The sequence below is a fragment of the Lissotriton helveticus genome, chromosome 10, assembly GCF_964261635.1.
Source record: "Lissotriton helveticus chromosome 10, aLisHel1.1, whole genome shotgun sequence".
NCBI classification, from domain to species: Eukaryota; Metazoa; Chordata; class Amphibia; order Caudata; family Salamandridae; genus Lissotriton; species Lissotriton helveticus.
The window spans coordinates 407,982,083-408,126,261 of NC_136071.1; positions in this window are offsets into that span (position 1 = coordinate 407,982,083).

Below are 144,179 nucleotides of genomic sequence, written 5' to 3' on the forward strand. Positions count from 1 at the left end.
GGTTTGAGAGGTAACTCCCATCCCTCCTTCACCAGACAAAGTGGGCCTCTGACAGGGTGCCCAAACAGAAGTTCAAATGGGCTGTAGCCAACCTCCTACTGAGGAACCTCCCTGTATGCAAACAAAAGGCTAAGTAGCAGGATATCCCATCTCCGCCTGATCTTTTCTGGGCGACCCTTAACCACTTGGATGCTAATGACAAGGTGAACTCTTCATGTATAATGGTAAATATCAAAACTCAGCAGCCAAGGTTAATCATACCCTTTATGGTCTTGTTAAATCTTTCAACTAGACCATTGCACTGTGGGTGATAGGGTGTGGTGAACTCGTAGTTCACTCCACACTCCTTCCACATTGCAGTTAAGTAACTAGACATAAAGTTTTCACCTCTGTCTGATACAACCTCCTTAGGGAAACCCACTCTTGAGAAAACTCCCAAGAGGGCCCTTGCCACAACAGGTGCTGTAGTGGTCCTAAGAAGTATAGCTTCTGGGTACCTGGTGGCATGATCCACTACCACCAGGATAAACCTGTGCCCAGATGCTCTCTGAGGATCCATTGGTCCAACAATATCAATCCCCACTCTTTGCTATATGTTATAGGCTGATTTGTATCGCGCACTGTTTGTCGAGACTGTTCTGGCGCGTAGAGGAAACAAAGACAGCATACACCGGGAATCTAGAGGGTTTGTTTAAACAGATGTGTTTTTAATATTTTTCTAAAAATGGCCAGATCCATCGTATGCCGTAGTTGGTTTGGCAGGGTGTTCCACATATTGGCCGCTCTAACCGCCAAGGATTTGCCCCCTAGGCGAGCTTTCCGAAACCTAGGGACAACCAGGCTTCTAAGTGCTGCCGAGCGTAATTGTCGCGTCGGCTGGTAGAACTTAAACCTAGCCCTCAAGTAGGCTGGACAGGGACCATGGAGGGCTTTATGAGTCAAGACCAAGGCCTTGTAGCATACTCTTTGGGTCACCGGAAGCCAATGAAGTTCACATAGTTTTTTGCGGACACTTAGTCTCCTAGGGATGTCAAAAAGGAGCCTAACCGCCGCGTTTTGTACCACCTGCAGTTTCCCTAGAAGAAACGCAGGAGAGCCAATATACAAGGCATTGGCATAATCCAGGCGCGAGAGTATGAGAGCCCTGGCCACAGCCTCCTTAGCTGCTCTAGGGAGGAGGAGAAAGAATTTCCTTAGGGTTGTAAGGGTGCCAAAACATGTTCCCGCTAATCTTTTGATCTGTTCTCGGAAGCACATATCAGCCCCAAACAAAATCCCTAAGTTTTTGGCTATCCCACACTCACCCTTTGGACAAGGTGATCGTGTGGGCCACAGTGATTCTTTAAAAGCTATCGGGAATTGTCCGTAAAGAAGTATTTCGGATTTCTCCTCATTACATTTCAGGCTGGCCTGGGCCAGCCAGGCTAATACTGACAACAGACAGTGCTGAGCTTTCCCAGTCTGTAAATCATTACCTTTCCAGGTGAAGAGGAGTTGGGTGTCATCGGCGTAGGCCATAATTATGGCCTCCAAACTCTCTGCCAGGTAGATCAGGGGGGTCATATAGACATTGAAGAGTAGGGGGCTAAGTGTTGAGCCCTGAGGGACCTCAGTTTCCACTTTGTTATCAGACGAGTGGAATAGAGGCCACCATACTTGTTGGAAGCGGTCTTTAAGAAATGATTCCACCCATCTTAGTGCCGAGTCTGCGATGCCGATGTCCGACAGCCTGGAGAGGAGCTGGAGTTGGGGGACCGTATCGAACGCGGCAGAGAGGTCCAATAAAATTAAAGCCGCTCTGCCGCCCCCATCTAGGCATTCTTTGATGGCCTCCGAGACCTCTACAAGCACCGTCTCCGTGCTAAAAGATGATCTAAAGCCAGATTGAGCAGGGTGCAGGGCCCCTGAGACTTCCACAAACTTCTCAAGTTGTCTGAACGCCACCTTCTCGCAGACCTTCGCAAGAGCTGGGAGAAGGGAAATGGGGTGATAGTTCGAAGGGAGCAATGGATCAGCCATAGGCTTTTTGATCAGGGGAAGAAGTTTAGCGTGTTTCCACTGAGAGGGCATCGCGCCTGACTGCAGTGATTCATTAATCAAGGTCGCTACTATAGGAGCGATTACGTCAGCAACCCCACTAAGAACCCTAGCTGGACAGGGATCTGCCGGGGACCCTGACTTAAGGGATTTAAGAATAGCCGTCACATCCTTCACTTCTACTCTATCAAAGCAAGAGAGAAGCTGTGTTGGCTCGATATTATCCTGAAGTGTCCAAGTAGGAGATAGGTGGGCAGGAGCGGGAAGCTTAAGGCTGGCCTGTATCTTTTGAATGTTGTCAATAAAAAAGGTGGACAGCTTCTCACACCAGCTGGGGGATGTAGGTGCGGAAGAGGCCTCTGCCACTGGAGAAGTAAAGCTCCGCACAATAGCAAAGATTTCTCTGCTATTGTTCTTAGCTCTAGAGATTCTCTCTGAGAAGAAATCACCTTTTACCAGCTTGATTGCAGCATAGTACTCACATTGAGCCTTGCGTAGTTTCGCCTTGGCTATGAAGCAATACTCCCGTCGCCAGGCCCGCTCTAGCTCTTTAGAACCTAACTTCAGGGTTTTTAAGAGGTCAGTGTACCATGGATAAGAAGGAGAGACTCGTGGTCGGTTGTTCCCTGAAGGGAGGGGGAGTGTTTTTATAGCAGTGCTCATCCATTCCAAGAAGTTTTCCACTGCCCCCTCTAAGTTTAAGTTACAGGCGCCTGCAGGGCGGGACTGGGCTAGAGCGGTGGATAGGGCTGGAATGTTAATTTTTACCGGGGGGGGGGCCGTGGTTCCCATTCCTCGGTTTACACGGGCTGCCTAAATCCCAAGAAAAACAGATCAGATAGTGGTCTGACCATGTGACAGGGCGGGGAGTCACAGATACCAGGGCGAAATTGGAGCAGACTAGGTCAAGACAGTGACCTCCTGAATGGGTAGAATCAAGAACCTGTTGTGAAAGGAGTGTTGCGTCACACAGATCCAATAGATCCCTTGACCCCGGGGCTGCAGGATTGTTCATATGAATATTAAAGTCTCCCAGCAGCAGGAATTTGGAGAACCTCAATGCTCTTTGTGTGACAACCTCCTCCAGAGATTTGACGAAGGTCCCTGGGGGACCGGGAGGGCAATATATCAATATCCCACCTAAGGTGAAGTGAGGGGAGAGGGCTAAAGAAAATGCCATCGCTTCCCCTTCTAGAATGTCCCCTGTACATTCCTTTGTTAGAATCCAATTGTCCCTAAAAATCATGGCAATGCCTCCGCCTCTGCCAGTATTACGATTGAGCCTGGCTATCCTGTACCCACACGGAGTGGCTAGCTCGATTACTGGCGCGCAGAAATCATGTAACCAAGTCTCCGTAATGAACAGGATGTCGAGGCACTCGTCCACTATCAACTCATGAACCTCCTCCGTGTGTTTGACCATCGAGCGAGCATTAATAAGTGCTGCACGAATGTTGGTATAATGATCAATCCTAGACGGAGAGACGGATGAGTGGTTCATAAACTGAAACCGGCAGGCGGGACAGTTACGTGTCATGGAGTGTAATACTTCCTACTGTTTGGAGATGTTGCATGGGTCTTTATTAAGTGCGAGCAGAGCCTCACGACTGTAGCCTATTATTTCACCTCCAGACTCTACCACCCCAGCACCAGCATTCCTGGCCCTGTGCACCGCCGGGGCGCGGACGGGCGCAGACGGGCTTACCTTAGGCGCACCTTCGGTGCGCCATCGTCACATGCGCAATTTATGTCCTGCCTCCCCAGGTAAGCTAGACCGCTAACTCCGGCCCAACCTAGCTCTGGGAAACACAATCGGCACAGTCAGCCACGGTGGAACGGGGCGAGGGAGGCCACAAGGAGAACCAAGATCCTCTAGTTATGCAAGGTAATTAAAACAGTGCTCGAAATTGGTGAGTGATAGTTTTTAAAAGTAAAAAATCGGCGCCAGCATCTAAATCATGCCAGTGCTCACAGCGCGATCTGAACAAGTATTTAAACGTTTTTAGCAAGCTCCAAGAGTGTAGCTGCACACGCTGTCAATGAAACCCCCAGCGAACCTCAGGAGCTGCCATCACCCAATGAGTTCACAGAGAGCCCTGCGCAGCCTGTCAATTTATGTCCTGCCTCCCCAGGTAAGCTAGACCGCTAACTCCGGCCCAACCTAGCTCTGGGAAACACAAGATGGCGCCTCCCCCTCCACACAATCGGCACAGTCAGCCGCGGTGGAACGGGGCGAGGGAGGCCACAAGGAGAACCAAGATCCTCTAGATATGCAAGGTAATTACAACAGTGCTCGAAAGTGGTGAGTGATAGTTTTTAAAAGTAAAAAATCGGCGCCAGCATCTAAATCATGCCAGTGCTCACAGCGCAATCTGAACAAGTATTTAAAAGTTTTTAGCAAGCCCCAAGAGTGTAGCTGCACACACTGTCAATGAAACCCCCAGCGAACCTCAGGAGCTGCCACCACCCAATTAGTTCACAGAGAGCCCTGTGCAGCCTGTCAATTTATGTCCTGCCTCCCCAGGTAAGCTAGACCGCTAACTCCTAACACAATCGGCACAGTCAGCCGCGGTGGAACTGGGCGAGGGAGGCCACAAGGCGAACCAAGATCCTCTAGTTATGCAATGTAATTAAAACAGTGCTCGAAATTAGTGAGTGATAGTTTTTAAAAGTAAAAAATCGGCGCCAGCATCTAAATCATGCCAGTGCTCACAGCACGATCTGAACAAGTATTTAAAAGTTTTTAGCAAGCTCCAAGAGTGTAGCTGCACACGCTGTCAATGAAACCCCCAGCAAACCTCAGGAGCTGCCATCACCCAATGAACCCCCACCACAGGTAGTGGTATAAGGGGAGCCTTTATAGTGCTACCTGCTTTGCCACTGGCTTGGCAGGTTACACAGGGCGACAAAACTCCTTTGTGTCTTCTGACATGTGGGGCTAGTGAAAGTGAGGGACAAGCCTGTCCCAAGACTTGTTCTGGCCAAGATGTCTTGCTAGGGGAATATCATGGGCTAGTGTCAAAAGGAAGCCCCTGAATGCCAAAGGTATGACCAACCTCCTGGAACCACCAGGCTTGGGGTCTCTACCCTCTGAATACAGGAGCCCTTCACCCAATAGATTTTATGGGTACCACTAGCATTCCCTGCAGCCTCAGCAGCAGCTTGCTGTCTGATGGGTTAAAGAGAAGGGGAATCCAACTGCGCCTGACTCAGATCTACCCCTGTCCCAAGAAGCTCAATCTGATCAGACTCAAGCTCTTCTGGGACAGTTCCTTCTTCAGGCTCACAATCAGCTTCCTCAGAAGGCTGATCCTCACTCTGAGTCAATGGGGAATGCACTGCCTTAACCCTACTGCTCCTTTTCTTGGTAGGCAACTGGTCCATTATTCCAGAATCCAGTGCCTGTTCAGTGTTAGACTTTTTGACCTGTGACCTAGTCACTGCAAGGACATGTGCTGAGATTCCTAACATTTCTGCATGAGTCCTAAACTCCACTTCAGACCAGGCTGAAGTTTCTAGGTCATTGCCAAGCAAACATTATACAGGGAGGTGTGAACTGATCACAACCTTCTTAAGGCCAGTTACCCCTCCCCAGGAGAAATTAACAACTGCCATACTATGGGTGGTACTGACGTTGCTAGCATTAGTCACTTGGTAAGTCTCTACAAGTATGACTTGTTCAGGGTCCACAAAGTCAGGTATCACCAGTGTGACACTGGCACATGTGTCCCTGTAGGCCTGAGCCTTTTTCTCATTAATTAAAGGAGTTTGTCTGTACTTGCCCAGGTTACTGTGACTCACAGAGGAGGTCATATCCATGCCTCCATCACAGATCAAAACAGCTTGAGTTGGCACTCTGACTAGGCCAGAGTCCATCTCAGTTCCCAGGGTTAACCCTACTACACCCTTCTGTTGAGAACCACCACTTGTAGCTGAACTAGGGGGAACAGTTGCCTTAGAGGCAATGGAGGCTGGAGCAGTCTCCTTTTTGGTGTACTCACTAGTCCAGTGAGTATTATTCTTACAAACTTTGCACCATGGTTTCTTTGGGCCTTCTTTCTTTTTAGATTGGGGACCCCCACCATTAGAAGCTTTTTGGGGACCTTGTGAAGATTTCTGGTCTTTACCTTTCTTCCCACCCTTTTGGTCTTGCTTCTTTTGGTCACCACCTTGGTTCTGTACCTTCTGCTTCACCCTGGTTCTGACCCATTTGTCTGCCTTCTTTCCCAATTCTTGGGGAGAGGTCAGATCAGAGTCAATCAGGTGCTGATGCAACAGCTGGTTCTGACAATTATTAAGAATCTGTTCTCTCATGATTAGATTATACAATCCTGTATAGTAACAGACTGTATTGCCCAGTAACCAGCCCCCAGAGCCTTAGTAGCACAATCAACAAAGCCAGCCCAGTCCTGAGTCTGTGTCTTCTGGGTATCTCTGCACTGCAACCTATGCTGCTCAGTGGTTAGGCCAAACCCATCTATCAGAGCACTCTTCCGGACATTGTAATTGTCAGCATCCTCTTCTCTTACAGTGAGGAGCTTATCTCTACCTTTGTCTGCAAAGGAGAGCCACAAGATTGCTGCCCATTGCCCCTGGGGTACATGTTGTACTTTGCAGGCCCTCTCCAGTGCAGTAATCCATTTGTGGATGTCATCCCCAACCTGATAGGGAGGGACAATCTTGTTTAGGTTTCTATGGTCATAAGACCTATCCCTAACATTAGGGATGTTGCTGCCACATGGGGCTCTAGCCCCATATTTTTTCTCTCTGTCTCAAGAGCTAGGGTCTCTTTTTCTAAGGCTACTTCTTGTCTCCTTATCCTAAGCTTGGCTTCTCTCATCCTAGTTTCATGCTCCCTCCTCTGAGGAGAAGTTCTTCTCCTATGAGCAGAGGCAGAGGACCCTAAAGATGAACCAGAATGGTCAGATTCACTGAAGGTGATCTTTCCCTTCTGGGCACACCACCAGGTCTACATGGGGGAATGGAGGGAGGCCCATTTTCGCCCACCTCATCTCCAGGCAGACTTGGATTCCCCAGGTTGGGTCTACTGACATCAACCTGATCTGCATCATCATCAGAGTTCTGATGGGGCACCCCATTAGAATCCTCTTCTGTTGATGGTTGCACCCCATCCCCATTACCTAACCTATCAGGATCTGATGCGTTTTCCAAGTCATCTAATACTATTATATATATCAGGTGTTGGGTGGTGGGACTTTGTCCTTGCTTTAATTTTCTTATGGCACACAGACCTCTTAACTCTTGAAAGGAGAATGTGTCATATGTAGATGTCTGCCCCTGGCTGACATCTGGCAGAGACACACTAGTCCCTGCCCTTAAAGCCATGACTAGTGAGGTGTGTGTGCACCTACCTACACTACTTGGTTTCCTACTAAACCTTTCTAGGAGTTGTAGTCAGGGTGTGCTAAGCCCTTACCACCTACAACTTTTAAGTTCAGTAGTACTTATGTATTAAAGCTTGATTTATATGTACCTACTGGTACCTTAATGTGATTTTTCAAATGATATTCTCAAGATTATCTGGTAAAACAATGCAATCTGTAATCCCACACACTGCACACCAATGTGAGAAGTTGGCCTGGCATATGATGTCCACTATTCTAATGGGCACCTTGCACCAGTCCAAACGACCCTTATTGATGGTAGGTTGTAAAGTAAATATATATCCAAAAGGAGGGGAGGTAAAGGATCAAGATCTGACCCAGGGGCTCAGATTATCATTCACGGAAAAGTGAGAATGGAAGGTCCAGCCACAGTCAAAGCCCCAAAGGCAATAACTAACAAAAGCGACTAGGCCGTTCCTAAGGAAACAGGGAGAAGGGGAAGAGAGCGGTCACAAGGGGGGTAGGAATAGTGCTCAGTGGAGGACTATCCTGGGTGTCCAATTTGTTGGATATAATGGCCTCACACACCCTTGCGAGTGTCATGCTTCATCATCGGCAGTGCTCCTCGTTGGACAGGCGGTGCAAAGTCCAACGGGCTCACCTCAAAGAGAGGCTCTTTGGCAGAGATTTTTTATCCAACTGCCTATGGGTGAAGTGTGGGTGAGGGGCCAGGAGAAGGAGGATATTGTGAGTGAGGTTAAAATGTGCACAAGGTACCGGAGATCAATTTATTCTGGTGGTCCCTTGCCACAAGTAAAATCAAGAGATAGCCTGTAATCACAGGAAATTTAGGATTTCACGTCGCGGTACAGGACTAAAGTGCATTCAGTGTGGTCAACATGTTTCTCGCCTAAGCACATTGGCTGCGATTCTTCAGGACCTATTCTTTAACTACTATCACAAAAAACATGACCTAATAAAGTATCAGTTTTGTTATATCATCAGTTGTACTACCTGTATGGTACTCCTCTCGCCTAACGGTCAAGGTGCATAGGTGTCAACAGTACCCGGTAGATCTGACATGAAGGGGGAACCATAGGGGTTTATGGTTCAGTCTGCCTCTGTCAGCGCCCGTTGTGCATACCCATATCCACCGGGTCCGGATCCGGACCCGGTGGATATGGGTAGGCAGTAGGGTAGGAGCAAAACTGGACAAAGGGGAAGGGGTGTAACCACCCCATCCCCAGGTCCTCCCATAGGTGAGACCCTAGAGTTAGTCCAACCCCTAAACTTGCTATAAGAATAGGATCCCAGTCCCTAGGACTTTAGATTACGCTGGACGAAACTCCGCAACATATATCTTCGACCTTTGACATTCCATATCAACTGGAAGGCCGTGGGCCTCCTACATCCTAACCATGGGTGGTTCTAGGTAGCCCCAGCGGTTCTACAGGCCCTAGGCCTGCTTTCTAATTCTCATGTGGTTCTTATACCACTATTTTAGTATATGGTTTGTGAGGCCCCTAGGGCATAATGTATACTGTGCAACTTATCGTATGCTAATTACATTCCTTGTATTGTACTTTTACCTCTGACCTTATAAAGAGACCAGAGGGGTTGTATTTAGATTAAATACATATATATTTGATATATACCTTGTGTGGTGTGCTTTCATTTGGTCATTCAAAAGATTATAATAGGTAAATCAACGTGCTTAACTCGCCTCTAAGTCTTAGCCTGAAGGCTGCTCTCCACAGCTACCATTAGGATAGCTTTCTATAAGGTTGACTTTACAACCTACCATCAATAAGGGTCGTTCGGACTGGTGTAAGGTGCCCACTAGAATAGTGGACTTCATATGCCAGGCCAACTTCTCACACAGTTGAAGTACAATCCTTTAATGTAGTTCAGAATCTGATATTTACTTTCAAGTCAATTTTTTCACTAACATCACTCCACTCCACGCAACACCACTCCATGCCACTTCACTCCACGCAACTCGATGCCCCATGCCACTCCACGCAGTGCCTCTCCATGTCATGCCACTCCACCAAATTACACTCAACTGCACTCCACTCTATGCAATCCTACTCCATTTGACACAACTGTACTCCACGCAACTGCATTTCACGCCACTCCACTGTAATCTACACAATGCCACTCCACGCATAACCCGTCACGCTTTTGATTCGTAAAAAAGTTCAGTAATGTCAACATTTAATGGATGTGCATCCAGGCTTCAGAGGTAGCAATTAGCACTTTCCAATTATTTTATTGTTTAGTTGATTTGCCCTTTTTCTTCTTTCCTCACAAATTTAGTTGGCTTCGGGTTTTTGCTGTGGTCTTTCACGCACTCTGTGGTCCACATTGAGCATGTATTCACCATGCTTGTGAAAAGGCTAAGCCCCCTACAATACTATCGCAGGGAAGGAGAACTATTTACACCCCCTTTGATACTCTTCATGTTGTAAACTCTGGGTTTTTAGGGTTGAATATTTGGGATATTCTGTATGCATCTTCCTTTCTCTGTTTCACTTATCCGTCTCTTTCAGAATGATGTTCCTATTGCTGGTTTTGCTTGTTCATAATCCCCCCTCTTTCATGTGCTTATTCCATCTCTATCTGTTTAGATAGTTTTCCAGAGCTGGGCAGATGGCGAACATGTGGATATTGTCCGCTTCCTGATCTTCGCACCTTTTACATTTGGCCTCCCCTGCACCTCTTATTTTAGACAGCTTCAGCTGTGACCAATAGATTCTGTGTAGAGTGGAGACATGTCTTCTCCTTAATGCAGTGGACTTAATCACAGAGTAAAGCATGTCTAAAGATACTTGCCATACATTTCCCAGCTCTTCATCTTGCAAGCAACCTTCCCAAACCAGATAAGGGGATCTCATGCTTTCTTCTATTGCTGCGCACAGGTATCTGTACAAGAGAGCCACCTCCTTCTTCCTAGATCTTGGGTTTTGAAGGTCTTTCTCCATTGATTTATCAGATGAGACTAACCACTGCTGATTTCTACACCACGACTATATGTTGTAAACTCTGGGTTTTTATGGTTGAATATTTGGGATATTCTGTATGCATCTTCCTTTCTCTGTTTCACTTATCCGTCTCTTTCTGAATGATGTTCCTATTGCTGGTTTTGCTTGTTCATAATCCCCTCTCTCTCATGTGCTTATTCCATCTCTATCTGTAGTTTATTTTCAGTAGTGTTGGGTTTCTGTATGAGAGCAATTTTACCAGGGCATTTGGTGAGGTACATTCCTCTAGAATGTTCTCTTATGTTTTTTTGTCCTCATATTACCTCAGATAGATAAGCATCCTCCTGATCGCTACTGTCCCAATTGCTTATATCTTGGGCCTCTTATCTCAGCTGATGTCACTGTGAGTTACCAACCCGCGCTATACATCATGAGCCGACCAAGAGGTATAATCATTGGATTTCATGATCATTCTGTTTATAGTGCAATAAATTCCGGAATAACCTGTGCTCAGGCTTTTTCCTATACCGGTTAATCTTCTGGTCAAGATCTCTGAAACATCTCACTGAATTCCACCACTCTCTACATGTAAGAGGTGTAGCCCGACCACCTTTTGTATATCTCTCTTCTTGCCAGAAGGATTAAGTAGGCTTGAGTAAAATATTAACTCGTGGTGAGGTTTCAGAGAGCCCTCCAATCCAAGTATTGGCTGTATGATACCAAACAGAATTAAAGAGGGTCTAACCTTCACTTTCCCACCCAAAATGTCTGTCATTGTCTTACTCACTCTATCACAAAAGTTTTCCAGAGCTGGGCAGTTAGCGAACATGTGGATATTGTCCGCTTCCTGATCTTCGCACCTTTTACATTTGGCCTCCCCTGCACCTCTTATTTTAGACAGCTTCAGCTGTGACCAATAGATTCTGTGTAGAGTGGAGACATGTCTTCTCCTTAATGCAGTGGACTTAATCACAGAGTAAATCATGTCTAAAGATACTTGCCGTACATTTTCCAGCTCTTTATCTCGCAAGCAACCTTCCCAAACCAGATAAGGGGATCTCATGCTTTCTTCTATTGCTGCGAACAGGTATCTGTACCAGAGAGCCACCTCCTTCTTCCTAGATCTTGGGTTTTGAAGGTCTTTCTCCAGTGATTTATCAGATGAGACTAACCACTGCTGATTTCTACACCACGCCGATATTTGATAGAATTTGAACCTCAATAATGTGTCCTTCATCACGTTTCTCCAAACTTCCCAGCAGAGGCATCTATCCCCTTCCACTATCACCCCCCCCAACGTGTTATTCCACATGTTTTCAAGGGTTTTTGCAGACCATCCAAAAGACACTCTGGAGTTCCTGGAGAGTCCCAAACTGGGGCCAATTTGCTATAGTAGGAGATACCCAGAAGAGAGCAACATTCGTGCCATACTTTTGCTGCCGCCTTCAAACTTTCAGCTGAAGTTTCTTTAAAAACGTGGGGGGCCCAAATTTGTACATGAAGCCCTCAGCCGCAGTATCAACCCACATACTTTGATATATACGGCCCATGGGTGTGCCATCAGGTCTTAGTAAAATCATCCTACTTTTTTCAGCTGGTATGCCCAACAATACAGTTGGAAGTCCTGGAGCCTCAGACCACAATGTACAAGCTTCCTTCTTTGCTTCTTCCAGGAAAGTCTAAACCCCTTTCCTGCCCAAATAAATGGTGAGATTCATCCCTGTATCTTCGCAAGAAACTTCTTGTCAAACTCAGCAGGATGTTGTTGAACAGGTAAGAGAGTTTGGCCAAGACAGACATCTTAACCAAGTTAATCCGCCCGTACAAGGTAAGCAGAAGATTCTGCCATTTATGGTCTTGTCATCCTCTTTAAAGACTTTCACTAAATTCACTTTAGGGAGTTCTTCTGACTCTTGCAGTATTGTTACACCTAGATATCTTATTTCCTTTGATAACCTAACATCATGGACATCTTGGTTCCAAGCCATAACTGCTGTCTTGCTGCTGTTGATCTCGTATCCAGACATCTTCCCGAATGCATGGACCTCTGCCAATAATTCTGGGAGAGCCTGATTGATGTCTGAGGTGAATAGAATTAGATCATTGGTGTATAAAGCCAGCTTCCTAGAGAAGCAGCCACAGTGAATGGGGTTATTTCCTTATTCTGCCTTGGGTTTAGTGCCAGGGGCTCAATATATAAATCAAAAAGGATAGGTGATAGGGAGCACCCTTGTCTGGTCCCCCTTCCTATCTTTACAGGGGCGTGAGGCTGCCATTTACTAATATTTGCACTCAAGGTGCCCTATAAAATTTCCTATGGACCTCCCTGAATGTCTTGCTGAAACTGAAAGCTTTTAGAGTCCCAATCAGTTGTTTCCAGTTCACCCGGTCGAAGGCCTCAGCTGCGTCGAGTGTTATTATCAATAGAGGAGCTCCCTGTGTTGAAGCAAGGATTTCCATGGGTATCAGTTCAAATTGGCCAATAAGCCAATAGGTAGTAGGGGATGGGTTTCCAGGCGGGGTTGCACATGTAGTGGGGAGCATAGGGGAAAGAAGAAAAAATAAGTCCTCACTCAGATTAGGAAGGGTCAAGAGATGCTGGGAGGTCTTCGATAGAGGATAATTGTGGGAAAAGTGAGATCGCAAGGGGGTGAATTTTTTAGATATTATGAGCTAGAATGTGAAAGGCTTGAGGGTCAAAAGAAGGCAGCGCCTGGTTCTTCAGTATCTGAAAGAAAGTCCAACTAAGATTCTTTTGCTTCAAGAAACTCACTTATTACGGTCAAAAAGTCTAGAGCTGTTTACAAGGCAATTATGGGTAGATAAGGTTGTAGTTACAGATCAGAATCACTGTCCTAAAGGTGTTGCTATAATAATTAAGGTACATTCAGGGGTGAAGCTACCGAGATTCCAGCTATATGAAGGAGGGCGATGGATAATAGCGGAAGTTAAAACTGGCAGGACCTTGTACACCCTAACTAGCTATCATGGCCCAAATGACGATGATATTACATCTTTGGACAACCTGTGCTCTTGAGTGTTAGACTTTGAAGCCTGGTCGCCCCCCTGCTCCTCGCCGCGCCTGCTCACCTGCTGATCGAGTCCTCTTCTCCGACGCCGTCAGCAGCGCCCCAGCCGCCGCTGGGCCGCCCGCTCTGCCGGTCCCGTTCCCGCGCCTCCTGCCTGCGGCCCCGCCCCCTCGCCAGATGATTGGGCACCCCTTCCCGCCTCCCAACGGACCCGCCCTCCCTGCTCCCCTCTTAAGGGGACCCCGCCTGCATCTGGGGAGCGACCACTGCGCCTCCGGCCTGGTCGCCCCCCTGCTCCTCCCCGCGCCTGCCACAGAGCCCCTGCTCACCTGCTGATCGAGTCCTCTTCTCTGACGCCGTCAGCAGCGCCCCAGCCGCCGCTGGGCCGCCCGCTCTGCCGGTCCCTTTCCCGCGCCTCCTGCCTGCGGCCCCGCCCCCTCACCAGACAATTGGGCACCCCTTCCCGCCTCCCAGCGGACCCGCCCTCCCTGCTCCCCTCTTATGACGCCCCCAGAGCAACCGCGCAGCGGACGCGCGCAGCGGGAGCACCGAATGAGCGCCGAAGGTGCGCCAAAGGTAAGCCCGTCTGCGCCCGTCCGCGCCTGGACCGCGCCCAGTGCCAGGACCCCTGGCCCCCACCGCCGGAAGCCGACCAGACGGACCTACGACGCCACCGAACTCAATGCACTCAACACCGGCCGAACCCCGAGCTGCTACCGAGCCACACCGAGACGCACCCACGGACCCTTCAGCTGCCACTCCTGCAAGTTCACCTGCATCCGGACCCACGCCACACCAGCTCCCACCAAGCCGAACTCCAGCAGCACCCACCTGAAGTGCATCCTGCTCAACACCCGCTCCGTCCACAGACACGCCGTCGAGCTCTGGAACCTGCTCGACACCACAGACCCAGACGTCGCCTTCCTCACGGAAACCTGGATGAACGCCTCCTCAGCGCCCGACATCGCCATCGCCATCCCAGAGGGCTACAAGATCATCCGGAGTCACCGCATCAACCAGACAGGAGGAGGCATCGCCATCATCCACAGGCACACCATCCGCATCACGACCAACACCGACGACACCCTCGCACCCGCCGAACACCTGCACTTCCAGATCCACGTCAACCCCAAGACCACCCTCAGAGGCACCCTCATCTACAGACCCCCGGGACCACGCACACAATTCAGCGAGGACATCGCCGACTTCGTCAGCCCGCACGCCCTCCCCTGACTACATCCTCCTCGGGGACCTCAACTTCCACCTGGAGAACAACAACGACCGCAACACCACCACCCTGCTGGACAACCTCGCCAACCTCGGACTCAAGCAACTGGTGACCACCCCCACCCACTACGCCGGACACACACTCGACCCGGTCTTCTCTTCCAGCAAGGACATCGCCTTCAGCCACGCCACGGGACTCCACTGGACGGACCACAGCTGCGTCCACTTCAGCTTCAGAAGGACCACGCTCCACCATCACCAGCAACAGGCTCCCCGCAGAAGCTGGAACAAGATCACTGCAGACCAGCTCGCTACTTCCCAGAGCAAGAACCCTCCCACCAGCACAACAAACCCCAGCCAAGCAGCCACCAACCTCACGAAATGGATCAGCGACTGCGCAGACGACCTGGCCCCGCTGAAGACCCCGCCGAGCAGACCCGGCAGCAAGAAAGCCCCATGGTTTAACGACGAACTCAAGAGCTCCAAGAAGAACTGCAGAGCACTCGAGAAAACCTGGCGCAGAGACCCAACACCGGACAACATGACTGCCCTCAAGCTCGCCACCCGAAAACACCACCAGCTGATCCAAGCCACCAAGAAAACCGCATTCAAGGAACGACTGGACAACAACGCACACAACAGCAAGGAACTCTTCAACATCGTGAAAGAGCTCTCCAACCCCAACGCCGGAAACAACGACATCACCCCTTCGCAAGACCTCTGCAACTCCCTCGCCTCCTACTTCCACAACAAGATCGCGGACATACACATCAGCTTCAGCACCCAACCGACGCACGCCACGACCGAACCACCGCCCCCACCACCACCCTCCGCGCCTGGACCCCGATCAGCACCGAAGACACCATCCGCACGATGAACTCCATCCACTCCGGATCTCCGACAGACCCCTGCCCTCACCACGTCTTCAACAAGGCCGACGCTGTCATCGCACCCCACCTGCGGGACATCATCAACACCTCCTTCGACATCGCCACCTTCCCGGAGAGCTGGAAGCACGCCGAACTCAGCGCTCTACTCAAGAAACCATCAGCAGACCCAATCGACCTCAAGAACTACCGCCCCATCTCGCTGCTCCCGTTTCCGGCCAAAGTCATCGAGAAGACCGTCAACAAGCAACTGGCCGCCTTCCTCGAGACGAACGGCTCCCTCGACCTCTCGCAGTCTGGCTTCCGGGCCAACCACAGCACCGAGACCGCCCTGATCGCAGCTACCGATGACATCCGAGCCCTGCTCGACAACGGAGAAACAGCGGCCCTCATCCTCCTGGACCTCTCCGCGGCCTTCGACACTGTCTGCCACCGTACCCTATTACAGCGCCTCAGCAACGTCAGAATCCAGGAGAAGGCACTGGAATGGATCACCTCCTTCCTCGCCGGAAGGACACAGAGAGTCCACCTCCCCCCGTTCAGATCGGAGGCCTCCGAAGTCATCTGCGGCGTTCCTCAAGGCTCCTCGCTCAGCCCAACACTCTTCAACGTCTACATGAGCCCCCTCGCAGCCATCGCACGCCAGCACAACCTGAACATCATCTCCTACGCCGACGACACCCAGCTGATCCTCTCCCTCACTAACGACCCCGCCACCGCCAGAGCCAACCTGCACGAAGGGATGACAGACGTAGCCAACTGGATGTCGAACAGCCGCCTGAAACTGAACTCGGACAAGACGGAAGTCCTCATCCTGGGATCCTCACCCTCCGCCTGGGACGACTCCTGGTGGCCCCCCGCCCTGGGCAGCGCACCCAAACCAACTGACCACGCACGCAACCTGGGCTTCATCCTGGACTTCTCCCTCTCCATGACCAGACAAGTCAACGCCGTCTCCTCGCCGTGCTTCAACATCCTGCGCATGCTACGCAAGATCTTCCGATGGATCCCCACCGAGACCAGGAAGACGATCACCCAGGCCCTCGTCACCAGCCGTCTGGACTACGGCAACTCCCTCTACGCCGGAACCACCGCCAAACTCCAGAAAAGACTCCAGCGGATCCAGAACACCTCAGCACGACTCATCCTGGACATCCCCCGCCGCAGCCGCATCTCCGGACACCTGAGAGACCTGCACTGGCTCCCGGTCAACAAGAGAATCACCTTCCGGCTCCTCACCCACGCACACAAAGCCCTACACAACCAAGGACCAGGATACCTCAACAGCCGCCTCAACTTCTACGCTCCCAAACGCCAGCTTCGATCGACCAGCCACGCCCTCGCCGCCGTCCCCCGCCTCCGAAGAGCCACCACAGGACAAGACTTGGAACTCCCTTCCGACCCACCTCCGCCTGACCCAGGACCACCTTGCCTTCAGGAAGCAGCTCAAGACCTGGCTGTTCGAGCAGTAGCGGACCCCCTCCCCCCAGCGCCTTGAGACCCTCCGGGTGAGTAGTGCGCTATATAAATGCTCTGATTGATTGATTGATTGAAGCTCCACTAATCATGGGTAGAGATTTTAATGTTCTTTTAAATAACCTGGATAGATCCTCACCCCGCATTTAAATTAGTTCACCCAGAGTAAAAGCTCATCTCCTAAATATGTTAGATAACCTGAATTTATGCGATGTGCGGCGCAGGGATAAAGGAAATTCTAGAAACTACTCCTTTTGTAGCAAAAATAACGGTCATTATTCCAGAATTGATTATTTCTTAAAGGAAGAGTCAAAAGTGGAAAAACTTAAAGAAATTGATTACCTATCTATCCATTTATCTAACCATGCTCCAATATGTTTAAAAATGTAACTCCCCTCAAACCTGAATCTTAGAAGGTGGACTTTAAATATAAGGTTACTTCTGCAGACAGATACAATGAGTAAGATAGAAGGGGATGCAGCTGATTTCTTTAACTGTAATTTAGCTTCAGCCCCCGCATATGTGGTATGGGACACTTACAAAGCTTGGCTAAGGAGGTCCCTGAGGAGTGCCTCGGTGGCATGGGTAAGAGCAGATAAGAGGCAGATTTCTCTGCTTGAAGATCAGTTAGCGGTAGCAGAAGCTAACCTGAAGTCAGGGCACTTCCAGGGGGTGATAAAAGAAAGCTTTGTTGGAAAACTTGAGGACCTACAACTTAAGTTTCGACTGATAATGGAGGAGAAATTGCTGCAGAAATAGGAAATGAGTAAGTTGCACAAGTAAGACTAAAGAGAGAAATGTGGGAAAATACTGGCAATCAAGACCAGGTCATGTAATTATATTAAGAAAATAAAGCTTGAAGATGGGGATAGGGTTGTGGAGGATAAGGAAGGGATAAAGCCGGCTTTTACCAAATTCTTCCAGGACTCATATCGTGATGATCTCGTGGTGCTTGAGGCTGTGTTCGATCACTGGCTCTCAGAAAAACAATTACCAAAACTGAGTACTGAAGACCAACTATATTTGAATCAGGAAATAACAGGGAATGAGATTCTGACTGCCGTTAAAAAACTGAAAAAAAGGGAAAGCAGCCGGGCCAGATGCGATTCCGAACGAAATCTATACATTGCTAGCTGAAGTCATAATTCCGGTCTGGCTAGAGCTATTCCGTGAAGTGCTGAGGGGCACCTCGCCGTTATCGGAGTCTTGGAATGAGGTTGGCATCTCCCTTATCTTAAAACCAGGTAAGGACCCTACACAGTGCCAGTCAGATCGCCCAATATCCTTACTGAACTGCGACTACAAAATCGTTACAGAGATATAAACAGTTCGATTAGGAAAATTGCTGTGTCTTTAATTAATGAGGAGCAGAAGGGTTTTCTTCCAGAAAGGCAAATAAAGGAGCTGCTACATACCCTGATAGGCTTAGTTGACCTCTAGAATGTTCTCATAACATACTTGGCTTTTCTCCTCCTTTGTGAGAACCTTGCTTATTCCTTTAGAAAGTAGGACATTGTCCTCACTACACACTGTATGTCACTACCTTTGCACACCTTAAGCAGGGTTGATGTACCTTGTTGTTGTGCGGTTTTTTGAGTATGGACAGTCTACTCCCGCTAATTTTGTTTATATTGAAATAGTTGGTGAAGTTTTTCTGTCATGTATTTGGTGTACACATCCATTTTGCAGGATGCCAGCATAGGGATATGAGCAAGTATGTGTGGCATAACAGTGGCTCTTTATTCCTGGTTTTATAGGAATCAGGAATAATTATATGTTCACACTGAACAAATCAATACCTCATTTAGCTCTTTACAAAATTTGTGGTGAAACCTTTGTAAGCTTGTTCTGTTACTTGGGCCTCTTTTCCTTTGCTCCGTTTAGGGCATCACTATGTGGCACTGATTCAGCCTGCCAGCATCTTCTATTTCCTTACAGGTGGTAAGGAAGGCAACAAGAATACATTGGCTTTGTATAAAATATTTATTCTGAACTAGGTGAAGAGGGGGGTACTCAATATAACGAATATGAAGATGTGCTATGTTTCATGTTTTCATTCTCACTGATCCAACTATTTTATACTTTCCTCAAATTCTACTCTGTAACAGAATACACTAGAAGTGCTAGTTTTCCACTCTGTGGGCGCATAGGAAAAGTTTGTTATATATACAAAGAAATTATGACAAATTTAGCATGCCTTCCCTCAATGCAGGCAAATGCAAGCTTACTGGATGCTTCTTCAAACACAGGTGAACTGCTACAAAGGGTATTTATTGCAGGATTGCTAGAGGAAGATCTGACTTGACAGGGCGGTTGATGTTTCTCATGCCTTTCCATCTATTGTAAAAACACATTATTTGCCTACATACGAGCCATTCTTCGTTTTTGAGTCCCAAGTGCTTTCAGCATTCATTATTTCAATGACTTTACACTGAACAGACATTTGCACATTATAAAGTGCGTTTGGTAATGTACTATGACACAGAAGTAGAAAATAGGTGCTTTGCAAGCTAAGCTGCAAAAGCTATTTCACACTCTGGGGCAGATTTACGTTTCCTGGTGCATCCCTGCAAATCAGCAGGGATGCGCCAGGAAAGATGTGTGACGCAAGTGTACCCTTGCGTCACCACAGATGCACTGGATTTACAATGCGGAGCATCGTGGCGCAAGGATAAACAGATGCGTTAGGTTGACGCATTGCAGGAGTTGTGTCCAACCTTTCCTATCCACAACATTGTGCATCACGCCTTACGCCCATATGAAACCTAACGCAGGTTTCATGTGGCGCAGGGCTTTATAACGTGACGCATCTCCCTAGATGCGTCACGTTGTAAACAGGGTGCAACGTGGCACATGGTTTAAGCCGCGGCTGTGTCAGTGAAGTGGCGCAATGGCAGCGCAAATGTTGCGCACAAGGCTTGTAAATCTGCCCTACAGTGCCTTTCAGGATTTATTCAACTGTATCAAAAACAAAAGTAAACTACTACCATGGATTCGTTTCTTCTAATTGTTTCTCCTTGTGTCTCTCTTTTGTTCTCAATATTTTATTTTTTGGACTGTATCACGCCTGTCTCAGAGCACGTGTGACACACTACATAGTGCCCACACTCCCAGCGCTTTCTCCACTCTGCGCCCCATAACACTCACATACCAAGGAAACCATGAGACAAATTAGTGGGAAAGCAGTGGTGCAGGTTTATTTTGCACAACAAGTGGAAATAAGGTGGGTCATCTTACGGGCGATCCAATGCGGCAGCCCCTCGCTGTCCCGCATGCCTAATGAGCCATTCTTGCACGGCGAGTCGATGCTCTGACGGTGCAGTCCCTTATCACTTTCTTTCGTTCACTCCCGCCCCCCCTGTCGGGGCGGAGCGATGAGGCACACCCCCGGTCGGTTCAGGCCCCCCGACCGCCCGAAGGACTAACGGGGCGCCGACGCTGTTCGCTGGAACCCCCTCGGCTCCAGGTTCTTGGCTCAGGCACCCCTACTGTGCCAGGCAGAGGTATTGACTGTGTCCTTCTGCCGCAGAGGTACCCCTACTGTCCATCTGCCTCCAGATCGCCCTGTGACTCCGCCTGCAACACAAAATTAGACCGTTAACAGTTCGAAACATGCCTGCCTGCCGCTCTGCCGCTGGGTCTGGGTCAGGGAGGGAACAGCGCAGAGCAGCCAGGACGCGACGGCAGGAAAGGCCGAGCCTCGCTGCCGCACCCGACTTAAACCCCATAAGGGCCGCCTCTCACACCTGGTGGCCCGCGCCCATAGGACATGTATGAAAGGGGGCGGGCCAGAGCTGGCGTGCGCGCGGAATGTGGGACTAAGATGCTGTCCTGCTTAGCTCCCCTTCGCGTCGCGCGGCCAGCGGCATAGTGCCCACACTCCCAGCGCTTTCTCCACTCTGCGCCCCATAACACTCACATACCAAGGAAACCATGAGACAAATTAGTGGGAAAGCAGTGGTGCAGGTTTATTTTGCACAACAAGTGGAAATAAGGTGGGTCATCTTACGGGCGATCCAATGCGGCAGCCCCTCGCTGTCCCGCATGCCTAATGAGCCATTCTTGCACGGCGAGTCGATGCTCTGACGGTGCAGTCCCTTATCACTTTCTTTCGTTCACTCCCGCCCCCCCTGTCGGGGCGGAGCGATGAGGCACACCCCCGGTCGGTTCAGGCCCCCCGACTGCCCGAAGGACTAACGGGGCGCCGACGCTGTTCGCTGGAACCCCCTCGGCTCCAGGTTCTTGGCTCAGGCACCCCTACTGTGCCAGGCAGAGGTATTGACTGTGTCCTTCTGCCGCAGAGGTACCCCTACTGTCCATCTGCCTCCAGATCGCCCTGTACTCCGCCACAGCTCTGGAGGAGGCCCCCGTCGATGACAGAGCCCCCCCACCACCTCTTACTTTCCGTTACTGTTTTCATCACTTGTATCTTACTGTGTCTCGCTGTATTGGTACCTGTCATCCAGGTCACTGGCACCCTGCTGCTGTTAAGCCTCTTCCAAGTCTAAGAGAAAGACATCCATGCCCAGCCCAGACAAGTGCACCCCGTCCTTTTCGTAGTAACCCACAGTCCTTTCCTGAATCAATGCATGCCTGATGAACCCTAGGCCTCTCCTTTCCATGAATTTCTGCATGGCCCTGTTTACCCTCTTCCTGCCCTGCTCTATGGCAACAGCTGAGCGCGCTCCCTTCCAAGCCCTCCGTGGAACGATCTCCGACCATATTAGCTCAGTGGCACCCAATTTGTTCGTTATAGCAATTGTGTCCCTCTGCATTGCCTCTACCAAAGTTCTCCTCCCCATCTTCACCAGATCATTCCCGCCCAAGTGGATGATGAGGATGTTGGGAGGCCCCCCCTGCGCTGCCAAACATTGGTCGATCCTGCGCCTCAGCTGGCCCCATCTCATACCCGGGCAACCCAGCCATAGAATTCGAGTCCTTGCTAAGGCCGCATCCCATTTCCTGTACGACGCCCACTTTTCGAGCCTGGAAACATACGAATGGCCCATCACCCATACGCAACAGTCAGCTGCAAGAAAAGACACCGTTGGCATTAACCTTTTATTTATAACTGACACTGCCCACCAGCAAACTTAACTTGAACTGAACCACTGTTGGCATTAATCCGTTCTTATACTGAACACTGCACAAAACAAACTTAATTATAACTGAACACTGCACAAAACAGACTTCATTTTAACTGAACGCTGCACCTAAACAACTTAACTTTACTGTACCACTGAACACTGCACAACACAAACTTAATTTTAACTGAACACTGCACAAAACAAACTTAATTTTAACTGAACGCTGCACATAAACAAACTTAACTTTAACTGTACACACTGAATTTTTGATTCGCAGGGCCTCGTTGACCACCGCCCTGAGTTCTCTAGGATCCCGGCATTTTCAAGGGCGAACATATCGCTGGTCACTTCATTGCACACCACTTCTCTCTAAAGATCACCCCGAAGCCTACTCTACCGGAAGCATCAGACAAGAGACACAGGCCCTGGCTACTTTCCCTGGGGGCCCTCCAAATTACTGTACCATTGAAATTCTTTAAAAATTCGTCCCACATGCACAAGTCTGATCTGCGGTATTTCCCTGTACTTGTGTTTAGCACTCTTTTGTAACATGTAACCGTAATACGGGCACGGCATAGTAGTCATTATGACAATGGATTTCCGGCAATCCTCCTTCCCGTGTAATGTTGTAAATACGGTATAGTTGCTAGAGGCCTTCCGAGTGCCATGACCTCGCCTTCATGCTCCCCTTCCCCTCAGGGAACTTAAGGATGTTATTTCAAGATGTCATAGTAGTACACCTTTCTTACTATCTGCATAATGAACAAACGTAAGCAGTTTTCGGCCAGTGCCTATTTGCCTTACTGTATCTGGTGCTGGAAAACACGTGATATGTGACCAAGCAAGCGAAAGCATTATGGAAGTCACCCTGTGATCAGGATTAATTACTTGCTGCGTGAACACAGTAGCTGAAACAATTATGACAGTGCATGTCCTGGCTAAACACTGTAAGGTCATTACCTGAATAGTTATAGCATGGCCTGGCAGATACACCTAACAGGTGGTGGTACTACTATCCCTTGTAACCCTCGCCGTCTCCTGCAACCCCTCCGTATACTGCTGTAATTACCCCTTTACGCAATGTATGTCCATGTATCGTGTGCACGTTACCTCCAAGCGCTCCCCATCCTGCCCTGGAAAGTGATGCAGTCCCTGTGAAGTATTTGCCATTTCTGCAGTATTGTCCTTGCACCTGTGTGTGGTACTCTTTTGTATTTGGCGTGATCTGACAGAACAAAAATTTACTCGTTGTGCACACTTTGGTTTGTGTTCCAACTGCCTCGCACGTTCCTCAAACTGCCCCTGCTGTTTTCCCTTCGTCTGTTTTCAAAGACCAACCATACATAAATTTGTGTCATTTACAAGGCCAATTGCTCTAAATTTTGCAACGGCGAGACCGTTGCATTGTAATGCGTGTTATCTCTTCTCATACTTGGAAGACATCCAAATTGTCACTGTTGGGTAAATCCCCCTGATCAGCCATCCTTGCCTGAAGATTGCTTCAACAGAAAGGATGGCAGTTAAAACCCTTTCCTTTCCCACGGGTGATTTATGCTCCGGAAACTGTACAATACGATCCGGCGGGGAGCTGAACTACGTCCCTCCTTGAACGATCGCTCATAGCGTTGGTACAGCTGTGCTACTGCTGAGATTGTCTCAAACTGCAGAATATAGGGTTGGTACAGCTGTGCTACTGCAGAGATTGTCTCAAACTGAAGGATCACATTTTCGAATCCCAGAAGATTCACTCAGCTTCTCATCATTGCGAGGTCGCTACAATAGCGCGGTCGCCAATGGCAATCATATCATCTGCCATTGACTGCTTAAATAATTAAAACACAATATTATACACACATCTTGTCTGTTATCTATCTACTCGAACCTTAGGCAAGTCTCATCATTAGAGAAGGCGACAATACTCTGTTGTTTCCTGGAACTATGGAAATGACCTCTTATGGACAATCAAACTTTCTACCCAATTTATTCCCAGACGCTAATGCGTAGTGAGGGCAGAGGGACGAAATAGGACCTAGCTTGAGAAGGTACTCTATCTCCTTCCAGACCAGTAGGGCTGCCTGAGGCACCTCATCTTCCCGATAGAAGTAGGTACCTCATCTTCCGAATCGAAAGAGCCGTCTCAACTCACCCATTCATCGGAGATACGATGTAAAGCTAGGTCCATTACTAGAGTCATACCGCATGGCCGCTAATGGCGGCCGGATATGGTACTACCGCATCAATGCTTCGCTGTTTTCATGCTAGCGTAACATCCCTGCTGGCAGCACGAATAAGCGGAAACTATCTGTTGGTAATGAAATGCACTGAACCAAAACTGTTCACTGCCAAGCCCGTAGGGACCCACGGTCGTGTTACAAGCCGGTCGGTACCGGAATACTGAGCAACAAGCCAGTCTGCCCCCGCAGCCAGAATCAATGCGCCACAGCGACTGCAACCCTCTTCTTGTCGAAGCTATCGTGCGTAATGAAGGATTGCAGGCATGAGAACAATTGAACACGATCTGACCGTTCTCTTGGGTCTCTGGAAAGACTTATGACGCAGCTCGGTTTAGAAACTCCAAATTACAGCCAAACGAACGACATTATGAAGACCCCATCGTTTACGGCCCTAAACTCTAGTTGACCCATATCGAAAAGCAATCACCCAACCGACCTGAAACAGGGTCCCTGATTGGCTGCAAAAGGCGCAATAGTAGGTGACCTGAAGGTGAGCAGGAGAGATTGTGAAGTAGAGAGTGATATACAAGTAGTAAGACTGATAGACTGATAACAAGAAAGAGTGTGAGACAAATGGCCACGCTTGCACGCAAGGGTCCGACCGGCTATAACGTACCAGGCTCAAATGGCCACGTTTAAATGTTCAACATGAACAATGGCTGTCCTGTAAATCATATTATCTGAACTAACGCCATCGTGTTTATCAACTGCTGATCAGTTTACAGCTAATCTTCCCAGCAGCGTCCCTCCCCTGTGGGACTGGGGGAACTGACACACTGAGAAAACATCTAGCGATTGAAAACCAGGCTCGCGCATAAAGCCGCCTGTAATGATGGTGGCGATAGGTCTGAGTGAGGACGTAACCGGATATGTTAATTTTGTGTTTATTTTGAACAAATGAGAGGACAAATGTGATGTGCCCTCTCCGTAAAGTTTACTTATCTCCGTGTGATGAGATAACAGGCATTCCTGTCTGTATACGCAAAGATAAAGTATGTATTTTATAATTTAAATACTTGTATTTTACAGACACCTAAACGTACTGCTCAATGTATGGAGTAAATGCGTCGCTATTTAACCAACCACTCTGTGGCACTCGCCTCTTGATTGGCACTCCCCTGCACAGCACCACACTGAATGACACATCCGCTCAGTGACATACGTCACCAGCGCGTGACTCAGCCGATAAGCACGCTCCTCGTTTAAGCAAATAATTCTGCTCATGTTATAGTATGTCCGCCACGAATCTTCACATTAATAGCGTGCAAATTAAATTAAGTTTTCCATCCGTCACGGCTCCAGACAGAAGTTACTTCTTCATTGTTCGTCGTCTAATCTTGCTGGCGGTACGTGCCAGTCCGACATGGCAGCTCCTTTGTAACATGTCTGCTGGAGGACGGCGCGGGAGCCAGAGGATGCGCGCGCGCCGGGCTATTACTGACACAACATGGCATTTAAATAGCCGACAGGGAAGTGCCTTTCGGACGCATATATTCCCGTACACTTAGCTAAGTGTTGAAGCAGTGGGTGATTGCTTGGCGGATGGGAATTGAGACTCAGGCCCGCCGCAGTTCAGCAATACGCACAGTAGCACTGCAGGTCTGGGCAAGAGGAACAGAAAATATATATTTAGCCCCTTTTGAAACAGGCCGACTTAAACGCATGCATGATGGCAGGCCGAGGCACGCATGCAAAGGGGTGTATTTCAGCTCAGTTCTCCACCCCCTCACTATTACTAGGTAATAAATAATTAATAATTAAGTGGAATCTGTTACAAATTAGGGCGGTAGTCCGCAGTAAAACCAAAGCGACACAAAGTGACTTTATCTGTCAGCGCCATAAAGGGACACCCAGAGATGCTACCGAGGCCTGCGTGACCTATAACGGCGTTGTCCGCCACTCTAGGGGCACTGTTGCCGGGCCACTACTCTCAGTACCGCGCTTCTTGCATTCCTCCTAGTCTGCCGATGGGGGCGCCACTGAAGATGAGAGCGCCGCTAAAGAACGTGACAATCTGCCTCGGACTCCAACCTCGGTCACTCCCCTTGCATGCACTTTGCCCTCATCCTGGCACTCACGCGTCCCTTGCTCCACACATTAATTACTGTGTTATTGTAGCCTCTCACTCCACCCAGTCCCTTGCTCCGCACATTGATTACTGTGTTATTGTAGCCTCTCCCTCCAACAGAGATTCAGCAATCCAAGAAAATTCACTGTGTTTTATGCTGGACCTATTGGCTTTGAAAGCGCTTAAATTGTGTCCTCTAAATAAAAAATAAAAAAACCTTCAAGTTTGTGGAAAGACTTGCAAGAAGATGACTTGTAGGCTGCCAGTGAGCAGTGACTGTCTGTTTACCTACAGCACTGCCCCCACCGCCCTATTGCATAATGGACTCAACCTCCGTCCTACCAGAAAGCGGTGGATTCTCGTTCTCGTATTTTTGTACTTTGCATACTAAGCATGTAAAGCCGATATTTGAGTCCTCAATATTTTTGTTCACTATATTTTTGTATCGCGGTGCTTTTGTTTTCGATATTTTGACAGGGCACCAACTGCCAGCATTTACCCGACAACTTTGTGAAACAAAGATCAGTCACTAGCAATACCCTTCCAGGACAAAACCTATGCTATGCTTCACCTAGACATGCTTGCACAATGGTGCAAGGGTGTGACTGTGGCTTAATGCAGCCTAATGTGCACCACTTCAAGGGATGACAGCAGCAGTGACATATTTTTGAAGATATGAGTCTGTCCTGCTGTCTCTCTTTCACACAATGAAGTGTAGAAACTGCGCTGCGGGCATCATGTCTAAATAAATTTGGTCCAGGAGGTTTAGTCTCTTAGCCAACTGTGATCTCACAGCCCACAATAACAGAAATGAACAAGCCATGTAGAGAAACAGAGTTAAGTGAACTAACTGGCCATGGTTCATTTGCTATACTGCTATCGGCCAAACATAAATATGGCAGAAAACGCTGATTCTTATGGGTTACTTAATTACCCAGGGCAGATCAGAAAGGATCCTTTGACTGAGCTAACACATCTGCAGGGCCAAGACCTGAGTCTACATAGAGGGATCCCAGGACTTATCACACAGATCCTGGGGTCGCAGAAGGCTATTACAGCTAATGCATGTCCAAACAGGCACCCACCTGGCCTGGGTGACACATAGAAGGACATCTTGCACTTAACACCCGTATGAGACATATAATGGACTCAACCTCCGTCCTACCAGAAAGCGGTGGATTCTCGTTCCTGAACCGCAGGCTCTGCCCACCCTTTCCCTCCCCCAGCACCGAAATACTTAATTTTGGGCTGAGATTAGGACAGACTTGCCGCCTTGTAGGGGGTAGATTTTATCCGCCTGTTTCTTGTTTGGTCGCTCACGAGACTGGAGAGACGAATGTAGTTAGTCAAATGTTTCCTGTATCTAATTCAAGCACTCTTTAAAGAAAAACACGCACACTTTTTTTTTTTTTTTTTTTAAACCTAGTGTGTGTGCGTGTCGTTCATTCTCCTTTCTCCCCCCTTCGTTCACAACCTTTCCTGATGGCCCCAATTATGTTAGTGGAATGCAATGTCCTACCATAGGCAGTTGCACATCCTATACGTCGTTCACCGACTTTCGGCATACACATGTGCACCCATGCGCACACTTGCACGCTCGTTATTTTAATGGCACATGGAACACACATTTCAATATCTGTTCATTGAAAATGCTTTCCCTTAGTGTAATATTACAAGGGCAGGACGTCAGCACGAAATAATCATTACGCAGCCATGATGTTGTTCCGATCGGCCAGGAATTCCCGGGCGCATTAAGGTTGTAAACCAGTATCTTTATATTATTGAAAATTGCGCCTTTGAACATATTCTCACAACTTGTTTATTGCCCGAGTTTTAGTGCGCTAGTGCTGCCCGAGTTTTAGTGCGCTAGTACTGTGCTGCCTCTCACATTGGTGTCTGATATTCGAGACTTCAGGGACAGGCAAGATGGCTATGTACAACGAGGGGGCATGTTATGCGCGGACTGTAATGGCGGCCCGTCCGCGAGCCCAAACGGCCCGAGGCAGCGTTATTAAGCGGAGGTTCATTGTGGCCAATCCTTGGCCGGATGCGGGGACGATCGTACGTGAAGACGGCCGCGAAACGGAACGTTAGGATTTATTCAAACTTTGTCCTTAAAGGATCGGGATGGCGGCAATCTCTTTTAATGATTATAAGCGGTATGATATGATGCCTGTTACCGTCGTGAGCTGTATTCCAGATTTGTCTTCCGGCAGTCCCTAAAAGGCCAGCAGCTTTTGTAGGGTGTATGGTCTGTTAAAGCTTATGTGCCCGGCACGGTAGCCGCTACAAGAAATAGCTAAATCACTGATAATGCCGTCTGGTCATCCCGCGACTTAAGTGTTCCCGACAAATTACCTAGTACACTACATAATTTCTAGATTAAGGTACTAGGATGAAGCCAGCACCGAGCCCACCGCAGTGCAGGACGGGAGCTGTTGTTCCGCAACAACCATCCACGAAACAAACTTTAAAGAAGCAGAAACCAGACTGAAACAAATAGCTTTGATAGCACCGAGTCTCGTCAATGACCCCAACTCTACCCATTTAACAGGCACTAAAGTTTAGCGTATGCCCACGGCCCCGAAGGGAAGGCCTTACTCCGCACAAAGAAACAACATGCCTTAGCATTAGGCAGAGCTCCACGAGTCATGGCCTGGGACCCGCTCAGCTGCATGGAAACACGAGTCTCTGCACCAACCGGAGCCTCTGTGGTAGCACGTGCAGGCTGGATTTAAACACGAATGCTATCAGGGGCGGCCCCTTGCCCGCAGCGGTGCAGAACGGGAGCGGTTATCCCAAAACAACCATCCTCGGTGGGGGGCCTAGAACACATAACCCGTGTAGGCTTCAGTCTCCGAGGAGTGACGCCAACCCCTCTAAACCCTTCTCACGCCTCGCGCTCCCAACCCGCCCGGGCTACAAAGCCGGAAATTAACGCTCTAAACAAGGAGCAACTCTCACCGCCCGCCTGGTAGCAACTTAAAAGTGCTAGGCCGCCCGCATGTCCATGCGGTCGAGACCGCCACCTCAAGCTGAGTTCTTTCACCCGGCACCACTAACCTCCCCTGTGGCTGATACCACCGGGCCCCATACAACCTGGTCCTGCCCAGGGACGGGGCCGGGGGGAGGCAAGTTGGGAGCACATACCTTTCTCTACGCGACGCATCCGACGCGAGACAACCAAACACCGTCCCACGATGCAGGGACAGCTTGGGAGCGGGAGTGAGGGTCAAACCGCTGCTTAACAGCGCAGAGCAGCCAGGACGCGACGGCAGGAAAGGCCGAGCCTCGCTGCCGCACCCGACTTAAACCCCATAAGGGCCGCCTCTCACACCTGGTGGCCCGCGCCCATAGGACATGTATGAAAGGGGGCGGGCCAGAGCTGGCGTGCGCGCGGAATGTGGGACTAAGATGCTGTCCTGCTTAGCTCCCCTTCGCGTCGCGCGGCCAGCGGCAGAGTCACTCCGACAGCCTCGGATTCACACCGAACATGCTGCCTCATCACCCGACTCTAGGGAACTTTGAAGAGTTTGCCTGCTGATGAAATGCTGAAGATGGTCGGACACATCCAAGGTGCTCCTATGGGGATTGGTGGACTTTATACATATAATGAAGTAGACTTTGGGTTATCAAGCAGAAACGTAAAAAACCCCAATATTGAACATATATATATATATATACATACATACACACACATATATGTATGTGTATATATATATATATATATATATATTTTAGATGATACTTTATACTTTCTAACACATGAACACTTATGCTGGCTCCACCAAGTAGCTCTACGATGTGTCTTTAACAACCTGAAATATGGATATGTGACAAAGGAGGACAGAAGCTCTTCATGGACGACTGAATTGGAACCTTTCATCCAAAACGAATCTCTCCAGAAGAAAATGAAGGGGCATCTTATCAAAGAAAAGCACTTAGCGTGTTTCTGTTTATCGCCGTCTATCACTGAATTACATCCCCGTGTTAGCGGCGTATTATCAATGCTTTGAGCTCAGGCGATGTAATTCCAGTGACAGATGGCGATAAACAGAAATATCACCTGAAATCCAGCGATGATTATGGAGATGCTTGCTGATAGGGGAGTGTGGTCGTAACATGGCGATCCACCTCCCATTATCAGCATAGCTAAGTAAAAGAAAAAGCAGACGTTAACTTCATGCGATAACCGCGGTTAGCGCAGTGTTTTTTATCGCTGGGGCCGCATTGTTAATACTGCGAAGTTGTGTTTGCCACGTTAATCATGCAGACATTGTGAGGAACGCCCACATTGCATGTCATTAGCGATAATAATCGTTGACATGCAAAATGGAGAAAACACGGATAGATTTTCGAATCGGGCATAATCGCACGCACTGCTCTGCTTATCGCGCTGATGCTAAACTGCTCCCTGGAAATTGTAATTGTACCTTCCATTGTGCTGTTTTAAATACGTTGTTTTTAAGCTAATTTTTGTACTGCCTGAAAAAGTGAAGATCGGAACCTGATTAGTTGGAATAGGCAGCTTAGGGAACTACGCCCTTAACTTCCTCTGAAGCTGTAGGAATATGCTTGGGGGCTCGCAGATACTCACTTCCATGGAGTACCGGAAGTAAGGTTGGGGCCAGAACCTTCGGTCAGCGTTCTAGATGTGCATTCACCGGGGCTTCTTAAGCTCGGCGGCAAAGCAGACACAGTGATAGATTTTCGAATCGGGCATACTCGCACGCACTGCTCTGCTTGTCGCGCTGATGCTAAACTGCTCCCTGGAAATTGTAATTGTACCTTCCATTGTGCTGTTTTAAATACGTTGTTTTTAAGCTAATTTATGTACTGCCTGAAAAAAGTGAAGATCGGATCCTGATTAGTTGGAATAGGCAGCTTAGGGAACTACGCCCTTACCTGCTCTGAAGCTGTAGGAATACGCTTAGGGGCTCGCAGATACTCACTTCCGTGGAGGGCAGGAAGTAAGGTTGGGGCCAGAACCTTCGGTCAGCGCTCTAGATGCGCATTCACCAGAGCTTCTTAAACATGGCCGCACAGCGGCCACGCAGCGTACGCGCACAGCGGGCGTGCCAAAGGCAAGGCAATTCTCTATTGACGATACTGAGGGTATGGAGACTATGGGGTTTTCCTTGACGAGCCCTAGTGGATATTTATTTTCTGGTAACATTTGTTACCGCCCTCCTGGTGTAGTGAACTTCCACTTTCAGAATGTTAATAATAAATTGTTTAATCTGGCACTCAATTTTCAATTAAGAATCTTTATTCGATGATTAAAAAACACCATAAAAGCACATTACCTACTGGCGGTCGCCAGTAGGTATATATAGTTAGGATTTTTTCCCTATGGGATTTTTGAAAATTCTATGTCTAATAACTTTGGCGTTTGAGGACGGAATTGGCTGAAATTTTCTGGAAAATGGAACATTTTGTTTCTGAGCAGCCCCTGAAGATTTGGGGGGGGTTCGTCCAGGGGGGGCCGAGAAAAAAGGGGGGTCCCAAAACGTGTTTTTAACATTGAGTTTTCCATAGGGCGGTTGGCCTCACTTTTAGCCCGAACGGCTGAATGGATTTGCACGAAACTTGGCAAAATTGTAGGGACTGGTAGCCCGATGTGCCTTTTCTAGGTCTCAATATATGTGCTCCAGTGGATTTTGAGAAATTAACGTTTAAAAAAAGATATATATCTGTAAGCGCGCTCTGGGCAGCGCTCCGGTCCGCGGACTTTAAGCGTACCGGAACTTCGCGTAGCTAAGCTGATTGGCTCTCCGGTGTCTGTCAACATTCTAAACAGTCCGGAGCGGCCGCCATCTTGTCTCTCGGTAGGATTGAGAGACAAGAGGAGGCCAAAACAAAGGCGAAAATGACCATAAGGGAGCATACTAGATCCTCCCTGACCCCCTAGGTTTAATGTGGAGGTTTTAAAAGGGCCCCGCGGGGCAAAAAAAACAAAAAAAAATTTTTTTTTTTTGCGTGGGGAGCGCCCGGTCCGCGAACCGGGAAGCGTTCTGGGCAGCGTACTGCAATGAAAAATGAATGATAGACTTTTCAAATGCTGTATGTTAATTGATTGTTGTTTTTGTTGATTATTTTTTATTTTCTTTATTTTTTAAGCATTTTTTTTAATGTGATTGTGTTTCATAATTTATTAAACTTTCTAACATTTCATTGTCAGAAATTTCATAATTATCATGGAATATACATTGTAGTCTCTGAGGGTGTAAAATGTCCTCATTTGCAAGGAGGTTATCTACTGCTTGTACACATTGCAGTAGTTCATTGTCCCAAGTTTCATCGAAAAATTCAATGTCAATTTGATCAATTGTATCAATCAATTCTTGGCTGCTGTCTTGCAGGTCCATTTCAAAAGAAACTTGGTTTTCGCCTTCCATTTTGCCTGAAATTTGAATTAAAAAAATATATATTAGTAGAGATAGGGCAATGTTGGGAATAATTTTAGATAGGCATTTTTTATCAGTGAATTTATCTTTGGGCAGTGTATAGTATCAGAGTGGAAGTAGGAATATAAAAATGTGTATGTGATTTAACGTAAGTAAATTCATAATTATACAAGAGAAGCCTAACTCCATCCTTAACTATAACAGAGAAGTCTCTCTAAATCTATAACTACTACAGAGGGATAGTATATATCTATCAGAAAAAGTTTACCATATTAACTTATAGTGCACAATATACTTCAGTTTTAAAAATAAAAACTTACCTTTAGAAAGAAGTTGAAGGAATTAGTGAAAATACTATTGAAATGTACAGCAAGAAGTAGTAGTCAAAATGGCTGTGTTTTCTTCTCTTCCTTTATATATATTCAGGTATATAACCAATGAAATGTCAGGTAAAAAAAATAGAAAATGAAAGTAACATTTTCATTGGTTGTCAATTCCAACACTTCAGATGTGTTTTGTGAAGTAATTTACCTCAGGGTATTTAGAGAGGTCTACAGGCTAAATGACTAAATGGAATTCCAATCAAATTTGTGAAAATGGTAGGGATTGGTATGTAGTATGAGCTAATCTATATTTGGTGAAATTGTCTCCAGTGGCTTTTCTGTGAACTACTTTCCCACCTTTTTTGATGGTGCGCTTCCCAGGGAGCGACCCGGTACGCGAACCGTTGAGCGCCCCGGTTCGCGAACCTTAAGCGTTCCGGGAGTCCACCATTTTGTGTTTCGGTCGAATTTAGATACAAGATGGAGGGCAAATAATGTTCAGAATGGGTAGAAGGGGGCACGGTAGACTTATCTTGACCCCCTAGGTTTTGTGAGGGTGGCTGAGGAGGCCCATATGTGCGGAAAAAAAACATTTTTTTAAAAAATTTCGCGAGGTTAGCTCCCGGTTCGCGTACCGGGTAGCGCCCCGGGGAGCGTACTTTGTTGAAAATTAGTGAAAATGTTAGAGTAAAATAATAATTGTGAGTGATTAGATGTAGGGTAGCTATGAGAAGAGCTTTTGGGTTTATGGTACATTTAGGTACTTATAAGTAGGTACCAATGCACATTCTTAAATTCAGAGTGAAAACTCTGTTGCCCTCATCTGAGAAGTGAACTCCATCTCCTCTGTAGATATCTTGCATGTAGTAACGCAAGTTATTGTTGTACAGGGAGCCCATTCCATGGTCTCTCATGTAAGCTGAAACAGATTTGTTTACATGCTTCCTCGACTTCTCAATTTGTGGACAAAATTGGTTTGACCACCTCCATTTCTGTCTTTGGCATATATTTGAATATACCAAGGCAGTCTGAGGAAAAAGTGCCATTAATTGCTCAAAGGTGTCCTTTAAAAGCATTTCCAGACCTACACCAGTCAAAGTGCCCAAGTCATTACCTCCACAGTGCACAATTAACAGGTCAGGTTTGGGCAAATGCATAAAGGTTTTCACCAATGGTATCAATTGGTGACATTTTAATCCTCTGTGGCCAAACCACTTAATTTCCACATCTTGTAAATTGAGGTTAGGTAATTTCCTGTTTTCAACGTACCTTTGAGCCCAGTGAATATAACTATGTCCAACAATCCAGACAGAAAACATGGTGAGAGAAGGTTCTCCTGCAGTCAGATGAAGTGTGGCAATGAAATGGCAGTTGAAAAAATGAGAGTTTAAAATGAAAAAAACGGTGGAGTTTCTGTGTTCATGAAGCAGTAACAGTGATTGGTGGATTTTGATTGCTGAAAACAGAAAGTTAGGGTGCACGGATGTGTTCTTTGAAAGATGTATTTTGAATGGTCAATAAAAAATCATTAAATGAAAGAATGCACTGGATATGCAGGTGCACTGAGAGTTCAGAGTTCAATTGCAACAAAGTTGTGTGAACTTGCAAACACCAGAAGTCTTCCAATGAGGTGGTTGCCATGCAGAAAAGACAGAAAGGGCAGAGGGGGGAAGGGTTTTCATTTGAAAAAAAGTGAGGGAAGAGTTTTGATTGGGTGACATGAGAAATATGTGTGAAGAATTACAGCATTTCTGTGCTTTTGATAGCTGCAGACTCTGGAGTGCATACCTTTTGCTCTGCTGAAGACAAATTGGTGTGTTTCTGAGACTGTTTTCAAACTCAAAGTATTTGCTAAGGTGAGAAAATATTTCTTTAATTTAGATAGAGAATAGTGAGCTTTAAGGAGAAAATTATGAATTATGTGGCGCAAATTGCTTGTAAATATGCTCCCACCTGTGCATGGACAATTTAGATTTTGAATGTTTGTGTTACATAGCCATGTTAAAAGTGACCCAACCATGCAGGAAAGGCAATCAAAAAACGCTTTTATGTGTCTTAAGGACATTTTAAGTAATTTTCCCATGTGCAGTGTTTTGAAATTATGAATTGAAAATCGTTTTTGAGGTAAAGGAATTGTTTTTAAATTTATGACAAGGACATAATGGTGTATGCTTCTTTATAAGGCAATTGACTGTCCCTGATGTTATTTTTCCCATTTTAATGTAAGACTTTTCTCTGTGGCGCAAATTGCTTGTAAATATGCTCCCACCTGTGCATGGTAATTTTAAATTTTAAATGTTTGTGTTACATAGCCATGTTAAAAGTGACCCAACCATGCTGGAAAGGCAATCAAAAAACGCTTTCATGTGTCTTAATGACATTTTAAGTCATTTTCCCATGTGCAGTGTTTTGAAATTATGATTTGAAAATCGTTTTTGGGGTAAAGGAATTGTTTTTAAATTCATGACAAGGACATAATGGTGTATGCTTCTTTATAAGGCAATTGACTGTCCCTGATGTTATTTTTCTCATTTTAGTGTAAGACCTTTCTCTGTGACGCAAATTGCTTGTAAATATGCTCCCACATGTGCATGGAAAATTTAGATTTTGAATGTTTGTGTTACATAGCCATGTTAAAAGTGACCCAACCATGCAGGAAAGGCAATCAAAAAACGCTTTTATGTGTCTTAAGGACATTTTAAGTAATTTTCCCATGTGTAGTGTTTTGAAATTATGATTTGAAAATCGTTTTTGAGGTAAAGGAATGTTGTTAAAATTTATGTGCGCCATATGCCCCCAAATTTCTTTTTTCAGGGGTGCAGCAGGGTGTTATTGAGACACCCCTGCAGCTTTGGAAAAATTCCTAATTTGTGATGAGCACATTGTTAATCGCAAATTGCACCTTCATTTATATGAGCCTCCTAGCCCATGGAAATGAATGGGTAATTTGCAATTAGCAATTTTCTCATCGCAAATTTGGAATGGTAAAGAATCGCTATTTATTCCTTAAAATTCGCTTTTTTGGAAATGCAATATAGTTATATGATACATATGGCGGTTGATGTCTAACAAGATAAGAAGCTTAGGCATACATTTATGATGACTGGCGCAATGAAGTAGAAATCACTTACTTCATTGGTAGAGCTTTACATGTATTATCTCCTCTGTATTCTTCATCAAGCGTAACTTTAATCTGCAATCCTGAGTAGGCCTCACTTTAAACAAACCTCTGGATAGGCCACATCTTATTGTTATCTTGATTTAATCATTTAAAATGCTAGGGACAGATTTATGATAGGTGTATGCCTCTTTTGCGCCACTTAGAAAACATTGTCCATGGGGAAATGACTTAAAATGTCCTTAAGACACATGAATGTGTTTTTTTAAAACGTTTGCAATTTTTTTGGGTCACTTTTAACATGGCTATGTGACTCAAACAGTCAAAATCTAAATTCGCCATGCACAGGTGGGAGCATATTTACAAGGAATGTGCTCCATGGGGAAAGGTCTTATAATGTAATATGGGAAAAATGACATCAGAGACACTGAAATGCCTTATAGAGAAGCATACACCATTATGTCCTTGTCATAAATTTGCAAACCATTACTTTTCCCCAAAAACGATTTTCAAATCATAATTTGAAAACACTGCACATGTGGAATTGACTTAAAATGTCCTTAATTCAAAATGTGCGATTCCTTAAATGCAATGTATCAAACAAAAAATATGTAAAAAATGATATTAAGGATTTGGAAACTACCACCAACTTCTAGTTTGTGGTAATTTGCGAATTCTTTTCAAAAAGCATTTTTTTCCAAAAAACAAAAGGTCCCATATGACGCCCATACATGCCCTTAGGGCATGTAGGTGTGCCATATGCCCCCAAATTTATTTTTCAGGGGTGCAGCAGGGTGTTCTTGAGATACCCCTGCACGCTTGAAAAAATTCCTATTTTGTGATGAGCTAATTGCTAATCGCAAATTGCAACCTTCATTCCTATGAGCCTCCTAGCCCATGGAAATGAATGGGTAATTTGCAATTAGCAATTTGCTCATTGCAAATTAGGAATAGTAAAGAATTCCTATTTATTCCTTAAAATTTGCTATTTAGGAAATGCAAAAGAGTTTGATGGTAGATATGGTGGTTGATCTGTAACAAGATAAGAAGCTTAGGGATACATTTATGATGACTGGCGCAATAAAGTGCACATTACTTACTTCATTGGTAGGCCTTTACATGTATTATCTCCTCTGTATTCTTCATCAAGCGTAACTTTAATCTGCAATCCTGAGTAGGCCTCACCTTAAACAAACCTCTGGATAGGCCACACTTTATCGTCATCCTGGATTAATCATTTAAAATGCTAGGGACAGATTTATGATAGGTGTATGCCTCTTTTGTGCCACTGTGCGTCACTTTTATGATGCAGCGGTGGTGCAAAAGATTTGCTATGAGGCGACAACATTACAAATTGATGCATTTAGGCAGATATGTCATGGTGTAAAAAAAACGTACCACATGAAACCGATGCAGCAGTGATGCAAAAGATGCACCATGTCGTAAGACAGGCCTCACTTGGGGCCATATGTATCAAGCTAATTAGCATTCGCAAAGATCAAAATTCTACGAATTTTGGCCTTTGCGAATGTTAATTAGACAAATGGTATGTATCAAACAAGTTTGATGCAAAATAAGGAGTAGCAAAATTTGCTATTCCTTATTTTGCAATTGCACTGAAGGATTTGCAAATTTTGTGACTACTTAAATGCAATGTATCAAACAAAAAATATGTAAAAAATGACATTAAGGATTTGGAAACTATTGTGGTAAATTGGTGGTAATTTGTGAATTCTTTTCAAAAAGCTTTTTTTAAAAAAAACAAAAGGTCCCATATGACGCCAACACATGCCCTTAGGGCATGTATGTGTGCCATATGCCCCCAAATTTCTTTTTCAGGGGTGCAGCAGGGTGTTCTTGAGACACCCCTGCACCCTTGGAAAAATTCCTAATTTGTGATGAGCAAATTGCTAATCGCAAATTAAACCTTCATTCCTATGAGCCTCCTAGCCCATGGAAATGAATGGGTAACTTGCAATTAGCAATTTGCTCATCGCAAATTAGGAATGGTAAAGAATCGCTATTTATTCCTTAAAATTCGCTATTTAGGAAATGCTAAATATTTTGATGATACATATGGCAGTTCATCTCTAACAAGATAAGAAGCTTAGGGATAGATTTATGATGACTGGTGCATCACCAGGGATGTGCCAGTCATCTTGCGCCGCTGTTCCGCCACCCATGGTGTGCTGCATTTACAATGCGGCGCAGCATGGGGCAAAAACGGCACAGATGCTTGACGCATCTGTGCCGTTAAGGTGGCGCATTGCTGGAGTTGTATCGCAAGTGCGATGCAGCTCCAGCAAGGCTCAGGGGTGCACCATCTCCACAATGTTGCGTCAAGACCTATGCCTGCTTCAAGCAGGCGCAGGGTTTTGACACAGGTTTCTCCTATCTGATTGTAAATGCGGCACACCATGGGTGGCAGAGCAGTGGTGCACGTTAACTGGTGCATGCCTGGGGATGTGCCATTTAACATAAATCTGCCCCTTTACATTTAAGTATGTGCAGGGGACACAGAGTCGGTGAGGCTTATCCAAGGTTAAGAACAGATGAGTCCTGTTCAGTGAAAAATTAGACATAGGCTTCACCTGCTCAGCATCGCTGGACATGGCTAAATAATAGCTGCAAAATGTTACTCTTGTTAAACAATTTTACTATTATAATCTGTGAGATTTGTCTCTTACTCTGCAACATCTCATTGTTGTTATCTTTCTTTAAAGATAAAGACAACCTCAACATGAGCGACAATCTGCAATCAGTTGATTTTGACCTCATCATTGAACTTGTAATTGAAACATCAGTGGATGTTGATCCATTGGATGATTTAAATCATGAGGATGAAGAAGAGCGTGATGAGGATGCAGATTTGTCCGAATTATATGATATAGGATGGGAAGCTGACCTGCTTGAGCCTTTGGAAATATAAACATTTATTTTTAAAATTTATAATTAATAAAAAGTAAAAAGGTAAACCGTTTAATTTAAAAATAAAGACACATTCAAAAGCAGGTTATGTGTAGTGTCTTCAATAAAATATTAAAATATGCTCATAAAATTAGATCAGATTCACATATAAAATAGCATAGGTAACATAAATATAAATGTCATTTCTTTTCTGGTATTTCTGTATTGTAAATTTGCCAACGACTAAAAAATCTTCTAATTAAAATGTCAAGTAGTGTGTTAAGTTTTTTATCACTGTTACTGATTTACTGTTTGGTAATAATGGTTAATAACATTATTTATTCTATTTTTCCACAGATTCAACTGCAGATCATTTCAAGATTTCACCATGCCTACAATAGAAAGACAGAGAAAGGCTGCAAAACGTCAAAGACAGCAGGTGAAAAATAATACGCAGCAGTCCTCTAACAAAAAGATTTGTCAAGTCACGAAGAAAGCACCGGGTAAGAGCACAAAACACTTTATAAGAAATATGTGTAATAAAAAAAATATTACTACAGAAAATGTTTCAGTCCATAAAACGAGAAGGAAATCAAATGGAAAAGAAAGGCCAATGAAAAATGTTACTGCTAGAGCAAGAGATAACTCTGTGCATGATAGTAGAAGGAAACAACAGTTTAGGGAGATTCGTAAACGAATGTTCCGGACCAGGATAATTGGCAATTTGTTAAAAAATATTAAGAAAGGTCAACATAAACTAGTTTTTTATAAGGCAAAAAAAAAAGTTGAGAAAGTTATTGATCAGGCATTTGAAATTAAACGTAAGTTATTTATTTTGATAATCAATAGAATTAGGAAGCTAAACAAGGCAATTTTTGATTTCAAAAGAAATAGTAGATGGAAGAGAATAGTTAATCGTAGTAATTTTTGTGAAGTTTTTTCTGGAGAATGGATGCATAGTTCAAGCTGTGAGGCATTTTTTAATGAGGAGAGTTATTTCCAGGATAATGATTTGGTGCATGCAGTTGACACCAGTGGTCGTGCTTATGAAGTGAAAGATGGTTGTCCAGTTGAAAAAGAAAAACTTGTGACAACAGAGGCAGAAGAGGTGTTAGGTAATGAGGTTTTAGGAAGACGTGCTAAGGGTCCTGTGTACACCTGGAAGTGTAGTAGTATTTGCAGTGTGCGACAGGATTCCATCAATTTGCTTTGTGATTTTGTACGGTCATTTAATAAGAAAAGTTTGAAGCAGAAAATGATGTTGTTGCAAGAATTAGATCCTTGCAGAGTAAGAGAAGTGACAAGTTTGCATGGACATTCACTGGCTTGTCTTTCCAGGAGAGTATGCCAGAGTGTTTTTCATCATTTCAGGATGCTAGCAGTGCATCATAACAAAGTGAGGAAATTAGTTAGAATGTTGTATTATGCTAAGAGTCCAGCAATTATGCTTAAACAATTATGCGCTGCTCTTTTGCATGGTTCTGAAATAGATGTGAAGAATATATGTGAAGAAATTGAGTTTTGTTACTTTGGAAGTAAAGAGGAGAATGTTGAAATTGAGCAAGAAGAAGAGGGTCTTGTGGAAGATAGTGTACAGGTTTCCAGTACAGATAATTTCCAGAGGGAAATTGCGACGTTTGAGGTGAAATCAAGTGAGAGGCCGAATTTCACTTGTGTGTGTTGTCGACGCACTTATTATAAGAATCAGACTAAGTTAGTGGATTTATATGCAAAAAGTGAAAGGGAAAATAATAGTGAATGGAAGGATTTTGCAACATACTTGATGGTAGAAAATTGTTTTGATTTGGGATTGGATCAACGTGTGTGTACTTATTGTTCTTGCAAATTAAATCAAAACCAGATGCCTGCTAGAGCAGTTCATAATAATCTGGAATTGGTTGAGATTCCTTCTGAATTGAAGGATTTAAATACTTATGAATCTATTTTGATTCAAAGTATCCATCCCTTTCAGGCTATTGTAAGAATGGAGCCAAAGACAGGGAAATTGCCTCCATCAGATTTACAGAGAGGATTAAAGGGAAGAGTTGTTTATTTGCCTCTAGATTTGAAGAAAAACATTAACACAATTGGAGTAGAAAAAGTGGAAGAGGAACCTCTGGTTATCTTAGTTAATGGGGTTCCGACAAAGAATAAGAAAATATGGCAAGATTTAGTAGATGTTAGGAAAGTTAAAAAGGCAACATTGTATTTGAAAAGAAATAATAAATACTATAAGAATGTATATGTTGCAGAAGAGGAAGTAAGTGAGGAAGAGGATAGCGATTTGTGTGCTGGTCAAATTGAGAAAGTAGAACCCTCTACTAGTGAAGAAATATATGAACATTATAGTGTTCATCCTTTGCATTCCAAGGAAGTCATGGGGAATGCTATTGAGTTGTTTCAAATGAAACAAGCCAAAGGGAGTCCCATTAGTGTTTGGGAGGAAAGTTTGGAAGCTCGGTGTTTCCCACAGCTTTTTCCAACAGGTCAGGTAGGAAGATATGATGAGCGACCTCATCAAATTCCTGCTTCTGAATACCGGACTTTGCGATTGTATGCAGGAGATGCTAGGTTTCGACAATGCATTCCTTATTTGTTTCATCTCCTGTTTGAAAGCGATCTGTCTGGACTGTCATATGCAGTGAACCACATCTTGAAAAGTGGTATACACATGCAAAACATCTCGGCAAGTGACTTTATGGATAAAGTCAATGTCCAAGATAGTATTTTGGATTCTCACCTGATTAATCTCATGGCGTGTCAGCGTGGTACTAATGAGTACTGGTACCGTCGTCATGGTGATTTAAAATGTATGCTGAGGAACTTAGGTACTCCCACATGGTTCCTCACTCTGAGCTGTGCCGAGTATGGCTGGGAAGACTTACTTGAATTTCTACGAGAGGCAAATGCTAACGTAGATAACATCGAATTCAAGACACCCGGAGAACTGTGCTCTTTGGATCCAGTCAATGTATGTAGGTACTTCAATCATAGATTTGAAGCTATGATGTCTTTCATCATGAATAAGAAGAATCCACCTCTTGGAGAGGTGTTGGATTTCTTCTGGAGAAAAGAGTACCAAGCAAGAGGTGCTTCTCATATACATATGTTGCTGTGGATCAAGGATGCACCTAAATTTGGAACGGATCCAGAAGACTCAGTGATGAGTTTCATCCAACAGTATTCTACGTGTGCTGTTCCAAACGCAAAGGAGAAGAAAAGCCTAAGAGAAAAAGTTCTGCGTTTCCAAAGCCATCGATGTGGAAAGTACTGTCGTCGTAAATTCCGAAACAAGGACAAGTTCTACACTAAATGTCGTTTCGGCTTTCCACGACCGGTGATTTATAAAGGAAGAGTAAACAGTTTGATGTCTTCGCTGCGACACAATGTCATGAAGAAATCACCTAAAAACACTTACAATTTGAAGAGGAACGAAGAGTCCAAGTACATCAACGACTACAACCCGGTGATTTTGTCCATGTGGAATGCTAACATGGATATACAGTTTGTGGCTGATAACTGTATGGCTGTGGCTCGGTATGTGACGTCTTACATCACCAAAAAAGAGAAGACAGAATTGAAGGATATGTGGGAGGACATTTCCCATGAAAAGAGCCTCAGCAAGAAGTTGTACAGGTTCAGTCTGAAGATGTTGTCGCATCGAGAAATCGGAGCGTACGAATGTTCTGACCGTTTGTCTTCAGCAAGTCTCTATGCCAAGTCCAGGAGTATCGTTTGGGCGAGTCTTGGTCTTGCTGCAACGCGTAATCGAGTTCTCAAACCTGTGCGGGAAATTGAGTATTTGGCGGAAAAGGAGCCAAACAGTACCGACATTTTGAAGACAAACATGTTGGATACATATTATCCAAATCGAAGCAGTCACCTCGAGAATGTTTGTCTGTATGAGGTTCTGCAAAATTACATATTCAAGAGGAACATCAAAGAAGATACTGAGAAAGGAGTGTATGCTGTAATAGGAAGTGAGGGATGTCTGGTCAAGCAAAGAAAATGCCACTTGGTAAACCATCGAAAATTGAGTGGCGAATCTCCTGAAAAAAAGGAGTTTTTCTATTTAGCACTTTTGCAACTTTTCAAGCCTTGGCGTGCAGAAGAGGAACTGCTTGGAGATTTCCTCTGTTACGAAGACTCTTTCAATGCCGCCAAGGAGACCATAGAATGTCCTGCTTTTCCCAAATATGTAGAAATGTTGAATGCGGAAATTGAGCAGGAAGCAACGATTGCAGCCGAGATTGCCAGAGACAGTTCTCAGGACAGTCAGAGTTCTGCTTCATTGAGTCAGGATCCACTAGGAGGACCTGTTATTGAAAATGAAGCTGCCACTGCTATGAATGAAGTGGAAAGAGCCATGGCACATGCTCAGGAGGATGCGGTTAACTTAGAAGAGTTGGAAAGACAACTTAACGTTGAGCAGAGGAAAATATATGACGAAGTTACCATGCAAATTGATCATGGATTAAGTCATGATAAGAAAGAGTGCTCATGTACGTCGTTGAAGCCTGTCCGACTGTACGTGAGTGGAGAAGCGGGAACTGGAAAAAGTTTCCTCATTAAAGCAATTTCATGCTATTTGCAGGAAAGGACAGAGTCATCGCTGTCTTGTGTTGTCACTGCTCCAACTGGACTGGCAGCACATAATATTAAAGGGATTACTTTACATCGTTTACTGATGCTGCCAGTGGAGCATGACAACAAATTACAATATCACAAGCTATCTGGAGATGCTTGTTTTGAAGTTTCAAGAATCTTGAGGAAAATGAAACTTCTTATCATTGACGAAGTAAGCATGGTTTCCAATGTCATGCTTGCCTTTGTGCATTTGAGGATGCAAGAAGTTCTCAAAACAGAGTATGATGTGTTATTTGGTGGCAAACACATCATTGTTTTCGGAGATCTTTTGCAGCTGACACCAGTGAAAGGGCAACCTGTGTTCAAAATGCTCACGCATGAAGATACCAGGAAGTGCCTAGGCAGCATTGGCAACGTCAATATATGGTTAAACTTCAATTATGCTGAACTGCATGAAAATATGCGTCAGGCGAAGGATGAAGTTTACAAGACTATTCTACAAGATGTTAGAATTGGAAAAGTGACCGAGCATGGGAAAGAAGCTTTACATGCACGATTACTGTCAAATTTATATCCAGAACAAGATGTTGTGCCTGAGAATATTTTTCAGAAAATTACTGAGAAGAAATCTGGAATATGTTTGATGCCAACTCTTGCAGAATGTGCCAAATTTAACAACAAAATGTTGCATTTAGAAAAGCAAGAGATTGTGAAACTGGAAGCTATTGATAGAGTAGAGCATATGGGATCAACAATTATTTTGTCTGAGAATCTGAAAACAAAATTGGATTCATTAGAGAAGAGTATATCTAAAACTGCAGGTTTTGAAAAGACTCTGAATGTGTGCTTGAACTGCCGTATAATTTTAAGAAGGAATTTACATGTTGAAAGAGGTCTGGTAAATGGATCAATGGGTAATGTTGTTGATTTTGTGAAATACAGAAATAGAGATGGAATTGAATTTTTAAAAACTAAATTTGATGGCATTGAGGAAGTACAGCTAATTGCTCGTTGTTCTGCTAGATTTTTGCTTGTAAAAGACTTATATGTTCGCCGTAAGCAGTTTCCTGTTTGCTTGGCATATGCGGTGACAATTCATAAATCGCAAGGTTTAAGCGTAGACAGTGCATTGGTGAATATTGGCAGTTCTGTGTTCAAGGAGGGTATGGCATATGTGGCATTGTCACGAGTTAGAACTTTATCGGGATTGTACTTGATTGAGTGTGATGTCACAAACATTTGTGCGGATCTAGATTGTGTTAAGGAATACAATAGGTTAAGAAGAGAGTATGCGCCACATTTGCCTCAGTATCCTTTGTTTGAGAAACGTGTGGTAGGCCGGAAACGAAGAAATGAGAACAATACTGGGGAGGTTGTAGCAAAAAGACAAAAAGTCAATGAACCTAAAATTACAAGCAGAAACAAAAAGGATTCTGTTGAAGATGTTGTTGGTTTTCAGTTTGAAAACAGTTCTGGTGTCAACTGCTATGCTAATGTAGTGGTTAATGTTTTATTTTCTCTAAAAAATGTAAAAGAAGAGATTGTGGTCAATTCTGATCAAAGATTTTGCAGTTTGTTAAATTCTGTGTTAGAGAAATGTACCACTGATAGAAGAAACATAGAAAGTGTGTCTGAAATTCGAAATCTGTTAGACAGATGTTCAGGCCAAACACAATTCTCTCAAAATATTCAGCAAGATTGTCAGGAGTTTTTAATGTATATGCTTGATGTATTACATGCTGAAGGTGTAGATGTAGATCAGCTGTTTGGGCTTTCTTATCAATGGCAGCATGACTGCGAGAACTGTATGGTATCAAGTACTACTAGTGTAGACTCAGAAAGATTTATATATTTAACTTTGCCAGACAGTAAATCAGTCTCCTTTAATAAGCTAGTAAAAGCAGCTGATCACAACATGGAGTGTAGCCAATGTAAATCTGAAATGATGTCCACATTATTTATACGAACATATGGCCAGTATGTCATTTTAATGTTCCAACGATGTAGGCCTGATGGAACAAAATTGACAACTTTAATTAAAAATTTTGTAGCTTCGCAGTTGTCAATATCAGGAAGGACTTTTGTAACTGCAGCAATTATATATCATGACGGCCCTTCAATAACATCAGGACATTACACAGCTTATTTAAAGTCTAGAAATGGCTGGTCATTCTGCAATGATTCTGTTTTAATTTTCAAAAAAAAATTGCCGTATGACCTTAAAAACTCTTACCTGGTGTTTTTAAAACCAAAATTTTAGGGAAAGAATCTCAGGATGTGCTCTGTGGAATTTCAAGAAGTTCTAATGGCTCCTACACAATTTGGCCTTGAGGATAAGTGTAGTTCAGAGACATAACTTCTAACCATAGGACTGGACATTATGGAGAAATACGTGCACTTTGAATGAGTTCAGAAAAACTGTTTCTTTTTATAAACTAATTGAAGCAGCCAATCAAAACATGGAGTAGAGGGAATGTAAGTCTGCAATGCTGTCTACTGTTTTACATTGCTTTGTGATTAAAAGTGATGTAGAGAATTAAATAATTGTAGTACTCATAGAGGTAGTGTAAGTCTGCTTGTATCAGTGTCATAGGAAAAGTAGAACATGACTGAGCAAGAAGGGGAAGATATTACTATTCCAGGATTGTGAAAATGATCTTCAACATTTTAATTCTGAAAGTTGCGGAAATGCCAAATGACGGGATTGGCTTACAAGAAATCCAAGAGTTATAAATGGCTCTGACAAGATTTGGCCTTGTGGAAAATTGTGGTAGAGAGCAAGAAGTCATTTATTGCATGTAACGTGTTTTTAAAAACGATGGAGATTTTCTTTCAGAAAGTGGCGGGCTGAAAGTAATAACAGCACAAAAGAGTGTAAGCTGTTCATAGGACATCCTTGGACGTCATGGAAAGTAAGTTAACTTTAAGGAGTTCTGAATTTTGATTTCTGATGCTGTATGGGTTTTTTAAACACAATCATTTTGATTGTGTTTTTTTTTCCCCGCTGTTACATGATGAATACCTTCAAGTCACTGTTTTTAGTGAATTTTGATACATTCTGAGAACAGCAAAAATAAACCATTTAACATGTATAATTAATTCTGTACTGTTTGCATTTATGATGTATATGTAGAACTGTGTAGGAGGCATGGAGAAGGTGAGGCTTCTGTAAGTGTCAAAGTTGTTGCATGCAGTGCTGCACTTCTGCGTATTCTTTCATATGCTAGACTACATCTGCACAATGAGATACCTAAGCAAAGGAAACGCAAGTGATGTGATTGAGAAATGAGCAAAATAAATTGCACGTATTTCAATTACATCACCTGTGTTTCCTATCATTACGAATCACATTGTGCAGATCAAGTTTAGGTCTGTCCAGGGAAACATAGGAGGTTTCTACTTTGTTGAAGAGTGCAGTGGACATGACTCACTTCATTGGTAGACTTTCACAGATATTATCTCCTCTGTACACTTCAACAAGTGTAAATCTCATCTTGAACTCTGAGTAGGCCTCACCTTAAACAAACCTCTGGATAGGAGACATGTTATTGGCATCCTGAAGCGACACTTTTCTGAAACAAGAGCAATGCAAAAGATGCACCATGTTTTAAGATAGGCCTCACTTCATCTGTATCAAGATACTGTTAGTTTAAAATGTATATCTTTAGGACTGTGTAGGGGACCTGGAGAAGCAGAAGCTTCTGTCAGTGTCAAAGTTGTTGAAAAACTATTTGTCCTTCAATCTTTTCCCTTGTCTTTTGTAATTTTTAAATACATGTTTTAATATTTTTCAAATGTTGGTTCTCTCTTTCACAGATTGAAAGTATAAAAATAAAAAGTGAGTAATTTAACGGCAATTATAAGGTAAATAGTTGTACTCTTTTCGTTACATTTCTATCACATTCACCTACTATTAGATCCACTGCTTCACTTCTTTAACCCTCAGTTTCCTGCCTTTGCTACTTTCCTCATTCCTTTCTCTATTACCTACTTACTCAACTCCTTCCACTCTTTTTCTCAGTCCCTCTGTTCTCATAGTTCCTCAGTCTTGTTCACTCACTCCGTCTCTATTACTCTTAGTGTCTGTGAATTACTTTCCCACCTTTTTTTTTGGACCGCTTCCCGGGAAGTGGCCCGGTTCGCAAACCAGCAGCGTTACGGGAGTCCACCATTTTGTGTTTCGGTCGAATCAAGATACAAGATGGAGGGCAAATAATGTTCAGAATGGGTAGAAGGGGGCACGGTAGATGTATCTTGACCCCCTTGGTTTTCTGAGGGTGGCTGAGGAGGACCATAGTTCTTCACTCTTGTTCACTCTCTCTGTTTCTATTAATGTCACTGTTTCTGACTGATCAAAATTTTTTTTTTTTAAAAAGAACAGTAACTATAAGGGAAGGAAACAGACAGTTATGTTAAAAGAAAGACAGCTATAGGGAGTAAACTAAGGATACTGTTACCCGCAATCCACTGCTGATGATGTTACTGACCATGTCATGAATGATGTAATATGTGACATCATCAGCAGTGGATTGTAGGTAACAGTATCTCTTGTTTACTCCCTAGAGCTGTCTTTCTTTTCACATAACTGTCTGTTTGCTTACCTTATACTTACTGTTCTTTTTTTAAAAAAATATTTTTTTTGGTTAGCTTCCGGTACGCGTACCGGGTAGCGCTCCGGGGAGCGAACTAAAAGAAATAGAGGTTGGCAGAGTTCCAAATATTCTACCAATTTTTTTATAACGGGGAGGTAGTTCTGAAAAGAACTTTTTTTTTTATGGTTTTGTTGTTTTATATTTTTTTTATTATTTTTTGAACATTTTTTTACTTTTTTTGTATTTTCTGAACGTTTTTATATTTTTTTGGTTTTTTTGGGGGGGGGAAACAAAAACGATCCATTGTAAAGGGCTCAACAGGAGCAACAAAAAAAAAAGAATTTATTTTTTGGGGCGTCTCGGACAAACATTAACATGATTCTGAATAGCTCTCATAATCAAAATGATGCTACTTTCCCTGTAGCAGATGAAATCGCCGCAGTGCACGCACACTTGCTTCACGTGCCCAAACAACATTTGAATGTTTGGGATCATCTCCCTCGCCTCTGGTCCCGACACCTCTGGAACAACCGATCTTCTTGCCATTGGAAGGGGATTTTGTTGCTCATCACGTAGCTGGGCAGCACTATAATTATTTGGGTGCCACCTACTCATATGCCGATGCATAGTGTGATTGCCGTAACTGTATTTTTTTTCAGTTCCCCTTGACAATCTATCACCGCATATACGGCAAAACACGTAGCGTGCATTCACTTTTTTTTGCCCCTCAGGAAATTTATAGAATTGCCAAATGTAATTCTCTTTTCGATTGTACCTCCTGGGCTCCTCTGGCAAAAACCTTGGCTCTTCCTCCTCTTCCTCCTCTTCCTGTTCTTCCTCTTCTTGCAAAATTACTTCAGCAGGTGGTCCTCTCTTATTTGGATTTGGTGGAGGTGGTGGGTTAGAACCAGCTGAAGCTACTAATGAAGCCATGTCAAAGTGTAAATAAAGGGTCTTTCTCTCACCAAGATGAAAGTCAGAGTGAGGAAAGAAGGAGGGGTTTTCATCATTTGGGAAAAGCAAAAGTTCTAAACCAATGAAAAGTGTTCATTTTAGATCACATGACCTAGTATTACATCATTAGGAAACCAAAAGTGAAATGAACCAATGAAAAGTGTTATTACCGAGTCACATGACCTGCTGTGTTTACGTTACGCGGTCGGCGCCGCGCCCCGGATCGCTTCCGGTTCGCGTACCGCTGCGCTTCCGGGTACGCTAACGTAGCACGTCATATGACGTATCACGCGAGAACGCGAAACGTCATGCTGACGCGACGCGTCACGATGTTGTTTTCTAACGCGACAGTTGCGCAAACGGAACGTTTACCGGTTCGCGGACCGGGTCGCGGCTCCGAATTGAGCTAACGGGAAGCTAACCGGTTCGCGTACCGGGAGCGAAACAATAAAAATAATTTAAAAAAAATTGTATTAAAAACATGTAAAAAATATTTTTCGATTTAAAGAAGAATACATTGTAAAGGTTTTGATATTTGCTATTAAAAAACCATTGAAATTCACTGAAAAAACCATAGGTTATAGACCATATATAGTTAGGAATTAGCATTTACAAAACCTTGAAAATTCACTGAAAAAACCATAGGTTATAGACCATATATAGTTAGGGATTAGCATTTACAAAACCTTATTTTACTCACACAAAACCATTGAAATTCCATATATAGTTAGTTGTACTAACTATATATCACGCACCCGCAATCCACTGCTGATCATGTCACATATTACATCATTCATGACATGGTCAGTGACATCACTGATGACATCACTGATGACATCTCAAATGACATCACTGATGACATCACTGATGACATCTCAATGACATGACTGATGACATCACTGATGACATCTCAAATGACATCACTGATGACATCTCAAATGTCTTACATATTGAAGAATGAGTGGATGTATAAGTGTCTGGATGAAGGATTTAGTAGGTGTGTGACTGACTGTATGAGTGAGTGATTAAATGTGTGTCACTGAGTGCATGGGTTAGTCAGTAAACTGTCTTAATTTGTGCATCATTATGTCTGTTGTTCTGTAAACTGCTGCATGTGTTGATCAGTAGCTATATGAGTAAGTATATGGGTTATTGATTGGTTGCCCAAGTATTTGTATGGGAGACTGAGTGTGTGTGTGGGTGGCTGGGAGGTGTATGACTCTGTGCATAGATGTGTAAGCAGTTGATTCACTAGATATATGGATTCAAAAGTGCATGTGGAAACAGGTGTATGGGCGGTTGACTGAGTGCATTGGTGAGTGAATGGATATCTGAGTGCTACATGTCAAAGTAAGAACATATGTAAAACACAGTACATGTGAGAGTTGACATATATAAATAACTGTGCATAAGAGTCCGTGAATGTGTGAGTGGCTGTATTGATCATTGTGAACTTGTATCAGGGATTGTAAAAGAGAGTAAATATGTGTTAGTATATGTTTGAATAAGTAAGGTATGTATAACTGTATAGTTGAGGAAATGGAGGTGTAATTGATTCTTTGCATGACTGAGTAGGTGTGTGAGTAACTCCATGGATGAGTGACAGTCTGTGAGTGTCTGTTTACACTGAGTGTATCTAAGGTTATTTTAGAGTCTGAAGAAGTTCATCGTATTATCACATGAATGATGTCATCAGTGATGTCATCAGTAATGTCAAATGAGATGTCATCAGTGATGTCATTTGAGATGTCATCAGTGATGTCATCAGTCATGTCATTGAGATGTCATCAGTGATGTCATCAGTGATGTCATTTGAGATGTCATCAGTGATGTCATCAGTGATGTCACTGATCATGTCATGAATGATGTAATATGTGACATGATCAGCAGTGGATTGCGGGTGCGTGATATATAGTTAGTACAACTAACTATATATGGAATTTCAATGGTTTTGTGTGAGTAAAATAAGGTTTTGTAAATGCTAATCCCTAACTATATATGGTCTATAACCTATGGTTTTTTCAGTGAATTTTCAAGGTTTTGTAAATGCTAATTCCTAACTATATATGGTCTATAACCTATGGTTTTTTCAGTGAATATATATATACACATAGATAAAAAGTCATTAAACATTAATCAAGATCCTTATACAAAGTTAATACAAGTAGAAAAACCAACGTGCAGGTCCATAAATTTAAAATAGAAAATCCAAAATCTTTCAATCCTAACCCCTAGTCATCCTTAATCGGACCGCAACCTTAATAAAATTCATAATACAACACAAGGTTAGGGGATCGGAGGCTTTTTGCAAGAAGACTAATGCATCCCTGGCATGTTCCTGTTGGGCTTTTTTTTTAAATATTTACAAGAAATCTACGCCTGGGCATAGAAAAATAGGGACAAAGCAAAACAAGATGGAGGGAATCCTGCGGAGACCTGTTGTCGCAGCCGCAGGGTCCCTTCTGCTCAATTGACGTGGTGAAACCTGCTGGTGAGGCCAACATAAAAGGAAGTAAATTCAGTCTAAAACGGCACATAAGAAATCTATCCTGTGCATTATGCACGAGGTACAGATAAGGCTCCATACCCTCCACACTCTTCACCAGGTTATGAGCCCTCACAGTCTTTTTAACTCCTTCTGCCTCAGCTCTGCATTGGATTTTCCGCTCTAGGAAAATTTCCCCTACTTGTTTCTTGTGCTGGGCTGAAATTGTTGTAGGGTTCGTGAAGAGGTTTCCAAAACCTAAATCCTCAAGGGTGTTTTTCACATATTTAAGCCAGGGGATGCGCATACAGTTAGTCCTATCTAAGCAGTCCAATAGAATTTCTCTGCTTAGATGCGCATCTGGATTAACCCATATTTTTAGCCAGGCCACAATTGGCCTACGTTTTAACAGGTCATCCAAGTATGGCCTCCCTAGCTCCCTGTGAGCTATGATTCCAGCGGTGCTGGGTGGCGCCCTCAGGATAGATTTCAGATATTTGTTTTCTTCCTGTTGGATTCTAGTGGTGTTCACAAAGCCCCATACTTCTGCCCCATAGATTACTTTGGAGCATGATACGGAGCAATACAAGTTCATCACCTGTTCCAGGCTCCATCTACCTAGCCTCCTGCCGTATCCTGCTATTGCCCCATTAGAGGCAATCATTTTACTACAACGTTCCGCCACCAAGGAGTTAAACTGCAGAGCGCCATCAAAGGTTACTCCAAGATAAGTGAACGTTTTGACCGCCTCTAAAATATGGGTGCCTATTGTGTAAGTAAATTTAGAGGAAGGTTTTTTGCCGGCCAGGAGCACATAAGATTTACCCAGGTTGACAGATAGATCCAGGGTGCTCATGAACTTAACAAACCCATCTATCAGGATTTGTAAGCTTCGCGGTGTGCGAGCAAGCAAGACCGCGTCATCCGCATAAAGCAGGACAGGGATATGCCGCGGCCCGACCCTAGGGGAATCTGCCTTTAAACCCAAAAGAAACTGCTCCAAGTTGTTAATATAAAGGGAAAACAGAAAAGGGGCAAGAATGCAACCTTGTCTGACTCCGCTCTTACATGGAAAAGAGTCAGACAATCCTCCCTCCCTATTAAATCGAACCTTGGCCGTGGTGTCGCTGTGCAATTCCCTTAATATGGTAATTAAACCACTCTCAATCCCCATGCTTGACATCATGTCCCACAACTTTCCTCTATTGACGTGGTCAAATGCTGCTGCCAAATCCATGAATCCCATATAAATAGGTTCATCGCTGGCCAGAGTATATTTGGCAGTCAGCATATAAAGGTTCAGGCATTGGTCACTAGTGGACCTCCCTGTCCTGAACCCGTATTGAGTGTCCGAGAAGGTGTTATTCTCTTCGGTCCACTCGGACAGTCTATTAAGGATTGCCCTACCCAAAAGTTTGGCCGATACGTCAATCAGGGAAATCGGCCGATAGCACTTGGGGTCGTCCCTGTTGCCCTTTTTAAAAATTGGCACAATAATCGCTTTTGACCAAGATGGTGGCAGGCCACAGGAAATAGCAGTATTTATGACCCTGGTCATCAGAGGAGCCCATAATTCTATATTACTAAGAAACAGGTCAGGGGGAATCCCGTCCGGACCCGGGGCTTTATTCTTAGTCAGACCCTCCATCCCGGCAGTAATCTTCTTAAGAGTGAATACTACCGGGGAAAGCTGACTTGGGGTTGCCGGTGGCTCTACAGGGATACCGGGCTCATGGTTATATAAACCCCTAAAGTGTGTGACCCACTGCTCCGGGAGGATATTAGCCCCAATATCCGGGGAATCATTTTCTTGAAATGTCGGTTTATTAATGATTCTCCAAAAACCCGCAAGATCCTTTCTTTCCCCTGCCTCTCTTAAATCTGCCCATGCTTCTGCCTGCAGGGCAAGTTTCCTCCTTTTGGTCTCTTTTTTATATTTTTCTCTGCACACCTTGATTTTTTGAGGGTCCCTTGGTTTTAGCTTAAGGCAGCATTTCAACTCCCTCAGTGCCTTAGAGCAGTCTTTATCAAACCATCGGGGATTAACCAGGTTACGTGTGGGCGCACTGATCTTAAGTAGGCCGTCGATCAGGTTAGCGATCTGGTCAAATGCTTCCAGTAACCTTGATCCCTGGACTTCTAAGTCTAAACAGTCGTTAATGGCCGGTAGGCCCTTGTCGCCCAAAGTTTTAAAAAACTTTACCCCGTCTATTTTGGACCATTTCAGTCTCCTGCCTTGGTCTATGACCCTCTCCTCAAATGTGTGATGGAGTCTGGTTCCAGCACCCCCCCCTATACAAGAGCACCAAAACAAGAGGGTTATGATCGCTGAAGCTGCTCCATTCTATCCCTGCTCTGATTATTTTATTTATCAGGGATCTCGAAGCCAAAATATAATCTATAATAGATGAGCAACCCCTGCCCTTAAAAGTTGGTGGAAGTGTGCCATCTGACTGTGGGTCTATCATATTAATGGTATGTTCTAAGTCATACTTAAGCCGAATCAGACTGAGAGCCGACCCAGTAGGTGTATGAGAGAAATGCGGCCCCTTCTCCATTGGGCATTGTGACCAATCTGAGTTTGCCTTGACCAATGCCGGACAAAGGTGGCAGTTAAAGTCTCCCATTAAAAGCAGCCCATGAGACTGCCCCTTATTTTGGAATGTGGTTTCTTGTCCCAGCCTCTGGTCTAGTTCAGCTAGTAGCGGGATATGGTTGTTTGCTATCTCAGTGTTATAGATGTTAAAAACAGAAAATCTTAGCCCCTTTCCGAGGAACCGAACTACCTGGATCCCATGTGAATTCCAGTCTGGAGAAGACCAGGTGCCTGGGAGGTCTAAATCTACGTAAATGGACAACCCACCCATTGCTCTCCCTGATCTGGATTTTCGGGCGGGAACAAAAAAACACTTGTACCCCTGTAGGTGATAATTGTTCACCGAGGCCCATGTCTCCTGAACACATACAACATGAAATTTCCTAATGAAATCAACCCATTCCTTATTGTTAAATTTGCCCGCTATGCCTGCTACGTTCCAGGAGATCAGTCTCACTCCCTCCCCCCTCCATTCTGAACCCTCCTGTCTGGCACTCACACACTGCAACTTAGTTGTTGTAGGGGACTTCAACCTCTGGGCTAATGGAATCAATGGGTCAGCACTTAACGATCTCAAGCAACCATGCGAGAATTTGAGCCTATATCGGTCCCTACCCACCAGGCGGCCATGTTTTAGACCTCATCTTTGCTAAGGAAAATATAGCCAAAATTAAGAATATCTCGCCTTTGTGCTGGACAGATCACTTTCTTGTCACCTTCTCAGTAGGTATTCCTACAAAAAACCCAGGCATCGCGTTTTCATCCAACTACTGCAAAGGCAGGGAGTGGAATAAAATGCACGACATAGATAATCAAATGTCCTTATTTTCTGATCCCAGCGTTTTTTATGCAAGCAAGTCTGTTGAAACCAATTACCAGGAATTCTGTAAGCAGATCAATAAGACGCTTGATCAGTTTATTCATTATAAAAAGATCTAAGAACCAAACATAAACAATCTGCCCCCTGGTTTAACGAGATTTTGAAAGCTCTCAGATACAACTGCAAATTGGCTGAAAGAAAATGGAGGAAGGGCTATGCCACGGCCGATAAAAAAGTGTTGAAGGTCACCCTGAACAATGAAATCTCAAAAGCTAAGGCGGATTTTTTTGCCAACTCTTTTTTGGAGGCCCCTAATAAAACATGTAGGGTCTTCAAAATAGTTGAAGAACTATCTAACCCTGACTCCTTAAAAAATAAAACGGTCGCTACTTAAGAACTTTGCGACAGTTTAGCTATATTCTTTGAGGAGAAAATTTCCAAGATAATAACAGGGTTGGCAGAAAAACAGGATAACTCGAGTGATATGGCCTCTGAGACTTACGATTAGTTATCGGTAGGTCAAATAAATGAAGAGGTTCACGAGTACCAACAAACAACATTAAGCCACTTTGTTCTTACTACAGACGACGAGTTTTACAAACTGGCTATGAGCACTAAATCTGGATCCCCCTTGGACCCTGTCCTCCACAAGGTCTGGAAAGAGTATGGCAGACAATTACTGCCAAAACTCCATAGAATCTGCAGTCAATCTTTGAGTAGTGGGACTGTTCCTTCTTGTTGGAAACAGGCCTTAGTGACACCCTTACTGAAAAAACCTATCCTTGACCCTCAGTGTCCGAACAACTACCGCCCTATATCACTTCTCCCCTATCCGGTAAAAATTCTCGAACGCCTGGTCAGCAGAGCTTTGTCTACCTTTTGTGAAACCAATTTGAGATTTGAAGATGAGCAATTCGTGTTCCGACCAGGCCACGGGACAGAGACAGCATTGGTTGTGGTATCGGACGAACTTAGAATGAGGGCAGACAGAGGGCAATCAACTGTGTTGATTTTACTCGATATGTCCACCACTTTCGACGCGGTCAGCCACAAAATCTTACTTAGGCGGCTGGCGAAACTTGGTCTGGAAGACCTTGCCTTTAAATGGCTCAAGTCCTATATGGAGAATAGGCAACAGGCAGTACAACTCCCCCCTTCACATCCAAATTTAGAACAATTGAGCATGGGGTCCCTCAGGGTTCCTCCATTAGTCCGATCCTTTTCAATATTTATTTAAGACCTCTCATCCCCATCATTAAATCCTATAACATCAATTTGGTGAACTATGCTGACGACACGCAGCTCATCCTGTCTCTGGAAGGCAGGGAGTCTGCGTCACTCAGTGATTTTCATAAGTGTATGCAGAAGGTGGTGAGTTGGCTCATGGGCTATTCCCTGCAATTTAATGGTGGGAAAACAGAAATTTTGCACTGCACAATGAAATAAAATCCCACGACCACTTCCAGATGAATTGTGGCCTATCCAGACAGGCACACCTCCCATTCCAGCGGCTGATGTGCGGAATCTGGGGGTAGTTGTCGATAACAAGCTGAGTATGGAGAAACATGTAAATAAAACAGTTGGTACTTGTTTCTCCCTCATCAAGGCCTTGCGGAAGATTCTTCCCATGCTGCCTCTGTCAGCCAGGGCCCTAGTAGTCAGAAGCGTCCTCTTGAGTCGGCTAGACTACTGTAATGCCCTCCTTCTTGGTGCACCTAGTTTTCTCATTAAGAGATTACAAAGAATTCAAACAATAGCCACCAAGTTAGCCTTAAAAAGGAGATGGGATGACTCTGCATCTGCAGCTCTTATCGATCTCCTCCGGCTTCCTCTGGCCCAGAGAATCCAGTTCAAAGCGGCATGCATTGTGTTCAAACCCCTTCATGGACTCAGACCCCAGCCACTGCAGAAAAAAATTGTCTGGTACTCTCCTTCAAGAAGGCTTCGCTCTTCCACTGCTTATCTGGCTTGTACCACCAGAACACGAACTTCTAGATTTGGTGGCAGAGCTTTCAGCTGGACAGCGGCACAGTTGTGGAATAGCCTCCCATTTAATATCAAAGAAACAGAGGAGTTTGTACAGTTTAGAAAAAACTTAAAACCCATTTTTTCCCAGGGTGTAGTGTTCATCACTTGGGGTGAGCTAACTCTGTGGGTGTATTGGAACTTCTATCTTCAGCGCCAGGATACCCGTGGGGTGATAGAGCGCTTTATAAATATTGGATACATTACATTACATTACTAAATCAAGGAAACACACGTTAGCGTGACCTTGATAATAGTGCAATATTTAAATTGCCGCTTTTCGGACGAAATCGGCAGCTAAAGTGACGATTATGGGCATTTTATCAAGGGCCATTTTGCCGCTTTTTTTGGCTTTAAAAGCCAAAAAAGGGGCAAAAATGTCATCACCATATTAACTAGGCGGCGCTAACATGCAGTAGCGCATGTTAGCAGCGGTTTTGGTATCGCCTTGCTTCGCATCGTTAAGGAGATGCAAAGTAGGCGTACCTACAGGAAACAACATGAAAATGCTCGCTAACCGCACATCGCGGTATTAACAAGCCAGACAAGACAACGCGCAGCGATGGAAAAAGCCACTCTAACAGCGGATATCTCCGGATACTAACGTCTGCAAAATTGTCGACAAAGCTATGTGCATAATGCGAGGTGGATAGTAAGGTTACATCCACTTCTCCCTATCATCAACATTTACAACAGCGCAGTCCAGATATCGCTGGTTTTCAGGCGATATTTATGGAAATCGCCGTATATCGCCGGATTCACATTCGCCTGTTGGCAAATCATTGCAAATACGCCGCTATACAGGCGATGTGATCCAGCGTTATTGAGAAACGCGCTAGAAGTGTTCGGCGATATTTATTGCCTGTTGTTGATGATATGCCCCTTAGTTTGGGGTAAAACAAAATAATGGAACTTACCACTGCATCATGACCAGAAGGCTTTTGGGACTAGAAGCTGTGATCTTCTGTAGAGTGGTCTGTAAACCATTCTTCCATTATGGGATAGAAGTTACAAAAACTTAGGTTTCTCGGGGACATTAAACCAGCCAGGTTTTATTTGCTCTAGATGAGATTAAAAGCAAGGAATCTTCTGGTAAGAGGCGTGACCGTTCAGAAAGGCAATGATATATACGAAATTCACTGTGGCAGGCTGAGTGAAAGAACGAGGTATTAATGATGGATGATATTGCAGATGGACATAACTGGGGTGGGTTGTGTTAGACATCAGTATTGCAGGAGTAAAAACTGGCGATTCTGTGAACAAGTTGGTCAGACTGTGTGATGGACCTGTTGTCTTTCCGTTTCCTCCTACTAAACCTTTACACGGTTCTCCTATTTCAGAAGGAAAATGTCACAATTCTGGGAATGCTTCGTTTGTTATCCTCTACAGTCATTGTCCTAATCAGCGGAAATTACAGGAAATTAGATTCAGATTGTTATATCGGCTGAGACTCCGGTTTCCCCAGACAATTTGTAAAAGTAACCTCTGTCCTGTTCCATCACCCTTATACATTTTTGATATATTTGATGCATTTCCCTCATATTCTTCTTCAGGTTAATGCTGATGTTTATATTAACATAATATTGAGTTCTCAAATGTGTAAGATCCTGTGCTACATCAGCTGTGTTAAAGCTGCAATGTAAAGGACTAAAAATCAGTTAATTGGGCAGTTCCTCTCCAGTGACATATAAGAAAGCATTTGAATCTCTGGCAGTATTTATTCCTACGGATTGCCTACAAATATTTGAATGTATTTTAATGCTGTATCATCGGAGGAGCAGAATCCTTAAGGAGATGTTCACTTAAGGTTAATTTAGTCACATGGTGATGGACATGTCTGCTTATTTGAGACAGTCTTATTAGACTTTCTATAATTTCTTCGAGGCTATCACAGGCTAAATTAAACAAAGTTCCCATTTACAATAGTTGCACATATACATGCCATTTGCGTTTAATTTGGTGGAGAGCGGTAAAGTATGCTTACTGCATACACATATATATATTCCATTTTACTTGTCTTTGTCACTAATTATGGCTACCTACCACCTTGTACAGTATAATGACAAACGTTCTTCCCTTTCCAGAGATGTATTCATGGCACTGCACCAAGTCAAAACACTGGATTCCTGGAAAAGAGGATTAGTGACACTTTCAGCAGAGGTTGATACCAGTATGTTCCAACTAGAGATGGTCAGGCAATCTAGCTTATTGTCATTCTCACGAATACTCGTCAAGGCAGAGATGCAAATGCAGATCTCATTCAATGTGGGTAAATTATTTATCATCATCTTCGTACCTCACCCCACCTCCTGTTGTTGTTCACAGTCATGAAGTCTTGAAATATCAGTTAAGTTAAATTAGGTTCGGATTAGTCACAGCACACAATCCGACATATAGAGGAGAAATGACAGCCAATCACAAATTCAATTGACTTCCTTGCGTTTTACCACCCATTGGAGATCTGTGTGTCATGTTTTCTTTTTGGGTGACCATCTGTTATATTCCACATATCAACTCGATTCCATAAGAAATCCATGAGATTTTTCCTAGTCCTGCTTCGAGACATTAGATTAAAATGATGCTGTGAATATTTAAAGTTAGGGAGACATGCATTAAAACAAGGTGTGAACTAATTGAGAAAATATAGTTTAATGCCTTCTTGGCTTTCAGAAAGGTTTAAAGGGGTTTGTTGTCTGTTAGCATCCCTTTGCTCGCCACAAAATGAGGTTTTTCTTGATCAGAAAAGTGTATCTCAATTTTTAAGCATTTCCTTATATGAATAATAATAATAGATTTTTTTCATTTCTGTAATTTTTTATTGTGTAAAAAAATATATATATATTTACATGGAGTACGGAATATACATGAGTGGAGGAAAAAAAAAAAAAGGGGGGGGGGGGAAGAAAAAGACAAGAGAGAGGCGCCGGGGGTGGGGGAGGTTAGAGGGGGGGGTGTAGGCCACCGTCGTCCCCGTGGCTTAGTTCGAGTGTACTTTTCAAAGTCCAGCTTATCATCATCTTCTGCAGCCCCCTCTGCATGGCTCGGTTGGTGTCCTTGACCCACGTCCCGGACGAGAGCGAGGATAGCGGAGAATAGAAGTCAAGAAAGAAAGAGTGGAGGAGCCTTTCGTATTGGTTTCCTTTTGTTGGCGCGTAGATCCGCAGGGTGCGTCCCTCTGCGGTGGTCTAGAATCTGTGCCTATGGGGGTTTCTGCGAGGATAGGTAGAGGTCAAGGGGTTCCCACATGTTCGGCTGCCTATGAGTTTTCGGCGTGTGTTTCGCTGTGATGGTGTCTGCCCCCCTTAGGAACGTGACCCAGTTTAGCCATGCCTTGGGCGCAGCCTTTGAGGTGTCCTTCCAGTTACTTAGGACTATTTTGACTGCAGCCGTCAGCAGTAGGTCAATGAGGTCGCGTTCTTCTTTCGTTGTGATGGCAGGGGATGCAAAACCTAGGACTAGACTTGGGAAATCTATGTGTATGGCTACTCCCGAGATCTCTTTGATAAGTGTCCCAATTCTGTCCCAGAATCCCCTGATCTTAGGGCGGCTGAGAAGCAGGTGTTCTAAGTCTCCCTTCTCTCTGTCACAGTTCCAGCATGTATCACTCTCTCGGATCCCTAAGGAGGCCGGCGGGCTGGTGTCCAGTACGCCTTGTGTACTAGCCAGTATTTGGTCTGGTTTAGCGTTGCAGTTATTTTTTTCCTAGAAGTTGATCTCCATAGTTCTGCTTTCTCGGTCTCACTTAGTTCCTTTCCTGCTGCCTCTCCCCAGAAATTTGTAACCTTATCGTTGAGTTTGGTCCTTTTGGGGCGGAGTGTTTTGTACAGGTGGGCTACTTGGTGTCCTAGTGTATTGAGACTGGCTGCAAGTTGTGTGAGTGAAGGTGACCGGTTGTTAAGGTTCGCCTTCCTGATTGCCACTTTGATTTTCAGGAAGTTGTAGAGCTCTATGCTTTGTAAATTGTGAGCTTCCTTGAGTGTGTCAAATGTTGTATATTCACCCTGCTTTTGAAGGTCCTGGGCGGTGGAGATGCCGTGTTTGTACCATTCGTGCATGTCTAGAACCCTATCCCTGTATCTTAACTTGGGGTTGTACCAGATGGATTCTAATTGGCCTCCCTTGATGCTTGTTGTCAGGAGTTTGTCAACACTTAGGAGGGCTAATTTCGTGTTCTTTAGGACTGGGTTGTCTTTGGTTGCTGGGTGACGGGTGGCGGTGAGGAGGGCGATGGGGTTCATGCCTTTTAGTAGTCCTCGCTCGAATGTGAGCCAAGCTGGGGTGTATTCCTGTCTTGGGTCTAGCCAGTGTAGCCCCTGTCTGGCTATGCAGGCTACCTGGAAACGTTTGAAATTAGTTATGTTTAGCCCACCCTGGTCTTTTGGGAGTCTAAGCTTGTGTAGGCTTATTCTAGGTTTCTTCCCTCTCCACAAGAAGTTGTTCAGTATTTTGTCTAGTCTCTTGTGGAAGTCTTCTGTGCTGGTAAGTGGGAGCATGGTTAGTATGTAGTTGACCATCGGTGTGAGCATCATTTTTATCGCTTCTACCCTTCCCCACCATGTTGTGAATCTGGGGGACCACCCTTCTACTTTATCCTTGATTTTCTGGATTGTTGCTTGTTCATTATGTTCCAGTGTAGTTCTTAGGTCTCTCTCAAAGAGGATGCCTAAGTATTTTATGGGCTTCTGTTGCCAGGTTAGTCCTGACGTTCCTAGTACTGTTCTTGTCGTGTGGATGTTTAAAGGTTTGCACTCCAATTTGTCTGTATTGAGTTTGTATCCTGATACTTGCGCGTATATCCCGATGGTGTCAGTCAGTGCTTTGATGGATCTTTCTGGATCTTCTGTGACTATTAGTACGCCATCAGCGTATGCTGCTAGCTTGAATGTTTCTCCTCCTATTGGTATCATTAAGCATTGACCATTAAGGGCAGGATGAACAGAGGAAGAAACAAGAGAATTGAAGACCTAGAGAAAGAGATCAAACAGCTGGAGAGCAGCCACATAGCCAGAATGGAAGACAGTAACACACTCACGAACCTCACCAGACGGAAGTACGAACTTAACAGAATACTGAGTGAGAGAGCAGGGACCTGGATTAATAAATACAAGTCCATCAACCTCTGTACTGCAAACAAAGCGGGCAAAAACCTAGCGTCCTACCTAAAAGGGAAACAGAAACAGCACACGATAGAAGCAATCAAAGACAAACACAGCAAGTCACAAACTGCAAACAAAGACATCCTGGAGGTCTTCAGAGACTTCTATGAGGGACTGTACACCAAAGATGACACACTCAAGGAGGACGGGGTAGGGAGCTGCTAGGCAGCATAACCACACCTACACTATCAGACCAAGAACGCGACATCTTAGAGCTGCCCATAACAGAGGATGAGATAGAGAAAGCCACGGCAAGCCTCAAGGACAATAAAGCACCGGGGCCGGATGGTTTCACAGCCGCCTTTTACAAGCAATACACGCTCACCCTCAAACGGACACTGAAACAAGTATTCACGGAATGTGTCCAGACTGGACGCATGACACCCTCAATGGCGGAAGCAAACATAATTGTTATACCTAAAGAAGGGAAAGACACAAATGAGGCGAAGAATTTCAGACCGATCTCCCTAATAAATGTAGACGGCAAGATCTACGCAAAAATACTAGCCAATAGGCTCAATGCGTACCTACCCAAACTGATACACAACTCTCAAGTGGGCTACATCAAAAAACGTATGTCCCATGACAACACGAGGCTACTATGCCATATAATCAGCCACTCCTCCCGAAGCAGCAACGCAGCCGTCATGATAGCCCTGGACGCTGAGAAAGCGTTCGACAGGGTTTCATGGCCCTTTTTAGACCAATGCATGGGGAAATTCGGGCTAGGGCCAAACTACAGGAAGATGGTGATGGCTCTATACAACAACCCCAAAGCACGGGTGGTGGTCAACGGAGGCACATCAGACATACTACACCTAGGCAGGGGAACAAGACAAGGCTGCCCACTCTCACCAGCCCTCTTTCTGTTAGCCATAGAACCGCTCCTCACAATGATCAGAACGAATGAGGACATAGTGGGGATACCAATAGGAGGAATAATAATAGATTTTATTGAACGTGAGATCGGACGTGTATCTGGTGGCGGTTTGGACTTACCATGAAGTAACAAGGAGGGTCTATGTGTAGCACATTTCGTCCCATACTGCTTCACGGGGGTCGGGCTGCCGCGGCTCAGGCTGCGGTGAATGGCGTCATGTGGATGTGAGCATGCTGCTCGTGTGGGTGCTGCCAATCACATCTTTTCACCGACGATATATGGAGATCTCGACATCGGGGAAGTTCCACTGACTCCGATGCGTGAGCTCAAATTGCCAGATCAGGATCGATATTTGATCGGGAGCCGCTACACGCCAACAAGTTCACGAAGGACTGAGCCAGGTATCGTTATAAGGTGCTGGTGCCTTACTACATTCTCCGATGAGAAATTGTGCATAATATTAATTCTGACGGCTCGTGAGGAGCGACTTTTAACTTTACAGCCTGACCTCAAAATGGCAGCGTTGTCATTTTGCATCCTGCCTTCCTAATCTATGTGGGATCCTTAATTAAGTACAGAGAGCGAAGGCTGTTGCTTACTGCAGCCTGGACAGTCGTTAAAGTTCTTTTTATAGTGGGGCGGTGTGGTATCGTCCTTTTGTATTTCCCCTCCACCCCTGTCCCACTGTGCGCCGTGGAACACTCGACTGTGACATCATATAGAATGTCAACATCGAGAGCGTTCCAAGGCGAGCGCCCGCAGAAGAGGTGAATGTGATTCTCCCTCGGTCAGCTGTGGCTGAGGTCGTTGTTTATTCTGAAGTTAATAAACCATCGTCTGAACCCTGAGAGGCCTCATCCTTCATTTCTCTAGGCGATGTTACACTGGCGACGAGGACGGGATTCGAAAGGTGGACACGACCTCAACACAGAACAGGAATAATTTATATAAAGGTTTAAATCGGAATTTATCGAGCGGAGTACCTAAGGCGGTGTCCTGGAAATAATAAAACTCACGCGAACTGCCGCATAGAACACACACCGGGTGAGCGTCAATTTTAATAAAGCCTTGCCTAGGGTGTCACCCTGCCGGTATTATATAAGAGAAAAGTTGCGGTAGGCTATTGAAATGTAAAGCGGCCCAGTGCAGATTTAAACTACATAAAGTGACATTCCTTCCTGGGGGCATTCCTGGCAACGCGCGCTGTTGTACGCATCTCCTAAGGCTGTCTAAAGTGTTAATGTCTGAGCAGAAATTGAGCGTGGGCGAAAGGAGGCACAATGAAGTAGCTCATAATATGTGGAATGGTCGACGGCGAGACTGACTGAGAACAGTGCGGCGTGAGAAATGACAAAAGTTTGAAGAAACCCTGCGTGTAACCGCGCTGACTGAAAGAAAGCGGTAAATCTGAGCTGGTCACACACGGTGACATTTAAGAACATTAATACAGCCATACTTCTAGTACTGTGCATAACCACATCAACATTAACATTGGGTTTCAAGCGAAAAAAGTATAAGACAGACCATGGTGCAGCCAGCGTGCTGGTAGTGTTCTAGCACTATGAGGATTGCAGCGTGAGAGGAAGCAAGTGAACCAGCGCGTGAGAGAGTGACAGAGTGATCAGAACCCTCGAGAAGAACTGTGGGCTTGTATGAAATAGGAAAGCCTGTCATCACAACTTTGGGAAATCCTGAAAAAAAAAATATTAATTCGTGCTTACTGTGGAAAACTTTGGCTTTGGGGAAACTCGAGGAATTTTTCTTTGCCATGATATTAACAGCGTAATGTACTGCAACACTCTTCTCATCAATTAAAGCACTTCTCGTCTCAGGGTATAACAAGGAGTTGAACCAGCATTAGCAAGAACTCATAGTGGAAGCCATTGCGAAGAGTAACAGTGCCACCTTGTGGGCTTCAAAGTCCATTACAAGAATTAGATTTTTGAATTCATCTTAATATTCATTAGAATTTTGTTGTAAATGGGAAATTTGTGATTGTTGCTTACCACTATTCAGTTGTCGAGCTTTTATGTCACAATATCACATGTTATTGTCTATTTAGTACATAACAAAATACTGTGGGAGATATGCAGAATGTTACACCACCCCCAATGTTTCTTTTGAGTCCAGGGGAACCTACCATACAGTGGAAGAAATGGAAACAAATGTTTATGAATTATGCTGTGGTATGCGGGCCAAACCTGGGGTTGGAAAGAAAGGTGGCTTTATTAGCATATTATTTGGGGGCGGAAGGAGAAGAAGTATTAGAGCACCTCCCAGAGTTAGGCGCACATGAAGCTAGGGGTCTGAATGAATTCGAGATAAGTATCAAAAAATTAGACCTACACTATCTCCCAAAAACTAGCACTATAATGGAAAGGTACCATTTTGGGAAAAGAGGGCAGAGGGAAAATTAGCTGCCACATGCAAGTTTGGGGGAGCGAGTGAGGAAAGAATAAGAGACCAGTTTGTGTTAACATGCAGAACTGAACGTGTACGTGAGGAGTTATGGTTAAAAGATGACCCACCATTAAGAGAAGTACTTATAGTGGCTAAGCAGGTGGAATACATGATGCAATGTGTAAGCGAAATAAAGAATGATAGTGAAAGCAAAGCCAGCGATGGTAAGGTAAAAGTGAGCGAAGTAGAGACAGAAAGTAACAGCATATTGGAAGTAAAAGAACAGAAGGTGGGCCAAAAAGAACTGAAAGAGTGCAAAGGAGGTGGGTCTTTCAAGGGCAATTGCTATAGGTGTGGTAAACAAGGGCACCTGGCCAATGATAAGGATTGCCCTGCGCTAAAGTACACATGTAGTAAATGTGGTAGGAAGGGCCATTTTAAACAATGCTGCAGAACTGGTCAAAGTTATAAGAGGCAGACTAGGAGCAACACGAATAGGGTGTGTGATGAAATTGTCCTGCAGATTCAGAGTGGTCAGGTCAGCAGTCCCAAAGACACCATTGGAATTGAGGGGACTGACTTAGAAGCAATGTTTGACTCGTGTTCCAAAATCACAATTATCAATGCAAAAGAGTTTGCAAAGGTGGCAAAAGGTAACATAAGGTTGAGCAAAATGGATGTTAGACCGGGAGGCTATAATGGACAACCTATCAGCATGAAGGGCTACTTCTAGGGCACTGTAGAGTACAAAGACAGGCTTACGGTGTCTAAAGTGTATGTGTCCTCCTCAGGAGACAACATTCTGGGGTGGCAAGCACAAAAGGATTTAGGCATATATCTCAACCCAAACAAAACCCCACAAGTTTTGATACAGGAAGTGAAAGGAACATGGAACAGCATTAAGACAGAATTCAAAGAGGTGTTCGATGGTGAATTGGGATGCCTGAAGAATTACTCAAACAGGATAAAACTGAAAGAGCAAGCAGTACCAGTTGTATCAAAAGTCAGGAACCTTCCATTAGCAATACAGGAAGCAGTCGGAAAGGAACTGAAGAAATTGTGCAGCCTGGGCGTCATAGAACCAGTGGAGGAGACGGAATGGCTGGCGCCAATTGTCGCAGCAAGGAAAAAGGATGGATCAGTTCACCTATGCATCAACCTCAGAGCACTCAACAAGGCGGTAGTAGTCGACAAATACCCGCTCCCAAACATCACGCAAATGATGAGCATGCTTGATGCAGCAAAAGTGTTCTCCACACTTGATCTCACTTCTGCATACTTCCAGATAAAACTCCACGAAGAATCGCAGGAACTTACAGCCTTCATGACGCCAATGGGAGCGTTCAAGTTCAAGAGGATGCCCTTCGGACTAGTCTCCGCTGCAGCTGTATTCCAAAGAGTCATGAGCAGCATCCTGAAAGATATCCCTGGTGTCTTATGCTACCAAGACGATGTGTTAGTTTTTGGTGTGGACAACGAACAACACGACGCTAGGTTGAGACAAGTGTTAGCGAGATTTAGAACACAAGGACTCACTGTGAAGAGAGAAAAATGCAAGATCGGCTGCAAAGAATTAGACTTTTTGGGACACAAGGTGACACCAGCAGGCATCCGGCCAAAAGCTGAACTTCAAAACACAATAACCAACCTGATGCCGCCTAAAAACAAAGACGAAATTAAGTCGTTTATGGGAATGCTGGAATTCTACAGCAAATTTGTGCTGAACTTCGCGGGAAGAACATATGCCATACGCCGGTTGTTGAAGAAGGACGTAGGGTTCGAGTGGGATGAAGAGTGCCAGAAAGAATTTGAAGATGTGAAGAAAGCACTTGCAAGCGCACCTAGCCTAAAAGCATTCGTACCTGGAAGAAAGTCAGTAGTAACAACCGACGCGAGTTCGAAAGGGATTGGAGCTGTATTAACACAAGTGGGGACGCAAGGAGAGGAGACGATAGCTTTCGCATCGAGGTCTCTGAGGAAGTCCGAGACAAACTACTCCATAATTGAAAAGGAGGCATTGGCTGTACACTGGGCCATGACTAAGTTCAGGGACTTCATCTGGGGAACGCAGTTTGTCTTGCGAACGGATCATAAGCCGTTGGTCGAAATATTCAACAGGAAGGGCCTCGACGCAATCTCGAGCAGAATCAGGCGTTGGGTTGTGAACCTACAAGAGTATACATTCCACGTTGAATATGTGCCAGGGAAAAGAAACTTTGCAGCAGACTGCCTCTCAAGATTGGTAGAAGAAAAAGAAGATGAGGAGACTAGCGAGGAAAATGCAGAAGACAAAGAAGATTTCCAAGCAGAGAACGTTTGCGTGATTACGCAAGGAGCCGTTGGAGAGGAACGTTGGAAAGAAGCTGTGAAGGAAGACGTCCTACTCAGAGAAGTCTGCGAGAGAGTCAAAGGAAAGTGGAGACACATTGACAAACAGGACGAAGCCTTGCGCCCATTTTGGATGGTCAGGGACGAACTTGGCGTCATAGACGAAAACCTGTTCCGAGGGACAAGACTTATTCCACCCAAATCTGTGCGGGAACACCTGGTAGATTTGGCACATGATGGACATATGGGCATCACCAAGACCAAGCAAAGGATGCGGGAGGACTACTGGTGGCCATGTATGGACCACATAATAGAAAGGAAGGTAAGAGACTGCATCCCTTGTACGGTTAGCGATAAAGTCTTGAAACAGCATACCCCTCCCATGCTGTGCAGAACTCTCCCTACAGGACCATGGAAAGAAGTGGCTCTAGACATACTAGGCCCGCTTACTGGTGAGATACGCACACCATACATCCTAGTGCTTATGGACCTATACTCAAGGTGGCCAGAAGTAAAAATAGTAACAGAGATCACCACGAAAGCTGTCATCGTGTTTCTACAGGAAATATTCTCCAGGGAAGGATTACCTAACAGCTTGTTGACGGACAACGGGGTGCAATTGTGTTCCAAAGAAATGAAAGATTTCCTCGAGAAACATGGAATAGTACACAAACGATGTGCGCTCTACCACCCAGAAACTAATGGGATGGTCAAGCGGTTCAACAAAACGATCAAGGAAAGCATCCAGTTAGCAAAGACAAGTGGAATAAACTGGAGAGAAGAATTAGGGAGGCGAATCGAAGCCTACCGCTTAAGACCACACCAGACGACGGGGGCCACCCCCTTCGAATTGCTCAGAGCAAGAAAACCCAATACGAAACTCTCACTGGGGTGGATGGGGTGGCACAAAGGATGGTCCGATCACTCCAAAGAGTCGATAGGGTTAGAAAGACTGTGCAAGGCCATGGTCCAGAAAGAAAGATTTGATAAGTTACACTCCACACAAGAGGCTGGGTTCAAGGTAGGAGATGACATTAAAATAAAAGCGCCCACTGGCAGAGCAAGGTGGTCTGAGTTTAGCAAACCCACGAAGATCATAAAACTGTTTAGTAACGCGGTGAAAACTCAGGAGGGTAAAATTTGGAACCTGGGAAGAGTAGTGAGATACTATCCACCCAATGGAGATGCCATCCTTGGGGATGGAAGGGTAGGTGGACCCCAGATGCGGGGTGGATTGCCAGTCAGGGAGCGTTTTGAGGTGTTCCATCCTGCAAGCAGAACCAGCCAAAGAGTGGCTTGGCGTCCCAAACATTTGGAGCAGTATGTGGCCAAGTAACCAGTATAGCGGTTGGTTGCGTCATCCTGTCGTTATGGGACTATGTAATTCAGTATTAGCATTTTGTTGTTTCTACTCTGTTCCTCTACATTGTTGTGTAGGGAAGGGGGATGTGTGGTATCGTCCCTTTGATGTTACAGGCTGCTTATTGAGCCAGCTTTACCACCGTAACTCTGTGCCTGTCTTCAAAATGGCGGACTTCCGAGGAGATAGTAAATCGATCTATTACACTAGCGGAGATGTACAATGCCCGTCTGCTGTGCAATCTTTGTTGGGAGTATTTTATGGGCTCCTATAACCAGTGTGTTTCTTAAGGGGCTTGTTCTCGCTGGTTATGAGCAATGTTTCCAAGATGACACCAGAAATCTCATCTGTGACCCATGATACAAGATTCCTGAGACAGATGCTCAACCGCACCCTTGATACTTCAAGATTTTCAATATTTTTGGCGTAATTCTCACCCGGCATTTTAACATCAAGATGGCGCCTGCAAAGAAACGGACCTGCTTTTTGAATGCCTCGCAGCAGATCCATGGGAACTTTTACCGAACTACCTACCCCCTACCCCTCCCCGCTCTACTCCGTTCCTCTTTCCTGCTACTAACCTTTGCCCTCACCTGTCCTTGCCCTGGTCCCCACCCTGTTTACCTGTGAATTTCCTGCGTCATTTGAGAGCTAGCTATTTCGTCTGATGCCCGATGGAGCTACCTGGTTTAGCTATAGGGGAGACAGGTCGGGGATTCCCTCCTTGGACGTCACCTACCCAGTCGGTCTTTAATCAGACTTGCTTTCGTTTCTCCTGTTGTCTCTTCCCGCTTCCTCCCTCTATTCATATCTCTCCTTCTCTCCTCTATCAATGTATTGAGACTGAACTATTTTGCCTGATGCCCGATGGAGCTACCTGGTTTGGTTATAGGGGAGATGTCAGTGGATTCCCTCCTTGGTCGTCACCTACCCAGTCGGCCTTTAGACAGATTTCATTTCGTCTCTCCTTGTTGTCTCTTCCACTATCCTCCCTTTCTCACCTTCCCTGTTCCCTCCCCTCTACACTCCATTTATTTTGCCCTCCATGTTATTTAAATGTTTCCCATTGAGACCTAGCTATTTGGCCAAAGCCCGGAGGAGCTACCTGATAGCTATAGAGGAGATGGGTTTTGGGACTTCCCCCTTGACCGTCACCTACCCAGCCGGTCTTTGGGCAGACTTTCCTTCATCTTTCCGTCGTATCTCCCTCCCATCCTGTTTTTCTGCGAACCTCTTCCCTCGACACTTGAGACCGAACTACTTTGTCTGATGCCCGATGGAGCTACCTGGTTTAGCTATAGGGGAGATGGACCGTGGATTACCTCCTTGGTCGTCACCTACCCAGTCGATCTTTAGACAGACTTCCTCTCGTCTCTACGGTTGTCTCTTCCTTTATCCTCTCTCTCCTTTCTCTCCTCTCCTAATGTATTGCTGATTGTTTGATGTAATGTGTAATTGTTTGATCTTTTTCTGTTATACTGTTAAACCACATGGTTGCACTTCCTTTCGTCCCTCCGGTCGTCTCCTCCCGCATCCTCCCTCTATTTATGTCTCTACTTTTCCCCTCTCTCAATGTATTGAGACTGAACTTTTTTGTCTGATGCCTGATGGAGCTACCTGGTTTAAAGGGGAGATGGGCCGTGGATTCCCTCCTTGGTCATCACCTTGTGGTAAATAATATATTACCTTGTCTTAGAATTTCTATATCAATAAAATACTTTAAATTAAGTAAAGAGATGAGTCCGTGGTATTCGAGTAAAGAAGGGTTTATTCAATAACTCGAGTTAAGGGAGAGCTCCAGCACCAAGCGGGTACAGGAGTGGTCTGTTGTTTTATTCATACAGCAGGTTATTTATACAGTTCAGGCAGTAGGCAAAAAGAAGAAGAAGAAGAAGAATAAGGAAGTGACAAACAGTAATTTCCAAACAGATGTGTCAAGGTATGGGCGTCTCTTGTGTCTCGTGAGAGTGCATGTAGTGTGTCAAAAAAATGTGCTCACTTCGGTTGAGGGTCCTTCCTCAGTGTCGAAATGCTCCTTTCAGTTGGAGGCCCTTTCTCAACCGGGGGTTATTTCTGGCTTAGAGTCAAGAACAGGAACTGTCTCCTAAAACAGGAACTATCTTGCTGGTTCTCGGAATTGGCCGAGCCACAAGAATGTGTGGTCAATGAACAGGGGGGCCAGGTGCAGGGTGTCTTGCTTGTGGGTTTGGAGACAAAATGGATGACACACGAAAAGACGAAAAGGGTGCTGTCTGAATCAAAATGGCGGACAGGCGGAGAAGGGAAACGATGGGGCACAATTTCCAATTTTATTTCCTCAACCTACCCAGTCGGTCTTTAGACAGACTTCTTTTCGTCTCTCCGTATTGGCTCTTCCCTTATCCTCCCTTTCTCACCTCCCCTGCATCCTCCACTACTTTTCTCTCTCCTTTCTCTCCTCTCTTAATTGTATTGCCATTTTTGGGGGATTTATTGTGTAATTGTTGAACTTTTTCTGTTACATTGTTGATTCTCATGTAAAGCGCTCTGATACGTCCGGGTCTAGCTAGCGCTATATAAAACTCTTTAAATAAATAAATAAAATAAATAAATAAATATCTAATTTAGTGGTAATCCATTTGCTGATCTCAAAAGTATAACAATCTGAGGATTCTTGTAGTGATTCGACCTCAATACCAGCAGGTCACATACACAACAGCAAAGAGTGCTTAACTTACTGGACCATCCTGCCATCGAGGAAAACTTTCTATTAGATTCTAACTGTACCGTTAATCCATATTATCCAAGAACAATATTATGGTCACTTGTGTGGACACTTGCTGGCAAATCCATTACCACAGTTAGTTTTCTTTTTCTTTCTTGATCTATAGAAGACCAGTCACAAATTGATAGGTCCAAAAGGCACAAAAGTGTCCTTGTTTCAGCTGGTTTTTAACTAAAAGACATCACTGTGAAGTATGTTGATGTGAGAATCAGGGTGGTTAGGACCCTTAACTTTGTCACTTTTTTACCAGTCAGTTGGCATTCGACAATAAAAGGGAGTTCTTCAGTTGCTGCTTTTTTTTTTAAATGGCGGCGTAGTTAAGACATTCTAATTTGCCTGAAGTGCCTGACTTTAAAATGGCGGCACAGTTAAGACAACATGACTAGCCTGCAGTTCCTGACTTTAAAATGGCGGCTCATATTCTTTACCTTCCTCAATTTAAAAAAAAAAAAAAATCTCCTTTCAGGTCTGTAAATAATGTGGTTTTGTCTATGACATTGTCAACTTATTTTAATTGGTCCATCTCATCCCCATTTCATTTGCTGACACCTCAGAACTGACTCAAACCCTTGGACTTTATATGAATATACATGTGTCTATATCCATATATATATATATGTGTATGTGTATGTATATATATATATATATATATATATATATATATATATATATATATATATATATATATATATCTGTACATATATATATATATATATATGTTGGAAAAGACGCCATCCGACAAGTTCCCAATGAAACAAAGGAAAAATAACGCCAGAGCGAAACCACAGCTGAGTGCTTATTTTCTTGGTGCTTTATTTTGTGCTATATCTTTAGCCAGCAATCTGTCATGACGCGTTTCGCCTCCCGAAGAGGCTTGGTCACATAATTTGTCAATGACATAGAAGAGGGTATAAATAGTGAAAACCACTGCAAATTCAGCTGTAAATTATTAACAGACAGTGAACATGGAAAAAATACTGCCTAAAGTGTCATGGCATTAAGCAGCAAATTAATTCGGGGCATGGTGCCCATAACAATGTAAACATCTCTCTTATACAAAATATGTTCAAGTATACATTACAAAAAATGCTTAAAAATTGTAAGAAAGCTATTTTTTACACAATAAAATCAATTTCATAAGTTATATTTACAAGGCTAAATCCCATATTTCATATAACTATATATTTACATTGATTTATCTAGAGATGTGCAAATGCAAACCAGGGATATTGGGAGGAGTGGAAAACCCAAGAATGTGTCATTTCCCGCCTCGCAATCCCAATACCCTACTATTTTCTACACAATAAAATCAAATTCATAAGTCATATTTACAAGGCTAAATCCCATATTCCATATAACTGTATATATTGATTTATCTAGAATCGTGCAAATGCAACATAAGGATATTGGGAGGAGTGGAAAACCCAAAAATATATCATTTCCCACCTCGCAATCCCAATACCCTCACCAAGTTCATTGTTTCCTGTATATCCAGTCAAAACATCATAGACTAGGAATCATAATGGCTTTTTTTGTCAAAGTGGAAACTCATATACCATGAATTATTTTCATACCTCTTCTATAAGTACTGGGGAGAACAACCAGACGTGAATATAGTGTACCTGTGATTTTAAAATCCTGCGTGAAACAGCCGCCCCATTTCCTATTCTAATTTGGTAACACCTGATCCCAGGTGATTCAATTCATATTTCAATAATGAGGGAAAAGTACGAATGGAATATCATGTTGTCATAGTTCAAGAGATATTATTTATAAACACGTGTACATGTCCTCACTAGCATTTAGGCCCCCTGGATTCTTACTGTTAAATTCCAGGATATATCGTGTTTCCAAAAGTCGTAGCTTCGCATCCCTATTGCCTCCCCTCTTCAGTGGCGGGATTGTGTCGACCAAATAGTATTGTAACCCATCTGGGTTACTGTTATGTGTCGACTCAAAGTGGCGTGCTACAGGATATGTTTGATCCTTCCCTGAGATGGCTCGTAAATGCTGTAGGATTCGCTTATGGGCGGGCAACCGAGTGCTGCCCACATAGCAAAGCCCACATGGACATTGTAACACGTATACCACATACTCCGTTTTGCACGTGAGTCTGTGTCTAATAGCAATGGGCTTTTCGTGAAAGGGAGTGGAATAGTGAGTTTTATTGACACCCTGTTTGCAAGCTTTACAAAAAGGACACTTCTTGAAACCCTTGTTCAGGTCCATCCAGGTCCCCGACAGTTGTTTGTCCAAATTGTTGCTGACTAATGCATTTGCCATTGTAATCGACTTGCGAAAAGTAAGTTCAGGTTTATTGGAGACCAGACTGCCTATTACTGGATCCCTTTTAACTAGATTCCAGTTTCTGCTGAATATTTTTCTGATCTCAGCATGCTGGGTGCTGTAGGTCACAATAGCCCTCGATTGTACTGAGTCTGCCTGTACATTTTCAACCATGTTTTTACCTCTTAGCGTTTCTGATCTTGGGATGTTACGTGTACGCTCGATGGCTATGTCTAGTAGATCTACGCTGTAACCTCTATCTAGAAAGCGGATCTTACTATCTCTCTGAGCTTTATCACACTCCACATCAGTGCTACAAATACGTCTCATACGCAGCATCTCCCCATAAGGGATGCTACGTATGAGATGCCTAGGATGCTGGCTACTGGCATGTAACAGCGTATTTCCAGAAGTTTCTTTTCTGTGCAATCTGGTCTCCAAATTCATTTCATTAATGTAAACCTCTACATCCAAAAAGAAAATCCTCTCTTTATGGATCTCGGACGTGAACTGTAAGTTGAAGTTATTAACATTCAATTTGGTAACAAAATCAGTAGCATCCTCCATGGACCCCTTCCAAATCATAAAAAGGTCGTCTATATACCTCAGATATAAAACAACGTTATTGGTCATTGTGGCCTTGTGGTCTACCATGAGGACCCGCTCCTCCCACAGTCCCATGTGCAAGCACGCGAAACTTGGAGAGAAGCAGGCCCCCATGGCCACCCCCCGTAGTTGTTGGTATACCTGGCCACAAAAAATAAAAAAGTTCTGTTCAAGACATAACTTCAACATGCCAATAATCATTTTGTTATGGTGTATATAGTTCATGGGGCGTTTGTCCAAATAATGCTCTACTGCTTTGATACCATCACAGTGTCTGATAGAGGTGTACAGTGACTTAACATCCAAAGTCATTAGCAAATATTCCTCACTCCAAGTGTCTTGTTCCAATTTAGTTAAGAAGTCATATATATATATTTTTTTTTATGATATCTTTTTAGATAAGCTTTAAAAATGGAGTTAAGTCCGGATCCTAACTGTAACAACGCCTTTCTCATCAACTACCCAGCCACCCTCACCAAGAGCGGAGCAAAAATTTTCAAACATCGAATCCTCAAGGCTAGCCCAGAAACTCTAGTTTCAGACCCCTATTTCTGTACTAACATGGGTAACAAGGTGAATGACCTTATATTCTATACTAGGAAAGGAGCTTGTTGGCGCAAAGTGCTCTACTCTAAGCTGCGAATATCTGGTTCTAAAAAAACTCCTCATGGTCTCAAGTTGACAACGTCTCCCTCGACCTGCCTCAAAGCCACCACCACTATCACCCTCTACAATAATGGGATCATCCTAATACAAGCCTCCAATGTCAACCTCGGTAAGGGGGCCTTAATCTACCCCTCCCTTAAGAAACGGGTACACAGCAACTCCACTGACCCCTATACAGTCACCACTTCTCTGCTGGGATTAGCTAGTGCCCCTCCTCTCTCAATCGCTAGTCCCTCTACCTCCCTGAATCCCTCCCCGTCTGGCAATTTCAGACCCTCCTCGCCCTTGGTTAGTCGTCATCAACCGTCTAGATCATCACCTCAGGTATATGATGAATTTGCGGTCTCACTCGCCCCGCTGATTGTCAACCCAACACTGGGTGACCTTCATGATGGATTGATTCCTCAAACCATTTTATCTCAGCGATTAACCGTTGAGTCCCTTCCCTCCTCCCCTCTAACTTTGCCCCCAACCAGGCCTGTCTCTGGGCAACAATCAACTTTGGATTCTTTTCAAACCAACCCTCGGATTAACGACCTCTCCCCATCTGTGATGGTTCATACTTCCCTTCAGAATTGTCCGCTAGTGCTCTCTGTCCAATCACCCAACTTTGAGCATACCCCCTCCATAGTGGACCCCACAGTTCTTCTACCAGACCAGATATCACTTTCAGTTTCTCCTACACCCCCCTCCTCCTCTGACCATTACTCATTTTTGGAGGCATGCTTTAATGAGATATCTTTACAAATGTTAAATCTAGCGACTGAGTTACAGGATGTTAAGACCCTCTTCAAAGATCTTCTCACCATGTTCAGTAGTAAAAATTGGTCCAGAGTCTCTACTGGACTAAGCAACCACAAAGGGCAGTTTTTAGCCCCCACCATCGCGAAACCTATTCCCTCTCCAATCTCGCCACCTTGCCCCAGATACCTGAAGCCCAGGCCTTGCAGCTCCTGATCCTCAAGACCATCTCTCTTCCTGATCCCCTTGGTCTAACACTATCGTAACCCCTCCGAGGCAAATACACTCCATCCTTCCCAACCCAAACAGAGACCCTTCATGTAATCTGAGATGCAGCATTCCTGACAACCTGACTAGGGTGAACATCACCCAGACATCTTCCCCCTCAAATCCGCCTCGCATCAAGTGTGTATTACTAAATTGCAGATCAGCCAGTAAACACGCAGCTGATATCTTTGACCTCATCCAACATAACAACTTAGATATTATCTTCCTCACTGAAACTTGGCTAAATCCCGTTTCAACTCCTATTTTAGACCTCCTAGTACCTCCCACTCACAATATAGTCAGGCTTGACAGAAATCTGAAATTGGGTTGTGGTCTTGCTTGTATTTAGAGGAATACTCTCTCGATCTCTCAGGTGCAGTCCTCTCTCCCCTCCTCCTGCGAATATCTTTGTCTCAGCATCACTAATAAGAACCTACCAATCTGTAAACTTCACACATTTTATCACCCACCGGGTGATAATCTCCCTTTCATTGAGCACTTAATGGATATCATCGCTAGCAATGTTGACTCTGCTGTTCCCCAAATCTTCCTGCTCCCTTCGTCTCCTCGTGCTATCGCTTTCTTTCTTTCCATCCATCTTCTCTCTTCTTCTCTCCTCTCTCTTTTTTCTCTCTGTCTGATTTCTGTATCTCTATTTTCTCCCTACATCCCTCTCATTAACTCTTTCTGGAAGCCTCCCTGTGACTGCTACAGGAGCTGCGGCCCAAGGGCTCCAGCACACCGGGCAGTGCACGGTGGAATAAAAGGCCTGTCCAACCCGAGGAGCATTAGCATAGTCATTGCTACTTTTTGAGGGAAAGGGAAGAGTTTTTGTGTGGTTATGTGGTCAGGTGCGTTGCTGTATGTGAGAATACCACAATGGTTGGGCGTGTCTGAAAGCATGGATTGACGTTTTCTGTTTGGATGGTCTGATTATTATGGCATTAGACAATTGGTGTTGCCTGCCTCTTGGTTTGTCACTTTCCCATGATGGTTTTTATCGAATATTCATGTGATTTAAGCAAACATATTATTGCATATTCAGCTAGAATATACACATTTTAGACAGTATCATAGCCCATGAACTGGGGACTTTGAAGTAATTCCACGTCTTACATAATCCGCCATTTATAAGATTTGTATGTGAAAGAATCTTTTTGGGGTGTACAGGGCTGCTAAAGTGACATTTGCCTCTTCCCTGGCATTCAGATTTATATTAACAAAATACATAGCTGTCTTGGCTTCTTGTGAAGAAATAAGGGCCGTCATGAAGAATGGTTTTTAGTTTGCAGGTTGAAGCCTGACATTTTAACCATATTTATCCAACAATGCATGCTTCAGTTTGGTTAACATTTTCTTTGCCTTCTACATTGCAATGGTAAAGTTAGGAAATGTGCTCACTTTTTCAATTCTGACACTGAGGGCCTCATTTGCAGGAGGCCTGCGCCACTGGAACATCACTTTTTTTGATGCACCGGTGGCGCAGGCCACTCAATCATAAGATGCAAAGCCAGCCTGTGTGGCTTTGCATGGCCTCATAGATATGGAGTAAGGCGAGGCAGCGCAAAGCACTGCCTTGCCTTACTCTACAACAAGGAGGCGTTCCATGGGTGTTGTGGTGGGTTTACCACGCAACACCCATGTGTTTCGATACTTTCCTGAATTTACAAGAATCTGTAAATCTGGGAACGTGGTGAAACTGTTCAACTCACCAAGTGAGGTGTAACAAGGAGAAATACCATTCTCGTTTTTTCCTCTTTCTATGTATGCTGTAAAGCCTCCATTTATTGTTTTTGTGCAGGAAGATTTCCCTTCCTGCACAAAAATAATTGTTCCAACAATGCGGACACCCTTGCACCATGGTGCCAGCGTTGGCGCTAGTCACCAATTTGTGCGCCGATACATGCAGAAAGGCCAGGAAGGCGCAATATTTCATTAGTGTCGCATACATGCCCTTTCCTTTTGACGCAGGGCAGTGCAACAAGAAGCCTTGCAGTGCTACCTTGCACCAAAAAGCTGTAAATGAAGCCCTGAATATCTTCTGCTTCTTAGACAGTGCTCAAATATAACCCCTGCCTCAGTACATAGGGAACCTATTGATGATCAGCCATGTGTTAGAACATGAAACAGGACAGGGATCAAGGGAGCTGTGTGCCCTTCCAAAGAACAAAACAAATTGAGAGCTACAAATTGGGCAGTGTTTTACAAAACAAATGTTTCTTAAACAATTAATTGGGCCTGATTCAGCTTTCTCTGGAACCCTAAAAATACAAGTCTTCTTCTCGCCACCTGGTCCTTCATTTTCTGGAGTGTCACTTCTAGATCAACTGAGAGAGTAACCTCTGAGGTGTTTGCTCTCTTCTCTATTGTGCCAAGTCTTTGCTCAATCTGCTGACAATATATTCCACTCCCTGCAGCTGCATATGGCCATGTCTGAACTGGGGTGGCAGAGTGGGCTAAAGAACGGTGATGGATTAAACCAAGATCAGTTGACTGGGTGTGAGTGTTTGATTGGTTCAGATGCTCCATCCATCACCACCCCCTTTTGTACCGCTTTGTTCGCCATAAGTTGGCAGGGTATGCTCAGACGTGAGTCCCTTGCTCACTTTGCCACTGTATTCAAGCAAGCCGGTCTAAAGACGGCAGAAATGCCAGAAACCGGTCCTCGGAAGCTTGTTTCCGGTCCAGGGAAGGCATGGCTTGGCAGTTCGGGCTGGACTGTTCCCATGAGGCACAGGGTCAGACTGATTTGCTAATGGCCATGTCTGAACTGGGGTGGCAGAGTGGGCTAAAGAACGGTGATTGATTAAACCCAGATCTGTTTATTGAGTGTGAGTGTTTGATTGGTTCAGATGTTCCGTCCATCACCACCCCCTTTTGTACCACTTTGTTTGCCATACGTTGGCAGGGTATGCTCAGACGTGAGTCCCTTGCTCACTTTGCCACTGGATTCAAGCAAGCCGGGCTGAAGACGGCTGAAATGCCAGAAATCGGTCCTCAGAAGCTTGTTTCCGGTCCAGGGAAGGCATGGCTTGGCAGTTCGGGCTGGACTGTTCCCATGAGGCACAGGGTCAGACTGATTTGCATATGGCCATGTCTGAACTGGGGTGGGAGAGTGGGCTAAAGAACGGTGATGGATTAAACCCAGATCTGTTGACTGGGTGTGAGTGTTTGATTGGTTCAGATGCTCCGTCCATCACCACCCCCTTTTGTACCACTTTGTTCGCCATAAGTTGGCAGGGTATGCTCAGACGTGAGTCCCTTGCTCACTTTGCCACTGTATTCAAGCAAGCCGGGCTGAAGACGGCTGAATTCCCAGAAACCGGTCCTCGGAAGCTTGTTTCCAGTCCAGGGAAGGCATGGCCTGGCAGTTCGGGCTGGACTGTTCCCATGAGGCACAGGGTCAGACTGATTTGCATAGGGCCATGTCTGAACTGGGGTGGCAGAGTGGGCTAAAGAACGGTGATGGATTAAACCCAGATCTGTTGACTGGGTGTGAGTGTTTGATTGGTTCAGATGCTCCGTCCATCACCTCCCCCTTTTGTACCACTTTGTTTGCCATAAGTTGGCAGGGTATTCTCAGACGTGAGTCCCTTGCTCACTTTGACACGGATTCAAGCAAGCCGGGCTGAAGACGGCTGAAATGCCAGAAACCGGTCCTCGGAAGCTTGTTTCCGGTCCAGGGAAGGCATGGCTTGGCAGTTCGGGCTGGATTGTTCCCATGAGGCACAGAGTCAGACTGATTTGCATATGGCCATGTCTGAACTGGGGTGGCATAGTGGGCTAAAGAACGGTGATGGATTAAACCCAGATCTGTTGACTGGGTGTGAGTGTTTGATTGGTTCAGATGCTCCGTCCATCACCACTCCCTTTTGTACCACTTTGTTCGCCATAAGTTGGCAGGGTATGCTCAGACATGAGTCCCTTGCTCACTTTGCCACTGGATTCAAGCAAGCTGGGCTGAAGACGGCTGAAATGACAGAAACCGGTCCTCGGAAGCTTGTTTCCGGTCCAGGGAAGGCATGGTTTGGCAGTTCGGGCTGGACTGTTCACATGAGTCACAGGGTCAGACTGATTTGCATATGGCCATGTCTGAACTGGGGTCAGAGTGGGCTAAAGAACGGTAATGGATTAAACCCATATCTGTTGACTGGGTGTGAGTGTTTGATTGGTTCAGATGCTCCGTCCATCACCACCCCCTTTTGTACCACTTTGTTCGCCGTACGTTGACAGGGTATGCTCAGAAGTGAGTCCCTTGCTCACTTTGCCACTGAATTCAAGCAAGCTGGGCTGAAGACGGCTGAAATGCCAGAAACCGGTCCTCGGAAGCTTGTTTCCGGTCCAGGTAAGGCATGGCTTGGCAGTTCGGGCTGGACGGTTCCCATGAGGCACAGGGTCAAACTGATTTGTATATGGCCATGTCTGAACTGGGGTGGCAGAGTGGGCTAAAGAACGGTGATGGATTAAACCCAGATCTGTTAACTGGGTGTGAGTGTTTGATTGGTTCAGATTCTCCGTCCATCACCACCCCCTTTTGTACCACTTTGTTCGCCATAAGTTGGCAGGGTAGGCTGAGACGTGAGTCCCTTGCTCACTTTGCCACTGGATTCATGCACGCCGGGCTGAAGACGGCTGAAATGCCAGAAACCGGTCCTCGGAAGCTTTTTCCGGTCCAGGGAAGGCATGGCTTGGCAGTTCGGGCTGGACTGTTCCCATGAGGCACAGGGTCAGACTGATTTGCATATGGCCATGTCTGAACTGGGGTGGCGGAGTGGGCTAAAGAACGGTGATGGATTAAACCCAGATCTGTAGACTGGGTGTGAGTGTTTGATTGGTTCAGATGCTCCGTCCATCACCACCCCCTTTTGAACCACTTTGTTTGCCATAAGTTGGCAGGGTCTGCTCAGACGTGAGTCCCGTGCTCACTTTGCCACTGGATTCAAGCAAGCCGGGCTGAAGACGGCTGAATTGCCAGAAACCGGTCCCCAGAAGCTTGTTTCCGGTCCAGGGATGGCATGGCTTGGCAGTTCGGGCTGGACTGTTCCCATAAGGCACAGGGCCAGACTGATTTGCATATGGCCATGACTGAACTGGCGTGGCAGAGTGGGCTAAAAAAAGGTGATGGATTAAACCCAGATTTGTTGACTGGGTGTGAGTGTTTGATTGGTTCAGATGCGCCGTCCATCACCACCCCCTTTTGTACCACTTTGTTCGCCATAAGTTGGCAGGGTATGCTCAGACGTGAGTCCCTTGCTCACTTTGCCACTGGATTCAAGCAAGCCGGGCTGTAGACGGCTGAAATGCCAGAAACCGGTCCTCGGAAGCTTGTTTCCAGTCAAGGGAAGGCATGGCTTGGCAGTTCGGGCTGGACTGTTCCCATTAGGCACAGGGTCAGACTGATTTGCATATGGCCATGTCTGAACTGGGGTGGCAGAGTGGGCTAAAGAACGGTGATGGATTAAACCCAGATCTGTTGACTGGGTGTGAGTGTTTGATTGGTTCAGATTCTCCGTCCATCACCACCCCCTTTTGTAGCACTTTGTTTGCCATAAGTTGGCAGGGTATGCTCAGAGGTGAGTCCCTTGCTCACTTTGCCACTCGATTCAAGCAAGCCGGGCTGAAAACGGCTAAAATGCCAGAAACGGGTCATCGGAAGCTTGTTTCCGGTCCAGGGAAGGCATGGCTTGGCAGTTCGAGCTGGACTGTTCCCATGAGGCACAGGGTCAGACTGATTTGCATATGGCCATGTCTGAACTGGGGTGGCAGAGTGGGCTAAAGAACGGTGATGATTAAACCCAGATCTGTTGACTGGGTGTGAGTGTTTGATTGGTTCAGATGCTCCGTCCATCACCACCCCCTTTTGTACCACTCTATACAGATGTGGCAGGCAGTATTGGGTTTGGGGCGGTGTTGGGCTCCAGGTGGTGCATGCAGCATTGGCCAGTGGACTGGATAGTGTCCGGGATCACACACATTGTTACCTTTCTCAAATATTTCCCCATCATTGTTACCTTACATATCTTGTCATGTCCTTTAGTGTAGTCCCATCATGTACATACCGATTAAATACATTGTGTCCCATCCACACGAAAAAACGGTCTTACAAAGGTGACCTTTTACCTAGTAGCTTACTTCTGTCCCTTCGACATCAGGCTCTTGGGGCCCATGTGCACAGTTGTCCACAGCGTATTCCTATGTTGGTGATGGTGTTCCTAGAGCCTCCAGGGGTTGCTTCAGCTGCTGTTGAACTGGAGAACAGCTCTGCAACGGATGTGCAAGCATCAGTCTCAGGCACACAGGCATCTGCTTCATACCCGACGGCTGCCGTGGGAAACAGTGATGACCACCCCTGCACACTTGATATCATACTAGAGGTACTGGAAGGACTGCCTCCTGCGGATGCCATATACAGTGATGTTGAGTCTGCAGCGCAGGATTCTTAAACAATGTGGCATTTCCTGTGATGGGAACCGTTTGGGCAATTTTTAGACATGTACCAAATTGAAGGTCGAGCAGACTTTGTTTTTCTTCTCTGCTCTATATGAACACAGTGGCTTTCAAGGTGCTCAGAAAAACAATGACATTTTACTCAAAATATAGAGGACCTTTTTATGAAAGCTTTTTAGGGAAGAATACCTTTCATATAGACCTTGCTTATATATACGCTTTTTAGGACTTTATAAGGGCTTTGTAGTATGCTTTTAATATAAAGGATTATTTTTTTAATAATATGCCTTTTTAGGTGGAAGCCTAGTGTAAGACTGCGGACATGCGCAGTCTCGCTGGTGAGATTTAGTGTCATCAGAAAGGTTCACTAGCGGGCTGTAAGCCCCGCCCCTCTTTTCCATTGGCTGGCGTAACCGTTTAGGCTAAATGATGGCCAGCCATTGGTAAATAGCTTCCAGTGATTTACACTTTTCTCTGTTAGAGCCGTCCCACTTGAACAGGCTTACTTGACTTCCTGCCGTCGCAAAAGGATTCTTATCTTTACGGGGCCATGTGTTTCAAACACATGGCCCCATAAACATAAGCTCTGGCGAGATCCTGCAACAGGGAATCGATGTGGGGTTGGTTTATGGGGCTTCTCCGCTGCCTTTGACGGCATCCAGAGCACCACAGCAGCAAGTACAGCCGAGAGGAGGGCACGAGAGGGCACCGCAATCACTGGTCCCTGCTGCTGCAGAGTGGAGTCAGTTCTTCACTGCACACCTGGGACAGCGGACATTCTACGAAGGTGGTATGTCTCGTGTAGACTTTGTTATAGTATAGTTTCTCATCCGTGTGCACGGACATCTTTTAACCACCACCAGGCAGTGATAGGAAGATATGCAGAGTGCACAGATCTCTTTCAGCCTCCAGCCTGGCTTGTGATAGCAGGGCGGGCGGTGTGAGCAGTTTAAGGGACTCACCAGACTTCTGCCCAATTTTTGCATATCTCTGCCAAATATTTGCCTGTGCGGATCTCCCATCTGTGGACCCAATAGTGGAATGTCCTGTGCCCTCGAGGATGCTCTGTGGTTTCACTGTCGGATCGACTGGCCCTATTTTCGTCCAGTCCAAGGTCGCCCTTGTGCTCTGTCCCCCTCCAAGCCGCACATGGCATCTTTAGCTCTGCCCGCATTTATATTTATATTTCAGCTGAAGGTTAATGTTTCCAACCGTGGGGAAAAGTGCAAGTGTTTCACCACTCTGTGACGGACTCCATGAGAGATTCACGCTCTTACCTGGGAATCTAACTTTTCCGTCGACTCCACCCTCTCCATTCCACAGCATGTTGACCCCGAAATACCCGGGTTCATGGATCTCTCTTCCTGGTGTGCCCTGAAGGTGACGGCTACGTGTGGCCTCTAGGCGCTGCACTCTTGATATCAATGTTGGCAAACAGCCTGCACTGTGCGTGTCATGCAGGCTGTGCTTGTCGACAAGTGCACTGTTCTTAGCAACATGGATGAAGAAGGGGCTGTGGTGCTTTGGGCTCGCCTGCCATCACGAGCGCTTGTGCACAAAGAAGACGCCATTTTAAAGTATCATTGTAATACCAGATCAACGCAGAGTAAGAAAGATGAAAACCCGCGTTGGGTGAATGTGCCACCGGGTAGATGGACAGATGCAATGGGGTGGGTGACAAGAAGGATGAATGGATGGGTGAAGTAACGGATGAATAGATAAATGGACAGAAGCATAGATGGGTGGCCGGGAGAATGAATGGATGGGTGAAGTAAAGGATGGATGGGCAGTTTTTGGTTGGTTGGGTGGATGGAAGGTTTGTTTGCAATGGATAAGTGAATGACTGTCGGTTCGACTGGCCCTATTTTCGTCCAGTCCCAGGTCGCCCTCCTACTCTGTCCCCCTCCAAGCCGCACATGGCATCTTTAGCTCTTCCCGCATTTATGTTTCTATTTCAGCTGAAGGTGAATGTTTCCAACCGTGGTGAAAAGGTGCAAGTGTTTCACCACTCTGTGACGGACTACATGAGAGATTCACGCTCTTACCTGGGAATCTAACTTTTCCGTCAACTCCTCCCTCTCCATTCCACAGCATGTTATCCCCGAAACACCCGGCTTCAAGGATCTCTCTTCCTGGTGCGCCCTGAAAGTGACAGCTACGTGCGGCCTCTAGGCGCTGCACTCTTGATATCAATGTTGGCAAACAGCCTGTACTGTGCATGTCATGCAGGCTATGCTTGTCCACAAGTGCACTGTTCTTAGCAACATGGATAAAGAAGGGGCTGTGGTCCTTTGGGATCGCCTGCCATCACGAGTGCGTGTGCACAAAGAAGACACCATTTTAAATTATCATTTTCATACCAGATCAACGCAGAGTAAGAAAGATGAAAACCCGCGTTGGGTGAGTGGGGCCACTGGGTAGATGGACAGATGCATGGGGGTGGGTGACCAGAAGGATGGATGGGCAGTTTTTGGTTGGGTGGATGGATGGTTTGTTTGGAATGGATGAGTGAATGACTGTCGGTTCGACTGGCCCTCTTTTCGTCCAGTCCCAGGTCGCCCTCCTGCTCTGTCCCTCTCCAAGCCGCACATGGCATCTTTAGCTCTGCCCGCATTTATGTTTCTATTTAAGCTACACTCTCTCACACACTCACTACTACACACTCACTACTCTACTATTCTCTACTACACACTCTCTACTATACACTCTCTACTATACTACTCTCTACTACACACTCTCTACTACACACTCTCTACTACTACACACTCTCTACTACACACTCTCTACTGCACACTCTCTACTGCTCTACTCTCTACTACACACTCTCTACTACACACTCTCTACTACTACACACTCTCTACTACACACTCTCTACTGCACACTCTCTACTACTCTACTACTCACTCTCTACTACTCTCTCTACTACTCTCTACTATTCTCTACTACACACTCTCTACTACACAATCTACTACACACTCACTACTCTCTAGTACACACTCTATTACACACTCTCTACTACACACTCTGTACTACTCTACTACTCACTCTTTCCTACTCACTCTACTATCTACTACACACTCTATACTACTTTACTACTCACTCTACTACTCTCTACTACACACTCTCTACTACACACTCTCTACTACTCACTCTCTACTATTCACACTACTACCCTCAACTACACACTCTCTACTACACGCTCTCTACTCCTCTACTACTCACTCTTTACTACGCACTCTACTACTGTCTACTACACCCGATACTACACACTCTCTACTACACACTCTCTACTACACACTCTCTACTACACACTTTCTACTAATCTCTCTCTACTACTCACTCTCTACTACTCACTCTACTACTCTCTACTACACACTCTCTACTACACACTGTACTACTCTCTACTACACACTCTCTACTAAACACTCTACTACACACTCTACTACACTCTCTACTCTACTACTCACTCTCTACTACTCACTCTACTACTCTCTACTATTCTCTACTACTCACTCTATATTACACTTTCTACTACACACTCTACTACACACTCTCTACTACACACTCTACTATACACTCACTACTATCTACTACACACTCTCTTCTACACACTCTCAACCACACACTCTCTACTCTACTACACACTCTCTACTACGCACTCTCTACTACTCTACTACTCACTCTCTACTACTCATTCTACTACTCACTCTACTACACACTCTACTACACACTCTACTACACACTTACTACTCTACTATTCTCTACAACACACTCTCTAGTACACACTCTCTACTACACACTCTCTTCTACTCACTCTCTACTACTCTACTACTCACGCTCTGCTACTCTCTACTACTCTCTACTACAGACTCTTTACTACTCACACTCTACTACACATTACTACACACTCACTACTCTCTACTAAACTCTACTACACACTCTCTACTACACACTGTTGTATAGCATTTTAGGACCCCAGTGCAATTTTCCCGATTCATGTCCTTATATAGGTATAAATCACCTTGCCCTTATATAGGCATAGAAATCATAACCATATTTGGACATAGCCCATGCAGTCCAAATACGGCATGGCTACTTCCACTAGTTCCGAAAAGCCACAACGATTTCTTGGAAAACTCGCCTTCAGCAGTCAGGGACTTCCCCTTGCTTGAGTATTGATTTATCCAAGAACTCATGAAGTTTTCAAAGAACTGCGAGTCTTTGATGACGTTATTATGTCCAACTTTACATCAAACTCGCCACCTTCCAGGTATAAATATGCCCACACTTGCCATAGCAAACACACGGTGGTTTGGAGAAGTTCGACTATCTACTTGCCTGACACAGCTCGCTGCAGCAAGTGCCGAAGGAAGCCGGCCCTCCAGCTGACGCACTGAGAGAGACGCTATCTTTTCTCTTGCCGAGAAATCCAGCTCCAGTGTTTCCAAGCTCCCCTCGCGGGGTGTTGGGGAATCAAGTCCCGAGACAGAGATACCAGACCTCCTTCATTCTTTTTTTTTTATTTTTTATTTCAAAGGATTTTATTAGAAAAATAATTTTTATACAGTACAGATATACAGTGCAGATATAGTGAATGCAATACTGGTATCATCGTACGCCGGTGGGGTTACATTCTGCATATCGCTGACCTGGTGGCGGTCTGTACACAAATAGCTGGTTAATCGTTAACTCGGCGTAAGCTGTCGTTGGTGGTCTTATGCATTGCCCCCATTGGAAAGGAAACAAAGGTGGGAAAGGAGAGAAAGGAAAAAAGAGGACAGGATGGGTCACGTGGTTGTTAGCCGTCCAGACTTCCCGAGTTTGTGATATGAGGAAGCCCGATGTGGGGGTACTGAGCCCCGACGGCGTACCTAAGGCGGTTTGTGCGAGCTCAGGTAGCTGTCTAGGGAGTGCCACATCTCGCCCTTCGAGGTGGTGTTGGGTGAGTGTTTAGAGGTTATGTTGTCTGCCCCTCTTAGGAAGGTGATCCAGTTGAACCAGCTTTTGAAGGAAGCTTTCCTTGTGTCTTTCCAATTCGTTAGTATGGTTTTAACGGCCTCCGTGAGCAGAAGGTCAATCAGATCGCTGTCGTTTTTAGACTGAATTTCGGAGGCTATCCCTAGGAAGTCTGGTTGTAGTGAGTGTCCCGTTATGCTCTTCATGAAGTCTCTAATTTTACCCCAGAATATTTTGACTTGTGGGCAGTAGAAGACAAGGTGTGCCAAATCTCCTTTTGCTTTCTGGCAGTTCCAGCATAAGTCGTTATCGCGTATTCCGACAGCTGCTAAACGGGACGGGGTCCAGTACGCTTTGTGAAGGAGCCAGTATTTAGTTTGTGCTAAGGTTGGGGTGACTGTATTTTTGGTCGCTGATGACCAGAGGTGAGTCCTTTCTTTCTCGCTGAATTGTCTAGTTTGTAGGTTTCCCCAGTATTCTAGTGTTTTGGCGTTTAGTCTCATTGTCACTGGGCACAAGAGTATGTATAGGTACGATGTTTGGTGGCCGACTTTGTTTAGATTTGACATGTATTGGAGAATCGGTGGAACCTCCTTGTTAAGATCTGCTCTCGTGATCGCCGCCTTTATTCTTAGAAAGCTATAGAATTCAATGTCTGGTAAGTTGTGCAAGTGTTGTAGGGTGTCAAAAGTGTGCGGGTTACTGAGGTTTTCTAGTTGGCTCGGGTGGAGATGCCTTGTTCATACCAGGAGTTAATGTTAAGTATCTTGTCTTTGTATTTTATTTTAGTATGAAACCAAATGAATTCCCATCTTGTGTTTTTATTCCTACTCTCCATTCTTTTGTCGACTTTGAGGAGCGCGTTCTTGTTGTTTTTGAGTATAGTGTTGTTGGCCTCGGGTGTTTGTTAGCTGTAAGCAGGGCTAGGGGGTCGAGGCTAGTAGAGCACTAGTAGTGCTCTCTCTAGTGTCAGCCATGCCGGCGTATACTCTTGCTCTGGCGCGAGCCAGTGTATCGCTTGTTTGGCTAGGCATGCTGTTTGGAATGTCTTGAAGTTGGTGAGGTTGAGACCTCCTAGGGTTTTGTGTAATCTTAGTTTCTGCAGGCTTATTCTGGGTTTCTTGCCTCTCCAAAGGAATTTATTTATAAGAGTGTCCAATTTTTTGTGGAAATCCTCTGTGGTTACCAATGGGAGCATCCTGAGCAGATAGTTGACCATGGGTGTTAGCATCATTGTTATTGTTTCCACCCTTCCCCACCAGCTGATACATTTTGGTGACCATGATTCTAATTTCTCTTTCAGCTTGTTTAGTATTATCTTTTAGTTGTAGTGGAGTGTTGACTTAAGGTATTTCAGGATTTCTTTTTGCCAAGCCAACCCTGAGTCACCTAGGGCTGCTACAGTGGTGTGTACATTTAGTGGTTTGCATGTCCCTGTTAAGTTTGTAGCCCGTTACCTGTGCGTACTCCTCAATGGTGGTCATTAGGGCTGCTATTGAGGGGCCTGGGTTTTCTGTTACAATGAGAATGTCGTCCGCATATGCGGCTAGTTTAACTGTGTTTCCCATGATTGGAATTCCTTTTATTCCATTGTTATTCCTGATCATGGAGAATAGTGGTTCTAAGGTGAGCAGGAAAAGAGTTGGGGAGAGTGGACAGCCTTGTCTTGTCCCTCTACCCAGGGTGAGCGGCTCCGAGGCGCCCCCATTGATCACTACGCGGGCTTTCGGCTCTTGATAAAGCGCCATCACCATCCTTCTATAGTTCTCTCCCAGTCCAAACTTTTGCATGCATTGGTTAAGGAAAGGCCACGACACTCTGTCAAAAGCCTTTTCAGCATCTAGTGCGATCATGACTGCTGGGTCATTGTTAGTGGAGGCGTGGTTTATTAAGTGGCATAAGAGTCTCGTGTTATCATGGGACATCCTTTTTTTGAGGTAGCCTACCTGAGAGTTATGGATTAGGTTTGGAAGTTGTGCATTAAGTCTCGCTGCTAGGATCTTGACGTAGATCTTGCAATCAACGTTAAGTAGGGAAATAGGGCGGTAGTTTTGAGGGTGTTGCGGATCTTTGCCCTCTTTTGGGATGACTATTATGTTGGCCTCTGCCATTGAGTTAATCATCTTCCCCTTTTGGATACAGTGCGTGTAGACCTCTACCATTGTGGGCTTGATCAGGGGGAGGAAATGTTTATAGAACCCTGTTGTGTACCCGTCTGGTCCCGGGGCTTTGTTATCTTTGAGGGCCGCTACTGCTTTTTCTATCTCTGCCCCCGTTATGTCTTGTTCTAGGGATGCCCTTTGTAGGTCTGTCAGCCCGGGTAAGGTAAGCTTGTCTAGAAGACTGGCTCCCCCGTCCGCCTTAAGGCTTTTGTCCTCCCTGTAAAGGCTCTCATAGAAGTCTTTAAAGACCTTGAGGATTTCTTTGTTTGACGTTTGTGAGTTCTTTTTGTGTCTCTTATTGCTGCAATCGTATGTTGCCTATGTTTGCTTTTGAGGTACGAGGCTAGCACCTTCCCCGCTTTGTTCACTGTGCATAGGTTTATTGCTTTATTTTTGTATAACCAAGCTCCCGCCCTCTCACTTAGTATCCTGTTGAGTTCGTATTTCCTCCTTGTTAGGTCTGTGAGAGTGTTCTTGTCTGTTAGGTTGGCGCTATGGCTCATTTCCAGCTCTTTAACCTGCCCTTCGAGTTCTAATATTTTTTTATTTCTTTTCCTGTTCATTCTGGATTTGATGGTGAGTATTTTGCCCCTGACTGTGGCTTTCATGGCGTCCCAGAGGATGTATCTGTCCGTGCCTGGGTTATCGTTGAAGTCTAGGTATTCTACTATGGTCTCTTCTATTTCGGCTACATTGGCAACATTTTTGAGGATGCCGCTGTTGAATCTCCACCTGCGGCTTATGTGTTTGTTATGGCGCCCACTAAGTGTTAAGCTGATATGTGAGTGGTCTGATATTGATCTTGGGGCGATTTCTGTGTGATCGATAAGGTGTGTGTGTGAGGCTGACATTAGGATGTAGTCAATCCTGCTGTATGAGTTGTGTGGGTGCGAATAGAAGGTGTAGTCCCTGGCGTCTGGGTGTTGCAGTCTCCAGTGGTCTCTAAGTTTGAGCTTAGCGCATAGATTCTTCAGGGTGTACTCCCCCTAAGAGCAGTGGCTAATTCTTTGCAGGTGCCTGTCTAGGGCTTGGTCTAGTACTTGATTAAGGTCCCCCGCTACGATCAGGAGGTCATCTTGGGGTAACTTACTCAGTCTGTTCTCGACATTTCCCCAGAAAGTACCGTCATCTGTGTTGGGCCCATAAATATTGGCAATGTGGATCACCTCCTCCCCCCTTTTGAGGTTGGTTATTAGAATTCTCCCTTCTTCATCTTCGTAGATCTCATGTATGGCTAGTTTGGCTTTTTTGTTTATCAGTGTGATAACTCCGCGCTTTCTGTGTACTGCTGGCGAGCATAACGATTCTCCTATCCAGTTCGCTCTCAGCTGCTGTGCGTCCTCAGCTGACAGTTTGGTTTCTTGGAGCACGCATACATCGCTCTTTAGTTTGGCTAGGTACTCTATCACTTTCCTTCTCTTGACGGGGTGGTTGAGCCCTTTGACATTGAATGAAACTACCTTGATGTTTGCAAGAAGCTGGTTATGTAGTGCTTGTGTCATTTAGTAAGACGAGTTTCGCTCTTTTGTGTGGTGTCTTTGTATGGATTTAGCTTCCCTGTGTCCGTCCCTAGCTCAAACTTATCATTTGCCTCCCTATGGTGTCTGCTTGGTCGTGCTGGATGGCTTAGTGGTCGTGTGTATCTGTCCCTGATTGAGAAGGAGAAGATAGGGGAAGAGAAGGAAAAGTGAAAGAAAGTAAGTATAGAAAACAAAAGAATCTGTACTCGGAGACCACCCCTCCCCTCCGGCCCCCCACCCTGCCCATCCCCCACCCCAAAATGCTTGCTAACCTAGTGTGCGGCAGCAACGTTCCTTCCCCCCTCCCCCCGACGAGGATTTATGGTGAACTCAATCCAAACCCTACTTTAAAAATGCCAGTTCTATGTTCCCAGATTATGGCTACTAGAGATTTCACTGTCCCCCTCCCTGAGACCCTGCATGGTAGCTAGGGCAGATCGCTTCGTTCAGAGTAAAGGATATATGTATGAGCGCTTCTTCTGTGTCGCAATTCTTTTTATCCGCTGTTCCTTGCGGTGCCTATGTCTTGCTGAGGTAGATGTAGTATCTTGAGGTAGATCAGTTCGTTTAGTTCACTTTGGTTACCACTGTCTGCAGCCTCCGCTGCGTTTGTTGTCCTCAGCATCCCCCCGCCTCCGCATTGTCCCGTGAGGCTCTTCTTTTTGCCCCGCCTGGGTTTTGGGCTTCCATGTCTTCTGCAGGAAGGCCTTGGAGGTACCTTCTCAGGTCGTTAGGGTCATCAAACACTAATGTTCGCCATTTGTCCGTGATTCTTAGTCTCGAAGGACCCGCAAAGCTGAATGTGACGTTATCCTTCCACATTCTCTCTCTGAGCGCTAGGAAACCCTTCCTGGTCTCTACTGTATGCCTTGAGAAGTCCTGTGTGATTATTATTTTGTTGCCATTCCATCTTAGGTTCGGGTTTTTCCGTGCCACCGTGAGTATTGCCTCAGTTTGGTTGGCTCTTAGGGGCTTGCAGATTATTGGTTGTGGACCTTGTGGTGGTTTGACTGCTGGTACTCTGTACGCTTTGTCTACTTCAAACTGCCTGTCAAACTTGATTCCTGTTAATGCTGGTATTAGTTCTTCTATGAGGGCTATACAGGATCCCAGTTTGTCTTCTTCCCCCTCTGGCACTCCCAGTAATCGTATGTTCCCTCTTCTAGTGAGATCGTCCTGTTCTGCTAGTTGCTTTTGGAGGGAGTTGGAGGTATTGGTGATGGCGTGCAGGGACTTGGTTGCTTGTGCACTGTCATCTTCTATAATGCTGATATGTTTTTCTGCAACATCTATCCTGTTGTTCGCTTTGTGTTGCTCTGCCCTTATGGCTGCCAGTTCCAGTTGCATGTTGTCAATTGTTAGTTTAGTTGATTTGGCCAAGTCTTTTTTTTTTTATATATTTTTTTTATTGAAGGTGTTGGAGTCATAGAAACAGAGCATACAGGCAAGTACTAGAAACATATAGCAAAATTGACGAAAAATACAAACAAAAGAGCGGGAAAAAGCATACTTTTTGATCTTAGTGCATTTGTCCATAATTAGTCAAAAATATGATCTCCAAATTTTATCAAACTTTCTCATCCCTCCTATTCGTTGTGCATACAGTAATTCACCCTTTCTAACTTTCTTCATTTTTTGTAGCCATTCCGGGAACAAAGGAACCTGTGTTAACTGCCAATTCTGTAATATCAAGGACCTTGCCACTGCCATTACTATATGCATCAATTTTACCAAGTGGTCTACAAGTTCGAGATCGGAATCATAACCATACAACATTAATTTAACATTGTAAGTAATCCTAATCTTATAGTGGGTTTGAAGAAAAACGAAAATCTCATACCAGAATGGCATAATTTTAGGGCAATGTACAGTTATATGAGACCAATTGGCTGGGGCAAATTGCTGGCATCTAAAACAGTTGACTGAAGTGTTACTATACATTTTGGCGATGACAGTCGGAGTGCGATATAAAAGCCATTTGCTAAAAAATAGCATTCTACGCCAGTTAGCACCTCTCAATATACTAAAATTGAGTTTATTTATGGTTTTCCAGGTGTTGAGGGATAAGCCATGGTTCTCTTGTTCCTGCCATTTTTTAATTACTTTTGAGCTCAGATCCTCCTCCCTACTCTGTGCCAGACACCGTTTCCATTCCCCGGGTTTTCTGGCCCGTGGAGTCAAAAAAAGATCATTCCATAATCGGCCCACTTGCCTTCATTGACGCCCCCATTGCAGCCGAGTAGGCGCTGCCGGGGTCCCGCCATCTTGAGTGAGGAGCAGGAGCAGGGCGAGCAGACTATTGTTAGGCCCCTCCCACTCGCGCCAGTACAAAATGGCAACCCCCCCCAAGGATGCGCAGCGGACGTGCGCAGCGGGCGTGCCGGCGGCGCGCCAAAGGCAAGCCCGTCTGCGCCCGTCCGCGACAGGCCGGGACCAGGGGCCTCAACCCCTGCCCAATTGCCTAGCGACACACACATTGGGCCAAGGATCTCCATCACATATTCCAGCAGTGAGCTGAAAAAATTCAATACCATACCGGTAAGAAGCTTAGCGTTATGCGCACAAGTAGGACCCTTAAACACCATGGCCCCTTCTGCTGTCAGAACTGCAGATGGGATAGTAATCCCTGGTATTGCCCCGCCCCAATAAACACCTCAAACCTTGCCCTTAATTGCGTTTATGTTAATGCAAGATCCCTCCCAAAGCACGCGATCGAGATATGGGATACCCTGAATGGAAAGTTATGTTATGTTATGTTATAAAAAGTTTTGTATAGCGTGCGGCTACTCAAAAGAGTGTCCCGACGCTTTGAATTGCACACTAACACAACAGGGAGATAACATAAGAAGAAACCAGAGAGGAAGAAAAACCTAACTAGGGGCCAGAACTAAGAGATAAAAAGCCAGGTTTTGAGTCCTTTCCTAAAGGCCAACAGATTGGGAATGCTACGCAGGGGCACAGGCAGTTTATTCCAAAGCTGAGGCGCTAATAGTTTAAAAGAGCGGCCACCGATGCGGGCTCTCTTCACGCGAGGAACCACCGCAAGGGACAGGGCTTCAGACCTAAGCGACCTGGCAGGACGGTAAAAGGTCAACCTTTTCTGAAGATATTTTGCTCCGGAGGCGTGCAAGGCTTTGTGTGCCAGAGTGAGAGTCTTAAAAATTATCCGCTTCCGGACAGGGAGCCAGTGCAGGGCCTCCAAGAGGCCTGAGGCTCTAGCACGGCGGGATAGTCCAAAGATGGCACGTGCTGCCGAATTCTGGACAACCTGTAACCGTTGGAGCAGGTATTCTGGCAGGCCGAGATAAAGGACGTTGGAATAGTCAATTCTCGAACCTATAATCGCCTGCACCGTGATCTTCCTATGTTCCTCCGATAGCAGGGGAAGGAACTTGCGTAGCATCCGGAGTAACCCGAAGCAGGTCCCAGTGAGACCGATTACCTGTGAGCGTAGTGTGAGGCCATTGTCGATCTTGATCCCAAGGTTTTTAGCTACCAAGGACGAACATGCTGGTGGAAACATGTTCTCAGGCCACCACACTTTCCAGTCCGGATCCGTACTGCACCCGAAAAAGAGGACCTCAGATTTATCCGAGTTGCACTTGAGGCTGTTATGATGGAACCATTGAAATACAGCCTCAAGGCAACCCTGGATCCTACCTCCATCGAAGTCCGCACCCCTCTCGCAGGTGAAGAGGAGCTGGGTGTCATCGGCGTAAGAAACGATCTGGGCCCCGAAAGACTCCGCCAGTGCTGCCAGAGGGGTCATGAAGATGTTAAATAAAGTTGGGCTCAGGACAGAGCCCTGAGGAACTCCGACACCCAATGGCAAACCCGACTTGGCCTTTATTACCGAGACCTGGCTCGACAACCATAGTACCCCTGATATCGCAACAGCCCTCCCAGCTGAGTACAAAATACTCAACCTCAATAGAGTAAAGAAGAGAAGAGGAGGGGTAGCCATACTGTTCAGAGACTCTATCACTTGTAGACAGGAGGCCATCACACAGGTTGATAACCATGAAGCAATGGCATTTTCAGTGTCCATAAACACCAACATATTATTTGGCGGTGTGATCATCTATAACTCCATCAATCTGTCCGTCAAAAACACCAGACCACTAGCTCTGGAGGCGGCAAAAACTAGGAGCTGGAAGAAATTCTCAGTAGAGACATTCCAACACACAAATACTGTAGGAACTCCCATTGACGATGAAATAGACCAATTACAGAACAACATCATGAATGCACTAGAACACTGCTCAGTGCTACGCTCTAATCATAAACCCAGACGTACTATGTCAGAAACATGGTGCGGGACAGAATTAAAGACACTAAAGAGAAAATGTACAACACTTGAACATAAATGGAGATTTACCAAAGCCCAAGATGCCCGACTCATATATAAAAAATAACTCATAATTTACAATAAAGCCATTAGGAAAGCAAAAAAAGAATACTTCACACGCAGAATAACAGAAAATAAAGACTCATCCAAAGAACTGTTTAAAATAGTCAAAGAACTTTGCAGTCCCACAAGTCTCTCGTTAAATCTGATTCCATCACAAGAAGGTTGTGATAAAATAAGTGACTATTTTTGTGACAAAATAGACAAAATTTACACCTCGTTCTCCAACAAAGAACTGGAACACATAGAGCACATAGAGCACTATGTGTTACCCACCTCGCAGCCCGGCTGTTCCAGTTTTGGACCTTTCTCAGAAGAAGAAGTGGGTAAAGTCATGCTAGAAGTCAAATCCGGCTCCCCATTGGATCCATGCCCGCATCATATTTTCTCGCAATTAACTCCGATAATTTGTCCGGCAGTAACACAAGTACTCAACCATTCACTAAAATCTGCAGAATTCCGAACAATCTGGAAAAATGCGATAGTCACCCCGCTGATAAAAAAAGCAGGTCTAGACATCAATAACCCCGCCAATTATCCACCCACATCACAACTACCCTACCTATCGAAAGTCCTGGAAAAATTGGTTAACAGACAGCTCTCTAATTTCCTTGAAACAAACAACTTATTGGACGTCTCTCAGACGGGTTTCAGGGCCAATAATAGCACAGAGACAACACTCCTGGCCGTGTTGGATAACATCAGAGCACAGGTAGATCGGGGGAAAACAGTCGCCCTGATATTATTAGACCTCTCGGCGGCGTTCGACACCGTACCACACAACCTGCTATTAGGAACCCTCGCAGCAAAAGGAATCCAGGCAAAAGCACTAGGCTGGCTGAAATCATTTTTGTCAGACAGAACTCAATCGGTGCGCATGGGCAACTATTCGTCTCCCCTCCGGAACATCAAATATGAGGTCCCACAGGGGGCCTCATTGAGCCCAACGTTATTCAACGTGTTCGTATCTTCCCTGGCAGAGATAGGAAGGAAGTGGGGTATCGATATCTGTTCATATGCAGATGATACCCAACTAATGGTAACCCTAGGCGGGGAAAATAACCCGAAGGACAGGTTGTTAAATTGCCTCACCGAACTATCTGGCTGGATGCATAGCCACTGTCTAAAGCTTAACGCAGATAAGTCCGAAATACTGCTGTTCGGTGGACACACACAGTTATGGGACAACAGCTGGTGGCCCACTGCTCTGGGTACCCCCCCAATCCAACATTGACAGCAAGGAATCTAGGAGTCATTATTGATAACACCCTGTCTATGAAAAATCATATGTCAATAATTTGCGGGAAAGGTTTCGCACTACTGAAAATTCTCAGAAGAGTCTTTCCTTGGATCCCCACTGAATGTAGGAAGATTCTAGTCCAGTCATTGCTGATGAGCAGGCTGGACTATGGAAACTCCTTGTTTGTGGGCATGGCAGACTACCTCTTCACAAAACTGCAACTAGTACAGAATGCAGCGGAAAAGGCAATCTGCAATAGAAGTAAATATGACCCAGCCAAGAGCTGCCTAAGAGAGCTCCATTGGCTCCCAATGAGACAAAGAGCCACTTTCAAAATGATGTGCATAACACATAGAGCATTGTATAACACCGGCCCCTATATCTTAAAAAATAAGATCAAGTTATATGCACCCACTAGAAACCTCCGCTCTCAAACAGCAGCAAGAGCAACAACAACCCGAGTGAAAAGAGCCAGAATGGGAGGACGTGCCTTCTCCCACCTGGCAGCAACCAGATGGAACGACCTGCCCAAGGATCTCAGACTCACGGACTGCCACCTGACTTTCAGAAAAAACTGAAAACCATTATTTTTCCTAAACCCGATTAACTCTATATAACTCAAGTATTAACCCACCGCTTATCACAGAAATCATAGCGCCGTGATATCCTACCCAGGATGATTGATTGCGCTTTAAAAGCAACACTAACATTAACATTAACATTAACTGAGTAGGGGTGCTAGTGAACTTTGGGTCCAATTGTTCCAACATTTTATAAATCAAACTGTAAGAGCCTATTAACAAGAAATTTCCCTGGATTAAATGTAGCATCTCCCCCTGAGTTATCCACGATCCATCCCTTAAGAAATCTGATAATGTATTAAACCCAGCACGTTGCCAATTTACAATTATTTCTGGTCCAATTTTAATCCCTATATAGAGGAAGACATTCATTAAGGGAGTCATTAAATTAAACTGCGGGAGAGAGTATCTTTTGAGCATGGCATCCAGTCTTTTAAAAAAACAATTCATAATCTTATATCGAACAAGTTTAGGTGATTTAGGCACTTGAAGAGGGGAGGGAATTTGAGCCTCACCACAAATTTGATCAGAAAAAAAATTAATAAATACATCTGGACCGTGTATTTCAATTTTGAATCTATCCAAATATTGTGCAAAGTATGCATTGTAATAGTCTTTAATATTTGGTAGCGAAAGACCTCCTTGCTCTGTATCTACATAAAGTGTACTTATTGCGATATGAGGAGTTTTTTTTACCCCATACGAAACCTGAAAACAGAGATTCTACTTTTGAAAAAAAAGTTCCAGGCAAGAAACAGGGGATGGTCGAAAATAAGAAATTAAAAAGCGGAAGTACGGACATTTTAATCAGTGCAACCCGGCCCAAGATGGATAGTGGCAGTGGGTTCCATCTGGCAAACATCTAATACTGAAGCGGAGAACAGGACCCCCAAATACCTTTTGGGTCTTAAATTAATACAGCCGCTTAAATCTGGATGCAAATCTGGGTCTGAGCCCCCGCAAACCAAAATTTCTGTCTTTTTTTTATTAATGCGATAACCGCCTAAGGCTTCAAATTCTTCAAAAATCTGTAGAACATGAGTTTGAGATTGCAGGTCTGGTTTAATTAATAACATAATGTCGTCAGCGTATAGTTTAATTTTGGCCATAGAAATAATCGGAGGAGCAACGTTCACAGAATTCCGAATTGCAACAGCTTGTGGCTCAATAAAAAAAGCAAAAAGAATAGGTGACAAAGGGCAACCTTGCCTAGTGCCTCGTTTGACTAAAAATGACCCCACCATAACAGCATTAATAATTACATTGGCTTTAGCGCCAGTGTACAAATTTTGAATTAAACTAATATTTTGTGGGGGGATTCTAAAGTGCTCTAAAATTATAAAAAGTGTTGCCCAGACCACCAAATCAAAAGCTTTTTCTGCGTCTAATAATAAAATTAAAGCAGGAACACCTCTTATCTCAAAATAATCTAATGCCTCAATCAAAAAATGTGTATTCGTGCTTAGTTGACGACCTGCGATAAAGCCATTTTGATCAGGGTGAATCAGATCGGCAGCAATGGTGTTAAAACGAGTTGATAGTAATTTTGTAGTAATTTTGTAATCTAAATTCAATAATGTAATGGGTCTATATGAATTAGGATCTTTAGATTCTTTCCCCTTCTTCAGAAAGCTCACTACCGTACCTTCACGAAAAGAATCTGGGACTTGCCCCCCATCCAGCATAGAATTTAACAATTGCAATAACAGATCAGAAAAATAATTTTAAAAAACCTTGAAAAATTTGGCAGGAAGTCCATCCGGGCCGCAAGCCTTATCAATCGGTAGGTCCTTAACCACCGATTCCAGTTCTGCCTTAGAGAATGGGCATGTCATTGTCTCCTGATCTACTTGTGAGAGAAAGGGCATCGCATATCTACCCAAAAAGTTGGAAAGCTTTTGATAGTCTATATCTTGGTGTTTCCTATAGATCTGTTGATAATGAGAAAGCATTAAGGAGCCAATTGCTGTGTACTGTGATATCTCACTGTGTGTAACGGGACATTTTAAAGAACGGATCTGATTTGCGGCGGCTTGCTCTTTAGCCTGCCAGGCTAAGAGTTTGCTGGTAAAGTTACTTTCCTCGTAAATTGTTTGCGATTGTCTACAGAAAATGCCTTCGCTTTGTGCGAATAGGTTAGAACTAAGTTCACGTTTAGCTTCGTTTAATTGAATTTGGACATTACTCGATGGATTAGATTGACGTTGCAAAGTTAAAGTCTGGATTTTTTGTTGAAGTAAATTTCTAGATTTCCTGGCAGCGGACCAATCAGCTGCATCCTTGCTTATCGCTATACCCCGAATAAAAGCTTTCAACGAATCCCAAATAAAATGCAGAGGAGCTGTGCCAGAATTACGAGCAATAAAATCTGAAATCTCCAATTGATTTGGCCAAGTTGTTGCCTTCGTTGATTTTCTTTAGGATCATGTCTAGAGTTATATCATTCTTTTGCTTTAGTGGTGAGTCAGGTGGGTCTTTTCTGTACTTCTTGTTCTCGCTGGAGAGCTTACCCTCTTGCCCTGCCATTGTTCCGCAGTCTCTTCTTGCTAGGTAGCTGTCTAGTCTACCTTCTTTCTGCAGTGCAGGTAGGGGCTTAGTTGGTGCTCCTCTTGGTTCTGTGTACCCTCTACCTGAGGTTTGGTGGTCTAGTCTGTACCTACTTGGCTCTCGGATGGACCTTGTCCTGGTCTTTGCTCCTGCCAGTTCCGCACTTGGGACACCGCTCCCTGCTGTGGCGCTCCTTTCCCTCTACGGGTGGTCCCGCTTAGTTGTTGGTGGCCAGAGCTTGCTTGTGGGATTGTGCTGCATCTGAGAGCGCTTTGGCTCTTTTTACCGTACTCAGCGGCAGATGCTCTTGTGTGGCTCCTTATCTGGCTCTCTTCGCACAGTTGTTGGTGTGCTGGGAGCGGTCTTGGCAGACAATTGCTGCCCCCAACAGCGCCTCTGCTTCCTCTGTGGCTCTTGGTACGGTTGCACCGTGTTCGCTGTGCTTCCCACTCCTAGCACCCATTGCGTTAATCTGGTTCACTCTCTTTTGTCTCCTCTGCAACGGCCGTTGTTATTGTGTGGTTTCCTTATGTGGCTCAGTTCGTGCCGTTATCTGGGTTCTGGGAGTGGACTTGGTGGAAAAAGGCGGCCGCTCCGTTTCGCTGAGCTTCTCGCTCCTCCTAACCGTTTTGCGCTGATCTGGTACTCTCTCTTTTGTCCCCCTATGCATCGGCAGTTATTATTGTGTGGCGCCCTTGTGTGGCTCCCTTCTTGCCATTGTCTGGGTTCTAGGTGCGGTCTTGGCAGAAAATGGCGGCCCCCATTCGTGGTTTCGCTTTCTATTCTGTTCAGGATGCGGTCGCTCCGTTTCGCTGTGTTTCCCGCTCCTTCTGACCGTTTTGCCCTAATCTGGAACGCTCTCTTTTGTCCTCCTCAGCAGCGGCCGTTATTATTGTGTGGCGCCCTTATGTGTCTCTGTTCGTGCCGGTATCTGGGTTATGGGTGCAGTCTTGGCGGAGAATGGTGGGCCCCCTCCTTGGTTCCGCTTTCTATTTTGTTCAGGGTGCAGGCGCACCGTGTTCGCAGCGCCTTCCGCTTCCCCTAACCTTGTGCGCTGGTCAGGTGCTCTCTTAGTTTTGTCCTCTCTGTAGCTGCCTTGTTATTGTGTGGCTCCTTTATGCGGCTCCCTTCGCGCCGTTATCTGGGTGCTGGGTGCGGTCTTGTTAGAAAATGGCGGCTACCATCTGCAGTTTCGCTTTCTGTTTCTGTTCGGTTTCGCTTTTGCTTGCCTGTGCGGTCGCTGCTTCGTTATGCGTCCCCCTGGCACTTACTTGGCATGGAATATAGACCGGGGGTTTGTGGATCTGTGGCCCGCCTCGCAGATCTTCTGAGTGGCCTCGCAGCTTCTCCGTGTCCCATCCGCTTCTATGTCGCTGCTCTGTTGTACACAGGCGCCATTTTGCCGACTCTCTCCTTCTGTGATAGAAGTTGGGCTGTTCCTCCGGTTGCATAGCACTGAAACCACTGGCATCGCGACAAATACTTTTCCAAACCTCTCCTGTAACCATGATCTGTGCTGATGGGCACACTGAACAGATCCAATTCAATTTAATTGACACTCCTGTGTTTGGAGCCATACTGGGAAGATCGTGGCTCCACTTACACAACCCTAAAATTGATTGGTGCAAACTCACAATGACATTAGAATCTGCACATTGTTGGCAGAAATGCTATTCACTTGATCAACATCCTATAACACCTTTTCACGGTGCCTTTCGTGCTTGAGAATCCAACCTTGGCGCATGAGGCGCATGAGGTGCATGAGGGGGAATCTGAAATCACTCTACCTCAACAATACAACGATTTTCATGATGTGTTCTCTGAACAACAGGCAACTCAGTTACCACCCCATCGTTTGTACGACTGAAGTATTGATTTGCTCCCCGGAGCTACTCTACATTGCAGTCGAGTATATGCCTTGTCTGAACCCAAAACCCAATATTTGGGAGAGTACGTGGACGACTTATTACTGAAAGGATTTATTAGACACTCCTCATCCCCCATCAGTTGCCCCCTCTTTTTCGTCCCGAAGAAGAACAAAGAACTTTGCGCCTGTATAGATTATCGCGCCTTAAATAAGGTGACAGTAAAAAAACGTTATCCACTCCCCTTAAAACCGGTACCACAAGATCAGTTACGAAATTCCACCACCTTTACCAAATTAGACCTGAGAGGTGCCTACCACCAAATTAGAGTAAAAGATGGGGATGAGTGGAAGACCGCATTTAGGACTAAATTCAGTCTTTTTTAATAAACAGTGATGCCTTTTGGTCTATGTAATGCTCCTGCAGCATTTTAATTTTTCATCAATGATGTGCTGCAGGATTTCCTGGACGTCTTCGTAATAGTATACATAGACGATACCCTGATCTTCTCCCCCACCACCGAAGAACACGTAGGACATGTGCGTACTGTGTTAAAACAATTAAGGAAACATCAGTTATTCGTTAAGTTAGAGAAATGCGTCTTTCATGCTACCTGCATTGAATTTTTGGGATACGTAATTTCTCCCAACGGCACAGCTATGGATGATTCCAAGGTTCAGGCCATTCTGAAATGGGAAACACCCAGATCACAGAAAGACATTCAGAGATTTTTGGGCTTCACCAATTTTTATAGACGGTTTATTCCTCAGTTCTCCTCTGTGGTGTCCAGCTCCTCAAATAGGGAGTTACATTTCATTGGTCCTCAGCAGCAGAAGCAGCATTCCAAAAACTCAAGCGGGCCTTTACCGAAGCCCCTCTATTACATCACCGAGGCCCTTCACAACCCTTCTATGTGGAGGCTGATGCTTCGCAGGTTGCTGTTGGTGGTATTTTGTCCTAGAGAGAACCTACATCGGGGCAATTACATCCAGTGGGCCTATTTTTTTAAAAACACTCTTGCCTGCTGAGCAAAACTATACGGTGGCTGAACGAGAGCTGTTGGCCATCAAGTTTTCTTTTCCAAGAGTGGCGTCACCATTTGCTAGGAGCCCGTCACACTATACCCATTTACTCAGATCACCGAAATTTGCCATTCTAACAGAATGTCAAAGCATTAACCCCACGACAACTACGTTGGCTTTGTTTTTCAATGAATTTGATTTTGTAATCACATTCAGGCCTGGAAAAGAACAGCAGAAGGCTGACAGGCTGTCACAATTACATTTTCCAGCAACAGACACGAAAACTGACCCACCTTCCGCTATTATTCCAGAACACAAGATCATTGCCATATGTGGTCCCAAATATTTCTTAGAACAGGTCCAGGTAGCACAGCAAAAGTAGTCCGCACCTTAAACAAGGAGACCTGTTATATCATGATAACCGGTTATACATTCCCACACAGGAATTGCGTGAAACTGTCCTGTACTGGCATCAAGACACAGCATTTTCTGGTCATGCAGGGGTAAAGAAAATGATAGAATTATTGCAGAGAGACTTCTGGTGGCCCACCTTCCTATCAGATGTTAAAGAATATGTCAATTCCTGTCCAATCTGTGTACAATTCAAATCTCTTCATGTTCCACCTGCTGGTCTTTTACAAGAAATGCTCATCCCACCTGCGCCTTGGCATACCATAAGCATGGATTGTATTACCGGTTTACCCACATCAAACGGTTTTTCCATCATATGGGTGATAATAATGATTATTTGACAAAAATGGCACACTTTGTTCCTTTAAAACGCATGCCCTCGGCTAAGGCACTCACTACCCTATTTGTACAAAATATGGTCAAACTACATGGATTACCAACATCGATAGTGTCTGATAGGGAAACACTGTTTGCTGCTAGGTTTTGGCAACGTTTTTGTTCCTCTATGAAAATTGATGTTTGTCTATCCTGTGCTTACCATCCTCAAACAGATGGTCAAACGGAACGCCTAAATCAGACCCTTGAGCAAAAATTGCGTTGTTTTCTTGCTACCATGACCACCGACTGGGATATGGTTTCACCACTAGCCGAATTTGTGTATAATAATTCAATCCATTCTGCTACTGGAGTTTCACCTTTTTATTGTATGTTTAGTTACCATCCCAGAATGCTCCCTGTGTTGCAGCCATCTGTTGTTAATAGGGTCCCAGCAGTCCATGAACATCATCGCCAACTAGTACACATTCAGACACAAGCTAAGAAACACTTAGAGTCATTTCAAAAGCAGGTAAAGACACAAGCAGATAAACATAGACTGCCACCTCCACAATACGCAATGGGAGATCAAGTATGGCTTTCCACTAAAAACCTGAACATGGACGGATCTCATAAATGAAACCCAAAATACCTGGGACCATTTACCATGACCAAAATGATCAATCCTGTGACAGTAAAACTAGAGCTCCCATAGATTATCGGATGAATCCGGTTTTTCATGTTTCTTTACTACGACCCTACTCTCCAACTACTCGGACAGGACCACCCCCCCCCCGCCGATTAAGGTACACGGAGAATGGGAGTTTGAAGTGGCCAATATTTTGGATGCAGAGAGAATCCGGGGAGTATTGCATTAATTATTGGCATGGAAGGGTTACAGTGCAGATAACAATTCTTGGGAACCCGTTTCTTCAGTACATGCCCCCCGATTAGTGCAACAATTTCACCATCAAAATCCCTCTAAACCCCGACCACTACCACTTTTGAGAGGAAGGAATGTCAGGAATTCCTGTCACACCATCCTTGGCTCGCCATGTGTTATTTGCCAACATACATGTGGTCAAAAGATTAATCATGTTGCAGTAATTCAACAATGAATTAACTGTGACGAGTGGTTTCTTTCATTATTCATTTGTTGCTGTTTTCTTTGACCAATGCTTATTTGTATATTGTTTTCCTTTTTAACATTTGTTTTTGCCAATGCTTGTTGCAAGTAAGGAGATCGGAGAGCATGTGCATTTAAATGAGACAGCTGCTCTTTGCAGCTTAAACATGTGCTTGGTAATTGAATTGACACATTGCCAGAACATGCCCAGACAAAGCCCAGGATCCAGGCTATAAATAGCCTTGCTCTTCAAAGCACTGGTTGCTTAGCTTTTTGATTCCTGCACGTCATTCAAATATTCCACAGAGCCCTGCGTCATTCAAGCCTTCAAGGAAGAATTCCCCAGAGGCTTCTCCTCTTCAGCAAGCACTGTGACCTCAGCCTGCAGGCATTTCTCCCATCTTCAAGTTCAGACAGAGTTCAAGGACATTGCAGAGCCCGTGAATCACTCGGAAGAGCTAGGTTTTCAATCATTGTTTATTTTAACTTAGTTTCCATTCCGCTTCAGTTATCTCTGTGTTAATTGCTTGGGACTTACATGCATTTTTGATGAGTGGACATTTTGGGACAATATTGATATTGTTAATAATATCCTTTGTGAGGACAGTATTTATTTTGTTTTTATGACTATTGCCTAATGTAAATGCACATGTTACTGGGTTGAGAATAGGCAATAATTATTCTTATTCTTGTAAAGTGTGTAACCCTGTTTGTACATGTATTTGGCAGCGTGTGCGCAGAGAACAGATTTTGTATAGGTCGCCTGATTTAGGCATACATGTTTTTTGTTTGCTTTAAAAGTGACTTTATTTAAAGGCGCAAGTAACTCCCTCTAAAGGTGCTCCATCCCCAAGTTGTTGGAGAATGCTGGCAGCGTATTAAGGACACTTTGGCCAAAGCATTATATGATTGACATTCGGAAACTTCTTGCACAAATTAGAAAGCAAACAATATATACAATAGTCCTTACTGAGAGACGAACTAGTTGACAAGGCATCACACAAAGAAAGGTAATGTGAACATTAACCCATGCGTATGTTTTACATGTAGTCCAACAAAATTGGGGAATGCAATACTTATGTGCTTTGTGTATTGTTTTTAGGATATATCTCGAGTAGCTTGCCGAGTAACCTTCCAGAACCCGGCTGGCCCAGACGGCACATCCTCCTTTTGGCGAAGCACGAAGCGTAGCAGTCTCTCTCTCTTTGTTTCTCATCCCAAATCTTCTTCCCTCTTCGGGCACCTGCCCGGTCTTCTGTTTTTATCAGTAGCACTGAGAGGTGCTCAGGGTGGGTTGAGGAATAGTCATCGCCCCTGCAGACGGACCTGGTTTTCAGGTGAGTGGCTGGACTCACATCTTACAATAACAAGTTTATTAATCACTCAAGAGTGGGACTACATCAATACAACACCCTCAGGCACTGTATGAGGTAGTACATGGAATACAGAAACCAAGGGTCTTTTATACCCCGTTTGTTGCACAGGAAGCATGGATACTCAAAAAGAAGGTAGAAGCATACACAGGAATAGCTATCGACCAAAATGGTCAGGTAGAAACCACTTTGTCAGCAGAGTGGGAGGGAAGATAGAACTGCTTACATCAGTTGAAATAGCCTGATAGTTACATTCTACAACAGGTGCATTTTATCAGCTACAGGCCTTTCTGAGCTCATACATTGCTCTGGCTCAGTACTGAAGGAGTTAGCTACAGTTGATGACTCAAGCAGAATAGAAAGGCAGGCAACAATGAAGACGGCAGAATCACATGGCTAACAAAATGGGTGCCACAACTAAAATGGCTTCAGCTCATGCTAAGGCAATTATCTGCAATTTCCACACTACGGCTTGTGTTTTAAGCCTGAAAAACAAAATAAACATTTGTAGATACGATGAAAACATACCGAGGTCACTTTTATTCATAAAAAAGTAATTTAGCCACATGCACGGTCATTATAGTAAGTGGCTATATGTGTAACATGTGACATTCATCTGTACACGCATTTACTTGTAGAAACATTAACCCACAAATCTTGAACTAGGATAGGGACCGAAATGCCTCATAGGAGGATGAGGGATGAAGACCCCTGTAGTCAAACTCTAAAAATTGGTAGGAAACAGAAAGGAGAAAACATTTTTCTGGTACCAGTATAAACATAAGATTCTCACCTGTGAACATAAAGAATGGGAGCCTGTAAGTACTCCCTTTCTAACATTAGCAGTCTGTCACACAAGCATGCACACTATCACTCTCTTACTGCCTCAAGGTACGTCTCCAGTGTCAGCACCTAGGTATGTACTCCTCCCCTTCTCATCAATAAGTCGGAGAGAAAGGCTTGTGGTATTTATAGTGCTGTCAGTCAGCAGTGAATGTTAATTAGCACCGTGATTAAGTAAAAGTGGCTGACAGGTATTGTGATCCGGTGTCCCTAAATGCACCACTTAAAAAAATTCCCTCGCGCCGCCTGACCTGCCTGGAGGAGGGATACCTTGGTTTTGAGCAGCCTTTTCTGGACATCCGGTGTCTGTGTCGGGGCCATAGCTAGAGAGACAGGCTACAGCCTGACCCTGGTGGTGTTCTATGTGCCCCAATCGGATTGCGGTTCTGTGGGGTGTGGTCTAGCCCAGGTATGTCCGTTGTCATGGAGATAGTGTTTAGTTTGTGAACAATGCATGTGCTGAGGAGTACGTGTGCGCGGCGTAACGTAAGCGAGGCTCCCACTGATTCACGCTGAAAACGTGACCAGTGGGAGGTACAGTGCTAATGTCATGCCCAAATATTGCAGTAGAATGTTTTGATAATAAAGCTACCCTGGGGTTATTTTGGACAAGGTAGCCTGAAACTAAATATTTTTGTTAAAATGGGGGCAAAAGTTTGAAAAGGATGAACATTTAAAACCTTATAATAGGGCATCTATGGTGTATTCACAGACTTAATGGTGGTATAAGATCAAAATTGAGTGAACTCTATTTCGCACTGTTTCTCAATATGGACAGTTATCGGGGTCTTGTTAACTTGGAGCTGACTGCTCATACAATACAATATTCTGGAGAGAACTTGCCCATGAGCAGGTTGGTTAGCGATCTTGTTCAGGGAAAGAACAGTATTTCCAGACACTATACCAAATCATAAAAAGAAAGAAAGAGGAAGTGATATGAAGGTCAGTATCCACATGCCTGGAGATAATAATTATTATCAAAGGGTCTAGTCACGACAAAAGGCTTGTTATTATGATTGGAAGAATACATTGCAAGAATAAAAGTTATATGGGTACATGGACAGACAGGGTAGTTTTTAACGTCCCAGCTGTAGCCATGGGATCTCATCATTGAGCCCCTTTTCCCAAATACGGAGCCGGTACACCCTCCGCTGTTCTCTAATATGCAGAAGTTTAGTTAAGGCCGTCCAATGTTTCTTCATCACTTCCAGGACCACCCACTTAAAGTCGGTGTCCTTACTTTTGATTGAGGTCTAGGAAATGCCTTGTCAGTTTTGTGTTGATTTTCTTGCATCTTATGGTGCTCCGGTGTTTATTTATGTGGACTTTAATTTTCCAAGTGGTCATGCCAACATACATGAGGTCACAAGGACAGGTGAGGAGGTATACCACATTCTCTGTGTTGCAGTTACTGAAGTGTTTTAGTTTCCAGGGATTTGCGGTGCCTATGTCCCCTTCTTTAGGAGCCATAGTGAATGGGCATGCGACACAGCCCCCACATGAGTAGTGTCCTGTGGGCCTCTGTGTATTCCAAAGTTTGACTTGATCTTCCCTCTCCTTGGTCTGTGTTTTTGCATGAATCAATTCGTCCCGCAAACTTCTGCTCCTCTTGAATGCAAACAGCGGAGGTTTCCACTATTTTTTCACACCATCTAGAATGTGCCAATTTTTCTGTATGATCTTTTGCACAGTATTGGCTACTGGGGAGTATGTGGTTACACACACAATGCTATCTGTTTTTTCTTTAGGGGTGTTCTCCAGCTGTGCCTCCCGATTGTTGTTTCTGGCTCTTTTAATCATTTTCTTTGGATAGTGCCCGTCGAATAACATCCTCTCCAGTTGTTCTGCTTGTTCAGTAAAAGTTTCAGTTTCTGAACAGTTTTTGCGCACCCGGAGGACTTGACCCACAGGCAGATTCTGCCGCAAAGCCTTCGGGTGGTAGCTTTCATAAAGAAGCAGGCTGTTTTGATCCGTGGGTTTGTTATGTACCTTTGTGCTGATTCTTTCTGTTGTCATGCTGATGTCTAGGTCCAGCAAAATCGAATGATCTTTACTAATGTAGTGGTTGAACCTTAGATGTTGATCCTTTGTGTTGACCCACTGTACAAAAGCTGTTGCTGTCTCTTCATCCCCACGCCACACGATAAACACGTCATCGATGTAACGTTTCCATGTTTTTAGATGTTCAATGTATGGGTTACTCTGGTTGAAGATATAGTCCTCCTCGAACTGTTCTACGTAAAGGCACGCCATGCTAGGGGCAAAGGTTCTGCCCATGGACGTACCTTTGATTTGATAGTACATCACATCTTCAAATTCAAAATAATTCTCAGTCAGAGCCACCTCGGCGCATTCCATGATGAAGTGTTGGGGTGAGAAAATCCCATTCCATATTGAGTAGAATCTGTTCCAAGACTACCAATGTGCATCTCAGTGGGATGCTGGTGTATAGCGCCTCTATGTCATAGTAATAAAGAGGTCCTCAGTTATGTTAGTCTCCAGATCACGCAAGAGGGCCAACACATACTTTGTGTCCTTCAGATAGGAAGATGATTTTTGTACTATAGGTCTAAGGAACCAGTCTCAAAACTGTGATGAGGGCTCCAGGATAGAGCCAATGCCTGAGACTATGGTCCTTCCTGGGGGGGGGTACCTTTTAGTTATGGATTTTGGGGAGAGTATAGAACCTCGGGGTTCTAGGATTTTCATTGATGAGGAATTCTGCTTCTTGCCTGGTATTCCAGTTGTTGTCAAGTCCTTTGTTTTTTTTGTTTGAATATGTTTATTGCATTTTTTTTTCCATCACACCACAGTGTTACAGAAATGAAGAAATGAAAATGATTAGTAATGCCTGAATATAGTCAACAGAGCAGTAGCTACTATAGTCGGTCACATACGGTAATCAGTATGGCCTTGTGGGCCAGTATATAATCAGGTTAGCAAAGTAGCATGTCAATCTCGTGAATAATCGGCATACAAACAGTAGGTAGGAAGTTGCATGGGTGGTGGTAAAGCAAGTGTTACTTCCCGGCATCCACTCAGATTCTTGTTCAGTCCGAAACATAGGGTGTACGTTGTTAATAGCCCAAGGTAGGTTGGGCACGTCTATTATGCAATATGCATTCAAATCTTTAGTACGAAACAGTCAAACATAATGAACAATCTGAAAAGGTAGATGTTAGAACCAGAAATTGGGTGGTGCTTAACAGTGTGTGTGTGTGTCTGTGCGGAGTGTGCAGGCCAGGCGGGCGGAGACAGGCACACGCCCCGCGCCAGCAGCAGTGGGGATCGAAATGTAATTTCCGCCAAGTGCTCAGTGGGGGGGGGGGGGGAAGAAGGCGGTTGTCAAGTCCTTCGTTAACCATACTCCTGATCTTTTTAGGGAGGCAGACCCTTGAGTCATTATGGTATGTTTCGTAGTTGGTCGTATCGGAGAGTAGCCGACTGCACTCCTCTTGATACATTGTCTGATTCATCAGGACAATGGCTCCCCCTTTGTCTCCTGGTTTAATAGTCAGATCCATGTTGTTTTTCAGGCCCGAGTGCTTTTTGTTCATATTCAGTCAGGTTCTGAAAGCCCTTCTCTTGTTGAAAATTGATCTCCTCAAATTCTTTGAGAACCACTTGTTCGAATGCTAGTATGTGTCAGGGAATAGTTTGGGTAGGAGGTAGAAAAGTGGATTTTTTCTTTAGACCTGTGCTGGCATTTTCGTTCTGCTTATCTTTGGAATCCCCAAAATGGTTCCGGAGTTTCATTTTCCTAAAGAACTGAGCCAGTTCTGTATTTAAGGTAAATGGGTCATTCATTGGTGTCAGGACGAAACCCAGGCTTTAGAGAGTACAGACTCTTCATCTTTCGTGAGGATGTGTTCACTGAGATTCACAATGTTTGTTACTCTCTGCTGGTCGATGGGCCGTTCCCTCTTCCTTTGCTCCTTGTTACCACTGAGTTGGGTGTCTGGTCTGCGCACTGTATTCTTGTCTTATGTCTTTTTTGTCTTCCTCTGGCCTTGCCCCTGCCCCTGTTTAAAAAAGGCTGTGGGCCCTGTGGGAAGCCAAAACCTGGTAGGTAATATGGTTGCTTCCAGACCCCCAAATTGGGGCATTGGAGGATGCATCATAGGCTGGTGGTAATTCTGCTGTCGTCTGCCATGTTGGCCATCAGTGCTCTCATCACTGCTGCTGACACTCGTGCTCCTCTCGTCCCCAGAGATAGATGTCCAATTGAGCCGGGTTGGTCTGAAGCGCTGTTGCTTCCTTCCCGCCTGTGGTTATGGTGGTTTCTCATAATGTTCATCCATAGTATATGGGTATACAGTCACGCGGCTGAATTTCTGCACATCCTTTTTAAGTTTTGATTGAGTAAAGTATTTTTATACTCAGTGTGATCTTTATTGATTTCTTAAAGTCTCTTTTTAAATACTGTGACATGCACTGTAGTTGTAAGCCTGCTCTCACTCTGCTGGATCTCAATCAAGAGTGCATCGGCCAGTTGTCTGGCTGTATTTATAATTAGTACCAGCCAGTCTTTGGTACATTTCCACGCAATGCTTGACCACTTGGTACGAAATTCTTTCTTATTAAGGAAAAGTCTGGGTTCGTTCGTAACTATAATACCCCTTGGTGCACTGTTTTTCCGCAGATATTCCATCATGAATGCCCTATGTAGAGCCTTGCTAATTTGTTCCTTCTTTTTCGATGATAGTGCCTCCCACTCATCTGAGTTCTGGACTGCTTGTGCTATGACCGTCTCTGCTAGTAGGGACGGTGTTCTAAGTATTTCTGCGTATGTTTCCTCATTGAATGCTAGTTCGGTATTCATGTTTATTATAAATCAGAGGAAATGGGCCTAACCAGGACACGGTAGGTGTACACAGTTGTATAAGTTCAAGTGTCTTGATTTTCAAGATACGTCTTGTTGTCTGGTTCAAAAGGATCAGTACATAACTCACACTTGGGTGAATTTTTCCCCTAAAAAAGTTCCCACAGCCATCAGCTGTCCCAAATATATAACCACTTTTACCCCAGGAAAATCCTGGGAGAGGGAACCAGAGGCACGGGGCACTAGGAGCAGGCAGCCTCCGACATAAAATGTTTAGCACAAATTGGGCCGCTGTAGAGACCAAGGTGCTTAAGTGTTAGTTTGTGAGTGCAGTGTAGAGATCGGCAGAAACATGTCGACCATACTCACCATGGTGGGGGGGACAATAAAATCCCCATTACACCGTTCACTTGTTTTTAAATACCATATAGCCGCCAGTCATATTAAAATCTATTTGGCATCTATAATGGCTTTTTAACCTCACTTATTTCTCACACGGGCCCCCATTTAGCTTAGAAGTGCATCCCTCTTGTCAGGTGTATGCCCGCCCTCTACCAAACCAAGTTTCTAGAGAGCCAGGACTGGTCAATGATGAAGCATGACACCAGGTGGTGTGTGAGAACAGTCCTTCACTTTTTGTGAGATGCCTGCACTCACAAACTAACACTTAAGCACCTTGGACTCTAGACTGGGAGTGGACCCATTTGTGCTAAACTTACCCTTATCAGTCCCTAGTATATGGTACATATGTTCCCAGGGCATAGGTACCCTAGAGGCCTCACATGAGCAGAAGGCCTACAGCTAGCTCACCTCCTAAAAACAAGAAAGTAGCACCCAAGTTACTACAAGTAAGGCAGAATGCCAAAGCAAACGACACCGAAAGGGGGCTCAACATACAAGAAGCCACAATCCCAACGGATAGGGGGCATAATCCACAAGAAGTCCTAGACTCAAAAGACAAGGAAAACATCGAAACAACCCTATCCCAAGGTCGAGGGTACTCTAAAAATACACCTCAGGTAAAGGAAGTCAAACAACTGGAAGCAAGCCCTGAACTGCGTGCAACAACTTCAGCAAGTGCCCCTAGACAAAAACGGATGAGAAGCAGCATATTGGTTGATAAACTAAATACAGTAGGAACGGAGGAAGATCAAGCCAAGTAAAAGATCCAAAATGCAAAGCCGACAACTACTGGGTGCAGGACAGTGTGCAATCCGGTACGACCACAATAACGCTCTACCAAGAGTACCAATAAAGGGGCCCAATAGATATCCTAAACAGGGGGAACATCCTACGGCTACTGAAATCCATTGATAGCCTCAAAAACATATCATCGAGTGACCTGGAATCAGTAGAATTTATAGAACCGGTAGGAAACCTTGGAGTAGAATCAACGAAAACAGTATGGGCCACAGCAGAATTCCCCGAGAGACTGTTAAAAGAAAAAGCAAAGTTTGACTCCTGGGGAATAAAACTGCAACCTTTCTCTAAACCAAGATACCCCGATCCCTTACTATACACCAGCCAACAAAGCATAAGAATAAACGAACAACCACACCAAAACACAGTTCTAAGAGGGGCACAAAGCAAAACTCCAGAGAATTTAGCTAATCAAGAACTGTCCCACAAGAGAACATCGACCAACGTCAATCTGCCCGCTTATAATTGGAGCTGGCTTTCAAGGACCATAAACTCAAAAGAGATAAAGCCATGACAAAGCAATGCAAAAACAGCACAAACACCCAGCACTGTTAGCCTATGCTCTTGGAACATCAACGGCCTAGGAGATAAGATCTCGGATGCAGATTTAAACATCTACCTGCAAAGATTCACCATTATCTCACTGCAAGAAACTTGGTCCGACTCCCCTCAATCACTGTCAGGATTTAATTTGAACTTTCTACAGTCTACGCAGAGCTCACCATTTGGGCATAAGAAAGGAGGTCTTGCTGTATATAGTGCAATACAATCGATTTCTGAAGTAGAACCACTGGTTTACAAAATAGCACCTCCAAATGCAATGCAAGCACTGCGACTGTCACTCCGCGAGCAGAACAAAAAAGAGGACATAATCCTAATAAACTTATACTTGCACCCCAGGGAGAAAATTAAAGGAGCTCAACAGTTGAAGGAAGAACTCGTAAAATTAATAAAAACTGAGAACACAAACAGCATAATCATCACAGGGAACTTTAACCTAAATATGCTCAGTATCTCGGTTCTGGAAAGGACTGACGAGAAGGATCCGTTCGCCTGGGAGCAAAACTATCAAGACAACACCTCGGGAGGCAGAAGCACGAAAACAGGCAGGAGCCTGTTGGCTAAATTAGAAGAGTTGGGCTTCAGAGCACTTAACGGTAGATTTCCTGGTGATCAACCACAATCGGCAACATTTCACAGCACTACGGCAAGCTCCACAATTGATTTCACATTTATAACTCGCAGCCTGTATGAAAGGGTGAGAGACTTTCATATCTACACGACAGACCATAGCGATCACCTCCCTCAGAAAACCACGATAGAGGCACCGGTAATACCAACTCCCCCGGGCGTCAGCAAACTAGGCTCGGATTACACAACAAACGAAAGACGGATAAAGTGTAAAACTAACGACCCAAAAACCTCCTATCACAAGCGAAGCGAGCACTAGCAGAGGCACAACTGGCATTCCCAAACTTAATCACATGCTGGGAGGCGTTCACAAAAAACCTGAGAGACATAGCCAAAGGAAAAAGATACACAAAGCCAGATGGAAAGGGCAATACCATGAAACACAATAGCCTATCCAACTTCAGGAACGATATTCGGCTAAAAAGGCTGAAGACACAGATTAATAAAATTCTGCAAAGAGTAAAAGCAGACCCAATCGCCTGCCAAGCGCTGAGACAATTAAAAACCTGCAGCAGGAAACTAATTTGGCAACTGAAAAAAGACGCTGTCGAGGCCTTTTGGGGAAAACGTTTTCACGACTTGAAAACAAACAACAGCGCACAGTTCTGGCAAAATATGAAATAGCTTGATTAGCGAGAAAAGCCAGGGGATCGAATCCCACGTGACGGAAGAGGCCTGGTCAACTCACCTCAGCACTCATTTCAACGACCCCCAAGAGCTGTGGAAAGAATTGCGCATTTCTAAAATCAGCTGCAAAGAACAGAAGTTTTCAAACAAAGAAACCGCTGTAAGTGAAGAGGAATTTCTAATCACGACCTCATTAATACGCAACAGGATCTTAAAAGGTAGAAGAGAGGGAGCACCCGGCCCGAATGGCATACCGCCAATTGTATTCAAACAAGAGCCAGACTACTGGCCGCTGTCCTTAAACCTACCTTTGAACAAATACGGCGGACTTCAATAATCCCACGCTCATGGAGGGGAGCAATTATCTCCCCAATATTCAAAAAAGGAGATCGAAACGATCCAAGAAGCTATCGCCTCATAGCCTTACTTGATAACGAGGCAAAGTACTATGCTGGCCTCTTGCTCCAGGAGCTAACATCATGGGCGGATGATAAATCAGCAATCCCATTCAACCAAACCGGCTTTAGGAAAAATATGGGGACTACCACCAATATATTAGCCCTATCACTTCTGATTGACACAGCGCTGGAGGCTAAACAATCTTTATACCTATGTTATATCGACTACAGCTCCGCCTTCGACCGGATAAACAGAAATCTCCTGTGGCAAAAATTAAAAAGAATGCAAATCCCGTCAACATTGTTGAACCAACTAATTCTTCTGCACAGTGACACCTGGGTCCAGGTCAAATTAGGGGCCGGAGACTTCCTAACCAAGCAAATCCCAACCAGCACAGGAGTAAAGCAAGGATGCGTGTTAGCGCAAACTTTATTCAATCTTTTTATGGCTGAACTATCAACGATATTAACTGAAAACAACTCTCACGCACCAAAAATAGGGGGCTACCAGCTGTTCAACTTATTTTATGCAGACGACCTAGTGCTAATTAGTCGGACTCCGATAGGCCTAAAGCGGCTCCTTGACCTCACCGTGCAATACTCCAAATCAAACAAACTTAGCATCAACTATGACAAAACAAAAGTCATGTGTCTCAATCACTGCAAAAAGAAAACAACACACAGCTGGTTTATGGACAAGAAGAAACTGGGCATCACGAACAAATATCGCTACCTGGGGGTAATCATAGATCATAGGGGCAGCTTCATACCACAACGAGAGGAAATAAAAAAGAAAGGCCTAATGACAGCCGTATCGTTAAGAAAACTGAGAAACAAAATTGCTGGGCCAAACCTCTCTCAACTAATAAAGCTGATCCAAGCCAAACTGATCCATTCCATCACTTATGGAAGTGAAGCAATGAGAGGCAGGGACGCTGAAACAGTAAATGGGGTAATAACACGAGCGATGCCCATGATCTTTGGCCTTCCGCGGTACACCTCGCCGGCACAAATCCGACTCGAATTTGGGTTAGTGAAAGAAGAGCTGGCACGCAAGGGAGTTTACCTTAAAACCTGGTACAAAATCAGTGAGGGAGAGGCAAATACCCTTAACACACTACTCTGGAAAGAACTTCAAACCAAAGACAACAGCCCCGCAAGGCTTTTTCTGGAGGATGCAATAAAGCAACTGGGGGCGCAACAACTGTGGGACTTACAAGGAAACCTGGCAGGCTTTAAAAAAGCAGTAAACAACGTTGTCAGGAAAGAATCCCTTTTACAGGACAAAGCTTCACTGACAGAGCGAGCTCACGGATGGCTAACTGTACACACCTACAAAAAACTTGCCCCACAAATGTATCTTTTGACCAATTTTACCAAAAAAACAAAGGAGTCATTCCGAAGATACCGGTTAGGAGTATTGCCCTCTGCAGATCACATGGCCCCGTGGCTGCGCCCTCCAAAACCAGCAAAGTGCCGTTTGTGTGGGAATGATGAGGAAAACATCCTACACCTCATCACTATCTGTAAAGAGCTGCAGCTAGAACGCAGGAACCTGCTGAGACCACTATTCAACAAAAAAGGGATCAGGTCCTGCAGGCAAGCAGTTCGGGCCTGCTTCTCAGGTGACGAGGTCCATATGGCTTGCCCACTGGTAAAATACATCAAAGCCATAGAAGCCAGAATTTCCACAAAGAAAGAATAAATGGACAATGAAAGCGTATTGTCAACACTCAAGAGCAAAAACTACATTTGGTCGGCACCGCTGACCAAGAGGCACAAACATGGACAGTGTACTAAAACGCACGCGCTCATGGGGAAAAGTAATGCCATGCCTCATGTACAGGAATTTATATAGCGCAAATCACCAAGCTATTTCTAAGCGCTTGCTTAGGGAACCCGTCCTGGTATTCCCCTGTGAGATAACCCTGGCAGGGTATCCGCAAGGTGAAAGCCAGGCATCCCGCCGCGAGGGGCCGTTGTGGAGATTAAGCAAGCTATTGCCCAGAGTCGCAGAGTGTGAACCCGTGAATCAAGTAGGCACCGGAGCGAGAATTGTCGAGTCCATGGACATTTTAGGACTCAAGACCCCGCCGAGCCGGGAATTGAACCCTGGTCCCGGGCTGACCTCTGCTTCCAGGTCTGCCTCCTCTGACCAGAGAGCCACACTTCTCCACATATATGGAATGTGGTCCGCTTCTCTTTCAGAAAGGGAATGGGGGCAAGGTTAACCACAAGAAACCACCCCTGAAGAATCGCAGAAATAACCCATCGCCGGATAAACATGCACCCTTAAAAAATCTTTTTTATCACTTTTTAACCTTTTTTAACTATTTTTTCTTAACTGCTTTTATCGTTGTTGGTCTTTTTCTAATGGTTTTTATTAACTGTACAATAAAGTATTACTTACTTACATGAGCTGAAGCATGTATTATGCCACCCATGAGAGGCCATGCAAACTGGAACTACAGGCCTACCATTGCAGCCTGTGTAAGATGGTGCATGCACCACTTACTTTAGATATAGGTTTACTATATCTATAGGTCACTACACTTAAACCTATGTCACCCCTGAGGCAGGCCTTGACAATCCTGAAGACAGGGTGCTGTGTTTTACCTGAGAGGGTGATCCTGTATGAGCAGAGCACCCCTGCAGCCTTCGGAGACCATTCTCACATGCGTCGGTGACGCAGCCAGATATATAGGTAAAAGGGCATTATATGCTCGCGTAAAATGCTGTCTCGAAAAAACAGCTGTAACAAACTATGTTGTGTTTGGTATCAAATACCTCGGAATCATACCTCCACACGGGTAACCGCTGTGGGAGGTATTATTCCAAGCTTCAGAAGCCAGCTTCATGGGGTCCCTGGTCTTCCTGGTACCAGCCTTCTCAACTTGGACAGCACAAAATGGTTGCTGCCGACCAGAGACACATTTCTGCCCTCCTGCTGCTGAGCCAAGTTCAAGCAGGGGAAGGCAGCACAATAGGCATCCTGTCACAGGGAGGTGTGACCACCTCCCAGACAGGATTTAGTGTATTGAAGTTGGGTGGGTGTACTTCCAAAGTGCCTGAAAGTCTGCACGAAGGGCACATTTGGGCTCCCTGTGCATAACCTAGTTAAAACCAGTCCTGGGAGCCGTTGGCTCCTGCTCCGGTGCAAAACTCGACAAAGGACATGGGAGTAACCTCCCCCTGTCCTGACCCTACCCTGGGAGGGTCCCCTGAATCTCTCCAACCCTCTCCCATGGGTACAAAAGGGCTTACCTGGCTGTAGGACCCTAGATTCGACGTGGACAAGATTCTGAACAAGAAACCACTGACCTTCGACCGTCTGGACACTCTGGACTTCGACTGGGCCCGACTTTGTCTCTGTCTCTGTCCAAAGAATTTTCTGTACTTGTGCACCATACAGGCTCTGCGCAGGACCTGTGGAGCATCAAGGACAACTGAAGTATCTCCCTTGGGGTGAAGGAGTCACTCCCCTGAGTTTGCAAGCACCATAGCGCAACTGACCAACCTGCTGATCCCAAGCTCCTGCAGACTTCAAATGCTCCAGCAACACAGGAGGTAGGTTCCTACATTCTTTGAGGTCAAGCTGCCCTCTTGCCAAGTATATGGCCAATATGTCTTGTAGGGCCCACATAACCTGAACCCCTGTGCACCATGTACATTTGCAAGTGCATATGCTTGTTTGCATTCCCCTACCCTGTGCATTGGGCTATCAATAGCCCCACCCTCTGAACACATTTTGTACAAAGGAATTTAGCCTCCTTGCACTCTGTGTCCTGCAAGCTGTTGTTTTGTGAAACTGCTAAAGGGCCCCTTGCGACTCCTGTGCCTTCGGCCTGTGGGTCTATTTGAGGAGCAACACTGATTTTCTTAGGCTCCCCTGATTGCACCAGGCCTGCCCTGACTCCCCTTGCTGTGGTGAGTATCCTGGTTCTTGCTGGGCCAGACCGTGACCTCCTTGACCATCTTTGTGGGTTGCCGCTGCCAAGGCTTGTTGTTGCTCCTGCCGCACACTGACCCCTCAGCACTTGACATCCTTTGTGTGATAGCTCATAACCGGCTCTTGGTTGTCCTCAACATCTCCTGGTTCCTGCAACTGTAGAGTCAAAGTCTCTATCTTAACACCTGAAGCACCCGACATCAGTGGACATTCGTCTAATGAGCCCTGGTCATTCTTGAGTGACCCAGATTCTGTCCCCTCTGCTTTCAGGTTCCTTCCTTCAAGAATCCACCTGTGGGTTCCACCAGACACTTTTCTTCTTTCCAGCAGTGGCATTTCTTTGCGGAGTCAAAGGCAATTGTGATTAACATTTCTAAACAACAATTCACCCAATTTCAAATCTACACATTACCGAAAGGGTCATCTTTTGTGCCAACTTATCATTCCAACTACCTGGAGGCTGAAATAAATTTGTATGAATGCATGCGTACCTTAAGACTACACCATTTCTTTACCAACGTCCTTGAGGAGATACCACAATCCGAACACAACACTTTACTTGGTTTAAAAAACAAGGTTACATACATGGCACCAGTGAGCCACAAAGTATTGGATGCCTTTGAAACGGTGATAAAGAAAGAGTTGCGAAACATTTTTAAACACACAAAGCCTAAATCAACCAATATGACCCAAAGAGAAAAGCAGATTCTCACACAAATCACTTCCAACTCTGACATCACCATCTGTCAAGCGGATAAAGGTGGGGCTATGGTTATCATGGACACGTGCTATTACAATGAAAAAGTTTATGAACACATACAGGATACCAACAAGTATACCGAATTGTTATTTTACCCCACTAAAGAATTCATAAAAATAGTTACGGAAATTGTCAATAAAGCATTGGATAATGGAACCATCACCAATGAAGACAGAAATTATCTTATGAAAACAAATCCAGCGATTCCATACATTTACATGATTCCGAAGATACATAAGCATGCCACCCAACCTCCTTTCAGACCCATTGTTTCTACAGTCAATTCTATACATGAACATATTGGAAAATACTTAGATAGACATCTCCAACCTCTGGTAACCAATACATCAACTTACATCATGAATACAACTGATTTTTTGAACATACTGGAATCTTTAAAATCTAAAATAACCATCAACACGGTTTTATGTACCATTGATGTAAAATCATTATATACTTCAATGCCTCATGGGCTTGGGATTGCAGCTGTTAAATCTTTTTTAGTTAACTGCAACAAGGAAGAACCATTAAAGATATTTGTAATGGAACTACTACACTTTACACTATATCACAGTTATTTTAAGTGGCAAGACAAATATTATATCCAAGCATCCGGAACTTCAATGGGTAATTGTGCAGCACCAACATATGCAAATTTGTTCATGCATCATTTTGAATCAGATCATATACTGAATAAAGAGACATGGATCAAACATCTCAGAACATACAAAAGATTCATAGATAACATATTCATAATTTGGGCAGGTATTGAAATGGAACTTGTGGAAGCCCTTGCCAACCTCAATAAAATCAACGATCAGTACCCATCAAATCACATTTTTAGATACATGTATCACGAATGTTGATGGACATTTAACGACAGGAGTTTACACCAAACCACGGACAGAAACAATTTGTTACATTATCAGTCATTTCATCAACCATTACTCAAGAAACATCTACCATATTCTCAATTACTTTGGTTAAAAAGAATTTCATCTAACAATGAATTGTTCAATGAGAATCAAAGAACTTGCATTAAGAAATTCAGAGACCGTGGTTATCCGGAACCCGTATTAGAAGAATCAATCACCAAAGTCAAAACAAAAACGTATCAAAAGCGACAACATCAGACAAATCTGAGAACAGATGTGTATTTGTTTCGAAATTTTCAACTCACAGTTTTCTTATTAAAAAGACCATTTTAAAATTCTGACCAATGTTGAGAATGGAGCCTGATTTCAAAGGTATCTTTGAGACACAGCCAAGATTCACTTACCAAAGAACTCAAAATTTGAAACAAATTTTAAAACAGCAAAAAGACACCGAACAACATAAATTCAAGGGAACCTTACCATGGAACAATTGTGAAAGCTGCAACACAATTATTAAAGGAGACACCATCAGACATCCACAACAGGGCGCACCCATTAAACTCAAGGTGAACGCTACATGTAACAGTGAGAATTTGATGTACATGTTGAAGTGCCCATGCGGGCTCGTATATGTTGGAAAAATCGAGCGCAAACTCAGAGTTCGCCTAAATGAACATAAAAGCAACATACGCACCAGAAATACAAAATCCCCTGTGGCAGTACACTTCAATACTACACAACATAATATCAGTCAATTACGTTTTTGCATTTTGGAACAAGTTCCCATAATTCATGGATGTGATAACACCAAATACCACTTACAACATGAGGTATATTGGATACATTTCCTGGATTCAGTAAATCCGAAAGGATTAGAATGGATCTAAGTTCTTATATCCACATAACAGATCGACTCTGTCATAGACAATCAGAATTGATGGACACACTGATAGTGCACTTATGATTGTTTGTTTATTTTCTCAACTAGAAGGATTCATAAAGATGCTCATCTACCGCATTATAGTTTCTCATATGTGTTTATATTATTCACCAGATTATTTACGGAAATGCGATTTTTTTATCAATATATCACAGATTTTTAACCAGTGCCCCACGCACTTATTTAACGATCTCGATTTAGATTCTCTTCATTTGATACGCAACATTGCATTATTCTTGTGATTTTTTGAAAACACACATGGAAGGTTTACTTTCTTAAACCACAAACTTTTCTATGTTGATGGCATTAACGCCATTCACTTTCGGGCACGCCGCGTATTTCAAATTGTAACCACGGGAACCACGTAGCGCAGAACCATGACCAAGGACGCAGAGGAGAAGGGGTTGGAGCCCAAGTCTAGCATGTGACATATGCCATGACATATGCCAGAGCGTGTCACATTTTTTGGATATGTTGTTTCAGGAATAACTGTGTTAGAACCCCCCAGAAGTGGTTGTGGGTTGTTTTAAAGATGTATCTTTCATCTGGGTTGATTTATGAAAAGAAAATTAAAAAGTACAAAAACATATATTAAATGTAAACAGGGATCTTGAACTCCTGTCCTAGCACATTGTTAGGCATTGTACTTACCAACAACACCACTTAAGACCTTAGTTATAACCTGTGGCTAAACATTTTATGAGACTATACACAACACAGAAGTCCATCTTCTATTTCCATGCTGTTTTGCTTTTACATGCCACAAATCTACGCTTGATTTTCATCATAAACAAATAGCCCTTCTTTTCTTTCACTCTGGGACTTGCCCCATGGCTTTCTTTTTCTTACACACCCATTCCCAAAGTCTAATTCCACAAATCAAGGAATTCCTTTCATAGCAAACCTTGCCCCACCTTCCACATGCCACAGCATGTCACAAATGTCTGACATGAACTGGCTTGACTAAAAAGGCCACAAATCTCACAGACACTGCTATGGGTGATTTACATCAGGGCCTCTTTCATTTGGTTAAAATAGAAAAAAATATAAAAATCGAATTTCCCCAGCTGGGGCTTGAACCCTTGTCAAAAGGCACTATAAGCCCCTGTGAACTACCACTGGGCTAATTGTTGTACCTTGAAAAGTTCTCACCAAAGCCTTTGAGTCATGAAAAAAAGGTGCTGTCCTTCTTCTATTTCCATGTCGTTTTTCTTTTACATGCCACAAATCTACTCTTGAGTTTCGGGATTTATGAACAAAGATCCCTTCCTTTCTTTCACTCTGGCACTAGCCTCATGCATTTCTTTTTCTTACACAGCCATTCCCAAAGTCTCATTCCACAAATTAAGGGATATCTTTCACAGCAAACCTTGCCCCCCTTCCACATGCCAAAGCATGTCACAAATGTCTGACATGCACTGGCTTGACTAAAAAGGCCACAAATCTCACAGACACTGCTAGGGGTGATTTACAATGGGGCATCTTTCATTTGGGTAAAATAGAAAAGAATATAAAAATCTAATTTTCCCAGCTGGGGTTTGAACCCTTGTCAAAAAACATTCAGAGCTTTGGTTCGTTACCAGTGGACTATCTGCTCAGTATTCACAATTTGTGTCCACAGCCTTTGTGTCATTGAAAAAAGGTGCTGTCCTTCTATTTCCATGTTGTTTTCCTTTCACATGCCACAAATCTACACTTGATTTTCGTCATTTATAAACAAATAGCCCTTTTTTTTTTTTTTTAGAGAGTTTTATATAGCACGAACTTGAACCGAACCAGTTATCAGAGCGCTTTACATAGCACCAGTTACGTTACATGAGGACACACTTTTTTTTTTAGGAACGGGGATATTAAGTGATTTGCCCAGAATCACAGGGGATTTTTGGTGTCGTTACTGAGACTCGAACCAAGTTCCCCAGGTCCAAGGTCGAGCGCCTTAGCCGTTAGGCCAACCCCTCTCTCTTTTCTTTTTCTCAGGGACTTGCCCCATGCATTTCTTTTTCTTACACAACCATTCCCAATGTCTCATTCCACAAATTAAGGAATTGCTTTCATAGCAAACCTTGCCCCCCCTAATGTCTGACATGCACTGGCTTGACTAAAAAGGCCACAAATCTCACAGACACTGCTAGGGGTGATTTACAATAGGGCATCTTTCATTTGGGTAAAATATAAAAAAAATAGAAAAGAATATAAAAATCTAATTTTCCCAGCTTCGGTTTGAACCCTTGTCAAAAAGCATTCAGAGCCTTGGTTAGTTACCACTGGACTATCTGTTTAGTATTGAAATGTTGTGTCCACAGCCTTTGTGTCATTGAAAAAAGGAGCTGTCCTTCTATTTCCATGTTGTTTTCCTTTCACATGCCACAAATATACACTTGATTTTCGTCATTTATAAACAAATAGCTCTTCTTTTCTATTACTCATGGACTTGCCCCATGCATTTCTTTTTCTTACACAACCATTCCCAAAGTCTCATTCCACAAATTAAGGAATTGCTTTCATAGCAAACCTTGCCCCCCTGCCACATGCCACAACTTTCTGACATGCACTGGCTTGACTAAAAAGGCCACAAATCTCACAGACACTGCTAGGGGTGATTTACAATAGGGCATCTTTAATTTGGGTAAAATAGAAAAAATATAGAAAAAAATATAAAAATAGAATTTTCCGAGTTGAGGTTTCAACCCTTGTGAGAAGTTGGCCTGATGTATGATGTCCACAATTCTGTGGGCACCTTGTATCAGTCCAAACAATCCCTTATGGTGGTGGTTGTAAGTCAACCTTAAAAGACAAGCTATCCTAATGGTAGCATGGACTAAGCAGCCTTCAGGCTAAACTCAAGAGGGCATGTGAAGCCAGCTGTTTTACCATATGCAATCTTGTAATATCAAATGAAAGTACACCACACAAGTTATATATTATAAAAATATATGTATTTATTCTCAGAATAATCCCCTGTACTCTTTATGAGTATAGAAGCACAAGCGTTTAAACAAAAGCACAATATAACATACTAGCAGCCCGCCCCGACATTGTCCGGGAGCAATCAGGCTTCCCCGACCCCCGCCCGCCCCGACATAGCAGCCCGTCCCGAAATGAGTGTTCAGGGCCCCCGCCTGCCCCGGCCTCCGCCCGCCCCCCGCCATGAGTGTTCAGGGCCCCCGCCCGCCCCGTCCCCCGCCTGCCCCGACCCCCGCCTGCCCCGACAGTGTCCGTGGGTCCCCCGGAGCATTACCTCAGCCGCCGCTCCTCCCCGCGCTCCACAGTTCACCGCTCTGCCGCTCCTCGACGCTCATCACCGCTCCTCCCCGCCTGTCTGCCGCTCCTCACCGCCTGTCTGCCGCACCCCACCGCTCCTCCCCGCGCCATGTCCGCCGCTCCTCCTCGCACTCCTGGACGCCGCTCCTCCCCGCGCTCCTGACGTCAGCACGCAGGTCGCGGCCGGCGCTTCATCCACGGGACTTCTTTTTTTTTCGCTAAATGTTTTAAATAACGTATATTATTTTACTTTATATAGCCTATGTCCATCTGCACACCCTGACGATTACAACGATGTATCGGGTGTGTGGATTGGCGCTGTGGTTCCCGAGTTTACCCGCCTCAAAGGTTCAAAGTTCTTCCTTTATAATAGTAGTATAGATGAAAGTTGCACGTTCATGGGTAGGGCCGGTGGCCACTCAAACCATATATCAAAAAAGTGGTATAAGTATCACTATTCGATCAGTGGTAAGGCCTAGGGCCTTAGGAATCGCTGGGACTACACTGGACTAACAACAGTTAGGACAGGAGTAGCCCGCGGGATTCGGGTGCAGCGCTAAAAGCACACGCATGCACCAATGCAAAGTCAATGGTGCGTAAAAGTTACAAAGTTACTGTTTTAGGAGTCTTCCGACTGGAATAGAATAACCACACTTTAAACTAGGACACTAGAGGTGTACACCACTACAGGAGCACCGGCGTTCACTAGTTACCTCACCCACAGGAAGCGGGTGCATAGGTGCCAAAGTGTGTCGGGTTTCGTCGTACAGTTCTATGGAGCCTGGAGATGAAGATGTTGCAGGCGGCCAGGAGAGAAGAGTCCGGTTGGATCCAAGGGTGTATCAAAGATGTAGAGTACCTGAAAGCAGAGGGGACAGAGTCTGGGTCACTAGCCAGTGACCAGGAAGGAACCAGGAAGGAACCAGGCGATGTCAGGATCAATCAGGTGGTTGTCGTGAAGCTTGTCTCCGCTGCCACGTGGACTCGGGGGCACCGAGGATGACCAGGGTCAAATCACGAGCTGTCCCACAAAGGCTCTCACAGTCGGCGGTGTTGGCTTCCGGATTGGAGCCAACGGGCCTTGGCAAAGGCAACCCACGCAGGATTGGAAGATTGCTTCTTTCTCGGACCAGCAAGGTCAGAGGGGTTGCTCCTTTTCAGAGGAGCGAGGGCCAATCTGGAGCAACCAGACTAGCAGAGCAGATTCAAAGGTTCATCGGTACTGGGGCCACTAGCCAATGGGCAAGTGACCGGACCAATGTGTCGAGCAGGAAAATGCAAAAGGGCCCCACGCAGCACTCGGTGAGTGTGGAGGGGAGATCTTCGGTGCAAAAGCTGCTCGGGGCTGGGGCTTCTCAAACCCCAATGCACAGCTTCAAAGGAGCCTCGGGAGCTGCGCGGTCAGCACTTTGTAGTTTTTCCAAGATGGCCGGCCCCACGCTTCAGGTCGCCTCCACGGGTCTCAGATTCGCTGGGACTGTGGATCGGGCTATTGGAAGGCAGGAACGCTGGGTCTTGTTGATCTCTGTTGCTCGAGTTCCGGCGGGAACTGCAACAAAGCAAACAGTGAGGTGCTGGATGGTGCCTGGTTGCAGAGGGTGGTCACTCCTTGACCACAAGGGAGATTCTTCAGTCTTCTACGTCGAGTAGGATGTCGAAGGGTCCAGAGTTTTGTTTCATAAGTTTCAGTCAGGATAATCTGGGGTGCATTGGCACAGCTCCTACCTTTATTCCAAAGCAAGGGGCTGGATTACCTGCTAGGTCCCTCCTATGGGTGGGACCAGGGAAGGGGGTGGTTACACCCCTTTCCCTTTGTCCAGTTTTGCGCCAGAGCTGGGGCTGGAGTGCCCCAGAACCGGTTTGACTGGATTTTGCATGGGACACCTTGTGTGCCCCAGGCAGTGTCTAGTTTCATTCAACCCTCCCTGCTCCAATCCACTATCTCCTGTCTGGGGTGGTGTAGCACCTCCCTGTGACAGGAAACTCTTTGTCCAGGCCTCCTCTCCCAAGTTTCGGTCAGCAGCAGGAGGTCAGACTTGTGTCGGGGCAGCAACATCCATTTTGTGATCCTGAGGCTCTGGTTAGGATTAACCGCGTTTAAGTAAAATAACATGTCTTCTCCCTCTAGAAGGGTGGAATGCTACCCCCGTCACCAGAACTGGCAAGGGGGTAGTATTCCAAAGTGTATGACACCTTACACGACATGTTTTGATCAAGCCAAACCAAAGTTAGCAATAACCTCGAGGATTATAATGCACTTAAGAGTATATGGTGTGGCAATACCCTGGAACAGCAGTAAGGAAATGGTTCCGAACGCTGCAGACAGGCTCAGCTCATGCTAGAGCACCATCTCACATAAAACCAAGCACTCTGCCTCCAGGATTGTTAAGGCCTGCCATAGGAGTGACTTATAGGTATATATGTGTCCAGATATAGGTTTAGATATAGGTATACTATATCTAAGCAAGGGGTGATTACACCACCTTGCCACAGCTGAGTGATCAGCCAGTTGTGTCGATTTGAATGGCCAGCCAGGGGTGACAAAAGATATGCTGCAGCCCCTGGTAGGCCTTGGATGCACCAATGCCCTGGGCACCTATAGTGCACTCTACAGGGGCTAATAAGGTGTCCAGTACCAAATTGGTGATGTACCTATAGTACATGGATATGAATTTAGAGAGAGAACAGCAGGCTGTGGGTCTGATTAGCAGGCCCACAGCCACATTAAGTCGAAAACCAGTGAAGTAAAAAGCAAAAATTGGGGTGACCATAGGAAAGCAGACCCTACTCTCCTACACAACCCCCCCCCCCCCCAAACGCAGGGACATTAAACTTAACCTTGACCAGATAAGTCTTCATGTTCTAAGTGGAAATACCTGGAGAGACCATCTGCATTGCCATGGTCAGTCCCTGGTCTGTGCCTCACTGTAAGGTCCATCCCCTGTAGGGAAATGGACCACCTGAGCAGTTTGGGATTTTCACCCTTCATCTGATTAAGCCACAAGAGGGGCTTATGGTCTGTCTGAATTAGGAAGTGAGTGCCAAACAGTATGGTCTCAACTTCTTCAGGGCCCAAACCACAGAAAAGGCATCCCTCTCAATGGCTGACCAACGTTTCTCTCTAGGGGTCAGCCTTCTGCTAATAAAAGCAATGGGCTGGTCTTGACCATCAACATTAAGTTGTGAAAGCACAGCTCCCACCCCCAACTCAGAAGCATCTGTTTGAACAGTGAACTGTTTGGAGTAGTCAGGACTCTTCAGGATCGGTGCAGAGCACATGGCCTTCTTCAGGTCATCAAATGCTTTCTGACAGCTAACTGTCCACTGAACCTTTTTAGGCATCTTCTTGGATGTCAGATCATTCAATGGTGTCCCAATGGACCCATAGTTCTTTACAAATTTCCTGTAATACCCAGTCAGGCCCAAGAAGGCTCTGACTTGTGTCTGGGTAGTTGGAGGAGCCCAGTCCTGTATGGCCTGTATCTTGCTCTCTAATGGTTGAACCTGACCCCCACCTACTAGGTGGCCCAGGTACACAACCTTGCTCTGCCCTATCTTGCACTTGGTAGCCTTGATAGTCAGGCCTGCCTTTTGCAGGGCCTCCAGAACCTTCTTCAGGTGGATCAGGTGATCCTCCCAGGTAGAGCTAAAGACAGTAATATCATCTAGATATGCTGCACAAAAGTCATCCAACTCAGCAAGGACTTGATTCACCAACCTTTGGAAGGTGGCAGGTGCATTCTTCAAACCAAAGGGCATCAACGCAAACTGATAATGTCCACTGGGGGTAGAGAATGCTGTTTTGGCTTTAGACTCCTCAGCTAACCTGATTTGCCAATAGCCAGCTGTAAGATCAAATGTGCTCAGAAATTTGGCAGAAGCCAACTTATCTATGAGCTCATCTGCCATTGGAATAGGATGAGCATCTGTCCTAGTGACAGCATTGAGACCTCTATAGTCCACACAAAATCTCATTTCTCTCTTTCCATCTTTGGTATGAGGTTTTGGCACAAGGACTACTGGGCTGGCCCAGGGGCTCTCTGATGGCTCAATCACTCCAAGTTTAAGCATTTTCTGCACCTCAGCCTTTATACAATCCCTGACATGGTCAGGTTGCCTGTAGATTTTATTCTTCACAAGCAGACTGTCACCAGTGTCCACCTCATGGGTGCACCAGTTAGTTTGACTGGGTGTAAGAGAAAACATATGCCTATGAGCCTGCAACACTTGTCTGCAGTCCCATTGCTGCAGTTCAGAGAGGCTGCCTGCCAAGGCTACTCCATCCACTGAACCATCATCAGGGTTTTGGGACAACAAGTCTGGGAGAGGGTCACTGTCTTCCTCATGTTCCCCATCTGTAGCCATGAGTAAACCCATGTCTGCCCTGTCCACATATGGTTTCAATCTGTTTACATGGAGCACCCTGTGGGGGCTCCTAGGGGTGCCAAGGTCCACCAAGTAGGTGACCTCTCCCTTCTTTTCCATTATGGTGTGGGGTCCAGACCATTTGTCTTGGAGGGCTGCTGGGGCCACTGGTTCCAACACCCACACCTTCTGCCCTGGCTGGTACTCAGTCAGAACAGCCTTTTGGTCATGCCAAGCTTTTTGTAATTCTTGCCTGGCCTCCAGGTTTTTGGATGCTCTCTCCATGTACTCAGCCATCCTGGAGCGGAGACCAAGTACATAGTCCACAATATCAAGTTTAGGCTTTTTGAGAGGTAACTCCCATCCTTCCTTCACAAGACACAATGGACCCCCCACAGGGTGGCCAAACAAAAGTTCAAAAGGGCTGTAGCCAACCCCCTTTTGTGGGACCTCTCTGTAAGCAAAGAGCAGGCAGGGTAAAAGGATGTCCCATCTTCGCCTAAGATTTTCAGGTAACCCTTTTATCATTCCCTTTAGGGTCTTGTTGAACCTTTCAACAAGCCCATTGCACTGTGGATGGTAGGGTGTGGTAAACTTATAGTTTACTCCACACTCTTTCCACATTGCTTTTAAGTATCCAGACATGAAGTTGGTACCTCTGTCTGAAAGGACCTCCTTTGGAAAGCCCACTTTGGAGAATACTCCAAGTAGGGCCCTTGCCACAACAGGAGCTGTTGTGGTCCTCAGGGGAATTGCCTCTGGGTACCTGGTGGCATGATCCACTACCACCAGGATAAATCTGTGCCCAGATGCTGTTGGGGGATCCATTGGACCAACAATATCTATTCCCACTCTCTCAAAGGGCACCCCCACCACAGGTAGTGGTGTCAGGGGGGCCTTTGTAGTACCACCTGGCTTGCCACTGGCTTGACAGTCGCCACAGGAGCGACAAAACTCCTTGGTATCTTCTGACATGTGAAGCCAGTGAAAGTGAGGGACAAGCCTGTCCCAAGTCTTGTTCTGGCCTAAGTGTCCTGCAAGGGGAACATCATGGGCCAAGGTGAGAAGGAAACCCCTTAATTGCAGCGGTATAACCAACCTCCTGGTAGCACCAGGCTTGGGGTCTCTAGCCTCTGAATAAAGGAGCCCATCATCCCAATACACTCTATGGGTACCTTGAGCATTCCCAGCAGCCTCAGCAGCAGCTTGCTGTCTGAGGGGTTCAAGAGAAGGCCAAGTTAACTGAGTCTGCCCCAGGTCTGCCCTTGAGGGTCCCCCTGTCCCCCGAAACTCAACCTGATCAGGTTCAAGCTCTTCAGGGACAGTCTCCTCTTGGATCACAGAATCATCCTCCTGTGAGGTCTGATTCCCAACCTGGGGCAAGTGGGAAGACACTGCCTTAACCCTCTTGCTCTTCCTCTTGGGTTGTGGTTGGTCTATTGTGCCAAGATCCACCACAGGTTCAGGTAGGCACTTCTTGGCCTGGGACCTGGTTACAGCAAGGACATGTGCTGAAATCCCTAGCATTTCTGCATGAGTCCTGTACTCCACTTCTGACCATAAGGATTCCTCAAGATCATTACCCAAAAGACAGTCAACTGGGAGGTCTGCACTCACAACAACTTTCTTGAGGCCAGTTACCCCTCCCCAGGAGAATTTAACAACAGCCACACTATGTGTAGTAGTGGCATTGCTAGCATTGGTCACTAGGTAGTTCTCACCTAGTATGATTTGTCCAGGGTCCACAAAGGTAGGTGTCACCAAAGTGACACTGGCACATGTGTCCCTGTAGGCCTGAGCCAGTTTCTCATTAATCAAAGGCGTCTGCCTATACTTGCCCAAAGTATTGGGACTCATAGGAGTGGACACAGACATGTCCACATCATATAGCAGAACTGCCTGAGTAGGGACTCTGACTAGGCCAGACTCCATCTCAGTACCCAGGGTCAACCCCACTATACCCTTGGGTTGTGTACCTCCACTGCTGACTGTACTAGTGGGTGCAGGTGCCTTAGGGGCTGCAGTGGTAGGGACTGGATTTTTCATAGTGCACTCACTTCCCCAGTGGGAAGTGGACTTACAGTTATTGCACCAAGGTTTCTTTGGGCCATCATTCTTCTTCTTCTTGTTTCCACCCTGGGAACCACCCTCCTTATTAGAATTATTTTGGGGGCCTGAAGAAGACTTCTGGTCTTTTTCTTTCTTATCTCCACCCTTCTGGTCTGCCTTCTTTTGATCACCTCCTTGGTTCTGGGGTTTCTGCTTAACCCTTGTTCTGACCCACTTGTCTGCCTTCTTTCCCAATTCTTGGGGAGAGGTCAGATCCGAGTCAATAAGGTGTTGATGCAATTGCTGGTTCTGACAGTTATTAAGGATCTGTTCTCTCATTATAAGATTGTACAATCCTGTATAGTCTGTGACTTTACTTCCCTGCAGCCAACCCTCCAGAGCCTTAGTGGCACAATCAACAAAATCAGTCCAGTCCTGAGTCTGAGCTTTTTGGGTATCTCTGAACAACAACCTGTATTGCTCAGTGGTTAGGCCAAACCCATCAATAAGAGCACTCTTCAGGACAGAGTAGTTTTTAGCATCCTCAGGTCTAACTGTGAGGAGCTTGTCTCTCCCTTTCTCAGAAAAGGAGTACCATAAGATTTCTGCCCACTGTTCTTGAGGAACCTGCTGTACCATGCAGGCTCTCTCCAGAGCAGTCATCCATTTGTGGATGTCATCCCCTTCCTTGTAGGGGGCTACAATCTTTGTCAGGTTTCTATTATCATAGGACCTGTCTTTCTCTTTAGGAATTATGCTGCAACCAGTGGGTTCTACCCCACTCAATTTCTGTTCCCTTGCTAAAGCAAGTTTAGCTTGGGCCAGGGCTATCTCGTCTCTCTCTATCTGGAGTTTGACAGCTCTCATCCTGGCCTTATGCTCTTTTCTCTGGGGGGAAGTCATTCCCCTTTGAGATTCCCTTTAGGCACTAGAAAGGTGAGAATCCCTGGAAGGAGATCTCTCCCTTCTATTGCCTGGAAATATTCTGTTATGTACTCTGGGGAGGTGCTGGCCCTCTCCATTTCCATGTAGGTCCAAGTTGACTTGGCTAAGCCTCCCAACTGGTACCTGGTTATCCCTCTGATCCTAATCTGACTGTTCACCTTCTGATTCAGGGTCCACCTCCTCATCTTCTACCTCTGGGGTGGTGTTCTCAGTATCTGGGGGATTCACTCCTTCTCCTGACACTAAGGGAGCTGTACTAGCTTTCTCAAGGTCACCCTTCTCCAGGATGGCTATCAGGATGGGAATGGTAGGGTTGTGACCCTTTTTCAGCCTCCTTGCAGTGCACAAAGCACTCAAGTCCCTATGGCTGAGTTTGTCATAGCTGGAAGGTGCCTGTGTAAGGTCACCTGCCACAGGCAGAGCAATGGGTTGCTCACCTGTGCCAGACATGACTCTAGTGAGGTGTAAGTGGTGCACTTACCTACAGTAAGTGTTTTCCTACTGTACCTTGCTAGTGAGTTGTAGGCAGGGTGTGCTAAGCCCTTTTATCTACAACTACTAAGTTCAGTAGAACTTAAATATGTAAGCTTTGTTTATATGTACCGAAGGTACTTAATGTGATCTTTCAATTTGATAAATAGATTGCAATGGTAAAACAACAGCAGATTCAAATCCCAACCGCTGCACACCAATGTGAGAAGTTGGCCTGATGTATGATGTCCACAATTCTGTGGGCACCTTGTATCAGTCCAAACAATCCCTTATGGTGGTGGTTGCAAGTCAACCTTAAAAGACAAGCTATCCTAATGGTAGCATGGACTAAGCAGCCTTCAGGCTAAACTCAAGAGGGCATGTGAAGCCAGCTGTTTTACCATATGCAGTCCTGTAATATCAAACGAAAGGACACCACACAAGTTATATATTATAAAAATATATGTATTTATTCTCAGAATAATCCCCTGTACTCTTTATGAGTATAGAAGCACAAGCGTTTAAACAAAAGCACAATATAACATATGAAAGTTGCATGTTTATGGATAGGGCCGATGGCCACTCAAACCATATATCCAAAAAGTGGTATAAGTATCACTATTCGATCAGTGGTAAGGCCTAGGGCCTTGGGAATCGCTGGGACTACACTGGACTAACAACAGTTAGGACGGGAGTAGCTGGCGGGATTCGGGTGCAGCGCTAAAAGCACACGCATGCACCAATGCAAAGTCAATGGTGCGTAAAAGTTACAAAGTTACTGTTTTAGGAGTCTTCCGACTGGAATAGAATTACCACACTTTAAACTAGGACACTAGAGGTGTAAACCACTACAGGAGCACCGGCGTTCACGAGTTACCTCACCCACAGGAAGCGGGTGCATAGGTGCCAAAGTGTGTCGGGTTTCGTCGTGCAGTTCTATGGAGCCTGGAGATGAAGATGCTGCAGGCGGCCAGGAGAAAAGAGTCCGGTTGGATCCAAGGGTGGATCGACGATGTAGAGTACCTGAAATAGAGGGGACAGAGTCTGGGTCACTAGCCAGTGACCAGGAAGGAACCAGGAAGGAACCAGGCGATGTCGGGCGCAATCAGGTGGTTGTTGTGAAGCTTGTCTCCGCTGCCACGTGGACTCGGGGGCACCGAGGATGACCAGGGTCAAATCACGAGCTGTCCCACAAAGGCTCTCACTGTCGGCGGTGTCGGCTTCCGGATTGGAGCCAACGGGCCTTGGCAAAGGCAACCCACACAGGATTGGAAGATCGCTTCTTTCTCGGACCAGCAAGGTCAGAGGGGTTGCTCCTTTTCAGGGGAGCGAGGGCGAGTCTGGAGCAACCAGACTAGCAGAGCAAATTCAAAGGTTCATCAGTACTGGGGCCACTAGCCAATGGGCAAGCGACCGGACCAACGCGTCAAGCAGGAAAATGCAAAAGTGCCCCACGCAGCACTCGGTGAGTGTGGAGGGGAGATCTTCAGTGCAACAGCTGCTCGGGGCTGGGGCTTCTCAAACCTCAATGCACAGCTTCGAGGGAGCCTCGGGCGCTGCAAGGTCAACACTTTGTAGTTTTTCCAAGATGGCCAGCCCCACGCTTCAGGTCACCTCCACGGGTCTCAGATTCGCTGGGACTGTGGATCGGGCTGTTGGAAGGCAGGAACGCTGGGTCTTGTCGATCTCTGTCGCTCGAGTTCCAGCGGGAACTGCAACAAAGCAAATGGTGAGGTGCTGGATAGTGCCTGTTTGCACAGGGTGGTCACTCCTTGACCACAAGGAAGATTCTTCAGTCTTCTACGTCGAGTAGGATGTCGAAGGGTCCAGAGTTTCGTTTCATAAGTTTCAGTCACGATAATCTGAGGTGCATTGGCACAGCTCCTACCTTTATTCCAAATCAAGGGGCTGGATTACCTGCTAGGTCCCTCCTATGGGTTGGACCAGGGAAGGGGGTGGTTACACCCCTTTCCCTTTGTCCAGTTTGGCACCAGAGCTGGGGCTGGAGTGCCCCAGAACCGGTTTGACTGGATTTTGCATGCGACACCTTGTGTGCCCCAGGCAGTGTCTAGTTTCATTCAACCCTCCCTGCTCCAATCCACTATCTCCTGTCTGGGGTGGTGTAGCACCTCCCTGTGACAGGAAACTCTTTGTCCAGGCCTCCTCTGCCAAGTTTCGGTCAGCAGCAGGAGGTCAGACTTGTGTCGGGGCAGCAGCATCCATTTTGTGATGCTGAGGTTCTGGTTAGGATTAACCGCGTTTAAGTAAAGTAACATGTCTTCTCCCTCTAGAAGGGTGGAATGCTACCCCCGTCGCCAGAACTGGCGAGGGGGTAGTATTCCAAAGTGTATGACACCTTACACAACATGTTTTGATAAAGCCAAACCAAAGTTAGCAATAACCGCGAGGATTATAATGCACTTAAGAGTATATGGTATGGCAATACCCTGGAACAGCAGTAAGGAAATGGTTCCGAACGCTGCAGACAGGCTCAGCTCATGCTAGAGCACCATCTCACATAAAACCAAGCACTCTGCCTCCAGGATTGTTAAGGCCTGCCATAGGAGTGACTTATAGGTATATATGTGTCCAGATTAGGTTTAGATATAGGTATACTATATGTAAGCAAGGGGTGATTACACCACCTTGCCACAGCTGAGTGATCAGCCAGTTGTGTCAATTTGAATGGCCAGCCAGGGGTGGCAAAAGATATGCTGCAGGCCCTGGTAGGCCTTGGATGCACCAATGCCCTGGGCAACTATAGTGCACTCTACAGGGGCTAATAAGGTGTCCAGTACCAAATTGGTGATGTACCTATAGTACATGGATATGAATTTAGAGAGAGAACAGCAGGCTGTGGGTCTGATTAGCAGGCCCACAGCCACATTAAGTCGAAAACCAGTGAAGCAAAAAGCAAAAATTGGGGTGACCATAGGAAAGCAGACCCTACTCTCCTACAACCCTTGTCAAAAAGCATTCAGAGCCTCTGTTAGTTCCCACTGGACTATCTATTAGGTATGGAAATTTTGTTTCCACAGCCTTTGTGTCATTGAAAATAGGTGCTGTCCTTCTATTTCTATGTTGTTTTCCTTTTTCATGCCACAAATCTACCCTTGATTTTCGTGATTTATAAACAAATAGCCCTTCTTTTCTTTTACTCTGGGGCTTGCCCAATGCATTTCTTTTTCTTACACAACCATTCCCAAAGTATCATTCCACAAATTAAAGGATTTCTTTCATTGCAAACCCTTCCCCCTTCCACATGCCACAGCATGTCACAAATGTCTGACCTGGACTAAAAAGGCCACAAATCTCACAGACAGTGCTAAGGGGTAATTTTACAAAAGGGCATCTTTCATTTAGGTAAAATAGAAATAAAATAGAAAAGAATATAAAAATCAAATTTCCCCAGCTGGGGTTTGAACCCTTGTCAAAAGGTACTCATAGCCCATGATAACTACCACTGTACCAACTATTTGGTATTGACATACCCAAAGCCTTCATTGTCATGTAAAAAGGGTGCCGTCCTCCTATTTCCATGCCTTTTTGCTTTTACATGCCAGAAATCTACACTTGATTTTTGTGATTTATAAACAAAGAGCCCTTATTTTCTTTCACTCTAGGACTTGCCCCATGCATTTCATTTTCTTACACAACCATTACCAAAGCCTCATTCAACAAATTAAGGGATTTCTTTCATTGCAAAAGTTGACCCCTTCCACATGCCACAGCATGTCACAAATGTCGACATGCACTGGCTTGACTAAAAAGGCCATACATCTCACAGACACTGCTAGGGGTGATTTATAATAGGGCAGCTTTTATTTGGGTAAAATAGAAGACAAATATAAAAAAATGTAAAAATCGTATTTCCCCAGCTGGGGCCTGAACCCTTGTCAAAAAGCACTTTAGGTTCTTGTGAACTACCAGTGGGCCATTCGTACTGCATTGATTAACTCTGTCCAAAGCCTTTGTGTCATAGAAAAAGGGTGCAGTCCTTCTTCTATTTCCATGTCGTTTTCTTTTTACATGTCACAAATCTATACTTGATTTTTGTGATTTATTAACCCCTTGCATGCTCATGGCGGAACCACGCCGTCATGAGCCACGGGTGGCGTGTGCTCATGATGGCATGGTTCCGTCATGCGGCTGCCGCTCCTCCCACTCGGCATTAATGCCCCGCCTGTGCAGGCTCATTAATGAGCGGACGGGCCGTGATGGAACCACGCCGCCCATGACTCTTGATGGCGTGGTTCTGTCAGAGGCACAGCAGCTCCTCGCACACCCCCCACCCACCCCACGCCACGGCAAAATTCGTGCCGCGGCAAAGGGGTTAACAAATAGCCCTTCTTTTCTTTCCCTTTGGGACTTGCCCCATGCATTTCTTTTTCCTACAGTTTAAATCTGCCCTTATTAAGGTCACTAGTGCTATGGCTATGACATCTGCCAACTTCACCATTTTTGGGGACCTGAATCTACATTTTGATGATCTTACAGAGACTGACATCAGTAGCTTGCTGGCAGAGCTTGCAGCCTGTCAACTAAATCAACTAGTCTCTGGTCCCACTCATATTGCGGGCCACTTACTAGACCCTGTTTTTTCTAACATTCCTTCCTTGATTGTTAGCCCCCCTAGCCCAGTTTGCTGGTCCGATCATTTTTTGATCTCGGCGTCCCTTTTGGTTCCGGTACCCCTGACTACTGGCACCCAGAAATCCCTATATAAACGCCCTTGGCATAAATTGAACACCGAGCAATTCCACGCACTTCTTGCCTTAAAATTGCCCAAGTTACCTACGGATCCAGATGAGGCCTACAAAATCTTCTGCGACTGGATTCTTAAAGTACTGGACTCTCTTATCCCTGCCAATTGGTCCAAGTGCCGCACTTCCCATGCCAATCCTTGGTTCTCCGATAGCTTGGCTGCTATGCGTAACGCCTGTAATAAGCTAGAACGGGCGTGGAGGAGGGACTATGCTATGCCTGCTAAGAGATGCTATCAGATGGCCATTAAAAGATATCATCAGGGGATGTATGACATTACAACGCATGCTTTTACCACGCATGCCTTTACAACGCGGTTTTTACAACGAAAACCTTTACAACGCATAGCGCTTTGGGGTGCTGGATAGTGAATAGTTTAATTTACTATTCCAACTCCAGTCCCCGCGGACACTAGGGAAGGTGTTGGATAGTAAATTAAACTTATTCCCTATCCTAGAGCGCCCCCAGCGCAATGCGTTGTAATGGTTTGCGTTGTAAAAGTTGCGTCGTAAAGGCACTGCGTGGTAAAAGTTGCGTTGTAAAGGATGTTTCCAATCATCAGGCCATACGGGTTGAGCAGGCTGCCTACTTTGCTAAAGAGATTCAGTCTAGTAGTAATCCCACTAAATGTATTTTTTTAAATACTTAATGACTTAGGAAAATTCCGGCAGCCTCTGTTATTACGTCTAACCAGCATTGTGAGGACTTGGCCACCTTCTTTGTAAAAAAAGTAGAGACCATATATAAGTCCTTCCCGCCGGCCCCTGCTTATCCTAGTCCTGTATCCAGATCCCCCACCGCCCATGCTCTTCTGACCTTTCCTTATGTAGATCAGGATGAGCTTCGGCTGCTCTGCAGTAAAATTTACTTTGGTCCCCGACAGACCCTCTTAAGCCGGATCAGTTTCTGAAATCCCTGCCTGTGATCTTGGAGCCTCTGTGTCAGTTGATTAATACCTCTTTGTCCGCGGCAACGGTTCTGAGGCAGTGGAAGCAGGCTATGGGGGTTCCCCTCCTCAAAAAAGCCGTCATTGGTCCAGCACAACTAGAAAATGTTCGCCCAATTTCTCTGCTACCGTGGGCAGCTAAAATTACTGAGGCACACATTAACACCTGCCTCACTACATTTTTAAACACCAATGGCATCCTGGATCCTACGCAGAATGGCTTCCGCCCAGGGCACAGCACGGAGACAGCTCTCCTTGCTGTGACTGAACATCTACTGACTCTTCTTGATGAAGGCAATGCTGCAGCACTAATCCTGTTGGACCTTAGTGCTGCATTTGATACTGTATCCCACCCGATTCTTCTAAATCGCCTGGAGGAGGCCGGTATCGGTGGTTGAGCCTTGAATTGGTTTAGATCTTTCCTTTCTGAAAGAACCTTCCAGGTGTCTGCTCCACCCTTCCAGTCCCGTGTTCAGTTTATCGGCCAGGGTGTGCCAGTCCTGTACTTTTTTATCTGTATGTTCAACCTCTGGCCGTGATAGCTAGGGACAGGGCCCTCTCTATTGTTTCTTACGCCGACGACACGCAGTTGGTGGTGGTTCTCTCTGACGATTCTAAGCAGGACGCCCCTAAATTTAGGAGTGGGCTGGTGGCGGTCGTGGAGTGGATGACTGCTAATTCCTCCAGATTAATGCAAATAAATCGGAGGTGTTGTTGGTGGGTAAAAACATCAAACTCTGGCGTGAGAACTGGAGGCCCTACACCCTGTCCCATGTTCAGTCTATCGGCCAGGGTGTGCCACAGGGCTCCACCCTGAGTCCCGTACTTTTTAATCTGTACGTTTAACCTCTTGCCGTGTTAGCTAGGGACAGGGGCCTCTCCATTGTTTCTTACGCCGATGACACACAGTTGGTGGTGGTTTTCTCTGCCGATTCTACGCAGGACACCCCTAAATTTAGGAGTGGGCTGGCAGAGGTTGTGGAGTGGATGACCGCCGACTGCCTCCAGCTTAATGCGAATAAATCGGAGGTGTTGTTGGTGGGTAAAAACATCAAACTCTGGAGTGAGAACTGGTGGCCCTACACCCTTGGGAGTGCTCCTTCACCCAAGGTGGTGGTGAAGAATCTAGGGGTATGGATGGATTCAACCCTCAGTTTTCAGGACCATACCAAGAAAATCGCTGGCACCTGCTTTGGTCTGGTACGAGGATTAAAACCCCTTTTAGGTTATTTTGATCCATCTACTAGACAATTGATTGTTCAGGTGGCCATTTTGTCTAGGCTAGATTATGCCAACTCGCTTTTTGGGGGGGCAAATAAAGCCGAGATCATGCACCTACAAAGGGTCCAAAATGCGGCGGCTAGAGCCCTGTTAGGATTTCCGAGAAGACGCCCCACTTCAGGCACAATCCGGCACCTACATTGGCTGCCTGTAGCCAGGCGTATAGAATTCAAAGCTCTCTGCCTGGCTTTCAAAATCTTGAAACACTCCTCCCTATGTATTCTGACCAATGTGCTGGTACCATACACACCTACGTGCCACTTGCGCTCTCTGGGGTCATGCCTTGCTGTTGTTCCGTGGGTAAAACGCATGCATGCTGGGGGACGTTCTTTACGCTGTTTGGCGGCCAAACTGTGGAATTGCCTCCCCATGCACATCCGTGGCCTGGAGAATTATTTGATGTTTAGGAAGGCTAAAAAACTCATCTTGTCCCTGCGGTATAGGCTCTAGTGTTTTGGTCGGCCTGTAGTAAGCGCTGGGACGCCTCTTTGCTGAGACAGCTGTTAGGCTATACAAGTCGGTCTAACATAATATAACATAACAACCATTCCCAAAGTCTCATTACACAAAAAAGGGATTTCTTTCACTCCAAACCTTGCCCCCTTCCACATGCCACAGCATGTCACAAATGTCTGACATGGGTTGATTTACAAAAGGGCATCTTTCATTTAGGTAAAATAGAAAGAAAATAGAAATGAATATACAAATAGAATTGCCACTGCTGGGATTTGAACCCTTGTCAGAAAACACTCATAATACGCGTTAGATTCCGCTAGACCATCAATTTTGTAAAGAGACATGTGTCTCCAAAGCCTTTATGTCATAAATAAAGGGTCCTGTCCTATTTGCATGTTGTTTTGTTGTTACATGCCACAGACACACACTTGATTCTTGTGGTTTATAAACAAATAGCCTTTCAGTTCTTTCACTCTGGGATTTGCCCCATGCATTTCTTTCTCTTACACAACCATCCCCTAAGTCTCATTCCACAAATTAAGGGATTTATTTCATAAAAACTTTGCCCCCCCCCCTTCCACATGTGACAGCATGTCACAAATTTCTGGCATGCACTGCATGATTAAAGAGGTCACAAATCTCCCAGGCACTGCTAGGGGTGTATTAAAAAGTGACAGCTTTCATTTGTGCAAAATAGAAAACAAATTGGGGTCATTTTCCAATCCTTGAGGGGCTGAGCGGACATACCATTTGCTGCCACACCTGCTCCTGGGGCCCTGACGCTGTGTGTTTGTTTCCCCCGCCGCCGTTGCTCTTGACATCGCACGGCCGCTGTGGGGGGAAACTACAGTTCCCAGCTTGCACAGCGACCAGCACCGCCCCCTTCTGCCCCAGCGCGCCCGGAGGCGCTTAAACAGCGGCTGCTCCCTCGGTGGAGCGGGGTCAAATTCCAATCCTTGAGGGGCTGAGCGGACATACCATTTGCTGCCACACCTGGTCCTGGGGCCCTGACGCTGTGTGTTTGTTTCCCCCGCCGCCATAGCTCCTGACACCGCACGGCCGCTGTGGGGGGAAACTACAGTTCCCAGCTTGCACAGCAACCAGCGCCGCCCACTTCCGCCCCAGCGCGCCCGGAGGCGCTTAAACAGCGGCTGCTCCCTCCGCGTCGCGGACGCGCGCGGGCGGTGCCGGGCAAAGCCCGGGCAAAGGGCGGGCCGTCTGTGGCCGTCAGGGGTCGACAGTGGTCGGGCGGGCAACCCCACTAAGCAGCTACAAAGGTGAGATTTCCGGATATCATCATGGGGAAACGGAATAATACCACCTCGACCCAGTTCACTAAAGATCCCTCTGTAATACCTGCCTCAATTGAAAGTATTCTGGAAAATGCCTTTAATCTAGTTACCACTGAGATAGCAAATACCGAAAGAAGAATGTCTATGGGATTGTCAAGCTCATACTTAGAACTGCCTGAAACCCAGCCACCTTGTATGTCCAACATTTTGCCACTTTTACCAGCGGTTACAATCACTAAAACTGTTCTGCCGGCACCTATACTTCCTGTCTCACCAGCGGACAGTAACATTATTACCATCACTTAATCACAGCAAGATCCCACGGACCTCACTGCCATCCTCTCCATGGTTCCTAGTGATAAGACAGTAGGGGAGAAAAGGAAGAGAGGCCCCATCAAACCAATACCAAATAAGAGGAAACAACCTGTACGCAAAAAGGGCAACCTACCCCACAGAGTATGTGGTCTCGTGGGAAAATGACACCCAGCGGGGACCCTGACACAGAGTCCGCAGCTTTGGTAGTTACCAACATTGCTACTGCCCCTTTAAGTTGTGAGCGAAACTCTGCCTGCACACAGACTGAGTCAACTATGGGAAACGCCTCACAGGACAAACCAAATGGGAATTTTATTGAAACTATTGTAGATTCAATTTTTAATCAAATGAAAATTCAAATGGATAAACAGTTTAATATGATTTTTAAAAGACTGGACAGATTAGAAAGCCTGGTGAAAAGGGAAGATGCAAAAAGGAAAGGTACTATTAGTATTGATAAGCTAAGGGGAGATCGATTCCTGAAAGATATGGAGACAGCCAACAGGGGCATTATGGGGGAAAGAACCACCCGTGCTACATCGGTCACTAAGAGTGTAACTAGGGACAGCCCCACAGGGAGTAACCAGCCTTTGCCACCACAGGGCACTACTTCGGTTAAACCATCTCAACCCGGGTTACGTGTACCAGATAGGCTACCCAGTCTTGCCGGAGGGGTGCTTGGAGCTGCAACGGGGCCTGCCTTCGGGAAAGCGGGGAAACCAGGAAACGTTGCCCCCAACAATGGGCCAACTAATGTCTCACGGCCCAAAAAACAAACAGGGCCAGTCCTCCATTTGCCCCCTGAAGCTTGCCCATAGGTTTTAATTTTAGCAGGAGTTCCCCCCTTGAAGGAGGATCAAAGAGAGTCTTGGGTTCAGTTGAAAAACAAGTCTATCGACTGGCTGTCTAGGCACAAAGGTGTGGGGTTGCAGATTTCTAGCAAAATCCTGACAGTACGACGGGTAGATTGGGTTGGTCTCTCGCCCAAGAATATTAACGGAGACTGTATCGTTATGAATTGTAGGCATCCCGTAACTGTAAATCACTTATTAAATAGTAACAACACCCATTTCAGTCCATCAATCGCTGTGACCCCTTTATCTCTGGGATATTTCTATAGACCCCCACTGAGACCATTCAACCCAGTTACACCAATTTATCCTTTATTCAATAGATTTAGTGCTCTATCCGACCTAGAGTGCCAGGGTTGACCACCAACGGATTACCCAGATGCTATAGAAAGGCCCAAGACCAACGATAGTGTTTCCCAGTATAACAACAAACCAAGTACCATCATCTCGCGCCCAAGCCTTGTATGGAGGTTACACCAATAGGGAAATCAAATACAACTGATCTAGTCCCCCCTGTCATTACCCCTACCGATGGTTTAACTGTACTAAGCTGGAACATCGCTGGTTTAAAAACAAAAATGGAATCCACTGAGTGGTCTGATTGGATCAATAACTTTGACATCCTAATGTTCCAGGAAACATGGTGCACTAGCCGTCTGCTTTTTGAAGGGTATGCTTGCCATAATCACATTGTACCATGCCCGGCGGTGGGATGGCCCAGCGGAGGTCTATCATTATGGGTAAAGATCACCGCAGGTGGAAAAACTAAAACTTTGGTGACAAATGATGAGAATTTTCAGGCCTTAATCTATTCTGGCAGAATCAAGTTATGTTTAATTAACTTTTATAACAACGATTTTTCATCTCATCCCAATAATAATTTTATAAGGTTATTTGATTTTAACGATAAAATTGTGGATGGACATACCTATGGTAAATTTGATGGGATCATCCTGGGAGGTG